The 144,179-nt window shown below is 36.1% G+C and overlaps 7 protein-coding genes across 19 annotated transcripts; 6 read left to right on the top strand and 1 right to left on the bottom strand.

Annotated features, from left to right (window-relative positions):
- The first annotated feature begins 70,800 nt into the window (after window positions 1-70,800).
- On the top strand, window positions 70,801-74,026 carry LOC131637784 (uncharacterized). 9 transcript variants are annotated; one of them, XR_009294481.1, is made up of 7 exons: window positions 70,801-71,134; window positions 71,263-71,292; window positions 71,629-71,777; window positions 71,891-71,996; window positions 72,448-72,554; window positions 72,649-72,738; window positions 73,045-74,017. XR_009294481.1 is itself a non-coding variant. In XM_058908354.1 (6 exons), the coding sequence occupies exons 3-6, from the start codon at window positions 71,731-71,733 to the stop codon at window positions 73,105-73,107; spliced, it is 306 nt and encodes a 101-aa protein (XP_058764337.1). In that variant the 5' UTR covers window positions 70,801-71,134; window positions 71,263-71,292; window positions 71,629-71,730; the 3' UTR covers window positions 73,108-74,025. The 9 variants fall into 9 exon arrangements, 5 of the variants coding, with proteins under 5 accessions (XP_058764337.1, XP_058764338.1, XP_058764335.1 ...); XR_009294479.1 differs by having other exon boundaries at window positions 72,421-72,554; window positions 73,045-74,016; XM_058908354.1 differs by lacking the exon at window positions 72,448-72,554 and having other exon boundaries at window positions 73,045-74,025.
- A 1,514-nt stretch (window positions 74,027-75,540) lies between these two features.
- On the top strand, window positions 75,541-82,301 carry LOC131637785 (mediator of RNA polymerase II transcription subunit 22a-like). Of its 5 annotated transcripts, none has more exons than XM_058908358.1 (6): window positions 75,541-75,854; window positions 75,943-76,005; window positions 77,292-78,072; window positions 78,956-79,124; window positions 81,573-81,638; window positions 81,822-82,301. In XM_058908358.1, exons 4-6 carry the CDS (start codon window positions 78,978-78,980, stop codon window positions 82,062-82,064), a joined length of 456 nt encoding a protein of 151 aa, XP_058764341.1. In that variant the 5' UTR covers window positions 75,541-75,854; window positions 75,943-76,005; window positions 77,292-78,072; window positions 78,956-78,977; the 3' UTR covers window positions 82,065-82,301. The 5 variants fall into 5 exon arrangements, with proteins under 5 accessions (XP_058764341.1, XP_058764340.1, XP_058764343.1 ...); XM_058908357.1 differs by having other exon boundaries at window positions 76,673-78,072; XM_058908356.1 differs by lacking the exon at window positions 77,292-78,072 and having other exon boundaries at window positions 75,542-75,854.
- Window positions 82,302-85,489: 3,188 nt separating this feature from the next.
- On the top strand, window positions 85,490-88,523 carry LOC131637783 (serine/threonine-protein kinase RHS3-like). The gene is made up of 4 exons (XM_058908350.1): window positions 85,490-85,875; window positions 86,125-86,199; window positions 86,382-87,310; window positions 87,496-88,523. Exons 2-4 carry the CDS (start codon window positions 86,182-86,184, stop codon window positions 88,370-88,372), a joined length of 1,824 nt encoding a protein of 607 aa, XP_058764333.1. The 5' UTR covers window positions 85,490-85,875; window positions 86,125-86,181; the 3' UTR covers window positions 88,373-88,523.
- A 2,257-nt stretch (window positions 88,524-90,780) lies between these two features.
- LOC131637774 (isocitrate dehydrogenase [NADP], chloroplastic-like) lies at window positions 90,781-96,615 on the bottom strand. The gene is made up of 15 exons (XM_058908342.1): window positions 96,423-96,615; window positions 96,206-96,249; window positions 95,852-95,961; window positions 94,188-94,225; window positions 93,986-94,063; window positions 93,843-93,896; window positions 93,661-93,762; window positions 93,406-93,497; window positions 93,201-93,304; window positions 92,948-93,016; window positions 92,753-92,868; window positions 92,602-92,636; window positions 92,330-92,472; window positions 91,385-91,507; window positions 90,781-91,294 (listed from the first exon to the last, which is right to left on the bottom strand). Exons 1-15 carry the CDS (start codon window positions 96,469-96,471, stop codon window positions 91,201-91,203), a joined length of 1,251 nt encoding a protein of 416 aa, XP_058764325.1. The 5' UTR covers window positions 96,472-96,615; the 3' UTR covers window positions 90,781-91,200.
- Window positions 96,616-112,083: 15,468 nt separating this feature from the next.
- LOC131637777 (uncharacterized) lies at window positions 112,084-114,072 on the top strand. The gene is made up of 4 exons (XM_058908346.1): window positions 112,084-112,604; window positions 112,755-113,034; window positions 113,401-113,756; window positions 113,874-114,072. The coding sequence occupies exons 1-4, from the start codon at window positions 112,084-112,086 to the stop codon at window positions 114,070-114,072; spliced, it is 1,356 nt and encodes a 451-aa protein (XP_058764329.1).
- An 8,822-nt stretch (window positions 114,073-122,894) lies between these two features.
- Window positions 122,895-127,117, top strand: LOC131637778 (uncharacterized). The gene is made up of 5 exons (XM_058908347.1): window positions 122,895-123,270; window positions 123,347-123,481; window positions 123,746-123,783; window positions 123,870-123,936; window positions 125,088-127,117. The coding sequence occupies exons 1-5, from the start codon at window positions 123,067-123,069 to the stop codon at window positions 125,481-125,483; spliced, it is 840 nt and encodes a 279-aa protein (XP_058764330.1). The 5' UTR covers window positions 122,895-123,066; the 3' UTR covers window positions 125,484-127,117.
- Window positions 127,118-127,612: 495 nt separating this feature from the next.
- On the top strand, window positions 127,613-128,066 carry LOC131637780 (uncharacterized). The gene has a single exon (XM_058908348.1). It carries the CDS (start codon window positions 127,682-127,684, stop codon window positions 127,916-127,918), a length of 237 nt encoding a protein of 78 aa, XP_058764331.1. The 5' UTR covers window positions 127,613-127,681; the 3' UTR covers window positions 127,919-128,066.
- Window positions 128,067-144,179: the final 16,113 nt, after the last annotated feature.

Below are 144,179 nucleotides of genomic sequence, written 5' to 3'. Positions count from 1 at the left end.
TTCACAAAATCGTCACAAATATACAATTCGCATATCATCAATATCATTACAATTATCATCATGTTTCGGCACATCGGCACAATTACTAAATTTCACATATTAACACTGTCATCACAATTATCATCATAATCTACTAAACTAAAGACAATTAGCTAGGATTCATACCATAAGGTTAATCACATAACAATGCACAATAATAATCATATTGGCAATCACAACATTACTCGCAACAAAGACATCCAAACCGAAATCACAATTTTTGGTCAACTCTCAAAATAAACTCAATATGCCAATATGTCAAGTAAATCAAATCGACTTTTAACCATCAACTAAATCAAGTAGAAATAATGTTAATCATCAAAACAACATCATTGGCATAACAATATATTATTCTCAACTTGAATATTCAACCAAAACACAATTACGGTCAATTTCTCAAAATACCGTAATTTACCGATAAACCGAATAATTGGTCCAAGTCCAAGTATATTCCAATCACATAGGCTTATTGGAATTAATTCAACTAATAATTTAATTATCCTATTAATAATCAAACTATATTAATTTCAATTCAACTATTATATTTCTATTCCATTATTTTCCAATTCTACAACCAAAACTCATTATTTCACTATCAATGGTTTACCCACAACAAACACAACATTCTAATACACATAGATTGTCAATTGCACACAACTTATCACATTTATATCATCACATTCCAACAAATCATCAAATACCCAAAATTGCAACATAGAAGAACATGGATATCAAAGTATAGAATCAAACCCACCATAACATACTATCATACAACCCTTTAGAATGAAAGAATCCCACCCTTACCTTGGCAAATATGGACTCTTTCACCATAGCTCTAAGCTTTTCTCCAAAATAAATCCTGCAAACATAATTTAGAGACACGCCTAAAAACCAGTTCGGAAATCAGCTTATCAGACGAACATAAAACCTTCAAAATCAAAATCGATTTGGTGAGAACTTACCTCTATGAGTCAGGAACGTTGTGTCAAAACCACGCGACGATCCAACGGTTGGATTGAGAGATTCATCCGTTTTGCTAAGGTGACTCAATGCTGAAACTTGCTGCGAAAATGAGGTTTCTTCTAGCTTTTCTTTTCCACCATTGTTCTCTTCCCTTTTGCCTCTTTTCTCTTCTTCCTATCTTTTTCCCCAAATGAAAATAGTAACCTCTAAAACCCTAAACTTCTCTTACTATCTCACTTATGTCAATTGGGCTTAACCCACCAATCCATTCATTATGTTTCTATCACTTAGGCTCATTTAGTTATATCTCTCTAATTACTCAATTAAGCCAAATAACACAAAAACACACTCATAATTAAATACTTAAATAATTATTATATCACATAATAACTAAATAAATAAAGAATTATTAAAAATTCCAAAAAATATAATTACTAAAATAATAGCGAATAAAATGGGGGTGTTACAACTCTCCCCTACTTAGAATATTTTCGTCCTCGAAAATACAATCGACGCAACCATCTCATCGCCAAAACTACACTTACTCTCTCCAGACTCACACGAACACAAAGGCATTCCACACCTTTGACCATACAAAGCTTCAAAATACAAGCTCTCAAAAGATCTTTAAGCTACTGAATCGTCTTCTCCGTTTGACCATCAGCTTGCGGATGATAAAGAGAACTCAAACATAACTTAATAATCAAAGTAATCCACAAAAATTTCCAAAATCTAGAAGTAAATTTCAGACCTCTTTCAGAAACAACACTCGACGGAATACCATGCCAACTCACAATATTTTCAAAATACAATTTTGCAAGTCACTCCATCGGATAATCCATGCTTATCGAAATAGAGTGGGCGAAATTTGTCAATCCATCTACAATGACCCAAGTTGCCTCACAATTAATCGATGTCCTCGACAAACCCAAAACAAAATCCATAGAAATGCTATCCCACTTCCACTCAGGAATGGACAACGTGTCGCGGGCGAAAAATCGTTGTCTTTTTTCGGGATGAGACACCTGATGCCTTCTTTGGGCTCGAGTGCTCAAAAAATGATTTTTCTTTTGTACCGACCAAACTTTTTATTATTTCCAAAGTAGGAAAAGGAAAAAAGCTGCAATAACCTAAAAGTGGGGGGAGAGATCTTGGGTAAGAGGGTTGGTTATACGAAGGGAAGGTATTAGCACCCAACGTATCTATAGTACTCTATAGGTTTCTTTGCTTTGTTTTTCATTCCATGTTATTGAGAGGTTCTTGTGAAATAGGTGGGACCTAAGGTGTATGTTTGATTATGCTCGCAAAGATCATCGCGATCCTCTGCATACATATCTCTTAGAGGGAATCAGAGCATCTGTAGCTCGGGGTCTACGGGTGCTAAGGTTTGAATGGTTTTTTCTGTTTTGTTTTGCTCGCCAAGGATCGACCTTGTGCCTACGTATTCTCAAAGGGATGTTGAGAAAGTCAGAGCAATCGTAGTTCCCACTTATGCTAGTGGAAGCAAAGGAAAAGAGACAAATGTCATCTAAATGTTCGATGTATCTAATCTATATCATCACATACATCTGTTTGTTTTTGTTTGAAAATCTTTTCATTATAAGCCCTGGGCCATGCCACTTATGGCGCTTAGAATGATAAAGATGTTTTTGTTTGTTTAACCAGCCTTGTGGCAAAAGTTTCAATGAAGTCAGCCTTGTGACAAAAACTTTGATTAATCAGCCAGCCTTGTGGCAAAAGTTTCAATGAAGTCAGCCTTGTGACAAAAACTTTGATTAATCAGCCAGTATGGTGGCAAAACGGTTTGATTGATTAGCCAGCCTTGTGGCAAAAAAGTTTGATTGATTAGCCAGCCTTGTGGCAAAAAAGTTTGATTGATTGATTGTTTGTGATGATATAGAAGAGATACTCCTATCATAGAGATGATAAATGTCTAATCTCCTAGGGTATTTGTTTTGGATATTGGGGATGCTTATAAGAAGCCCGTGGGTCCTTGTACGAAGCCCAAGAGGAGGCTATCCGAGGGTCCTTGCATTGTAAGCCCAAGAGGAGGCTATGGGAGGGACAATCCAGGGTCCTTGCATTGTAAGCCCAAGAGGAGGCTATGGGAGGGTCACTCGTTTGTACAAAGCCCAAGGGGAGGCATGGTATAGTTGGTTTGAGCTCTTAGAGCGATTTCACCGGGAAACCATACTCTATGTCCTAACCTAAACTAGGGAGATTCTTTGCACGAAGCCCAATAGGAGGCTATGGGGAACCTAGTGTTGTACTAAGTTGAACAAGCACACATATCACACATATGAACAAACATGAACAAGTATGAACAGGTACATGAACAAATATGAACAGTTATGTATAAGCACATATATATGACAAGGTGTGTGTATATAATGGAGTTTATGAAGGAAATATACCTGTAAGCATGATCCATTTGTATACACAGGGGCTCGGGACTCATACTCGGGGAGAGGCCCTTTTGAGTTTATTCAAAGCTATGTAAACAAGTATTTACAAAGGGCTTGGGACTTATACCTACATGGATGCCCATGGTATATTTTTGGGAAGATTTAAAGAAACCTTCATTTTTGGTTTGTTATTCAAAGTTTAAAAAACGCATTGATTGAGATATGTACAAAAGGCGTACAATGAAATACCTAATTTCATGTACTGGAATGGGTATGTACAAAAGGGCTTGGGACTTATACCTACGTGGAGGCCCATGTTTTATTTTATAAAACATGGTTGATTGTTTTATTTACAGACGCGAGGTTTGAAAAACTGTTTGAAAGTTATTGTTTTGAAAGAGGTTTTCTGTACAAAGGAAAACTGTATAAAAAAGGAAAAGGGACTTATACTCTCTAATATTCGAGAGGCCCCACATCGCTTTGAAAATCGATTGATCAATTAAAAAGATTTAATCAAATAGTTTCAAAAAGAAATGGTTTATCGTTTTTGAAAAGAATCGCGATCGCTTGTTATAAAATGGTTTGAATTTTGAAAGAAGTTAATTAATCAAAATAAACAAAAAGGTTATCCTTAATTAACACTTAGATGATTAGGGTTTGCTCCAAAAATATTTACAAGTGATTAGATTTAAAAAATCAAGTGAAAAACAATATTTAAAAGTATTTAAAAAACTTAAAAACATGTCATTTTAAACTTAATTAAAAAAGTATTATATGAATCTTTTTTTGTGATTTTTTTTAATATTGTCAAAATATGTATATTAAATAAAGAGTGTAAAAAAAATGAAGTGAAAATAATGAATTTTGATTGGTTAAATTAATTGGTGAAGTTTGTTAAAAAATGAAAGAAAATAGGTTGCAAAAAATTGGTTTTGTCTCCCCTAGGGCTTGAACTCACGCCCTCTCTCTCATCAGCCAAAACATGGACCAACTGAGCCACGCTTGTGGCTTGTTAAACATACGCGTTTGATAAAATATATTTTAAATCAAGAATTTGAATTTCTCAAACCAAATCTGGCGCCAAGAACACAACCCTAACTGATTTTCAAAATTCTTCAAAACTGTGTTGTTTTGATCGATCCAAGGGTCTATCTCACTCGGTTTTGGACGAGGAACATGATGACGACCTTTAATTTCATTTATTTTTGTTCTAAGATGATTAATCCTCTGATGAACACGAAGAACCCTAATATGACAAATCTTTGTGAAATCGTGTATGATCATGATATGATGCAATTGATTGAGGGCTATTATTCAGTGATGGTGCAGAAACAAGATAGTAACTCAGTTTTGCGTTTATGATGCATGTATGATAGAGTTTGAAGTTCAAGAACACTTACCTCAAAAACGGCCAAACTGGAAATTGAAATCGTGCCTGGAGGTGTTACAGATGCTTTGTGATGATCTGGATAGCTTCAATGATGATTATGGAAGGTGTCTGGATGCTTGGAACCAACTGAATTCATCTGAGCATGGCCATGGTACCCGATCTGCAGATGCTTTTAAGAGTGAATCGAATTTGAAGATGGAGGTGTTTCAGATTGCTGGTGAGTGTTTGGATCATTCATATGAAGTATATGGATGGTGTTAGAAGTGTTGGTTTGGACAGATATAGCTTGGTATGGATTTTGGCATGATAAGGTTCAATATATGCAATTATGGAAGTGAGGTAGTGATTCTGAGATTTGAGGTGTTTTTGGGTGCATGAGTGATTCAAACACATCCCATATGATGTTTATGGTTTGCTAGAATCATCACTTTGGCCATAGCTTCAAGGATTTGGAGGTTGGGATTTCTACCTCACTTTGAAACATGAAACTTGCAATTCAAGAAAGAAAGAGAAAACCTATGCTTTGTGAGGTTTTGGTGTGATTTTGAATGAGGTAATGACCTCTATTTATAGGCCAAAGAGTCTGAACTCAGAGCTTTGCAACTTGCTTCAAGAAGTGATGATTTGGCTTAAGGGATAGAAAGGAATCTTTCACATTTAATGCAATGGTTAAAAGTAACTAAACCATGGTTATTTTGGCCAAGCTTCTTATCTCTTTCCTATCTGATCTTAAACCAGAAAATATCATTCAATCATTGCTTTGGTGTGTCATTACTTGCATTATTTGGCAAATTGGTTCATAACTTTGCAAAAATGGCTTGAAATTTCAAGTGAAATGGTCACTAATGTCAAAATTCAAAACCATAGCTACACTCCATATTTTTTCATGCTCTTGGACATTTTGGAAAGCTCATATTACATACTTCAAAACCCTAGTTGAAAGTTTCTTCAAGATCTTTAAGGAAGTGGGTGAAAAAGATCCATGAACTTTGAGAAAAATGAAGTTTCAAGTGAAATTTTCCAAAGATGCCAACTTTGAAGCTCCATATCTCTTAAATGGTTGATCTTATGGAAAAAAATTATATGTGTCAAAGTTGTTTATTGGATCAAAATCTACAACTTTCATGTTGGAAGTTTTTTTCAGTTTGTAGGTGAAATTTTGAGTTATTCCCTTCCAAAGTTTGGAAAAAACCATGAAAAACACTTAGAAATTTTTCGAAGTATGGAAAGTCAAACTTTTGACTTTTTGATTCTTGATTGATTTTCTTGATTTTTCTTGATCAAATGACTTCTCATATCATATATTGATGATTTAAAACTTCAAAAGTCATGTTTGACCAAAATTCCCCAAAAGTCAATGGTGATCTTGTACAGTTGACTTTTTCAGACGAATTGCGTTTCTGGAGATTTTAAATGAAACAGGCTATCCTCACCAAATGGATGGTATGAATAAATCACATTGAAGCATTAGAGGATATTGAGCCATGGTTTGAGTTGTGGCACCATGTCCTGATTAAAAAGTCAGTTGTTCAGTGCATTAGGTCAAAAACCCTAATTGTCGACCTGATGAAATTGATGACTGTGGATCTTGAATTGAGATGCAATTTCCATTGGATATTGTCATAGGGATTATTTGAGGATGATTGAAACCTTTGATTGACTTCTTGGGGATTTTTAGGGTTTCCCAAATGTGATCCCTGATTTTGGTCCCTGATAGTTCAAAACCCTAATTCTGATGATTTGAAATTTCACTGTAGATCATTCCTTGTGTAGGAGATGTCTTGAGTCAATGTATTAGGTCAAAATGATGTACTTGGGGTCTTGAGGTCATGTCCCAAGTCATTGGGTCACATCCTGAGCAAAAGTCAGGAGTATGCTATCTTCAGTCAAAATCCTAATCTGGTTGGTTCAGAGCCTTTGAGCTTGTTGAAATGAATCTCTGAGGACCAAATGTTGATTGTTGATGAAGATGATTCATTTGAGATGAAGGGAGAACAAAACCCTAATTGATTGTTACTTGTATTGATGAGTGATTTCTTGATTTAACCCTGCTGAGTCACAAGTAGCAAACACAAGCTATGCAATTTGTTAGAGATGCAAATGATGCATATGCAATGATATGAGGTGGTATCTTAGGTCAAAAATTGGGGTATGACAGATGCCCCTATTTAAGTTTCTTCAACCTGAGACATGAAGATTGAAAATCTTCGTTTTGATAGGATGGAAGAGACTTAAATATCAGAAGACGCAAGTTTTGGACCTAAGATACCAAAATTGCGAATGATGCAAGAATGTCTTTACCGAGGGAATATCAAGAACTGACTCCGCTGGGGAAAAGAGATTGGGAAGGATGTCTCAATCCGTTTTAGGAAGAGAATCCGTTTTTTTCTTTTCGGGAAGGCAAGTGTATGCTTCACCGGGGAATGATAGCTTTGTAAGAAAAGCTTACCTGTCGACATTACCGACTATCAGCATGGGGATAGACTTGTTTAATAATGCGAAGGTGAAAGGTATGAAACTGTGTTACCGACTATCAGCATTGTGATAGACTTGACAAGGTAAAAGAGTTTCAAAGGTTTGGTTAATATTACCGACTATCAGCCTTGTGATAGACATGTTGAATAATATAACCAGAACAAAAGGTTACCGACTACCAGCCTCGTGATAGTGGTTCTGAAGACATGATCAATTATCAGCCGAGTGATAAAATGATCCTGGAGACTTTGCTAGGGAAATTACTGGTTATTCAGCCTTGTGAACAGTAATAAGGCCCTGATTGTCAAATGGTCTTCATGATTGATTTCCTTGAGAGGAAATTTTTTGAAAGAAACATAAACTGCTCAGATGACGAGGCGATTGTTTATTGCCTGTTTTTCACAACTCTGTTTGAGGAATCGGAGTTTGAATCTCTGGTAAAGACAAGGTTCTAACCAAGAATGAATTGGAAAGAAACAGTCAAACAAGACTTTGTACCCATGAGAAATGAACTCAACTGGGGATTTTCTCCTTTGTTTTGAGAGGAGAAACTAAAGCAACCTTCTTCCACGAGGAATGATCTCAGTGGGGAATTGGAGAAAGAAGATGTTCTTTCTGCTTATGGGTGATAACCTGTTAGAGAGATGACACGCCCATACCTGCTTCTTTTTTTCTTTTTTTTTATTTTTTGCTTTTTCTCTTTTTTTTGGGATAGATATATCCTGAACAAGTGATTTTAGGCAGACATTTGAAAAATGCAATGATGCATAAATGATGCAAATATGTATGAATGATGAATGTCATGAATGTCGCATGCATGCTGACGAAACTGACAGACAATGAAGTATATACTGGAGATGGACCAACGCCGCAATACAACCAGATACTTGGCAAATGTTTTTCAACATGTTGTAGATAGCACGGGTGATGAATGGTGTTGCATGCTTTCAACTTCTTTGGGGAAGATAAGCATCTTTTTCTCACTGAGATGGAAAAATCTTCTTTACTGGAGATGGAAAATCTTCGACACTGGGGATAGAAGACCTTCTTCACTGGGGATAGAAGAGCTTTTCCTATCATAATCCTTGATTCGTCCTATGGAGATAGCTGTTGATGTTCCTTCTGTTGTTCACAACTCAAAGGAGAGTTTCGCTTTTATTTTGAAAAAGTGAAGGTAAATTCATTTAAAACTTTTTTTCTTTTTTGTTTCAAAAGTGAATAACACAATTAAAGCGTCATTTTGCAAGCTGAAAGAAATTAAAGATTGCAAACAAAGGGGCACAAGGCTCAAATTTATTTAATAGGATGGTAATCAGCTAAAGGCGTGATTCCATGGAGTATTTACAAAAGTTGGAAATGGTAATTATGCGGAAAAGGCTACATTGAAAGCAATAACCACTATTCCCCCTAACAACTTTGAGTTCCAACTGTGCTTGTCGCTTCAGATTGACAATGATTTGTTTGAAGATCCTTTGATGAAAATGACTCCTCAGATGACGAAGTACGGACTGATGCAGTTACTTTGTCATAATTCCTTAATTTTTGCCTAGATTGCCCTTTCAGGTTTTCAATCTACCAGGATGAATTTTTCTGTTTATTGTCTCTAATTTTTGCCTGGACCGCCCTTTCAGGTTTTCAGTCCACCGAGACGCTCATTTTTGCCTAAGTCGCCCTTTGCGGGTTTTCGACTTACCGAGCTGTTCTTTTGTATTTTTTTAGACAAAGTATTTCTTGACTGCATCAGCATTCACAGGATGTGGGAGTTCATCACCATCCATGGTTGCAAGAATCATGGCGCCGCCAGAAAATGTTCTTTTGACAACATACGGGCCTTCATAATTAGGAGACCATTTGCCCCTAGAATCTGGTTGAAAAGACAAGATCTTTTTAAGCACGAGGTCGCCTTCTCGAAATTCACGAGGTCGAACCTTTTTGTTGAAGGCTTGTTTCATCCTTGCTTGGTATAACTGTCCATGGCATAGAGCAGTCATACGTTTTTCTTCGATTAAGTTCAACTGATCGTATCTGCTTTGACACCATTCAGCCTCTGATAACTTGGTCTCCATGAGGACTCTCATTGATGGAATTTCAACTTCTACGGGGAGCACAGCTTCCATGCCGTATACTAGAGAAAAGGGAGTTGCCCCTGTTGAAGTACGCATTGAAGTACGATACCCATGTAAAGCAAATGGCAGCATTTCGTGCCAGTCTTTGTAAGTGACGACCATTTTCTGGACAATCTTCTTAATGTTCTTGTTGGCAGCTTCAACGGCGCCGTTCATTTTTGGTCTATAAGGAGAAGAATTATGATGCTCAATCTTGAATTCCTCACACAATTCTTTCATCATTTTGTTGTTCAAGTTTGAACCATTGTCAGTAATGATCTTGCTGGGAATACCATATCGGCAAATGAGGTTATTCTTGATGAACCTCACAACCACTTGTCTTGTAACATTGGTATAAGATGCTGCTTCGACCCATTTGGTGAAGTAATCAATTGCTACTAAGATGAAACGATGACCGTTTGAAGCTTTCGGTTCGATCATTCCGATCATGTCGATACCCCACATGGAAAAAGGCCATGGAGATGAGAGAACGTTGAGTAGAGTCGGTGGCACATGGATCTTATCTGCGTAGATCTGGCACTTGTGACATCTCTTCACGTGTTTATAACAGTCAGATTCCATTGTCAACCAATAGTATCCTGCTCTTAACATTTTCTTGGACATTGCATGCCCATTTGAATGAGTTCCAAAGGACCCTTCATGCACTTCATGCATTAACATGTCTGCTTCGTGTCTATCCACGCATCTGAGCAAAACCATGTCGAAATTTCTTTTGTATAGCACATCTCCGTTCAGGAAGAAACTGCCAGAAAGTCTCCTTAGAGTTTTCTTATCTTTGTTTGATGCCCCAAGCGGGTACTCTTGAGTTTGAAGGAAGCGTTTGATGTCGTGAAACCACGGTTTATCATCGATGACTGCTTCAGTTGCAAACACATAAGCGGGCCTTTCAAGGCGCGTGATTCTGACTTTAGGCACATCATTCCAGTGACTAACTTTGAACATGGAAGATAGAGTAGCCAAAGCGTCTGCCATTCGATTCTGATCTCGAGGTATATGATGCAATTCAACCTTGTTGAAGAAGGTCAACAGACGTCTTGCATAATCTCTGTAAGGAATCAAGCCAGGGTGGTAAGTTTCCCATTTGTCTTTGATTTGGTTGATCACGAGGGCTGAATCTCCATATATGTCGAGGATCTTGATCCTTAAGTCAATGGCTTCTTCGAGACCCATGATACAAGCTTCATATTCTGCGATGTTGTTGGTGCAATCAAATAGCAGTCTGGCGGAGAATGGGATATGAGTACCCTTGGGAGTGATGATGATTGCCCCAATTCCATTGCCAAAAGCGTTTACTGCTCCATCAAAAATTAGGCCCCATCTTGATCCAGGCTCAGGACCTTCTTCAGGTAACGGTTCGTCACAATCTTTCATCTTCAAGTACAAGACATCTTCGTCAGGAAAGTCAAACTTGAGAGATTGATATTCATTAATTGGTTGATGCGCCAAATGATCGGCGAGAATGCTTCCTTTGACCGCTTTTTGAGCACGGTACTCAATGTCATATTCGGATAACAGCATTTGCCATCGGGCAATCCTTCCTGTTAAGGCAGGCTTTTCAAAGACATACTTGATCGGATCCATTTTGGAGATTAACCAAGTAGTATTGTTGATCATGTACTGGCGGAGACGTTTTGAAGCCCAAGCCAAAGCACAACATGTTTTTTCGAGCATGGAGTAACGAGACTCACAGTCTGTGAATTTCTTACTCAAATAATAGATGGCATGCTCCTTCTTACCAGTTTCATCTTGTTGTCCAAGCATACAACCCATGGATTCTTCCAACACGGTAAGGTACATGATTAGTGGTCTTCCTTCAACTGGAGGAATCAATATTGGTGGTTCTAACAGGTATTCCTTGATACTGTCGAACGCTTTCTGGCAATCTTCAGTCCATACAACCCCTTGATCTTTGCGGAGAAACTTGAAAATTGGCCCACATGTAGCAGTCATTTGAGAGATAAATCTGGAGATATAGTTCAATCGTCCGAGAAATCCTCTTACTTGTTTTTTAGTCTTTGGTGCAGGCATCTCTTGAATAGCTCTGACTTTGTCGGGATCTACTTCAATACCTCTTTGGCTGACAATGAAACCCAAGAGTTTTCCAGATCTAACCCCAAAAGTACATTTGTTAGGATTCAAGCGAAGCTGATATTTCCTTAATCGTTGAAACAACTTCAAAAGGTATTCAATATGTTCTTCTTCTGTGCTGGACTTGGCTATCATGTCGTCCACATAAACTTCAATTTCTTTATGCATCATGTCATGGAAGAGAGTAGTCATTGCCCTTTGGTAAGTTGCGCCTGCATTCTTTAATCCAAACGGCATCACTTTGTAGCAAAAGGTACCCCATGGGGTGATGAAAGATGTTTTCTCCATGTCTTCGGGAGCCATCTTGATCTGATTATAACCGGAGAACCCGTCCATGAAGGAAAAGACGTTGAACTTAGCGGTGTTATCGACCAGCATGTCGATATGTGGTAATGGAAAGTCATCTTTTGGACTGGCCTTATTCAAGTCACGGTAGTCAACACACATTCTGACTTTGCCATCTTTCTTCGGAACTGGCACTATGTTGGCCAACCATTGAGGATACTCAGAGGTGACTAGAAAACCTGCGTCGAGTTGCTTTTGAACTTCTGTTTTGATCTTGTTAGCCATATCAGGGTGAGTCCTTCGCAATTTCTGCTTAACCGGCGGACATTCTGGCTTCAACGGCAAGTAATGCTGAACAATATTGGTATTCAACCCAGGCATGTCTTGGTAGGACCAGGCAAACACGTCAACATATTCTTTGAGAAGGTCTGTCAACTTAATCTTGACATCAGCATCAAGCAGCGATCCAATGGTCACTTCTTTTTTGTCTTCTTCAGAACCCAAGTTGATCTTTTCTAAAGGCTCTTTGTGAGGCAGAATGGCTCTTTCCTCGTGCTTAAGTAATCGAGAGATCTCGTCCGGGATCTCCTCTTCTTCCTCTTCTTCGGCTTCGAACACAGGAAACTCAAAGTTGGGAGAGGGCATAGGGTTATTGCATTCAATGGGTTTATCAATAGTGAATCTACACATATGATTTATATTTATTTCAGAAAATTTATGAATGCAAGAGTGTATGCAGATTTTTTTGAAAAAGTTTTTTTTTATTTTGGTTTTTTAGGATTACCATTTCCAGAAAAAAAAAAGCAAAAATAAAACATATAATGTAGGGAATTCAAAATGACACTTTATTTATGATTCATCTTTGAAACAAAGCCCTAAACACAAACTCATTTGTCTTGGGCAGGACAAAGAGGGAAACTTTTAAAACAAAGCCCTATACACAAAGTTATTTGGGCGGAACACTTAAAAGCAAAGCCCTATAAAACATCTCTCTGCTTTGGGCAAGGCAGGAGGTCAAAATAACAGCGAGGTGATTACTTTGAGCGGCGAACAACATTCGGAACGTCGACAGCCTTCCAGTAGCAACGAACTCCTCTGTGTATTATGTATTCAGGAAAATTCTCCTCAGAATTATCTTCAGTATTGACCGCTGGTCGAGCAGGATTTGAAGGTCCTGGTTTGTCACCCTTGTTCTTTGTAGAGTTGAGACGGTCTTCTTCTACTTCTTGAAGAGCATAAGATGAGTCACAATCTTCAGAATTTTCAGGATGTTCTTCCCAGTCTTCAGGATGAAGAGACTCATTGTCAGCGACACTTTCTGAGTCAACTGCGGGACCATTTTCCCCTTCATCTTCAAAAATGGCATTTATGTGATAATAACCATCTTCAGGATTATAAACCTTGGCAGATGCATTGAAGCTGAAACCTTCAGTAATTTCAAGCTGCTGAGGAAATTGACAGGGCTGATAAGCCTCTTCTGGTTGACTATTATATTCGAAGGAATCTCCCCATCCAGTTGGTTGGATATCCTCAATCGCAATCTTGTAACTTTCAGGTGCAGTGTATTTCACCATATAATCAAATTTTCCACTTGGTTGTCCCAAGGTGTCCCAAACCTCTGCAGGAATAGGCGGAATTTCTTTAGCACTTGTTTTCTCTGAAGGAGGATATGGTTCTTCCTGAGATATGTATCCCGAGTCATTGAGATAACATTTCCATTCTTCTTCAGGATCAGGTAGACCTTCTTCAATGCATTCTTCAATAAGGACATTAACCTCTTGAGGAATTGGGTTAAGGAATCCTCCACTAATGAATGTTTCTTTGATCGGTCGAAGGGTTTCATCCTTCTTGGTGCAGTTTGAGAATGTTGGTGAACATCCGAGACCTGCTCTAGTTTCATTCTTGGTAGGGACCACAACTTGCCCCCAGCCAGTGGTAGTTCCATCTTTCACTACTTTCACTGCCTCTTTGTAAGAAGAGATCGATGCTTTCTTCTTGGAAGATTCGTCTTCTAAAGAGAGACCTTGGAACTGAGTTCCTTCCACATCATCAGCACCAATGAAAGAGAAATTGGATAAATGGCTCACCATCAAGGCTTGTTCTCCACTTATCGTTACCAATTTTCCATTTGTTACAAATTTTAACTTTTGATGGAGCGTAGAAGTTACTGCCCCTGCTTCATGGATCCATGGTCGTCCTAACAGACAGCTATATGCAGCTTGGATGTCCATGACCTGGAAAGTGATTTGAAATGTATGTGGACCAATTGTCATGGGAAGGTTGACTTCGCCGATAACAGACTTTCGCGATCCATCAAATGCTTTGACAACTACACCACTGAACTTCATAGGCATTCCTTGGTAAGACAAGCGAGCAAGAGTCGTCTTTGGCATCACATTCAAGGAAGATCCGGTGTCTACCAACACATTGGACAAAGAATCTGACTGACAGTTCATAGAAATGTGCAAAGCAAGATTGTGATTTTTACCCTCCTCGGGGAGTTCTTCATCACAGAAGCTTAAATTGTTACAAGCTGTTATGTTGGCTATTATCCCATCAAAGTGATCAACAGTCACATCATGATCTACAAAAGCTTGATCTAAGACCTTCATCAGGGCTTCCCTGTGGGCTTCTGAGTTTAAAAGCAATGAAAGTATTGAGATCTTTGAAGGAGTCTGCATAAGCTGATCCACAATCTTGTATTCACTTCTTTTGATAAGCTTCAAAATTTCATCAAAGTCATGATTGACATTGGTTCCACTGGACTGACCAACATCAGTGTTTGTATTACTGACAGGAGTTTCCACAGGATTCCCCACTGGTGTATTAACAGGATTTTGCCCAGTTACAGGAGCAACAGGCTGCTTTGGAGGTAGTGGAGTATACACACGTCCACTTCTTGTTACTCGACTCACATCAGCGATGTTTACGACAGATGAGAGAGTTGGTAAAGGAACTTCTTGTCCATCCTTTATCATTGTTGCATTGTAGTTGTATGGAATTGCCTTGTCAGAGCCATAAGGAACAGGTCCAGGTAGACAAATGATCAAAGGAGCAACAGGAACCCTTGGCTTGTTGTAAGTAACTTCTATGCGCTCAGGCATGTTGAAATGAGGAACGATGACGTTAACTATAGGCATTTCCGAGTTGATATCTGAGACTAAAAGCTCATGCGGATAACATCCTATCATGTTAACTTCATTTTCATCCCTATTTCTGTAGATCTCAATAGTACCATTATCTAGCAAAACTTGGAGATCTCTTCTCACAATCGAACACCCGTGAGGATCCACACAACATATTCTACAGGAACCGTATTGATGCTGGCGAAAATTCTGCCCCCGACAAAGAGTAGCGTGCATTTGTACCAAATCTGCTCTTGAGAAGTTGATATTATAGACTCGGTATTGGCCAGGACATCCATATACCATGTTTACAACATGCCCTCCATGATTGGGCAGCGGATTTGCTTGCACATTAGGGTTCAAATTTCTGAAAGAGAGAAGATTAGATCTAACTAACCTCTGAACTTCATATTTCAAAGCTATGCAATGCTCAAGATCATGGCCAAGTGCTCCTTGATGATAAGGGCATGAGACCTCAGCTTTGTACCACCATGGGAGTCTCTCAGGTACTGGTGGTGGTGCTCTAGTTTGAACGAGACCTTTTTCAATCAAAGCAGGGTACAATTCTGTATAGGTCATTGGAATCGGATCAAACTGTGGAGCTCTTTGCACACGATTCTGATTGTTGTTAAGTTGTTGAGCCTGTTGTCGAGGCTGTTGTTGTTGAAACTGCGGGGTAAATCCCGGATTTGGCGCTGTATTAACGACTGGCGCAATAGCAGAAACCTGTTGTTGACGACTGACATTTCCTCTTGGCCTCCCTTGGGATACCATGTCAACACTTTGTTCTTTCTTCTTTGGGAAACCACTTCCGAACTTTTTGGTTCCGCTTGAAGATCCACCTTCTTTAGTTAGACGTCCGGTTCGGACCCCTTCTTCTAGACGCATCCCCATGTTTACCATTTCGGTGAAATCACTTGGAGCACTAGCAATCATGCATTCATAATAAAAGGGACTGAGAGTATTCAAGAAGATTTTTGTCATCTCTTTCTCTTTTAACGGTGGATTAATCTGAGCAGCGGTTTCTCTCCAACGTTGGGCATATTCTTTGAAAGCTTCATGATCTTTCTGAGCCATGGATCGAAGCTGATCTCTGTCGGGAGCCATATCCGAGTTATACTTGTATTGTCGGACAAAGGCCTCACCTAGGTCATTGAATGTTCGAATACTAGTGATATCCAAGCCTGTGTACCACTTCAGTGCGGCACCAGTCAAACTGTCTTGAAAGTAATGGATAAGCAACTGATGATTATCTGCATAAGTAGACATCTTTCTGGCATACATCACGAGATGACTTTGTGGACAAGAACTACCTTTGTACTTCTCAAAGTCTGGGACCTTGAATTTAGCTGGTATTTGTACACTGGGAACCAAACATAGCTCCTGGGCATTCTTTCCAAACAAATCTTTGCCACGAATAGCTTTGACTTCCAGTTAAATCTTGTTGAACTGTTCTTGGAGATTTTCCACAAGGTTACGCTGATTTGTGCTATCACCTTGATCATGATAAATCTCATTGCCATCATAAGGAACAGTGTGAACCGTAGGGGTCGGAACTGTCATAGTGGGTTGAGAAAGTGCCATAGTGATTTGGGAAAAAGTTACCCCTGAATGTGGAATAAATGCTGAACCTTGTGCAGCAGGTGCTTCAGTTGTAGCTGTTTGAACCCCAGAGAAATTATGGCGGAAACCTGTACCAAAACTGAAAGGCGGGCCCCAACCTTCTGGCATGGAGAAAGATGGAATGTTGAATGCAACTGTAGAAACTGGAGTAGTGACTTCAGATGTTACTGTTGCTTGACTGTTGGGTGGCGGCGGCTGATTCTGTGCGGCCATTAAGGAGTCAACCAGAGTAGTGAGACTTTCCAACTTTTCCTGAAGAGTGGTCACTGTACCACGGAGCTCAATATTCTCTTGTTCAGAGTGTTCCATTACTCTTCTTCTGCTTGAACGAGTATTGTATCTGTGATCTGATTGCGAGCGTGGTCGAGAAACTTTGAGACGCGACAGCTTGACGATCTATTGGAGAAAGATCCAAAAGATGAGACTCTATATAACAGACTCGATATGCAGAATGATGTATGTAAAAAGAAATTTATGATTTTTCCAAATATTTTAAAGATTATTTCCTTGCAAAAATTTGAACACAAACAAATCTTTTATTCATTCATTCATTCATTTTTTTTTATTGCAATAATGGGAAATGTTACAACATTGGAGCGTAGCTCCTTACAGAATCAAATGATACATGAAAATCTAAACAAATCCTAAACATCTTCACCAGACGAAGAACCAAATGCGTTGTGCAGCTTGAGCTTCATGATTTCTTTCCCATAGTAAGCTTTCAACTCGGCCTTTTCAGCTCTCAGCTTGTCAACAACATTCTTCCAATTGTCAGGCATCGGAGCGTTGCTTGTCGAGGCTTCAGGATTTTTCTTGCTTTCTTTGATGTATCTTCTGATTGCGGCGTCTTTCCGACGGATCTTCTCATCTTTGCTCATGAGCCATCCATCCTGATAATAGAGAGTTTCTTCGTGATCTTTCACCCTTTTCTTCAACTTTCTATTTTCCTCATCAGTTTTACGAAACTTTTCTTCCCAAGAGTCCTTTTCTAACCTTATCTTGGCTAAGATTTCCTGGTACTTTTCTACAGTGTTAATGGGAACATTGGGTAGTTGAGACACCACAGGGAACATGGGTTTTTCATAATCATAAGGCATTCGAAACTCCTTTGCTCTTTTCTTCACCCAGCTGGTGTAGGCGTTCGTAGCAATGCAGTTCCTTATCTCACCTTTTCCTTTCCATCGGACGTCGTACCAAGCTCTCACCATTCTTGTTTTCAACCCTTGAGGATCCTCCCCTTCTTGGTAGAAGTAGCTTTCCACTGCGAGACCAACAGGTTTAACTGAATTTGCATACCCGAGTTGTCGTCGGGCTAGGACCGGATTGTAGTTAATTCCTCCTTGTGTACCAATGAGGGGTACATTGGCGAATTCTCCACAACTATCAATGATTTCTGTGCCGCAGCGAGCCAGAGCATACCAATGGATATCATTATTAGTAAGGGACATAAGTCTTCGAGGCCAATGCAAACCTTCTCGGTTTTCCGTGAAAATAGGAGACTTAGGTAAGTGTGAAACAATCCATTTGTACAAAAGAGGTGCACAACATACAATGATTCCACCACCTTGGCGATTTTTGTGATGAATAGAGAAATACATGTCACCAAGCAAAGTCGGAACAGGATTTCCATTCAGAAAGATCTTTATGGCGTTGATATCAACAAAGTCGTTGATGTTGGGAAACAGAACCAACCCATAGATGAGCAAGGCTAATACAGCTTCAAAAGCTATCATGCTACCAGTGTCAATGAAATCAAAAGCTTTCTTTATTAGAAACTGCGAAGTCAAACCCGGAAGGTTTCCTTTGGTAGTCCAATTACTTTCTATTTCAGATTTCCTTAAGTGGATACTTGCTGCAATGACTGGTGACTTAGGAATGGCTTCCAAACCATTGAAAGGTATTTTGTCAGACACAGGAATACCCAAAAGATTGGCATATTCTTCCAAGGTTGGTACCAACTGATAGTCTGGAAAGGTGAAACACCGGTAGACGGGATCATAGAACTGAACCAGAGTTTTGAGAAGTCCTTCATCAACATGAGTGTTCAAGATAGGCAAAAGCTTTCCATGGCTTTTCCTAAAATCGGAAGGATCTTGTACAAAAGATGCTAACTCTTTCAGTCTTTCTACATTAGGGGCTTTGAAACCGTACTTCTTGGTATGCCTTTTTACCCACTCCATAACTTAATCCTATAATGTTTGCAAGGAAAATTTCTAATTTTTTTTTGGAAAAATCATGTTTTTATGGAAAAAGATGGGTTTTTTAATGAATGTATGAATGCATGGATGCATGGATGCCACATATTCAAACATGGTAAAGCAAACATGGTAGTTCAAACATGGTAACGCAAACATGGTACTACAAACATGGTAACACAAACATGGTACACACAAGTTCAACGGTCCAGCGTCACGAGCATGAGGTCAGAGAACCAAACATGGGATAGTACTAGGGTTTATCACCTGCAAAACATGTTCTACTGATACGTCAGAGTCCACATTTTTCTTTCGGATATTACCGGCTTGCACAACTGAACTTGTGAGCCAGCAATATTCTCAAGAAAAACTCGTCTGAGTGTGGTTCTCCGCATGACAACTAATCCAAGTCTACACCTAAATAGTTTCTGCACCACAACCTAATAAGGCCAGGATGGGTTGGGGTTCTACAGCCAACTCAGCTTCTACAGTTCAATGAAAGCAATAATGTCTTCGCAACTGAACTTGCTAAACATATACTACCAACAAGGAACCTCCACTGAGCGGAAGGATTCTCATGCTGACTTTTTAAGGACTGAACTCCTTGTATGCCATACATGACTATACCCTCCACCTAATTCTTATGTGTACTTAATTCGGGTTAGGATTTGTCCATAATGTATCACTTGTAACAGAATCACACAAGTAACAAGACCAAGGAACCACACATGTAACAAGAATAAAATAAAAACAAAACAAATAGAAATAACCCTTTCTTTGGAAACAATAAAAAAGCTTTTCCCCAGTGAAGTCGCCATTTTTCTGTCGCGGGCGAAAAATCGTTGTCTTTTTTCGGGATGAGACACCTGATGCCTTCTTTGGGCTCGAGTGCTCAAAAAATGATTTTTCTTTTGTACCGACCAAACTTTTTATTATTTCCAAAGTAGGAAAAGGAAAAAAGCTGCAATAACCTAAAAGTGGGGGGAGAGATCTTGGGTAAGAGGGTTGGTTATACGAAGGGAAGGTATTAGCACCCAACGTATCTATAGTACTCTATAGGTTTCTTTGCTTTGTTTTTCATTCCATGTTATTGAGAGGTTCTTGTGAAATAGGTGGGACCTAAGGTGTATGTTTGATTATGCTCGCAAAGATCATCGCGATCCTCTGCATACATATCCCTTAGAGGGAATCAGAGCATATGTAGCTCGGGGTCTACGGGTGCTAAGGTTTGAATGGTTTTTTCTGTTTTGTTTTGCTCGCCAAGGATCGACCTTGTGCCTACGTATTCTCAAAGGGATGTTGAGAAAGTCAGAGCAATCGTAGTTCCCACTTATGCTAGTGGAAGCAAAGGAAAAGAGACAAATGTCATCTAAATGTTCGATGTATCTAATCTATATCATCACATACATCTGTTTGTTTTTGTTTGAAAATCTTTTCATTATAAGCCCTGGGCCATGCCACTTATGGCGCTTAGAATGATAAAGATGTTTTTGTTTGTTTAACCAGCCTTGTGGCAAAAGTTTCAATGAAGTCAGCCTTGTGACAAAAACTTTGATTAATCAGCCAGCCTTGTGGCAAAAGTTTCAATGAAGTCAGCCTTGTGACAAAAACTTTGATTAATCAGCCAGTATGGTGGCAAAACGGTTTGATTGATTAGCCAGCCTTGTGGCAAAAAAGTTTGATTGATTAGCCAGCCTTGTGGCAAAAAAGTTTGATTGATTGATTGTTTGTGATGATATAGAAGAGATACTCCTATCATAGAGATGATAAATGTCTAATCTCCTAGGGTATTTGTTTTGGATATTGGGGATGCTTATAAGAAGCCCGTGGGTCCTTGTACGAAGCCCAATAGGAGGCTATCCGAGGGTCCTTGCATTGTAAGCCCAAGAGGAGGCTATGGGAGGGACAATCCAGGGTCCTTGCATTGTAAGCCCAAGAGGAGGCTATGGGAGGGTCACTCGTTTGTACAAAGCCCAAGGGGAGGCATGGTATAGTTGGTTTGAGCTCTTAGAGCGATTTCACCGGGAAACCATACTCTATGTCCTAACCTAAACTAGGGAGATTCTTTGCACGAAGCCCAATAGGAGGCTATGGGGAACCTAGTGTTGTACTAAGTTGAACAAGCACACATATCACACATATGAACAAACATGAACAAGTATGAACAGGTACATGAACAAATATGAACAGTTATATATAAGCACATATATATGACAAGGTGTGTGTATATAATGGAGTTTATGAAGGAAATATACCTGTAAGCATGATCCATTTGTATACACAGGGGCTCGGGACTCATACTCGGGGAGAGGCCCTTTTGAGTTTATTCAAAGCTATGTAAACAAGTATTTACAAAGGGCTTGGGACTTATACCTACATGGAGGCCCATGGTATATTTTTGGGAAGATTTAAAGAAACCTTCATTTTTGGTTTGTTATTCAAAGTTTAAAAAACGCATTGATTGAGATATGTACAAAAGGCGTACAATGAAATACCTAATTTCATGTACTGGAATGGGTATGTACAAAAGGGCTTGGGACTTATACCTACATGGAGGCCCATGTTTTATTTTATAAAACATGGTTGATTGTTTTATTTACAGACGCGAGGTTTGAAAAACTGTTTGAAAGTTATTGTTTTGAAAGAGGTTTTCTGTACAAAGGAAAACTGTATAAAAAAGGAAAAGGGACTTATACTCTCTAATATTCGAGAGGCCCCACATCGCTTTGAAAATCAATTGATCAATTAAAAAGATTTAATCAAATAGTTTCAAAAAGAAATGGTTTATCGTTTTTGAAAAGAATCGCGATCGCTTGTTATAAAATGGTTTGAATTTTGAAAGAAGTTAATTAATCAAAATAAACAAAAAGGTTATCCTTAATTAACACTTAGATGATTAGGGTTTGCTCCAAAAATATTTACAAGTGATTAGATTTAAAAAATCAAGTGAAAAACAATATTTAAAAGTATTTAAAAAACTTAAAAAACTTAAAAACATGTCATTTTAAACTTAATTAAAAAAGTATTATATGAATCTTTTTTTGTGATTTTTTTTAATATTGTCAAAATATGTATATTAAATAAAGAGTGTAAAAAAAATGAAGTGAAAATAATGAATTTTGATTGGTTAAATTAATTGGTGAAGTTTGTTAAAAAATGAAAGAAAATAGGTTGCAAAAAATTGGTTTTGTCTCCCCTAGGGCTTGAACTCACGCCCTCTCTCTCATCAGCCAAAACATGGACCAACTGAGCCACGCTTGTGGCTTGTTAAACATACGCGTTTGATAAAATATATTTTAAATCAAGAATTTGAATTTCTCAAACCAAATCTGGCGCCAAGAACACAACCCTAACTGATTTTCAAAATTCTTCAAAACTGTGTTGTTTTGATCGATCCAAGGGTCTATCTCACTCGGTTTTGGACGAGGAACATGATGACGACCTTTAATTTCATTTATTTTTGTTCTAAGATGATTAATCCTCTGATGAACACGAAGAACCCTAATATGACAAATCTTTGTGAAATCGTGTATGATCATGATATGATGCAATTGATTGAGGGCTATTATTCAGTGATGGTGCAGAAACAAGATAGTAACTCAGTTTTGCGTTTATGATGCATGTATGATAGAGTTTGAAGTTCAAGAACACTTACCTCAAAAACGGCCAAACTGGAAATTGAAATCGTGCCTGGAGGTGTTACAGATGCTTTGTGATGATCTGGATAGCTTCAATGATGATTATGGAAGGTGTCTGGATGCTTGGAACCAACTTAATTCATCTGAGCATGGCCATGGTACCCGATCTGCAGATGCTTTTAAGAGTGAATCGAATTTGAAGATGGAGGTGTTTTAGATTGCTGGTGAGTGTTTGGATCATTCATATGAAGTATATGGATGGTGTTAGAAGTGTTGGTTTGGACAGATATAGCTTGGTATGGATTTTGGCATGATAAGGTTCAATATATGCAATTATGGAAGTGAGGTAGTGATTCTGAGATTTGAGGTGTTTTTGGGTGCATGAGTGATTCAAACACATCCCATATGATGTTTATGGTTTGCTAGAATCATCACTTTGGCCATAGCTTCAAGGATTTGGAGGTTGGGATTTCTACCTCACTTTGAAACATGAAACTTGCAATTCAAGAAAGAAAGAGAAAACCTATGCTTTGTGAGGTTTTGGTGTGATTTTGAATGAGGTAATGACCTCTATTTATAGGCCAAAGAGTCTGAACTCAGAGCTTTGCAACTTGCTTCAAGAAGTGATGATTTGGCTTAAGGGATAGAAAGGAATCTTTCACATTTAATGCAATGGTTAAAAGTAACTAAACCATGGTTATTTTGGCCAAGCTTCTTATCTCTTTCCTATCTGATCTTAAACCAGAAAATATCATTCAATCATTGCTTTGGTGTGTCATTACTTGCATTATTTGGCAAATTGGTTCATAACTTTGCAAAAATGGCTTGAAATTTCAAGTGAAATGGTCACTAATGTCAAAATTCAAAACCATAGCTACACTCCATATTTTTTCATGCTCTTGGACATTTTGGAAAGCTCATATTACATACTTCAAAACCCTAGTTGAAAGTTTCTTCAAGATCTTTAAGGAAGTGGGTGAAAAAGATCCATGAACTTTGAGAAAAATGAAGTTTCAAGTGAAATTTTCCAAAGATGCCAACTTTGAAGCTCCATATCTCTTAAATGGTTGATCTTATGGAAAAAAATTATATGTGTCAAAGTTGTTTATTGGATCAAAATCTACAACTTTCATGTTGGAAGTTTTTTTCAGTTTGTAGGTGAAATTTTGAGTTATTCCCTTCCAAAGTTTGGAAAAAACCATGAAAAACACTTAGAAATTTTTCTAAGTATGGAAAGTCAAACTTTTGACTTTTTGATTCTTGATTGATTTTCTTGATTTTTCTTGATCAAATGACTTCTCATATCATATATTGATGATTTAAAACTTCAAAAGTCATGTTTGACCAAAATTCCCCAAAAGTCAATGGTGATCTTGTACAGTTGACTTTTTCAGACGAATTGCGTTTCTGGAGATTTTAAATGAAACAGGCTATCCTCACCAAATGGATGGTATGAATAAATCACATTGAAGCATTAGAGGATATTGAGCCATGGTTTGAGTTGTGGCACCATGTCCTGATTAAAAAGTCAGTTGTTCAGTGCATTAGGTCAAAAACCCTAATTGTCGACCTGATGAAATTGATGACTGTGGATCTTGAATTGAGATGCAATTTCCATTGGATATTGTCATAGGGATTATTTGAGGATGATTGAAACCTTTGATTGACTTCCTGGGGATTTTTAGGGTTTCCCAAATGTGATCCCTGATTTTGGTCCCTGATAGTTCAAAACCCTAATTCTGATGATTTGAAATTTCACTGTAGATCATTCCTTGTGTAGGAGATGTCTTGAGTCAATGTATTAGGTCAAAATGATGTACTTGGGGTCTTGAGGTCATGTCCCAAGTCATTGGGTCACATCCTGAGCAAAAGTCAGGAGTATGCTATCTTCAGTCAAAACCCTAATCTGGTTGGTTCAGAGCCTTTGAGCTTGTTGAAATGAATCTCTGAGGACCAAATGTTGATTGTTGATGAAGATGATTCATTTGAGATGAAGGGAGAACAAAACCCTAATTGATTGTTACTTGTATTGATGAGTGATTTCTTGATTTAACCCTGCTGAGTCACAAGTAGCAAACACAAGCTATGCAATTTGTTAGAGATGCAAATGATGCATATGCAATGATATGAGGTGGTATCTTAGGTCAAAAATTGGGGTATGACACAACGGTTGCATCAAACCAGATGGTTTTTGATGTTCAATCTTTGACTTCTGACAAGTCAAACACGAATACACAAATTCCGCAATATCCTTCTTCATACCTCGCCACCAAAATAACTTTCTCAAGTCTTGATACATCTTAGTAGCACCAGAATAATTACTCAACCACTTTGATGCCCTTCATCCCAAAAATTCTCTTTTTCAAATTCGAAACATCAGGAATACAAATTCAATTACGACATCTCATGACACCGTTCTCATCAATCCTAAAATTATTACCTTATCCTCAATCAATCAATGTCATCTTGTCAACCAATTTCAAATCTAATTTCTGACCTTCTCTAATCTCATCAAGAATACCACAAGTAAGCTTCAACATACCAAACTTAAATCTCGAAATTATTCCAACAATTCCAATTCTTGAATCATCAACATAGACATATGCAATTATTTCCTACTCAATGCATTGGCTACAATGTTCGCTTTTCCCGGATGGTAATTCAAACCAAAATCATAGTCCTTCAAGAATTACAACCATATTATTTTCCTCATTATCAACTCGTTCTGATCAAACAACTACTTGAAACTCTTGTAGTCACTAGACACATCGAATCCCGACCTGCTCTGATACCACTAATGTAACACCCCAAATTCTACCCGAAAATATCATGCGAGAAATCAGAGTATTTTAAAAACTATCAACAAGCCTTTGGGATATCAAATTTACTTCATATAACAACTCATAAACAGATACATAGCACTTTAATCTCAGAGAAGCACAAAACAACTTATAACAGCTCTTAGATAAACCAACTTCATTTTAAAATGCAACGGAATCATAACATTCGACTTTATAAACAAATCATCTTATTTAATCGGAAACAACTTCAAATATCATAGTACTTCTCATTATCCAATTTGGAACTCAACAACTAAAACATGAACAACATAGAAACAACAATATGGACAACCCCCGAGTGCTACGTATCAGAGCGACACACCAACCGAATACGATGAAGCTACAAACTTCCACAGCTATACTTGAGTACCTGCCCATTTCCCATGGTAGGGGAAACATCAGCAGAAGGGGTGAGATATCAAACAGTATAAAGGAAAGTATGATAATAGATATAGCAAGATAATATCATACACAATTCACCACTTCTCAATATAAGCAATTTGCATCACGATAACAACATGGATCATATATTTCAACTTATACACATATATCATTAATACATATATATTCACAGTCTCATCATATATGTTTCATTCACGAACATCATATCTACAACACATCAATAATCAATATCAAATGAATTCAACTTCACAAACTATGCATCCACACATCATAACAATGAATCGAATGCAACTCAGTATACAAACTCAAATGCGACTCAAACTATGCATATGCATGTGGTACCAATCGAAGCTTCGACCCTCGTCACCAATTACCATTTGGCCTGTCATGTTTGCCATAGTTTTCAGGCCGTCATGTTTGCCATAATTTTCATGCCGTCACAGAGTATGCATATGAAATGTAACTCGACAAACAAGACAACACAACATACTCATCAAAATCACATATCGTCACGAGGCATAAGCCTATATCACAATCACATTACCATTTATTCGAGGTAATTCACGTCACTATAATATTTCATCTTCACTTAGTCACAAAATCATCCTCACAAATATATACAACATCACGTATTCACAAAATCGTCACAAATATACAATTCACATATCATCAATATCATTACAATTATCATCATGTTTCGGCACATCGGCACAATTACTGAATTTCACATATTAACACTGTCATCACAATTATCATCATAATCTACTAAACTAAAGACAATTAGCTAGGATTCATACCATAAGGTTAATCACATAACAATGCACAATAATAATCATATTGGCAATCACAACATTACTCGCAACAAAGACATCCAAACCGAAATCACAATTTTTGGTCAACTCTCAAAATAAACTCAATATGCCAATATGTCAAGTAAATCAAATCGACTTTTAACCATCAACTAAATCAAGTAGAAATAATGTTAATCATCAAAACAACATCATTGGCATAACAATATATTATTCTCAACTTGAATATTCAACCAAAACACAATTCGGTCAATTTCTCAAAATACCGTAATTTACCGATAAACCGAATAATTGGTCCAAGTCCAAGTATATTCCAATCACATAGGCTTATTGGAATTAATTCAACTAATAATTTAATTATCCTATTAATAATCAAACTATATTAATTTTAATTCAACTATTATATTTCTATTCCATTATTTTCCAATTCTACAACCAAAACTCATTATTTCACTATCAATGGTTTACCCACAACAAACACAACATTCTAATACACATAGATTATCAATTGCACACAACTTATCACATTTATATCATCACATTCCAACAAATCATCAAATACCCAAAATTGCAACATAGAAGAACATGGATATCAAAGTATAGAATCAAACCCACCATAACATACTATCATACAACCCTTTAGAATGAAAGAACCCCACCCTTACCTTGGCAAATATGGACTCTTTCACCATAGCTCTAAGCTTTTCTCCAAAATAAATCCTGCAAACATAATTTAGAGACACGCCTAAAAACCAGTTTGGAAATCAGCTTATTAGACGAACATAAAACCTTCAAAATCAAAATCGCTCCAGTCAGAACTTACCTCTATGAGTCAGGAACGTTGTGTCAAAACCATGCGACGATCCAACGGTTGGATTGAGAGATTCATTCGTTTTGCTAAGGTGACTCAATGCTGAAACTTGCTGCGAAAATGAGGTTTCTTCTAGCTTTTCTTTTCCACCATTGTTCTCTTCCCTTTTGCCTCTTTTCTCTTCTTACTATCTTTTCCCCCAAATGAAAATAGTAACCTCTAAAACCCTAAACTTCTCTTACTATCTCACTTATGTCAATTGGGCTTAACCCACCAATCCATTCATTATGTTTCTATCACTTAGGCTCATTTAGTTATATCTCTCTAATTACTCAATTAAGCCAAATAACACAAAAACACACTCATAATTAAATACTTAAATAATTATTATATCACATAATAACTAAATAAATAAAGATATATTAAAAATTCCAAAAAATATAATTACTAAAATAATAGCGAATAAAATGGGGGTGTTACAACTCTCCCCTACTTAGAATATTTTCGTCCTCGAAAATAAAATCGACGCAACCATCTCATCGCCAAAACTACACTTACTCTCTCCAGACTCACACGAACACAAAGGCATTCCACACCTTTGACCATACAAAGCTTCAAAATACAAGCTCTCAAAAGATCTTTAAGCTACTGAATCGTCTTCTCCGTTTGACCATCAGCTTGCGGATGATAAATAGAACTCAAACATAACTTAATAATCAAAGTAATCCACAAAAATTTCCAAAATCTAGAAGTAAATTTCAGACCTCTTTCAGAAACAACACTCGACGGAATACCATGCCAACTCACAATATTTTCAAAGTACAATTTTGCAAGTCACTCCATCGGATAATCCATGCTTATCGAAATAGAGTGGGCGAAATTTGTCAAAGCATCTACAATGACCCAAGTTGCCTCACAATTAATCGATGTCCTCGACAAACCCAAAACAAAATCCATAGAAATGCTATCCCACTTCCACTCAGGAATGGACAACGGTTGCATCAAACCAGACGGTTTTTGATGTTCAATCTTTGACTTCTGACAAGTCAAACACGAATACACAAATTCCGCAATATCCTTCTTCATACCTCGCCACCAAAATAACTTTCTCAAGTCTTGATACATCTTAGTAGCACCAGAATAATTACTCAACCACTTTGATGCCCTTCATCCCAAAAATTCTCTTTTTCAAATTCGAAACATCATGAATACAAATTCAATTACGACATCTCATGACACCGTTCTCATCAATCCTAAAATTATCACCTTATCCTCAATCAATCAATGTCATCTTGTCAACCAATTTCAAATCTGATTTCTGACCTTCTCTAATCTCATCAAGAATACCACAAGTAAGCTTCAACATACCAAACTCAAATCTCGAAATTATTCCAACAATTCCAATTCTTGAATCATCAACATATACATATGCAATTATTTCCTACTCAATGCATTGGCTACAACGTTCGCTTTTCCCGGATGGTAATTCAAACCAAAATCATAGTCCTTCAAGAATTACAACCATATTATTTTCCTCATTATCAACTCGTTCTGAGCAAACAACTACTTGAAACTCTTGTAGTCACTAGACACATCGAATCTCGACCTGCTCTGATACCACTAATGTAACACCCCAAATTCTACCCGAAAATATCATGCGAAAAATCAGAGTATTTTAAAAACTATCAACAAGCCTTTGGGATATCAAATTTACTTCATATAACAACTCATAAACAGATACATAGCACTTTAATCTCAGAGAAGCACAAAACAACTTATAACAGCTCTTAGACAAACCAACTTCATTTTAAAATGCAGCGGAATCATAACATTCGACTTTATAAACAAATCATCTTATATAATCGTAAACAACTTCAAATATCATAGTACTTCTCATTATCCAATTTGGAACTTAACAACTAAAACATGAACAACATAGAAACAACAATATAGACAACCCCCGAGTGCTACGTATCAGAGTGACACACCAACCGAACACGATGAAGCTACAAACTTCCACAGCTATACTTGAGTACCTGCCCATTTCCCATGGTAGGGGAAACATCAGCAGAAGGGGTGAGATATCAAACAGTATAAAGGAAAGTATGATAATAGATATAGCAAGATAATATCATACACAATTCACCACTTCTCAATATAAGCAATTTGCATCACGATAACAACATGGATCATATATTTCAACTTATACACATATATCATTAATACATATATATTCACAGTCTCATCATATATGTTTCATTCACGAACATCATATCTACAACACATCAATAATCAATATCAAATGAATTCAACTTCACAAACTATGCATCCACACATCATAAAAATGAATCGAATGCAACTCAGTATACAAACTCGAATGCGACTCAAACTATGCATATGCATGTGGAAACAATCGAAGCTTCGACCCTCGTCACCAATTGCCATTTGGCCTGTCATGTTTGCCATAGTTTTCAGGCCGTCATGCTTGCCATAATTTTCATGCCGTCACAGAGTATGCATATGAAATGTAACTCGACAAACAAGACAACACAACATACTCATCAAAATCACATATCGTCACGAGGCATAAGCCTATATCACAATCACATTACCATTTATTCGAGGTAATTCACGACACTATAATATTTCGTCTTCACTTAGTCACAAAATCATCCTCACAAATATATACAACATCACGTATTCACAAAATCGTCACAAATATACAATTCGCATATCATCAATATCATTACAATTATCATCATGTTTCGGCACATCGGCACAATTACTGAATTTCACATATTAACACAGTCATCACAATTATCATCATAATCTACTAAACTAAAGACAATTAGCTAGGATTCATACCATAAGGTTAATCACATAACAATGCACAATAATAATCATATTGGCAATCACAACATTACTCGCAACAAAGATATCCAAACCGAAATCACAATTTTTGGTCAACTCTCAAAATAAACTCAATATGCCAATATGTCAAGTAAATCAAATCGACTTTTAACCATCAACTAAATCAAGTAGAAATAATGTTAATCATCAAAACAACATCATTGGCATAACAATATATTATTCTCAACTTGAATATTCAACCAAAACACAATTACGGTCAATTTCTCAAAATACCGTAATTTACCGATAAACCGAATAATTGGTCCAAGTCCAAGTATATTCCAATCACATAGGCTTATTGGAATTAATTCAACTAATAATTTAATTATCCTATTAATAATCAAACTATATTAATTTCAATTAAACTATTATATTTCTATTCCATTATTTTCCAATTCTACAACCAAAACTCATTATTTAACTATCAATGGTTTACCCACAACAAACACAACATTCTAATACACATAGATTGTCAATTGCACATAACTTATCACATTTATATCATCACATTCCAACAAATCATCAAATACCCAAAATTGCAACATAGAAGAACATGGATATCAAAGTATAGAATCAAACCCACCATAACATACTATCATACAACCCTTTAGAATGAAAGAACCCCACCCTTACCTTGGCAAATATGGACTCTTTCACCATAGCTCTAAGCTTTTCTCCAAAATAAATCCTCCAAACATAATTTAGAGACACGCCTAAAAACCAGTTCGGAAATCAGCTTATCAGACGAACATAAATCCTTCAAAATCAAAATCGCTCCGGTCAGAACTTACCTCTATGAGTCAGGAACGTTGTGTCAAAACCACGCGACGATCCAACGGTTGGTTTGAGAGATTCATCCGTTTTGCTATGGCGACTCAATGCTGAAACTTGCTGCGAAAATGAAGTTTCTTCTAGCTTTTCTTTTCCACCATTGTTCTCTTCCCTTTTGCCTCTTTTCTCTTCTTCCTATCTTTTCCCCCAAATGAAAATAGTAACCTCTAAAACCCTAAACTTCTCTTACTATCTCACTTATGTCAATTGGGCTTAACCCACCAATCCATTCATTATGTTTCTATCACTTAGGCCCATTTAGTTATATCTCTCTAATTACTCAATTAAGCCAAATAACACAAAAACACACTCATAATTAAATACTTAAATAATTATTATATCACATAATAACTAAATAAATAAAGAATTATTAAAAATTCCAAACAATATAATTACTAAAATAATAGCGAATAAAATGGGGATGTTACAACTCTCCCCTACTTAGAATATTTTTGTCCTCGAAAATACAATCGACGCAACCATCTCATCGCCAAAACTAAACTTACTCTCTCCAGACTCACACGAACACAAAGGCATTCCACACCTTTGACCATACAAAGCTTCAAATTACAAGCTCTCAAAAGATCTTTAAGCTACTGAATCGTCTTCTCCGTTTGACCATCAGCTTGCGGATGATAAATAGAACTCAAACATAACTTAATAATTAAAGTAATCTACAAAAATTTCCAAAATCTAGAAGTAAATTTCAGACCTCTTTCAGAAACAACACTCGACGGAATACCATGCCAACTCACAATCTTTTCAAAATACAACCTTGCAAGTCTCTCCATCGGATAATACATGCTTATCGAAATAGAGTGGGCAAAATTTGTCAATCCATCTAAAATGACCAAAGTTGCCTCACAATTAATCGATGTCCTCGACAAACCCAAAACAAAATCCATAGAAATGCTATCCCACTTCCACTCAGGAATGGACAACGGTTGCATCAAACCAGACGGTTTTTGATGTTCAATCTTTGACTTCTGACAAGTCAAACACGAATACACAAATTCCGCAATATCCTTCTTCATACCTCGCCACCAAAATAACTTTCTCAAGTCTTGATACATCTTAGTAGCACCAGAATAATTACTCAACCACTTTGATGCCCTTCATCCCAAAAATTCTCTTTTTCAAATTCGAAACATCAGGAATACAAATTCAATTACGACATCTCATGACACCGTTCTCATCAATCCTAAAATTATCACCTTATCCTCAATCAATCAATGTCATCTTGTCAACCAATTTCAAATCTGATTTCTGACCTTCTCTAATCTCATCAAGAATACCACAAGTAAGCTTCAACATACCAAACTCAAATCTCGAAATTATTCCAACAATTCCAATTCTTGAATCATCAACATAGACATATGCAATTATTTCCTACTCAATGCATTGGCTACAACGTTCGCTTTTCCCGGATGGTAATTCAAACCAAAATCATAGTCCTTCAAGAAGTGCAACCATATTATTTTCCTCATTATCAACTCGTTCTGATCAAACAACTACTTGAAACTCTTGTAGTCACTAGACACATCGAATCTCGATCCAAATAAGTAATGCCTTCAAAGTTTTAAAACAAAAACAACGACAGCCAACTCAAAATCTTACGTCAGATAATTCCTCTCATGAATCTTAAGTTTCCTTGAAGCATAAGCTACAACTTGTCCTTTTTGCTTCAACACAAAGCCTTGCAAATCCTTCCTTCTTTTTAACCAACAAAAACAGATGCACCTCACAACGACACACTCTAACGAATCAACCTCTCCTCGAACAAATCTTCAAGTTGACTCTTCAACTCTTTCAACTCTGAAGCTGGCATCTGATATGGATCCATCGACACAGGACTGGTTCCAGGAACTAAATCAATCAAAAATTGAACTTCTCTTTCCGGCGGTAAATCACTTACATCTTTAGGAAACACTTATGCAAATGCGCAACCTATCGGCAATTCCTCAATCGTTCTTTCCTCATGAACATCCAAAGTTGCAAACAACCTAAACAACATCGCACCATCTTGCACAAACTCATTCACTTCCAATATTATCAAGCTGGTAAGACAAGTCTATCCCATTCCAATACGATCCCGTCTACTATCAACAAGAGATTAAGGGTGATCAGCTCCTCAATTTGTCAATAGATAGCCGACAACCATAATGGTAGCGTAAACCATCGTTACTCAACTGCAATAGAATCCTTTACGTCACCAAAAGTACCATACTTCAATAACTCCCAAAAACATCTGAACATGCTAAAACACACCGTGTGATAGCATTAGAACATAATTCCTTTACACCATTATCAACACTTTTTATTATTGGAATCATACTCGTCCCTTCGCATTTCTAACTATGACTTGAACGTTCCAACAACCTCGACAACTTTTCCAATCTCTTGCCAAGAATCCCTTGACAAGGTCTACTGCAATCTGTCGCTTAATCATTATTCTTACGTCAACATCCTACGCAACTGTTACTTCAACTGATAACTTCACAGTCCACCAATAACGCTGGATATGGAAACTTCCTAATTTCCACCCTATAACAATTATCCTTATTCCAAGACGTTCCGACTTGTTAAACAACCAAAATCTTAAATCCATGTGACCTTCGAATTCAGAAACCAACAAACTTCTACATTGCTTGCTCTGTCTCCTTAAGCAATATATTGCACCAATAACTTACAACTGAAACATATCCGAGAAGCACAGCTTCTCCCCTACTTCGCTCAAACTAACCCTGCAACAAAACGAACAAGTACCAACAGTGTTTCACACATATGTCGCGTACTAAAAAATAAAACACTAACAGCATTCAGCTGTCACACAACTCAACTGACTCGACAAATTGCCAGACGGACCGACCTGCTCTGATACCACTAATGTAACACCCCAAATTCTACCCGAAAATATCATGCGAGAAATCAGAGTATTTTAAAAACTATCAACAAGCCTTTGGGATATCAAATTTACTTCATATAACAACTCATAAACAGATACATAGCACTTTAATCTCAGAGAAGCACAAAACAACTTATAACAGCTCTTAGACAAACCAACTTCATTTTAAAATGCAGCGGAATCATAACATTCGACTTTATAAACAAATAGTCTTATTTAATCGGAAACAACTTCAAATATCATAGTACTTCTCATTATCCAATTTGGAACTCAACAACTAAAATATGAACAACATAGAAACAACAATATAGACAACCCCCGAGTGCTACGTATCAGAGCGACGCACCAACCGAACACGATGAAGCTACAAACTTCCACAGCTATACTTGAGTACCTGCCCATTTCCCATGGTAGGGGAAACATCAGCAGAAGGGGTGAGATATCAAACAGTATAAAGGAAAGTATGATAATAGATATAGCAAGATAATATCATACACAATTCACCACTTCTCAATATAAGCAATTTGCATCACGATAACAACATGGATCATATACTCCAACTTATACACATATATCATTAATACATATATATTCACAGTCTCATCATATATGTTTCATTCACGAACATCATATCTACTACACATCAATAATCAATATCAAATGAATTCAACTTCACAAACTATGCATCCACACATCATAACAATGAATCGAATGCAACTCGGTATACAAACTCGAATGCGACTCAAACTATGCATATGCATGTGGTACCAATCGAAGCTTCGACCCTCGTCACCAATTGCCATTTGGCCCGTCATGTTTGCCATAGTTTTCAGGCCGTCATGTTTGCCATAATTTTCATGCCGTCACAGAGTATGCATATGAAATGTAACTCGACAAACAAGACAACACAACATACTCATCAAAATCACATATCGTCACGAGGCATAAGCCTATATCACAATCACATTACCATTTATTCGAGGTAATTCACGTCACTATAATATTTCATCTTCACTTAGTCACAAAATCATCCTCACAAATATATACCACATCACGTATTCACAAAATCGTCACAAATATACAATTCGCATATCATCAGTATCATTACAATTATCATCATGTTTCGGCACATCGGCACAATTACTGAATTTCACATATTAACACAGTCATCACAATTATCATAATAATCTACTAAACTAAAGACAATTAGCTAGGATTCATACCATAAGGTTAATCACATAACAATGCACAATAATAATCATATTGACAATCACAACATTACTCGCAACAAAGACATCCAAACCGAAATCACAATTTTTGGTCAACTCTCAAAATAAACTCAATATGCCAATATGTCAAGTAAATCAAATCGACTTTTAATCATCAACTAAATCAAGTAGAAATAATGTTAATCATCAAAACAACATCATTGGCATAACAATATATTATTCTCAACTTGAATATTCAACCAAAACACAATTACGGTCAATTTCTCAAAATACCGTAATTTAACGATAAACCGAATAATTGGTCCAAGTCCACGTATATTCCAATCACATAGGCTTATTGGAATTAATTCAACTAATAATTTAATTATCCTATTAATAATCAAACTATATTAATTTCAATTCAACTATTATATTTCTATTCCATTATTTTCCAATTCTACAACCAAAACTCATTATTTCACTATCAATGGTTTACCCACAACAAACACAACATTCTAATACACATAGATTGTCAATTGCACATAACTTATCACATTTATATCATCACATTCCAATATATCATCAAATACCCAAAATTGCAACATAGAAGAACATGAATATCAAAGTATAGAATCAAACCCACCATAACATACTATCATACAACCCTTTAGAATGAAAGAACCCCACCCTTATCTTGGCAAATATGGACTCTTTCACCATAGCTCTAAGCTTTTCTCCAAAATAAATCCTGCAAACATAATTTAGAGACATGCCTAAAAACCAGTTCGGAAATCAGCTTATCAGACGAACATAAAGCCTTCAAAATCAAAATCGCTCCGGTGAGAACTTACCTCTATGAGTCAGGAACGTTGTGTCAAATCCACGCGACGATCCAACGGTTGGATTGAGAGATTCATCCGTTTTGCTAAGGTGACTCAATGCTGAAACTTGCTGCGAAAATGAGGTTTCTTCTAGCTTTTCTTTTCCACCATTGTTCTCTTCCCTTTTGCCTCTTTTCTCTTCTTCCTATCTTTTCCCCCAAATGAAAATAGTAACCTCTAAAACCCTAAACTTCTCTTACTATCTCACTTATGTCAATTGGGCTTAACCCACCAATCCATTCATTATGTTTCTATCACTTAGGCTCATTTAGTTATATCTCTCTAATTACTCAATTAAGCCAAATAGCACAAAAACACACTCATAATTAAATACTTAAATAATTATTATATCACATAATAACTAAATAAATAAAGAATTATTAAAAATTCCAAAAAATATAATTACTAAAATAATAGCGAATAAAATGGGGGTGTTACAACTCTCCCCTACTTAGAATATTTTCGTCCTCGAAAATACAATCGACGCAACCATCTCATCGCCAAAACGACACTTACTCTCTCCAGACTCACACGAACACAAAGGCATTCCACACCTTTGACCATACAAAGCTTCAAAATACAAGCTCTCAAAAGATCTTTAAGCTACTGAATCGTCTTCTCCGTTTGACCATCAGCTTGCGGATGATAAATAGAACTAAAACATAACTTAATAATCAAAGTAATCCACAAAAATTTCCAAAATCTAGAAGTAAATTTCAGACCTCTTTCAGAAACAACACTCGACGGAATACCATGCCAACTCACAATATTTTCAAAATACAATTTTGCAAGTCACTCCATCGGATAATCCATGCTTATCGAAATAGAGTGGGCGAAATTTATCAATCCATCTACAATGACCCAAGTTGCCTCACAATTAATCGATGTCCTCGACAAACCCAAAACAAAATCCATAGAAATGCTATCCCACTTCCACTCAGGAATGGACAACGGTTGCATCAAACCAGATGGTTTTTGATGTTCAATCTTTGACTTCTGACAAGTCAAACACGAATACACAAATTCCGCAATATCCTTCTTCATACCTCGCCACCAAAATAACTTTCTCAAGTCTTGATACATCTTAGTAGCACCAGAATAATTACTCAACCACTTTGATGCCCTTCATCCCAAAAATTCTCTTTTTCAAATTCGAAACGTCAGGAATACAAATTCAATTACGAAATCTCATGACACCGTTCTCACAATCCTAAAATTATCACCTTATCCTCAATCAATCAATGTCATCTTGTCAACCAATTTCAAATCTGATTTCTGACCTTCTCTAATCTCATCAAGAATACCACAAGTAAGCTTCAACATACCAAACTCAAATCTCGAAATTATTCCAACAATTCCAATTCTTGAATCATCAACATAGACATATGCAATTATTTCCTACTCAATGCATTGGCTACAACGTTCGCTTTTCCCGGATGGTAATTCAAACAAAAATCATAGTCCTTCAAGAATTACAACCATATTATTTTCCTCATTATCAACTCGTTCTGATCAAACAACTACTTGAAACTCTTGTAGTCACTAGACACATCGAATCTCGACCTGCTCTAATACTTAAATAATTATTTATCACATAATAACTAAATTAATAAAGAATTATTAAAAATTCCAAACAATATAGTTACTAAAATAATAGCGAATAAAATGGGGGTGTTACAACAACCATGTTTTATCTTGGTTCCCTTACAACCATGTTTCATCTTGGTTCTCTTACAACCATGCTCATTTTGGTTTCCTTACAACCTTGTTTCATCTTGGTTCCCTTTCAACCATGCTTCATCTTGGTTTCCTTACAACCTTGCTTCATCTTGGTTCCCTTACAACCATGTTTCATCTTGGTTCCCTTATAACCATGCTTCATCTTGGTTCCCTTTACGACCATGATTTATCTTGGTTCCCTTTAAAACCATGTTTCATCTTGGTTCCCTTATAACCATGTTTCATCTTGGTTTCCTTATAACCATGCTTCATCTTGGTTCCCTTACAACCATGTTTCATCTTGGTTCCCTTACAACCATGCTTCATCTTGGTTCCCTGACAACCATGTTTCATCTTGGTTCTCTTACAACCATGCTTCATCTTGGTTCTCACCTTATTCAAACCTATTCCTGAATATTGTGATTTCTCACCTTATTCATATCCATTCCAGAATGTTGTGATACTGTTCTCACCTTATTCAAACCTATTCATGGATATTGTGATTTCTCACCTCATTTAGATCCATTCCTGGATGTTGTGATACCTCTCTTCTAATGTCTCTTTCATCAAGTCTTTTACTCATCCCATCAACAGTTTGTCTCTCGTATCACTATATTCCCCACAGAGATTCGAGTCTGTCTCATAACATATCATACAAAAACAAAACAAAAAGAATTCATACATTCATATCATCCTTGGGGCATCTTAGGCTAAAAATCAGGGCTTTGTTTGTATTTAAGTATCTCCTATTTTCTGATAGAAGAAACTTAAATAGAGGCAACTGTTGTACCCTGATTTTTACCCTAAGATTCTGATTCATTTGCACTGTTATATTTTATTCATTTTTTTTGTTATGTTTACTAACCATTAATCAAAATTGCAAAAATATGGCTTTTTCTTTTGTTTTTGTTAGACAGGGATTGGATCGAGAAAAGTCTGACTTGCGAGATGATGTGAAACGGTCGACGTAAAAATTGATGTTTCGAGTCTATTCCAATTTAATGTTTAAAGTTCCATTGTCTTCATTTTAAATTTCATAAATATCACCTTGATTTTATGTTAAACTTTAGTCTTAATTTTTAAACTTTAATTCAAAATCAAAATTGGATTATTGTTAAGAATTAAAATTAATTTTTACTATAAAAACCATTTCTTTTATTTCGTTAACCTCTTTTTATTTTACATTTGTTTATTTTAGTTAATATTAATTATTTCTTTTAGTTTTTTATTTTTATTACTACTAGTATTATTGTTTTATTTCTTTTGTTAAATAAAATAGGTTTTAGGTGGAAAGTCAATTGGGAGACCCCACATCCATGAGCAATCACGTTTTTGCCAGCAAAAGGAGTCACGGTTTTTGCACCACAAAAGGATTTTCTATCGAAATTCTAAATTCATCACAAGTCTCACATTTGCATTACATTTCAGAATAAACTTTTACAGATTAAATCTCCGCCACATATTGCAAATTTATCAAGGGCCAGAAATTCACCTCAAAGGTTCACACAGATCACCCTCAAATTCCATCCAAATGCAGAAGTCGTGACTCCAATTTTCCCTCTCAATTCGTCACACAGTCCTCACCCTCACTTTCCCATACAAACGGCTTTTTGATTCACAGAAAAGGGAGGAAAATTGATATTGTTATGCTGCCAAAATACCTTCAGAAAATTGGTTCATAACTTCCTCCAAAAGCTATCTTCAGTAAACTGCAAAACTGTAAAATCATAACACCTTCAACAAACATCACCTTCAACGATTTTGCAAAATTATCTCACCAACTTACCATATTCGTACTACAATTTCATACCGAACCGATTTGTTCATCATTACTTCATCTACGGCCAACTGAGCTGAATTCAACATCCATCATCATTTGCAACAAATCGCAACCTTCACACTGAACAACATCTTCAACCAGCTAAGCGCACAACTCCACATCAGCAACAACTCTGAACAACACTACATCAGAGTTCCACATAACCATGATTTGCAGATCCGTCAACAAGCTAAGTTTCCAATCACACATGACACGCACCTTCGTTAACACAGCAGTAGCGATTTGAATATAAGCAACGCACAATAAGCCACGAGAAGTTCCGAATCGATCCGCATATGCAAGATTCACGTCCTTCAGATATCAAATCCAACATCGTCATCATCACTGATTCGTTCGAGGCGTCAAAACTTACGAGGATTGAAGCAGAGCAAAAGAAATCAAGCTCATCGTGGATTCGTCCCTCCGCGAACATTCAGAGTCCGTTAGTTTTTTGATTCTATATGCTTCTTATAACTTTCATCTTTGACTGATCACCATGTATGTTGTGTTGCCATGTTTGAATCGTATTAGCTTGTAATGTTTGGATTTTACCTCTGTTTGAATTTGGAATGTAATTGTGTGGATTTGTATGCCGCGATGTTGGGTGCGGATTTATGTGTATACATTTTGTTATCGAAACTGAGAGTGAGCAGTGCAAAGTGAATCAGAAACAAGCGAACAGAGGGACGTGAGTGAGAGGTCGAGTGAATCGAGTGAGGGAGCCAAAAGTGCAGAGAGTTCGAGTTTTGGAGATTAGCTGTGAGGTTTGTTGTTATCATTTTACATGAGTTTTAGAGAGTGAGAGATACCGCGAGAATTGAGAGAAGAGGACCGATGGAGATGGAAGCATGAAACAAGAACGTGAAACAGGGGAACAGGGGAGAGGGGAAGCGGTCGAAGGATTTAAGAGTGGGGATAGTTTCTTTTTTTTAGGGTTTTTTCATGTTAGTATCAATTTGGGCCTTAGTTGTTGTGTAAGCCCGATGCATTTTCCTTACCATCACATCCCTGGGCCTATTATCACCCACTATATATGAAGCTTGCTCACAATCAATATGTTGGGCTCAAGGACTATAAGCCCGCCGTTTTTTCTTTATACACACACTTGTGTTTTCGAGCCCCCCCTTTTCTTTGGTTTGAGTCTTTAAGTCTTGGGCCTACTATCCCTAGGACCCAGCGGATTGTTAATGCTGCGCGCCCCAACGCTACTCGCACCTCCCCTTTTATTTCTCTTTTGAGCCTTTGGTTTTTATTTATTTATTTTAATTTGTTTCTTTGTTATTTGTTTTTATTTTCTCATATATCTTATAAAATAACAAAAACATGTTTTTATTTTTGATTTTATTTTCATACTTTAATTAGCCTTTTAATTTTTCTATTTGATTTTATTTACACACTTTAATCTTTTAAGCAATTAGTTAAATATTGATTTAATTAATTGATCTTTGTTAAGTAAAATCGATTAGTTTACTAATTGATTTTTCTTAATTTTGGTTAATTAATTTAATCAGTTTTTAATTAATTGATTAAATGGTTAACTTGTTTATTTTCCTTTTTAGCTACTTATGTTTTTATATATTATATTTTTATTTCTTTTTTTTCTTTTCAAATTGCTTTGTTCGATTTTCTTTTCTTTTCTTTTAAGCACATGTTAATTCTGTTCCACGACAATTGTGTAAGTCTCCAAAGGTCGAGCAGCAGTGGAATGCGACGTTTAACATCATACACACACAAAATCTTTTGAGCCGAACTACGGCTGCTCTGATTCCTTAATTGGGATACGTAGGCATTAGGTCGCGGTGCCTGAATGAGCACAATCTTGTATATATTTTCTTTCTTTTCCCCTTGTTTCTTTTCTTTTCCTTTTTCGTGTGTTTCCCTTTAGCTTTAGGTTTTAGACTTTTAGATAACACCCTTAGATTTAGACTAACAAGAGCTGATCCCGTCAAGTACGATGGACGTGAGGAGTGCTAACCCCTTCTCCTTGCCTAACCAAAACCCTTACCTGTTTCTCTGGGTCGTAAGACCTTTGTTTGTTTTTCCCTTTAGGTTTTACTCGATGTTTTCCTTTCCCATTCCTTGGGATAAATAAACAATCGATGGCGACTTCATTGATTTCGATCCAGTTGTTTCAGCTGGCGACTTCACTGAGGACAAATTGACCTATTGCTAAGCCCATCCTGAGTGACAGTCCTAGATCTTGTTTGTTTTTATCTTTGGGTGTTTGCTTTCTTTATGTTTTCTTTATGTTTTATTTGTATACACTGCTTTATTTGCTGTTATATTCTGGTTATCTGCTGTTGTGTATATATACTATTCTGGATCTACTGTTTTTTCTGGTGGGTGGGATGATACTATGAGGTAAAAGGCCCAATACCCAGGCCAGTATACACCTAGGCTAGCATGGATACTCATGTCAAATCATGTGGCCCTTGACACGTATGAGGAGACATGAGATACCACACTCCGAATTCAGTTCTCTCGACGATGCCTTTGTCATGCACCCCTAGTGCAGATGGCAAGGTACCCGACTAAAGGATTATGGGTGACCATTAGGGATATCATGTTTGTGTCTAGACTGCATACCTGTGAAGTTTGGGATGGGATAGGAAACTTGACCTTTATCATACCCGGATTTTTGGTTTTCAAAGAAGGCGTTGAACCTTTTATCCTGTTACTTTTAACTTGGTGCCGAACCTTTGCCCTTGTGTGCATCTTGCATTGCATATTATTGTATGTCATTGCATAGTTCTCGCATTCATTCAGGTTACCCGAGAACTTATTTCCAGTTGTTCTTTCTCCCAGTTAGCTGTTGACCGTCAAGCTATTTCCTCAACACCGCTACGGAACTAGAGCTACCGTCAGACAAAGAATGGCTGACCAAGAGAAACATAACATGGAATTCATAATGGAAATTGATGAGTTGAAGTCAGGCATGATTAAGCTTACTAAGATTATGCAAGTGTTGATGGCAAGGATTGATCCGCCTCATAGGACTATTATTTCCGAAGTCTCCCTATTATTGTATATCCTTTACAGGTTCGGAAGCCGCCTTCTACTTGGCCTGAATTTGGGTTACCTGAGAATTTCTCTCCAACATATGTTAATGCTTCTATGGTGGGTCAAACTTCCAGACAAGTATTTCATGCTACAATTTTTTCGAACCTCCTTTCGTGGTTCATACTCCTGCTCAAGCTGTACACGCTCAATATGATAACCCTCTCTATGATTACCGTTTTGTTGGTTCTCGAAGGGTTAGTCAAGGAGATTGTGGTGAAATTGAAGAAGCCCGTGAGCAATATCAGAAGTTGGAAAATAGATTAAGATCTATGGAAGGAAGCAATTTCTTTAGTGTGAATTCTGATAATATGTGCCTTGTTTCAAATCTCGCCATGCCTGCCAAGTTCAAAGTTCCTGAGTTCGAGAATTATAAGGGGCATACTTGTCCAAGGATTCATTTGACCATGTATTACAGAAAGATGACTACTTATACCAACAACCAGAATTTGCCCATTCATTGCTTTCAGGATAGTTTAAGTGGTGCTTCGTTGAAGTGGTACATGAGTTTAGAAAAGGGCTGTGTTCAAAGTTTCCAAGATTTAGCTGATGCATTCATGAAAAAATACAAGTATAATTTGGATATGGCACCTGACTGTCGTCAACTTCAAAACATGGCTCAGAAGGAAAAGGAATCTTTCAAAGAATATGCTCAACGTTGGAGAGAATTGACTTCCCAAGTTGAACCACCCCTGTCTGAGAAGGAATTGACTAGCTTGTTCATGGATACCCTCTCTCCTTTCTTTCGGGAGAAGATGATTGGAAGTGTGTCTTCAAACTTCACTGATTTGGTAACAATTGGTCAAAGGCTAGAAGAAGGAATTAGGAAAGGAAAAGTGTATGTTGCTGCTGATTCTTCAAAGAAACCTTTTGGGAGCTTCCAAAAGAAGAAAGAAGGTGAGACCAGTGCTATTCAAAGACCTTGACAAAGAGCTCAACATTATGATCAACCTCAGGTAGTTGTTGTTCAAGTTCCTCGTCAGAGTACTGGTCAGAATCAGAATCACACTGAAAGGAATAGAACCCAGTTTGACCCTATTCCGATGACTTATACTGAAATGTATCCTCACTTGGTTAAATTGGGCTTGATTACCACAAGGTCTTTTACTCCCCGAGATCCCCCTCCTGCTGAATTCAGGGCTGATCTTCATTGTGAGTTTCATCAGGGAGCTGTTGGTCATGATTTAGAGCATTGTTATGCACTGAAGGCTAGAGTGCAAGATTTAGTCAGAGGAAAAGTAATAAATTTCACGGCTTGTATTCCAAATGTTGTCAACAATCCTTTTCTAGTTCCTGACAAGTGAAGCTTCAATCAAATTCAGATTATCTCCTAAAGCTAAGTGTTTCAGATAGGACATCTCATTCTTGTTGCTGATTAGTCATTAGGCCATGTTTCTTTGCTGTTTGCATTTCTTTCAATTATAATGTCTGTTTAATTTCAAACTTGTTTGTTTCTTACTTGTTAATTTTAATGAAATAAGCATTGCATGTTTTGATTCAATTCTTCTTATTTACTGCCTATGTTTCTCTTATTTGCTTTATTTACCATGTTGTTTATGCAAAGATTGGAGGTAGGATGATGAAAATAAAATACCCATAATTGTTGTTGGTGTGCTTTTGATAAAACGTTGCTGATGATGTACATGCCTTATTTCAATTGCCAAACACAAGAGAAATAAGGAAGTTAATCCCTTGTCAACCCCTCTGAGCCTTCGAAGTTGGAGTTTCTTTTTAAACGGAAAAACTCGTAATTTTAACCTAGGGATGGGTAGTTTTTAGTTTATTCATCCGTGCATTCAAATACAAGAGTTTCATTCAAGATACATTTCAATAAAGGTCGCAATCTCAAGCTTTCCTTCGCACACATCCAAGAAGTGTCGAAGATGTTCTCATGTCAGAAGCAGTGATGATGGTTCTCCGTAATTGTTAAGCAGGGAAGTCACTATCTTTCTAGAAAGAAAAAAAAGAAGAATAAAAAAAATGCAAGAAAATCCCGCTAAGTTAAAACCTTTGAAGGAGACTTAGGCAAAATAAAACTGGGGCATCCCGCTAACTGTAAATCTCTAATAAAACAGTTTAGGCAAAAGGTAGGGAAATTAGAAGAAAAAGTCGGAAAAAAAGAAGTCAATAATTCCTAAACAACAAAATGTTGTAGAAAAGAAGTGACTGCCATCTCAAATTATATTCCCTGGCTTCTGAATCATCATTGTTATACAAGTGTTGTAATTCCAAGTTCTCTTAAAACCTGAATGCATAGGTTGAATTAACTGAATGTAGGATGGAAGTCCATCACGAAGATGGGGTGGGTACAAATAAATTTTGAGCCTTATATCCTTTGTTTCTTGAACCATGAACCAGGCCATGTTACAACCTTTAAAAGTCCTAATTGAGGCCAAGTTTATTTCGAAAGCATATTACAACAAGGTTGCCTTAACCTGACTCCAAAAGTTGTGTCAATCATCTGTCTTGATCTATTTGATTTACCTTTTACTTCAAATGCCATGTTTCTTTGCCTTTCTCATTGCCTTACAATTCCATTTCTGTTGATTTCAAAAGTTTGCATGAACTTTACATTTAGATTACCAGTCTTAAACAAACATTTTTGCTTGTAAACAACATTCCTCATCAAGGAATTTTAAACAGTTGTGGAAACTTGGTTCGTGATTTTATCAAGGGCATTTCATTTCAAGATTCAGTTCAAGGTTTATCTCAATACGAGCTATTATCAGATTTGGTTTATCAAAAGACTTCTTTAGAGACTCATGCTGGGGAAAATGTTTCCAAGTTCCAAGTGCATAGTCATTTCCAGATTTATTTAAGCTGAAACCATGATCAGTCTGTTCTACATCAATCAGTTAAGCTGGGAAAATCTTCTTCAAGAGAATTCCCTAGGCATTTTATCAGTCCTTCTCAAAGGATCATCAGTTTAGTACAGTTTGCAAGTGTGCAAAAAGAGCTTTTTGGAAGTGTTCCAAGTGTTGAGGAATCAGATATCCTTTTCTGCCGCACAAAAGAGTCTATCTCCGTAGTTGTCACAAATAAATGCATTGCATTGATCATTCATATCATGCATAGAAAAATTATCATGCATAGAAAAATTTCACGCTCATTTACACTTTCCGAGGTCTGGTTGTTATCGACATCTTACCTTGAGATCAAAGTTCAACTCACTTGGCATCTATCTAGTACATATTTATCCCTTTGGTTCATTTGTCTCTGTTTATCCGATGTTTATTTCGGATTTGTCTCTTTACAACCATTTTTTTATCTTGGTTCCCTTACAACCATGTTTCATCTTGGTTCCCTTACAACCATGCTTCATCTTGGTTTCCTTACAACCATGTTTCATCTTGGTTCCCTTACCACCATGCTTCATCTTGGTTTCCTCTTACAACCTTGCTTCATCTTGGTTCCCTTACAACCATGTTTCATCTTGGTTCCCTTACAACCATGCTTCATCTTGTTTCCCTTATCCATGGGCTCTTAATTACTTAGCTCACTTTGTTTTCAAAATTGAAATTCTGGACTCAGACACGCGATGTCTTACAGGATGTCACGACATCATTATCTGAATGTTTTCAAACAAATGAACAAAGAGTAAACAATAAACAACACAGGAAAATTGTTAACCCAGTTCGGTGCAAACACACCTACATCTGGGGGCTACCAAGCCAGGGAGGAAGTCCACTATAAGTAATATTAATTCAAGGTAATACAACTCAATATTACGCCTCTCACTTAATATCTACCCAATGCAACTTCAATCTAAACAACTAGACCAGAGTTCCTACTCACTCCCCCTCAATCACAGCAGTGATGAAAAACTAACAGACGAAAAGCAACAGAAGACACTCTTCAAAAACACAACTTGATCTTGCTTAAAAGCTTTGATCAAGTACAATAGTACTCTTGCTTAAAAGCTTCGAGTACTTTTTACAACTCAAAACAGAAACACCTAGACCAAGACAATCATCATGATGATTGTTTGGCTTACAAGAAAACTACAACAAGAAAACTAAATCAACAAAAGCTCTAACAGTTTCTTCACACAAAAACCCTGACGGCAACAGCAGCTCCTACACGGATTAAAAACCCTTCAGACAATACAGCAAATGGGCCTTGGATCCACAAAATAGTTTTTGCCCTAATAAAACCAAATCTCCATTATACAAGGAATTGATAATAGTAATCATCCAAGACGTCCTTTAAACACACCAGAATCCATTATTACCAAATATAGCGCATAAGGTCTTGACAGATCATACAACCATAAGAAGTAATAGAAAATAACGAACAGCTGCGAATGTCATGACATCGGCCTTGACATCAGGTAAAGGCCTGTATTAGGAAGCACATCACAACAACAGAAAGTATGTCATGACCCTGTTTTTGACAAGATAGAGCCACAATCAGTTTTACCAAAAATTACAGCCAATCAACAACATCTACAAACTCCCCCTTTGGCGAATTTTTGGCTAAAACACTAATAGATGCAACGCAGATACCAGAGCATACAGCAGCCAACAACAGAAAAATAAATTCTGTAAGAAAACAGCAACAACTTGATTCAACTTGATTAATCACCAAAAAAAACAACTACTTAATCAATTGTTACAGAAACCACTTGTCATTGTTAGGGAACACCCAAATAAAGGGAACCAAAAAAAACATGTCCATGTAAAAAAAAAAACCAAAAGATCACCAGAACAATAAGATAACCATTACAACCAACACAACCAAAAGCACACACACTACTCCCCCTTTTTAGCCACAAAAGGAGCCAAGCACCAAATGAAGATTTAATCTTCAGAGCCAGCAGTACCATCATCATCCTCCTCACTCATCTCTTCATCACTGGAGCTACTAGACTTATATTCATCCTCACTATCAGCATCCATATCATCATTCATCTTCTCACCATCACCACCAACAGTATGATCATCATCACTATCAGCAGACTGCTCAAGACTGAGTATAAGCTGTTCAAGCTTCATCTTCCTATTTTCCAGCTCTTTGCAGGTCTCCTTCAGCTCAGCTATAAGAGAGGCTTTGGTCACAGACTTGCTAGTTTGAGATGTCCCAGCAGATGTTGAGGCATCAGTCCTTTGAAGCAGCTTGTAGTGAAAAGTCAAAGCACTTTCCCTTTTGCAAACAGAATCTTTAGCTTTCAAGATGCTAGGGTATTGCTTTAGGATGATTCCACATATTAGGGATGGAAAGGCAATAGGAAGCTTAGTAGCAGAGGTACCTGCATGTCTCATAGTCTGGTCAAAAATATAGGTTCCATAGTCAAACACAGTCTTGGTCCCTATAGCATAAATGAATCTTCCTAAACCAACAGCAATGGTAGAGGTGTGATTGGTGGGCACCCAGTTGGCAGAGCCAATTTTATGCAGCAGAGCATACTTAATAGTCAAGAGACTAGCAGACAGTTTGCTTTTGATGGGCCACTTTTTCACCTTACCCCCAGTGATGGTGTTGCAGACCTCATTATCAGTTACTTCAAGCTCAGGTTGAGCTTCAGCATTTCTACCTAGAAAGTGATTGATAACAACAGGGGAGAACTCTATGCATTTTCTTCTAACATAAACTTTATGAAAATCATCTGTTCTACCATCAGCACAGTCTTGAGATAAATTGACAATAAATTCTTTCACAAGCATTTCATAGCATTTAGAGAATTGAGAAACAGTCTTAATCAAACCTGCAGTTTTGATGAGCTGCATTACCTCTTGATTCTCCAGAGCATCATTTGCTAACTCTCTTTCAAGGGCCAGCCTTCTTTGATACACAAATTTCCACTGGATTGCATTGGAAGCATAGTGCAGATATATGTTATCCAAGGGAACATCACGGACCTTTGTAGCAGATTTAGTAACAGCAATTTTCTTCTTGGAGGGGATGTCGGGGACATCACTTGGGACATCAGCTTCAGAGTCAGAGATGCTTCTTTCCTTCCTCTTCTTCACACTAACTTTGCTTCCAGATTTTGAGGGTCCAGTAGGAACTTTCTTCATCTTATCTTTAGTAACAGTCTTCAAAGGAGTAACCTGTGGCTTGAGAGAATGTTGTTGACAGACTTGTTTTCCCTTACGAGCCTTGACCCTGTTGGAGATGCTGGAGATGAGGTCATCATCAGCAATATCAATAGGATCATCAAGATCATCTAGATCCACCACATCATGAACATTAGGGTTTTCATCTTTCTTAGCAGGAACAGCAGAAACCTCTTCATCTTTCTCAGGAGCAAGAGTCTCATCATCTTTGGACTCAGATGTTTCAACATTTTTGGCAACAGGGGTCTCATTAACAGATGTCTCAACATCCTTAGTAACAGAAGTCTCATCATTTTTCTCAGCCGATGTTTCATCATTATCAACAGTTGTCTTAACATCTTTATCAACAGGGGTCTCATCATCTTGCACACCTTGATCATCATCGGAAGCAGGCATTTGGGCTAGAGGAACAGAAATTCCTTCAACTTTGTGCCCTTCATTCAAGATTCTGGTAACCATATTTGCAATCGCATTATGAACATAGGAAGTGCCCTCTCTATGTTGGACAGAAAACGTTTCTGGGACAGATCCTCCGGTTGATTTTCTTGCATGCATCTTTCTTGGTTGACTGCGAGCAGAATCGGAAGGAGGGACAGAGTTCAATGGCACAACATCCAGCACAACATCTTGATTGCTCACAACATTTGGTGCCCTAGAACCTGATGCTGTTTCAGAGATGGGAGAAGATTTCTTTGAGGAAGGACTCTGAGACATGGTGAGAGAAGATGAGGGGCTGGGTAAGGAGTGATGAATACAGGAACACAGTGAGATAGCGTGAGTGTGGAGGAGAGGTTGTGGAGGAATGGAAACCGTTTGAGTAACTTGCAAGAAGGGGGGAAAATACACTTTAATGCGTAATGATATCCAAGATTTGGAGAGAGAAATAGTGCTGGCCCCACCCACAATTAATTGCCATAGTCTTTCACAAAGACAAATGCCTAATTTGTTTCTTAGATTTTCAGACTTATTTGCATCTAAGACTTTTGTAAAACTGTCAGCAAGTTGAAGATCTGTGGCAACATGTTCCAAGCCAATTATTTTGTCCTCAACAAGATCTCTGATGTAGTGATGTCTAATATCACTATGCTTGGTCTTGCTGTACTGGATGGAATTCTTTGAGATGTTGATGGCACCTAAGTTGTCACAATATAATGTCATGACATCTTGTGTGACATTGTATTATGATAACATCTGTTTCATCCAAACAAGTTGAGAACAGCTACTTCCCAAGAAGGAACATCCTCCTGAAGTTCTTTTTCTGTTATTAGCACTGCCTTCCCAGTCTCTTAGATAAGGATGACCAAGTTTTTGGTGCCATAGCTTTGCTTCTTCTTCTTTAGAGCATATAGTAGAATAGCTGGATTACTGAGACACCCACAAGAAGCAGTTATTTTTGGATCTGACACCCCTCATTACTACTTCCTTTTCTTCATTAGTAACCACACACTCATCTTTAGTGAAGTTGACTTGGTATCCTTGGTCACAAAGTTGACTGATGCTTATAAGATTGGCAGTCAGGTCTTTGACCAATAGAACATCTTCTAAATTTGGCACTCCTGAACATTCTAATTTTCCAACTCCTTTGATTTCACCTTTAGCTCCATCACCAAAGGTTACATAACTAGTAGAATGACTCTTGATATCAACAAGCAGATTCTTGAGTCCAGTCATGTGTCTGGAGCATCCACTATCAAAATACCAGTCTTCTTTGGCTGAAACTCTAAGAGATGTATGAGCTATTAAAGCCATACTTTTAGGTTTCCATTGTTGCTTCTGAATGGGCATGATCTGCTTAGGTTTGTAAAAAGGAGCTTGATTTGGATATCCATATAGTCTGAAGCAAAAAGGCTTAATGTGTCCAAATCTTCCACAGTAATGACATCTCCATCTTTGAAACTTCTTCTTCATTTCACCTTTCTCGTGATGTTGAGTCACATGTTTTGACATCGGCTTCGACATCTCAGCTTCAGGTTCAGTTCTGCTACTATCTTGGATATAATTCTTTGTACTGACAAATCCTATGCCAGACATATCTCTTGAACTTTTTCCAACCTGCAAGATCTCCTCCAGCATATCTGTGCCATTATTCAACATTTTTACTGATTTAGACATCTGATCAAGTTTGGATTGTAACAGGATAATTTCATCATTCAATTCAGATATAGTTTCATTAAGCTCTTTGTTGTCTGCCTCCAACTGGGCTATGTATTTCTTCTGCTTTTCACCTTGTTGACATACTTCAGCACTTCTGATACAGAGCTTTCTGTAGGAGGTTGCCAGTTCTTCAAAGGATAGCTCATCTTCACTAGAGTCTTCATCTGAGTTGTAGACTCCAGTCAGATCTGTGACATGTTTGGCTGATTCTTCTTCAAAATCACTCTCAGAATCTTCATCAGACCAGGAGACTGACAATCCTTTCTTTTGTTTCTTGAGATAGGTAGGGCATTCAGCTCTAATATGTCCATACCCTTCACATCCATGACATTGAATCCCTTTACTGTGATTGTATTTTTCTTCTGGTTTATCTCTTCTGCCAGAGTCATAAGATCTACTGATGTCAGATGAGATGTTCTTGACATTAGGTCTTGGCTTCTGATCCATTCTCCTTATAATTTTGTTGAATTGTTTGCCAAGCATAGCTATAGATTCAGATAGATTCTCTTCACTACTTTCCTCTACTTCCTCTCGAGAGTTGGACACAAAGGCTATGCTTTTGTTCTTCTTTTCAGAATTTTCACTGATTCCCATTTCAAAGGTTTGAAGAGATCCAATTAACTCCTCTACCTTCATACTGCTGATGTCCTGTGCCTCTTCTATAGTTGTAACTTTCATATCAAATCTCTTAGGTAGGGATCTAAGGATTTTCCTTACCAACTTTTCATCAGACATTTTTTCTCCCAAAGCTCCTGAGGTATTAGCAATATCGAGTAAATTCATATGAAAATCCTTAATACTTTCATCATCCCTCATCCTTAGATTTTCAAATTTTGTAGTTAGCAGTTGAAGTCTTGACATCTTCACTTTGGAGGTGCCCTCATGAGTAGTCTTTAGGATATCCCAGACATCTTTGGCTAGTTCACACTGGTGCACCAGTCTGAATATATTTTTGTCAATTCCATTGAATAAAGCATTTAGAGCTTTAGAGTTGCCAAGCGCCAATGCCTCTTCATCTTTGTCCCACTCTTCCTCTGGTTTAAGAGTTTTGTTGCCATCTTTATCAGTAATAACAGGATGTTCCCATCCTTTGTTCACAGCTCTCCATGCTTTGCTATTCACAGATTTCAGAAAAGCCACCGTGAGAGGTTTCCAATAATCATAATTAGAACCATCCAGAATGGGTGGTCTCATTATAAATCCACCACCTTCTTTGTCCATCGAACCAGAAAGTACCTTCCCTAGATCTCACCCAGTAAAAACAGGCAGGGTGCCTGCTCTGATGCCAATTGAAATTCTGGACTCAGACACGCGATGTCTTACAGGATGTCACGACATCATTATCTGAATGTTTTCAAACAAATGAACAAAGAGTAAACAATAAACAACACAGGAAAATTGTTAACCCAGTTCGGTGCAAACACACCTACATCTGGGGGCTACCAAGCCAGGGAGGAAGTCCACTATAAGTAATATTAATTCAAGGTAATACAACTCAATATTACGCCTCTCACTTAATATCTACCCAATGCAACTTCAATCTAAACAACTAGACCAGAGTTCCTACTCACTCCCCCTCAATCACAGCAGTGATGAAAAACTAACAGACGAAAAGCAACAGAAGACACTCTTCAAAAACACAACTTGATCTTGCTTAAAAGCTTTGATCAAGTACAATAGTACTCTTGCTTAAAAGCTTCGAGTACTTTTTACAACTCAAAACAGAAACACCTAGACCAAGACAATCATCATGATGATTGTTTGGCTTACAAGAAAACTACAACAAGAAAACTAAATCAACAAAAGCTCTAACAGTTTCTTCACACAAAAACCCTGACGGCAACAGCAGCTCCTACACGGATTAAAAACCCTTCAGACAATACAGCAAATGGGCCTTGGATCCACAAAATAGTTTTTGCCCTAATAAAACCAAATCTCCATTATACAAGGAATTGATAATAGTAATCATCCAAGACGTCCTTTAAACACACCAGAATCCATTATTACCAAATATAGCGCATAAGGTCTTGACAGATCATACAACCATAAGAAGTAATAGAAAATAACGAACAGCTGCGAATGTCATGACATCGGCCTTGACATCAGGTAAAGGCCTGTATTAGGAAGCACATCACAACAACAGAAAGTATGTCATGACCCTGTTTTTGACAAGATAGAGCCACAATCAGTTTTACCAAAAATTACAGCCAATCAACAACATCTACAAAAATGTTTGAAGTGTAGTGTGTGAATAGGAGAAGACTTTTGAATAAGGACTTTAGCTTGTAAATAAGCGTAGCCTTTTTTGAAAGTAGTTTTGAAAAGAAGTGGGAAAAGAGTTTCAATTTAAATCAGAGCAAGCAATTAGTAGCAACTACCCTAATTTTAAGATTTATGTTCTTTCAACTTTTCAGTTTGAAAGGGGCTATCCATACCATAGAAGGTAGGAAGTCCTTTCATTGGATATAAAAAGGGTCATCGAGGAAATATCGTTCGCTATAAAACTGTCCCTACCATATAGAGGGTAGGTAGTCTTTAGGGAAGGATATAATAATCATTAATCTTTTTTAGGCAGCAGGCGAGGATACCTTAGCAATGGGACAATCATCTTATTTCTGAGGCAACATCGAGGGACAAAAGTCTTATGGTGATTTCAATGTATTAAGGCAGCACTTGCTTTAGGTATCCTCGAAATCGAGGGACTTGACTATTCAGAATTACACTCAAAAGGCAACAGATAATAAGGCGACAGGCAACAAGAGGGGTTACCCCAAAGGTGTGTGTGTGGCACAATCACGTGGTTAAATTCAGTTATTTTATCTTGTAATTAGTTATTCTAATTCAGTTAACAGGCTTGCACTCCCTAGGATTACTAACCACACAGAAAAAAGAAAACAGTTTAATGGTCCTACGCTATTACAATAAACATTTGTTGATGCGGGAAATAAAAGGCAAAAAACAGAATAAAGGCAGAAAATAAGAAAGAAAAACAATTAATTTAAATATCTCGAGCCTTCATCGAATCCTTGATCAACCCTGAAAAAGAAGAGAAAAGTTAGTGCATTAAAGATCGACAACCCTAATTTATCAGGATAAATCAGGGCTAAAACAACTGGTTTAAATAAAATATGAAAAGTAAATAATTTAATATTTTTAAATAACCATATAAGAAAATTGAATGTTCGATTAAATATAATAATTAAATAATTATTGGATTAAATCCTAATTATTTAATTGATTAAAAGTATATGTGAAAATTTGAATTCTTAGTAAAAAACAATTATTGGCAGAATTAAAAAAAATCGAGTTTTCGATAAAAAATAAATAATTATTAAATTATTATATAACAAAATGTGATTTGTTTGAATAACTTAAGTTTTAATAAAAATAAAAAAAACTATGATGATAAAAAATAAAAGAAGAATGAAAATAAATAAGGGATTGTATAATTAAAAATAAAAAAAATAGAAAATACTTAGCTCTGATCCAGTGTGGCAGGTCCCTGGAGGTCTATGGTAGACTAGCGCTTTCTGGTGCGTAGGATTTGAAACTGGGGTGATCCAATGAATGAACGCTGAGGGTCCATAGTATCCTCGTGAGTCTTAATGCACCGGATCCCTGAACTTGCCACCATCCTTGCGCGCCTTTTCTTGGTTTGAATGGACCAATGGCGTGGTGACACGGCTTCCTCTTCTTCATGGAAACTTTCATTATGCGCTTTTTACAACGCTTTTTACATAAACGCTATGAAAAGCCATACTTATTACACCTACAAAATCATAAACCCCACAAAACGAAGCAAAAATTTGGCGCACCCCCATGGATACGATCGTCCAGGCGTCATGAGTTCAATGATACCTACCTTCAACCCTAATTTTACATGTAACGCAAAGCCTCGAATTGAATGTCACAAACCCTAACATGGTGATAGGTCGTAAACGTGCCCAGAGATACAATTAACTTTCCAAAAATAATCAACACATCATGACAAACATATATATGCAATTAATTTTCGTTAAGAATGCATCAATGATTGAATTCGAATCAAAGTTTAAACTAGCAAATCGTGACTTACAGGGACGCATTCTTGATGCTTTAGAGCCAGGGAATGATTGGGATAGCTTCAGAGCACCTTCAGGAACGTGTTTGGATTAATGAAGCTCCATGTAATGGTCTCCAACTTTGAATTTTCTTGAATTTTTTGGAGTCCTTTAGGGTTCTTTGAGGCAGAAACTTCAGCGTCCTTGTGATCTGCAATGCTTATGCTCTTATAGGAGAATGATTTTAGGTTAAAAATCTGGACCAAATCTTCTTGAATCAATCATTTGAAATTTGATTTCAATATGATTTTAAAGTTTCTATTTTTGCCAAATTTCATATCCAATCTTCAACAAATTTGCTTGCACGAAATTAAATGGAAAATATGTTATGAATGGTGATTGGATTTGATTAAGACAAGATCTCTACTTGAATATTTGATTTTTACTTGATTTACATGAATTAAATCACTTTTAAATGATTAAAAATTCATAAAAAATCAAATAAATATTACAAAATTTGTGACAATCAGATTTGGGGCCTCAGATTTCGTGACAATCATTTTGAACCACTTTTACTTCACATTTTTCTTTCAAAATTGTCCAAATTTGACAAGCCATATCTCCCTCAATTTTTAAGGTATGGAGGAGTTCTAGGACTTTTTGTAAACCTCAAGACGTCCTCTACAAGCCACTTTGGAAGATTTTTTCCATTTGAGGATTTTATCTTGATGATATGGGCTTTGACAAAAACCTGCTTTTGGTTGACTTTCAAAGAGGACCTATAATCTTTTGATCCATACCTCTCAAATGAAGCATTTTTAGACTTGGCATGTGAGAGACAAAGTTGTAGAGAATTCAATTTCATTCAAATTGAGCTTTGGATGGGAAATTTATGATGTTCCATGTGAAAGTTATGGCTGGTCAAAGTTCAGTTGACTTTAGGTTAAAAAACTCTAATTTAGAAACTTTAGGTTTTGTTAAGTTCTGAACTTTCCTTCATGAATAATGATCAATCCTTGATCAAATGATGAATGATACTTCAAAATAAGGATGTTGACAAAAAATCGGGAATTTTGACTGTACTTTGACCACAGTTGTCTTTTAGGTCAAACTAGTTGATTGTCTGAACAATTGACTGAGTAATTTCTGGATTTGAAGCTTGAAATTTGTCATAGAAATAGTTTGGAAAATAATAAGCCACATGAAATCCATTGGAGACCTTGATTTATTAATTTTCTTTAGAGAAATCAAAACCCTAGTTTAGGAGGTCATTGTTTAGGACAGTATGTCCTTGAGTCTTGAACCTTGGCTTGAGTTTGAAAGTGGAAATGAGATGGGCAAATTTTGGGGTATGACAGCTGCCCCTGTTCAATCTTCTTAAACCTGAAGATGTAGAGTGGTTTGTATGTCAGTCGGTATCTAAAGGTGGAAGATGATTGAATACTAAAATACCCAGAAATTTGCGCTTGCTGATGTTCGAACTTGTGTCAGAGATGAGCTTAGAGATGCCATCCGCAGAAAGTATGAAGTGGGCTTAAAGATGCCATCCAGGAAAAGTATTGTCGGATATGGGCTTAAAGATGCCATCAGTTGATGTGCTGACGTGTGTCAGGCTGAGTCGTACATTAGACCATATATGTGGCGTCAGAATTAAATTGTTGGCTCGATTGCCCTGAGCGTCTGGATCATATGAGTGAATTAATTGTCGTGAATCTATTGTCATGATTCCATTGTCGTAAATTCATTGTTGTAACTCAATTGTCGTGACTCCGTCGTCGTGACCCTATTGTCATGATCGTTTCCGAACTGAATATCGGGATTAGATATGTGACTTAACTATTGTGACTCTATTGTCGTGATTCCATTATCGTGACTCAGTTGTCGTGACTCTATTGTCATGACTCAGTTGTCGTGATTCCATTATTGTGACTCAGTTGTTGTGATTCCATTATCGTGACTTAGTTGTCGTGATTCCATTATCGTGACTCAGTTGTCGTGATTCCATTATCGTGACTCAATTGTCGTGATTCCATTATCGTGACTCCATTGTCGTGACTCCATTGTCGTGACTCCATTGTCGTGACTCCATTGTCGTGACTCCATTGTCATGACTCTATTGTCGTGACTCCATTGTCGTGTTATTTTCTGAATTGAGCGTCATGATTAAGTCTATCTCTTTCTTTGATCGTGTCCGCACCGTTCATGATGTTGATCGTGTCAGCACTGTTCGTAGTAACTGAATTAGATCTTGGAAAGATGATCGTGTCTACACCGTTCGTGATGATAGAATTAGATCTTTGAATGTTGATCGTCTCGGCACCTTGTGGGGTAACCAATTTAGATCTTGTAATGTCGATCGTCTCAGCATCTTGTGGGGTAACCAATATAGATCTTTGTAATGTCAATCGTCTCAACATCGTGTATAGTCACTGATTTAGATCTTGGAATGATCGTCTCCACCGTTTGTATTGATGGATTTAGATCTTTGATTGTTGATCGTCTCGGCGCCTTGTGGGGTAACCAATTTAGATCTTTGAGAATTGGATATATTGTTTATCTGCTTGTACATGTATCCTGAAAAGGTAAAGTTAATCTTTATGCAATGTCATGATGCATGTATTATATGATGAGTCTCTCAAAATAAATGAGAAACTTGAATGTTATGTATGAATTTATTATGATATATGATGTGTAAGCATGATTTATGCTATCTGGAGTATACTAGTAATTTTTCTTGATTGAGAAATTAAATCTCTATATCATTGTGATTTTGATGTATGGTCTTGTTTTGAAGATGCTCAACTAGGGATTTATGATTTTCTGCTTGGAGATGAGAGCCATTTGAATGATTGATCCTTGATGCACCCTGACTAGGGATAAGAGAGATGAATAGACCCTGTTGGAGGAGGGATGGAAGATAGATACTTAAAGATTACTTTGTGGGGATATGATCATGTGACACTGGCTCTGTGGGAAAACATGGATGCCTTGAACATTGTCCCTAATGATTGTAGTAACTGTCGTTCTAGGACTTGTATTGATTGGGACACACCAATGAGTGTTGATCGAAGTGTTTGAATATGCCTTGCATAGCTTTGCCCCAGTTAATAGGGACCTTGGAGAGTTTTGCCTCGTGGGGACCTTATGAGATGCGTACTATGGGTGACTTGCCCCTAGTAATCATAAACTTAGGGTGATTCCCCTTACTGGTCGGGAAGTAGCATCAGACCCACTCGGGTGTATGCCCCTGATTATTTGACATTCTTGAGAGATTATCGAAATCTTGACTTGATTGCCCCAGATCGACTGGATAAATTGTGTCATGCCCCTTGTATTTGTAGGAGACGTTGCTTTTGAAATGATTTCTTCTGTCGAGATGAATTTTGATCATTAGTTGTACCCTGTGTAAATTCTTTCTGATGCTAACATTTGAAATTATGTAGCAGAATAGTTTAATAATGAATTCATAAGATGCAATGCATATGTCTGCCTTGAGTTTCTTTTGAAAAACATTAAAATAGGAGATGTAAAAGCGTGATGTTTGTAAAAAACGTGATGTTTGTAAAAACGAAATATCAACTCAGCATTTGTGGTAAATCTTAAAGAGTCAAGATACCATTTTGGTGACAGTATGCTTTCGAACTAACCATGCTTCAGTTAGGACTTTCAAGGGTTGTAACGTGTCTTGGTTCACGGTTTAAGAAACAAAGGATAATGGCTCAAAGTTTATTTGTACCCATCCCAATCTTCGTGATGTTCTTCGATCCTATGCTCAGTTAATTTTGCGTTTAAGTCCTAGCAGAGCTTGAAGTCATAACTTTGATATTTGATGGTGGTTAAGCACCAAAAGTTTACTTGGACAGGCAATCGTCCTTTTTTGTAATTTTTTTTCTTTCGTCGAGGATTTGCAGTGACCTCTTTTTTTGACTTTGTTATCCCTAACTTTTGCCTGAACTGTTTATTTTAAGATTACAATCAGCGGGATGTTTCAATTTTGATAAGTCTCCTTCATAGGTTTTAACTTGACAACTTTTTCTTTTTTTGGTGGATATTGACTGCATGACTTACTGGTTGCGGGAACCTATCATTGTTTGTATAAACAACAGCTAGTATAATTGAGTTAACTGAGTAACTACCATGCCGTTCAAAAGCATGTTGTATGAGGTTGCGGTATCGTTTTCGTCTTCCTCCCTCAAAAGGCATACCGCTTAGCAAGAGTTGAATATTACAAAACAAAACAAAACAACGTAAAAACACAATTTAAATGAGTGATAGGGAAATGATTTATTCAAGACAAACATATGCAATGCACTAATGATGATTATTAAAACAGATAATGTCTATCATAAGTCGAATGTTTAAACAAACAAAATAGAAATTTGCAAATGAAAGTAAAACTAATGATCTGAAAGTCCCTCCTTCTAGCCATCCATAGCATTAGCAGTCACGTTAGGAGTCTCAGGAGGATCAAATTCAATTTCCCCAGCATCGATCATATCTTGGATCTTGTTCCTCAATGTCCAGCAGCTATTCGTATCGTGACCAAGACTTTCGGAGTGATATGTGTAACACCCTTCTAAACCCCACTGCAATTTAAACAAATATATCAGAGTAAAACATAAACACAAGAGTGCCACAATTATTTAAAATAAATAAACCAATCATGGTCAAGTCATGCTTCATTAGGAAACGATTTACCAAAAACACAATTATGTTTATCACAGCGGAATAAGAAACATCATCAACATAACCAAATGGAAACATAATCCAACTCCTAATAAAATAGAGAATTCTCATAAATCTCTATAACTATCGTCCCCCAGTGTTACAAGATCAGAGCATGACCGACACAACCCAACAATAAACGGATAAACTCTACGAGTCATCCTCACCGAGCGCTAATGCCTCTACTCCTCAATCTGAAAATGACAACACGTAAGGGTGAGTCTCATTCTCAATTAGTAAAGATTATGCAATTCATAAGCAACAAACATTATAGTATACCGTTCGCCCAATCATACATATTCAGATTCACATCCATTACTCATCATTTCACACAATAATAGATTACAACACAAAACACAGAAATCGATACAATCATGTTAAGACAAAATGCATATGACACTACTAACACTATGCATGTGGTACCAAAATTCGTGAATCACATTCACAGGACTTCTCTCCATGATACTGCCCTTCAATGTCGCTCACACCCTTTGAGTTCGGGGGGTAGGTTATACAAAGGGAAGGTGTAAGCACCCTTTGTATCCATGGTTATCCATGGGCTCTTAATTGCTTAGCTCACTTTGTTTTCAAAATGTTTGAAGTGTATTGTGTGAATAGGAAAAGACTTTTGAATAAGGACTTTAGCTTGTAAATAAGCGTAGCCTTTTTTTTAAATAGTTTTGAAAAGAAGTGGGAAAAGAGTTTGAATTTAAATTAGAGCAAGCAATTAGTAGCAACTACCCTAATTTTAAAATTTCTATTCTTTCAGCTTTTCAGTTTGAAAGGGGCTATCCATACCATAGAGGGTAGGAAGTTCTTTCATTGGATATAAAAAGGGTCATCGAGGAAGTATCGCTCGCCATAAAATTATCCCTACCATATTGTCGCTCGCTCGTGAAAAAATGAACAGAGTCGCCACCGATATATTTATCCCATAAAGGAAAGGAGTCTCAGAAAACCTAGCAAAGGAAGGAACAGGGTCTTGTGACCAGAGAATCTAGGTACAGGAGTCGGTTACGCAAGGGGAAGGTGTTAGCACCCCTCACGCCTATCGTACTCGATGGTATCCACCTATGTTTGTTTCTATCTAAAGGGTGTGTACTATGTCTATGTCTATATGCGAATGAATGCAAAATGTAGGGAAAATAAAGAATTATACTCGCACGTGTAACACCCTTCTAAACCCCGCAGAATTTTATAAAATAATTTTCAGAGTAAAACATGAAAACAAGGGTGCCACAATTAAATTTAAAACAATTCATCATAAAATCATTGTCATGCTTTCACTAAGGGACATTTCATCACAATACACAAACATCTCATGTTAACACAGCGGAAAATTCATTATACGGATAAGCATAACATCATCTATGCATTATCCCATCGAATTAATACAATAACATCACGATAGAGTATCATCACAAACTCTATACTAGCGTTCCCCCAGTGTTACAATATCAGAGCATGACACCTGACGCTACACTAATACACTGACTTATGAGCTAATCCTCACCAAGTCGAAAGGAGCTATCCTCAATCTGAAAATGTCAACAGTAAGGGTGAGTCTCATCACAGTTAACAAATATTATAGCATCTCAAATAACAACACATCATAGTTATATTATTCACCCAATTTCATCATATTCAGATTATCAGGAACATCCATCGTTTATACAAACGTTAACAGAACACATCTTTCAAACAGACAATCATACTCAACATCGATTCAACAAACACACAACCAACACATCATCAATATTTATAACACTGGAATACTTCCAATCATGTTATAAAAGTATGCATATGTATGAACTGACACTATGCATGTGGTACCAAAATTCGTGAATCATATTCACAGGACTTCTCTCTATGATACTGCCCTTCAATCGCTCACACCCCACATGGGCACACGATTAACCTCATCCAATGGGAATAACCCATGACCGATCCATCATCATCAAGATACGGCCCTGCCAGCACAGATTCTACACAATGGGAATCATGCCCTTCACTGATCCAACACACCCTTATGGATACAGTATCATCAATGCACATGAATGAATGCAACATATACAACATACTTATACCATCGTCAAGTCTAATGAGTAACATCATCAAATACTCATTTCATCATCATCATTAACATCATCATCATCATCAAAGTATGTTTATATACATTAGCATCATTCAATACAATCAATCATCATCATCATCATCATCATTTAAAGGACATACATGTGTCCACATCAATCATCATCATCAATAAGAAGAACACACATGTACCCACATCATTCCAAAACAAATCAATCAACAACATACAATTCTCTACAAATCATCACATCGTAATGTTTTCAAAACAACATCTTTTATTGTCACATCTCATCATATATGTCAACAATACATCATCCAATCAAACAAATCGTCACCTGATTAATATTTCAACATAGCATGTATTTGACACATCTCATCACATATATGTACAATACATCATTCATCAAGAAATAAAATCATATTTAAAAATGATTGGATTCACACCTCATTTCATCATTTAAACACGTAGGCTATCTCATAAGATTCATCGTGCTCGAAACGGCACTAAAAACGGACCTACGGTTCGAAAGTTACACATCATTTAACTTTTCAAGAAAACAACTATCGCTACAGCACGCGACGCAACCAAGGCTCGCGGCGCGACCTGAACCACACAAACGCGTTCGCGGCGCCAACTCATGGACGCGGCGCGATGCGAGAAAACAAGTACGCCTTCGCGGCGCCAACACAGGTACGCTGCGCGACCTGTGCGTATCACAAATTCCTGGCATTCTGCCCACCTGTTCGCGGCGCCACCCCTGTGCACGCGGCGCGAACCGGCGATTTCAGAAACCCCAACCTGCAGAAAACAGCATTCAACACATCCCACACTCGCCCAAATCATATCAATACGAACCTAGGGAAAATAGAATGCACAAACAACACGAAAAATACCTCATAACACATCAATTGCACATCAATTGAGATCATAACAACATAGATAACACGGATTCAATTATAGGATCAACATCACACAATTGGGATAAATCTCTAAATCTATCATATAATCCAATTGACTCAATAACATTCCTAATCAATATTATTATCTAAGAACACGATAATAGATGATAACCGGAGAGTCCCCCCTTACCTTAGCCAAGAGTGCTTAATCTTTGGTCTCTCCCTCTTCAGCTCTCCTTCGGTTCTTCGTGTTCCCCAAAGCCTCTATTCTGCTTTTCACGTTCCTCTTCTTTTTCCCAAATTCTAAAATGTTTTATGAAAATGACATTTTAATTAGTAAAGGGCTTTACTAACCCAGCACCCCCTCTTTACTAACACCACACTTGGCCCAATAGCCTATCTCGTAATTCTTCCCAAATAATTCCACAATATATCGAATAATTCCAAATAATAATTTAATTTCCAATTAAATTAAAATTAGAAAATATGGGGTGTTACAACCCTCCCCCACTAAAAGAGTTTTCGTCCTCGAAAACATACCTCAAGTAACCAGCTCGTATAAGAGTCCTCCACCTGACTCTCCAGCTCCCAATTAACAGTACCATCATTCAATCCTCAAAATCCATCCAACATAACCAACAGGAAACATGTTTCATACATTCCAATCCCAGTTCTTAAGTCACATTTGACCATCCAAGGTGTACCACTCATAATATCTCCAAAAGGTTAACAACAATAGAACTTGAGGTACAACCTATACCATACGCTCAACAACTGAGTAATACAATTACACAATCCATAGTATGATCACACTTGATCGACAATGCAATAATGCATTCCATCTACCAGCATACCAACCTTAGACACTCTTCCATCTGAGCGATAAAATAATACTTACACTTTTCACCAGCTGCTTCCTTCAAGAAACTCAACAATAATATTCCTATATCATCAGATTTCAACTTTCTGACTCCTCTTAAGTCACACCAGCAATTATCCAACACGTTACATTCCGCTTTTTCCGCACTACCTCGATTACTCGTCGCAATTATCTATACCAAATAGATTTACGAGTTTTACCCGATTCCGACTCTCTTTACTTATTCGTTCAAGAATCATTCTTCATCATTCATGATACCAATTTACCACTCAGTAATACTTACTCGCACTCAACAACAAATTCCTGAGTTAATACATCTATTAAAACATCTTAACCATTAGAACAAGTACACACCCAAGTAATTATAGTCACACTCGTCGGCCTCATTATACCATTGTTTACAAAATAGCTCAAACTGAGTTTAGCTCTTTTCTAAGAATTAAATCAATTTCTCCCTTCATAGAGTATAATTCCTCATTATATCTGGAATCTACAATAACATCTTACAACAGTACGAAATCATTATAGCATCAACTCTTCTTTTTTTTTCGCTGAATACATACTCGTTAACTACGTACAACCGTAATAACATATTCATCATCTCGACAATTACTCCAAAGAGTTACAATTCTTCGACACGACATCCTTACCTCTACTGGATTCTAAATCCAACATATAGATCAACACATATTCTCTATGTAGGCTTCCGACATATTAATTCCTCACTTGCCACAAGTAGTACTCATAACACTACTCTACATCACACTTTCGCTGCGCAACTCTGATTACCCGTCTTAAGTTATTTGTCCATCATGTTGCACTCTTTCACATTCACCTCTTCATAAGTTCATACAACACAGTGAGTATTTATTCCCACGGCTTAGTATTCATCACATCTTAAACCATTAAGGTAACAAAACAAGCTTATCTCTTCTATATGATTCCATCTACTACCAACAAGAGATTTAGGGTGATCAAGTCCTAAATTTGTCAATAGATAGTTGACAATCATATTTAAGCATAAACCGTCGTTACTAAATAATAGTGTCCCATTCCGAGTTTGCTCCTAAACTCATTAACATCGTCATAGTTCAATAATTCACTACGGTGTCCTTCTTCTAGAATATTCTTCCGAAGCTCAAAACATCAGGAACACAAATCCAATCACTCAACCTCATTACATCGTTCTCGTCGATTCTGAATTCACCGCCTTTACCTTGGTAATTCAAAGTCAACCTATCGATCAACTCAACATCATCTTTCTGACCTTCTCTAATCTCTTCAAGAATACCACTAGTCATCTTCTAGCATACCCAATCTAACACTATTAGGAGTTCCTTCACATACCAACTCAAGTCTCAAAATTGTCCAATTAAATCCAACTCATGCACCATTAGCACCGACATATTTAAAGACTTCCTACTCAACGCAGTAACACAACCTTCATAACTCGTGGTTTAACTCCGAATTCTATGACATCTTTCGTGCCCAAATATCATCCCACTCGACATCTCAACAAAGTCTTCCTCACATTCAACAGGTGTCAAAAATCCTCTAAAATTATTCTTTTATACTTATCGTTACTTTTCCATCACAAATACGATTCCAAAAGTTCTAAAGTTTAATCCATCTTTACTACTAATTCACTTCTCACTAAAATCCATCGGTACTCAAGTCATCTTTATCACCGAACGTCTCGTCAACTTATTCATTGACAACATATTCTACTCAATTCTGTTTCAAACAATCGCGGTAACAGGCATTCCTATTCAACAAGTTTCACGCTTCCATAATCGACTTCCGAATATCTCTCCTCATAGGACCACATCTACTGTATTTATAACTCTCCCATGAGGTAGAACATAATTTCTCCTCTTTGTAGGTTCAAACGACACATTAATCCGACACTCGGAACTCAAGATATGAATTTTCCAGTCATTGCCTGAAAAATGCAACACTGATATCATGCAACGACACTCTATACAATATATCCAAAACTCCTCAACTGGTAAATTCAATTCTTAAAATTACTCCTCAACAACCTTCTGATTATTCCTTCGATCCATTCAACACTGACACTGACATCCCGTGCAGTACCAATAAACAAGTCTAGTTATAAGAACAAGAGCACCCGCAACTTCACCTCTTTCCAACGTCATCCTGTGACGATTAATTATGTTACAGCTGCTGCAATTATTTTTATAACAAAGTTCATCTCGTTAGCTTTCTGAAGCTTCAAACGGGACTCAAATCGGATATCCAGAACTCTAGTTATGAATTTTCGAAGTTCTGCAGCTATTCAGCAATTTTCCTGCGTTTTGCTTACGAAAATCTCATTCCAAAACTCATTCTCTTCAACTCGATCACATTCCAAACAGCCCCTTATCATACCTCTTCACTTCCAAATATTCTTATAACTTGAGCAACACATACCATCGCCGAAGTACGATTTCTGAAACATTACGACCGCAATCCTCTTCGCAACTTGCAGCTTAACCTCTTCCGAGACGCAAGGCTACTCAACTGACATCTTCACAGCACACCAGCAGAGCTAGCACATCGCAACTTTCCAATTTCCTTCTTCTACAATAATTGTCAATTACCTCTAATCATCTTCCTTCAAGATGTTCCAACTCAATTACCAGTCAAATCTTAATTCTAAGTCACCTTCGATTCGGGAAACAACAAACTCCGACAACGCTTGCTCTGTTGCCAACAACAGCCTACTGAATCAATCTTCTTACAACTGAAACATATCCGAGAAGCGAAGCTTCTCCCCCACTTGTTTCAATCCAACACCTGCAACAAACAACCAAGTACCGACAGTGATTCACTCACATGTCGCGAACTAAGGAATAAAATGCCGACAATATACAACTGTCGCACAACTCAACTGACTCAACAATTGGCTGGACGGACCGACCTGCTCTGATACCACTATTGTAACACCCTTCTAAACCCCGCAGAATTTTATAAAATAATTTTCAGAGTAAAACATGAAAACAAGGGTGCCACAATTAAATTTAAAACAATTCATCATAAAATCATTGTCATGCTTTCACTAAGGGACATTTCATCACAATACACAAACATCTCATGTTAACACAGCGGAAAATTCATTATACGGATAAGCATAACATCATCTATGCATTATCCCATCGAATTAATACAATAACATCACGATAGAGTATCATCACAAACTCTATACTAGCGTTCCCCCAGTGTTACAATATCAGAGCATGACACCTGACGCTACACTAATACACTGAATTATGAGCTAATCCTCACCAAGTCGAAAGCAGCTATCCTCAATCTGAAAATGCCAACAGTAAGGGTGAGTCTCATCACAGTTAACAAATATTATAGCATCTCAAATAACAACACATCATAGTTATATTATTCACCCAATTTCATCATATTCAGATTATCAGGAACATCCATCGTTTATACAAACGTTAACAAAACACATCTTTCAAACAGACAATCATACTCAACATCGATTCAACAAACACACAACCAACACATCATCAATATTTATAACACTGGAATACTTCCAATCATGTTATAAAAGTATGCATATGTATGAACTGACACTATGCATGTGGTACCAAAATTCGTGAATCATATTCACAGGACTTCTCTCTACGATACTGCCCTTCAATCGCTCACACCCCACATGGGCACACGATTAACCTCATCCAATGGGAATAACCCATGACCGATCCATCATCATCAAGATACGGCCCTGCCAGCACAGATTCTACACAATGGGAATCATGCCCTTCACTGATCCAACACACCCTTATGGATACAGTATCATCAATGCACATGAATGAATGCAACATATACAACATACTTATACCATCGTCAAGTCTAATGAGTAACATCATCAAATACTCATTTCATCATCATCATTAACATCATCATCATCATCAAAGTATGTTTATATACATTAGCATCATTCAATACAATCAATCATCATCATTTAAAGAACATACATGTGTCCACATCAATCATCATCATCAATAAGAAGAACACACATGTACCCACATCATTCCAAAACAAATCAATCAACATACAATTCTCTACAAATCATCACATCGTAATGTTTTCAAAACAACATCTTTTATTGTCACATCTCATCATATATGTCAACAATACATCATCCAATCAAACAAATCGTCACCTGATTAATATTTCAACATAGCATGTATTTGACACATCTCATCACATATATGTACAATACATCATTCATCAAGAAATAAAATCATATTTAAAAATGATTGGATTCACACCTCATTTCATCATTTAAACACGTAGGCTATCTCATAAGATTCATCGTGCTCGAAACGACACTAAAAACGGACCTACGGTTCGAAAGTTACACATCATTTAACTTTTCAAGAAAACAACTATCGCTACAGCACGCGGCGCAACCAAGGCTCGCGGCGCGACTTGAACCACACAAACGCGTTCGCGGCGCCAACTCATGGACGCGGCGCGATGCGAGAAAACAAGTACGCCTTCGCGGCGCCAACACAGGTACGCGGCGCGACCTGTGCGTATCACAAATTCCTGGCATTCTGCCCACCTGTTCGCGGCGCCACCCCTGTGCACGTGGCGCGAACCGGCGATTTCAGAAACCCCAACCTGCAGAAAACAGCATTCAACACATCCCACACTCGCCCAAATCATATCAATACGAACCTAGGGAAAATAGAATGCACAAACAACACGAAAAATACCTTATAACACATCAATTGCACATCAATTGAGATCATAACAACATAGATAACACGGATTCAATTATAGAATCAACATCACACAATTGGGATAAATCCCTAAATCTATCATATAATCCAATTGACTCAACAACATCCCTAATCAATATTATTATCTAAGAACACGATAATAGATGATAACCGGAGAGTCCCCCCTTACCTTAGCCAAAAGTGCTTAATCTTTGGTCTCTCCCTCTTCAGCTCTCCTTCGGTTCTTCGTGTTCCCCAAAGCCTCTATTCTGCTTTTCACGTTCCTCTTCTTTTTCCCAAATTCTAAAATGTTTTATGAAAATGACATTTTAATTAGTAAAGGGCTTTACTAACCCAGCACCCCCTCTTTACTAACACCACACTTGGCCCAATAGCCTATCTCGTAATTCTTCCCAAATAATTCCACAATATACCGAATAATTCCAAATAATAATTTAATTTCCAATTAAATTAAAATTAGAAAATATGGGGTGTTACAGCACGGGCCCTACCCCGCTGCTGCCTACGTATCCTTTTCAAGAATCAGAGTTACCGTAGCTCGGCTCAAGATTTTCTGTTTGTTTTTGTGTTTTTTAGTTGGGCGGAGGTAACGTTCGCGCTCTTGCATAAGGGGACAGCTTACGATGCGATCGAGCGGAAATAACAATGCCCTTAAGAAAGAGAGAAGAGAAAGAATTTGAGTGTTTCGAGGAGATCCCTTAAGCAAGAGAAGCTCGGGTTACTCTTTGGTTGGTATTTTTTAGATTGGGAACTTCTTCTCGAGTGATTCCCTTAAGCAAGGGAGACTCAAGATTCCGTTCCCTATTTATTGCTTTTCAACCTTTATTAATGTTTTTTTTAAGTGTTTTCTTGGTATTTTTTAAAGGGATTTTATTTTGAATATTTATTACGTGTTTTAGAATTCGAAATAAAAAGAAATGAAATGGGGAGAGACTAGCCTAATTTCTAAACCTAGTGTTATTGTTATGTACAAGGGAAATTCTAAGTCTAATGTTAACATGGTGACTAAATTCTAAAAGAAGCATGCAAACGATATCAACAAAATGGGCCAAAAATATGGCCAAAATCAATGTAAACACAAACATATAAAATTTAGCACAAAAGCATATAAGACACAAATCAAAATTAAGTGCAAAAAATAACCTAAAAAATACTACTATTTTTATGAGCCTTTTTTATGAGAAAATTCTAAGACTAAAATTAATCCTAAAATCACCTAAAGAAAATCATGATTTTTATTGTTTTATCAAAAGAAATTTAATAACCAAAAGACTATGTCAATACCTAAATTCTATGTGATCAGGGGGGTGTAAATTGAAGCAAGGAGTATGCTAAGTAATTCAGGCGCAGGGGGCTAATGTTGGCCCATCAGAGTTTTTTGTTATTCAGCACATCAAAAAAGTAACATGGGCCAAGGGGCGCAGTAAATCGGTGTAGGCCCAAGGAGTTTCAGTCCAGTTTCCATTCACATTTTTTTATCAGATTTTCGTTCTTCCATTTTAATAATTGACTTAAAAATAAAATAAAAAATAAAACAAAAAGAGTTGAAACGGTGGCGTTTAGGTCTTGAGTTATGACCATTGAGCTTCAGTTCAACCTCGCTTCCTCACTCTCGTTCTATCCCTTCCCTCTCCCTATGCGATTTCCGGCGAACCTCTACGCCGTAGACCACCGCCTCTACCCTTCTAATCACCGAAACCTACACTACACCATTTTTGACTTTAGGCAACGGAATAATAGACCGCGGCTTAAAAACCGTAGCCAGAAAGGCAATAGACCGCGGTTTTTTACATGTTGACAAGTTTTTAGATTTTTGAAAAAAACCGTAGCCTATTCACTTTCAGCTACAGTTTAGAAAACGTGGGCGTAAGTTAAACGTCGCCTATTCTACATAGACTGTAGTTTTTTAGTTGTTGATATTTCTAACCACATGCTATAACCGTGGCCTATTCTTTTTCAACTACTAAACGTCGTCTATGCCTAACGACTTGTCAACTAAAACTATATTTTACACTTTTTTTTATTATTTTATTAATTAGCATATATTTGTTGTCCTTCTCCTTTTTATTTTATTAATTTAATAACTAATAAATGTTTGAATTTGTTTTTATTGATTTAAAAAAGAAATATATTATTAAATAAATTTTTAATTTATAATATTTTATAAAATTATTAGAAAAATAAAATAAAATATTTTTCTACAAATAAATATAAATATTAGAATAAAAAATTAGAAAAAATATATTATGTAATATATACAAACTATATTTTGTGTTATAGATAAAAGAACATAAATAAATAAACTTATATTTTTTTAGTGTCCCAAATATTTTTATTTAACATTTATTATATTTAATATTTATATGCTATTTAATTATAACGTAAAATAGTAAACTATACTTTTTAAATAAAAACTGGAAAGCAAATTACATATCTATCATATAAGAAAATTAGGTGTTGTTAAAAATCCTTAATTACCCTTCTTATTTCTTAATCACCCACGTGGCAGGTTTACCATTTAGCATTTCATCTAATTGTTTTAAAACTAATAATTTCAATTATTTCCAAATAATAATAAATTGTAATTATTTAAAAACTTAATTAATATAAAATTGGTCTGCTCCTCTTTCAACGCATTCCTCATTCAACCTAAGATTTAAAACAGTTTGTCTTCCATCCAAAAAAAAAAACTGTCTCTCACCCATGACCACCATGATCTTAACTGCTTATCAGTTCCCAGATTCATCCCATCCATGTTCTAACATACATATTAAAAGATATTACAACTTCCAATACTTAGACGCTATAAATACACCCAAGAAATCTTTCGTCTCAAGTATTGTTGGTTCCGGCTACGCGATGGAGTTGGCTTTGACGGCGAGAAGGTTCTCTGATTTGTAGGCAAAACAGTTGGGCCTGTTTTCGAGTTTTTCATTTTGCAACATATGAAGGTGTTAAGGAACTTGCTTGGGGTTTGTTTCTTTTTCTTACTCTCGGTTTTTAATTCACGTGTGTTAGATAATTCAATATTTCCTTTGCATGTTTCAATTTTCAAGTGGTTTGATGAATTTTCTGTACAAATTATTTGAATCAATTCCAGGCACATGATGAAGGGAATCTTACATGGCTGGTAACTGCTCATTCTTAACTTTACTTTATATCAATGGATGAAAACATATTTCTGGTTGTAACTTCTGTGTTGATATGTTGATGATTTGATTTGATCATTTTCCCTTTCTGAATCACATCTTGTCGATTAATTATAGCTAAGATCAGTAAGGTGATTCAATAGATATGTAATGTTTATGTGTGTATTTGTATATGTATTCCAAGTGTTTGACAATATGTTCGACCCATGAGAATTTCTAGGAGTTGGGTGTGTTTGATAACCGATGGCTTCATTGAGTTTGGATAGCCATATCGTTTTAATAATAGTTGTTGACTTTTTTGGTTGAAATGATGAAAGAGTTGTTGGAACGATGGGAAAAGACACAAAGGCGAGAGGGAAGGGTAAGGGAAAGCAGGCTGCAAGTGGAAGTGATGAGAATGCTTCTAAGGGAAAAGGAGAATGTGGGAAAGCTGCAGATGGGCTTGGTACTTGTACCTATGTCAAAGGTAGAAAAGTTTCCCTATTTTCAAGCACCATTGTGACCATATATGATCAGTTTCTTTCTTTGTAATTGACTTGAAATGATATTTATTTTTGGATTTTTCCTTAACACATCAAGGCATGTCTTATGTGAGAAACAAGGTAAGATTAATGAAGCCTACAAGAAGTTGCAGGATGGTTGGCTTAGCAACGGAGATAAGGTTCCTCCGAAAGAATTTGCAAAGGTATATACACAACCCTTACGGTAGGAAAAAATGTATGTCAGTCTGTTGGATGGAATGATAAATAAGAATCAAATTTAATCTTGTGATAGAAATATTTTTGTCTATTCAATTGTTTATGATTGATAATAATTTACCGACCTCACGGGTAGCCCAAGAATATTCTTGAATCAATACAATTATTAGGATCTAGATGTTACAATTGTAGATTATAGCACATGAGTTAATTTTAGAGTTGTTCCCAGAAACACCTTATGGATTAGTAGTTTGCACATCATCCATTTCAGTATTTTAGTAATTGAAACCGATTGAGCTCTTCGCCCGTGTGTCTTGGTGTCAGAAAAATTTGGTAGGTCTACAAACATGGAAAGGTGTGTTTGAGTTTATCGTACATGTTGCATTATAATGGTTTTGAATATGTAAGTAGTACTGTGGTGAAAACCTGCTGCTCTAGGCTAATGAAGTCACAAACTATGGGTGATGCCACTAGCTTTGAATTCATGAGAAGTAGAAGCGAGTTTGAGATCAACCATGAACATCCTATTATCAAGAACTCTAAATGTATGAATCTATTTTTCTCATATGTCCTAAGTCTAATGTTATAATTAACTGCAAACTAAAATAATAGTGATGTAATTAAATCGATAAATTTCAGGCTGCTTGTAAATCTTTTCCTGATGATCAAGAGGCCCCCAAAGCTATTAATCTTTTGTATGATTCAACTTTGGTTTGGAGTGGATTAAGGGTAATCTCTTTGTTAATATCAGATTTAAGTTCCATTGTAAAATGGATCATATTAAGCACTGACTCAGACAGATATGACATTCACACCGAAATGTAATTATTCTTATAAACTACATTGTCAGCGTACATTGAATCATGGTTATGTTAAGATAAGTTGCACCTCACATGTGATGCTAAATATTCTATCAGAGAAAAAAGTGGTGCAAAATTGGAAAATATGCTATTAGTTTTTAGCAGTTTTTCAAATCAATAGGCGCCTAATAAATATTGTATATAATGACACTCAATATGGTTTGTTGGTGTGCAGCCTGATAATCCAGCACAACTTGGAGGGAAGATATACGAGATGATGGATAAATGGTCATCTTGAACTTAGTTTGAGTCAAGTAAATGGTCATGTTGAACTTAGTTTGGTCTATAAACAGTAGAAGCTGAAGTGGTCGAGCCAACTGAAGCTGGCATTCAAGATTTCACTTCTTTCTCTTTCTTCAAAGTTATATATTTGAACAACAATATTGTTTGTGTTTTATAGATATGTTTAGTAACTTTCAATGTAATGCCAATCTCGTGTAATTCACAAGGTATTGGCTTGCTTGACATTAGTTAAGCTTATTCATTGTCGCTATTATTTTAAATCTATGCAGTTCTTTTATTTTAATGAAAGGTATAATTTATAATTTGATGACTGAGTTTGGTAGCATTATGTGGGAAGATAATTATTGCCATGAAATGGAGCAATTCTCTTGATCCATCCATGCCACAAGACTGTCAAGACAGAAAAAACTCTTGAATTGTTATTTCAGCAGGGGCCTTTTTATAGCCAGCAATGATATAATAATATTTAACCAAATATAGTCATACATATTTTTTTTTTACAATTGTAATGTATATTCAAATATTATTTATTATGTCAGTCAATTGTTTTGCTATAAAATCTGTATTTCAATTGCATGTTTGGTTAATTTTCCTATTAAAGTATTTTTTTTTAGTCATATCTTGAAAATCTTGGTTGTAAGAGACAATTTGTTAATTAGACACTAGCCAATATAGTTGACAACGCATGTGAATTGAATCTTTAGTATATGTTTGGATTATCATTACGCTTGACAAAATCACGTCAAAAGCTCTCATTAATTATTATTTTCAAGTATTTGGCTAGAACTACTAATTTGCAAAGTATGGCTAGAACAGTTGCAAAGTTCTACTAATAAGTACACATCCAATTAAACTTTAGGATATTGTAGTGTCCTGTATTAAATAATAGAAATACAGTCCACAAATAATTTACTTATAAATAAATTGATTTTGTTCAAATTGCTATTGTAATTAAATTAATTTATTTAAAAAAGTGTGCCCGTACGAACGCATGGATAACACACCAGTACCGTGTGAGCGCAACTAATAACTATATAAAAATTTGTGCAAACGCACGAGTTATTATATTTTTTATACAACTAAAAAAAATAAAAATAAAACTAATGTATTAATCGAAACACGAAAAACTATATAAAAATTTGTGCAAACGCACGAGTTATTATATTTTTTATACAACTAAAAAAAATAAAAATAAAACTAATGTATTAATCGAAACACGAAAAACTATATAAAAATTTGTGCAAACGCACGAGTTATTATATTTTTTATACAACTAAAGAAAATAAAAATAAAACTAATGTATTAATCGAAACACAAAAAAAATGTGTTGTTTTTTAATTATTTATGTATCTAATATTTTTATTTGAAATTATTTTTAAGTTAAGATACAAATTTTTTTTAAGATAATATATGAAAAGTTAAAATACATATTATTGATATAAAAACAAGCTTTTTTTTCTTTTAAAAAAATGTCTTTGTTTTTAAAATTCTAAAATTTTTTTATATACGGAAGAAAATATTGAAACTAATTTATTATTTCTTTTAAAAATAATAAACTATTTTCGGTAGACAATCTTGTCTTTCTTTCATTTTATTTTTTTATTATTTTATTACATTTTGAAAACAAAAGTGTGTAATAATTAATTTTTTTGGTAAAACAATTTTTATTTTTATTTACATTTTTATTACATTTTAAAATTCTTATATTGTTGATTAATTTTTTTTATATAACGAAGAAAGTATTGAAGCCAAATTGTTATCTCTCTTAAAAATAATAAACTATTTTGGTTAGACAATTTTTTGTTTTTTCCATTTTATTTTTCTTATTATTTAATTACATTTTGAAAACAAAAGTGTGTGTACCACACCAGTATCCGTGCGAACGCACGTGTAACACACCAGTACCATGTGAATGCACAGGTAGTCAGGCCAAATTTCACGTGAACGGTAATCAAGCCAAAATCCGTGTGAACGCACGGGTAACACACCTGTACCGTGTAAACGCACGGGTAACCAAACCAAAATCCGTGTAAACGCATGAATTATTACATTTTTTTGTACAAATAAAGAAAATAAAAATAAATATACTTAAAATAATGTATGAATCTAAACACGAGAAAAATGTTTTATTTTTTAATTATTTATATATTTAATATTTTTATTTTAAAATTCTTTTTAATTTAAAATACAATAATTTTTAAGTCAATATATGCAAAATTATTGATGTAAAATAATTTTATTTTTCTTATTTATATTTTGAGAATAAAAGCGGGAGAATCACATCGGTACCCGTGCGAACGCATGGGTATCCCGCTAGTTTCCTATTTAAAAAGAAGTGTTGTTAGAATTTTGTCTATTCGATTTATGAATAAATGATAAATGAATAATTATTTAATAAATTTAGAAAAAAAGTAAAAAATATAAATGTAAATGGTTTCTTTGTCTCTCTCGCTTTCTCATTGAACCCTAGCCGTATTCGTCTTCCTCTTCCTCTTCCTCTTCCTCGAGCGCCTCCATCATTCCAGCCATTTTCTACTAAGTACCCACTTCATCTACTCCGCCCCTTTCGTGTACGACAACAATCTCATCACCATCCCTTTCATTTTCTGGATTCGATCCCCTTCCTGTTCTTGCCTCCATCATTGAGTGGGTGCCTCACAATCACAATAAACTCATATCTTCTCTCTGTCTTCAGCGGAACAAAAATCGATATCACTCAAGCTTGATTCACCATTGTTCAAGGTATTCTCCTTTCATTTTTCTTTTTAACTAACCCTTAAAATATCTTAATTTCGTTTTTATGACTCAACCTGTATCAATGAACTTGCAGTTCAACTTAGAGAGGAAGTAATTGCTCTGTCTTGCATTTTCTTGAGGTTTCTTGAATTTTCATGTAAGTAGTACTTATTTTATTTCCTAGATAAGAAATTGAAATCTTGTAGATGTGGTTATGTGTTTTGATTCTGAGGTTTGTGATTTTAAATTTCATTTGTCAATTATTTGGTTCACAAAATTTTCTTCAATTGAATTCAGATCCTCTTAACCCTTGTTAAGGTTTATTTTGTGCAAGGAGAATTTATTTTCTCTTAACTTTAAATAAGGTAGAAATGGTTGTTAAAATTAAGTGTTAATTCTTCATATTTTGAACACCTTAAACACCTAAGAATTGTTTAATTTTAAAATTTTCTTATTTCCTTTTAAGTAGTAAGTGTCTATTGTTGGATCTTAGTACTGCTCCTTGAAACCGTCTACTAATGACGGGCAGCAGAGCCATGTAAGAAAATTAAAAAGCATCTTTATATAGGTGAGGAATAGGTTCATTTCAAATGGCCATGTCTTGAATTTCCTTGCTCCCTGCACATAACTCAGTGGCTAAAATTGTATCATCTCAAATAGTAATTTTTGGTTGCAACCAAACTGTAGAGAGATTTGATCATATTTAATTAATGATTTTGGTTGAATTATCTCACATGGTAAATTTTGTAGAGAGATTTGATCATATTTAATTAATGATTTTGGTTGAATTATCTCACATGGTAAATTTTGAACTTTAATTCCAGCATTGAGGTGGTACATGGAGAAATTACTCATTCTATTATGTTGTCAATGTGACATTTGAATCAACTGTGAATGGTGCATCTACCAGTAACCATACAAACACTAGTGGCTTATCAATGATTTCCAAATATTACAACACACATAACTAATAATTAAATGGAAGCAAAAGATAATTTATAATTGTGTTATATATTTATTGAAATAAATTTGATAGTTTCCAATTTCAATATAATTGTTTTTGTAATTACATGTTATAAATAAAGACTTCAAATTACTGAAGGCATCTGTACTTAATTAGTTTAAAAAACCGGAGATGAACAAGACTCTCACTATCAGAACCAAGAACTTCATGACAAACAAGCTCCTCAAGAATTTTTTTTGGGTTATATTGTAGTAGTCTTGTAGCTTTCTAGTTGTCTTTTGTAAAACTTTTATATGTAGAAATTGAGTACTAACAGTGACTAATTGGTTTATCATTTTATAGGGTAAAAAGAATTAATGTTTTATTTACATACTAGAGATTCTATTACATTTATATTATTTTATGAGGTTGTTATAGGTTTGGGTAATTATTAATATTATCCCAATAACAATCAGTTTTCCTCATGTCTTTTATTCCAGTCCCAACGTATCGATAAGACAAATGACAGAACATTCAATGATATGTTCTTTGATAGAGGAGTTTACCAGAAGCAGTTTCCAAATTCCAATTGAACAGTCTTTGAGTCCATATTAGCTTTAAGGTTTAAACTCTAAAACTCCATAGAATCTCTAGTATGTAAATTGAATGTTGGCCCATCAGAGATTTTTGTTATTCAGCACATCAAAAAAGTAACATGGGCCAAGGGGGTGTATGCGCAGTAAATCGTTGTAGGCCCAAGGAGTTTCAGTCCAGTTTCCATTCACATTTTTTTATCAGATTTTCGTTCTTCCATTTTAATAATTGACTTAAAAATAAAATAAAAAATAAAACAAAAAGAGTTGAAACGGTGGCGTTTAGGTCTTGAGTTATGACCATTGAGCTTCAGTTCAACCTCGCTTCCTCACTCTCGTTCTATCCCTTCCCTCTCCCTATGCGATTTCCGGCGAACCTCTACGCCGTAGACCACCGCCTCTACCCTTCTAATCACCGAAACCTAGACACGAACCTACTTCAATTCTAAGCCTAAACGCGAATACGAACTCAAATTTCCGGTCAGGCACGGGATCAGAAGGTAAAAATTGGAAACCCTAGGTATCGGTACTCCCGGATTCAAGCGTGATTATACGAAATTGAAGCAAGCAAGATCCTATATCAATCATAGAAGCAAGGATACGAGTTTGAAGCGTATAAAAAGAACCTGTTCAGGCGGCCTGAGCTCCCGGTGCGGTGGCGGAGATTCCCGACCACCGCGAAATCCAGGTAAGGACTCTGTTCTTCTCTTTTTCGTTCACTTTCTACTCTTCTTCTATTTTGGTTTTTTCTGTGAATCTTGTGTTGTCGTTGAAAGCGGTCTTGAAGTGAAATTGAGAGGGTGTGAGGGGTCGGAGTTAGTTATTGACAGGCTCGGATTCGGTTAGGTTTGACTCAGTTTGTTGACTCAGCCCAACTCAGTGAGTGAAGTTAATTAAATTCAGTTATGAGGTTGTTATAGGTTTGGGTGATTCTGGTAGTTATGTGTTAGAAGGTAGTTACAGGTTTTTTGGTTAGGATTCTGTTTGGAAATTGTGAGGGTTAGGAGCTAAATGAAAGTCAAGTAAATCAGTTGTTTTCTTTTTGTTTTGACAGTTAGAAACAATTAGGAAAATGTTGGTTGTAGAATTCTGTTTTTGTGGTTGAGTATTAGTAACTGATTCTGTTATGTTAGTTATTTTTGTTTGATAACTGTTAGTTACATTGGGAAATGAAAGTTAGTTAGGTTTGTAACTGAAAGTATTTTCCTGAATTTCTTGTTAACTGCAAAACTGAATTATTAGTTAAGAACATGTATGATAAGCTGCCCTGGTTTGATGGTTGGACACTGATGTTGTTTGGTTTGCTTTTAACTATCTTCTATAGAAAAAATTAATTAAAAATTGAAACTGTACCCATACCATATGTAAATACGATGTTGGACACCTAAAATAGTGTCCACATAACATTTCTCTAATAGTATGATATGATTTCCTTGTTGTATTTAGTTCTGCTGTTTTTCTGTAAAAAAAAATTCGAGTACCGAAATTTTCAAATATATATAATATAATAACCTAACTGTGCTGAAATCTGAAAGCTGAGTCGGTATGTGTCTATATTTCTTGTTCTTCAGAGTTTGTCACAGAGAGAAGAGAATGAACAAAGGTGGACCAGGCGGCAGTGGGCCCACTACGGCAGCGGCTGCAGCTGCGGCTCAGAAGCAGAAGACATTGTTGCAGAGAGTGGAAGGTGATATTGCCAACATTGTTGACAATTTCAGCCAACTTGTCAATGTTGCCAGGGTATGTATATATCTTCACCCTGCTTTCAATTGTCTCCTACTAATAACTGTCTTTCAGTACTTTTTCTATTTTCATTTTTTGTAATTGCCATTTTTTACCGCATCTTCAAGTGGAAGAAAGTATGAACAGTGAGTTGCCACATGCATGTGGTTAGCTTATTGGTATATAATTCTTCCAAAATTTAATTAGTATGGAAAATGTTTTTGTTTGTGCACTTGAGTCCCATTTTGATACTGCATAGTTTTTGTTTATTTGATAAGTGATGATCCATGTACTGTGTGATTGCATCTTGCAATGGTATTGATGATATCCAAATATTCTGGAATTCCATTGATGTGTTGGCTTGGCTATTGGAATTGGGATTTTTTCTTAGGAAAAAGCTAACATGTGCCCTAAGGGCATAATAAGCTATTTGTAGAAATATTTTCTTGGAACACGTGCATTCAATGTGTTGAAACTTTAAATATGACTTTATTAAATTTAATTACATTTAACTTTTTCTAATTATAGTATCTTTAACATGTAGCATGATCCTTTTTCTTATATCTGAAACCCAATGATGGTCTTTGGAACAGGGCATATTTTGAGTCCCATTTAGAAGTAATGTTTTGCTATCTGCATGTATTTCTTGTAATTATACTAAATGTATGCAACTATGTATTAACAATACATTGTCCTTGAATATATATGGGATTAGTCTGAGCTTTCAATTGTATGTGTTGTGGACATGCTGAATAAAATCAGGGGAACGATTCAAGAATGAAAAAAGTGAGTGAGAGAGGACCAGTGTTGTTAAATATCGGTTATATCGCCGATATACCGGTTTTTCATATCGGAATTTGCCTATCCGATACGATATCCGATATTCCGTTTCAATTTCGCGACGCTCCGCATTTCGGCCGTTTTCTAGTATACCGGTATACCGGTTTTGAAGTTCATATCAGAATTTATATTTTTCTGATCATTTTTTAAATAAGTTATATTAAAAACTAATTGAAATATTGAATGTGAAGAGGTGGAAGGAAAAAGTAGGCTACGAAGAGGTGGAGAGGTGGCCAGTAATAATTAGTAAGTAGGCTGTGAAGTGTGAAGAGGTGCAGACTAATCAAGTGAAAATGTGAAGAGGTAAAGTAATAGTCCCTCCGTCTCAAAATTGCAAAGAGGACACCTATTGTGAGACGGAGGGAGTAATAAAGTGGAGAGTTGTATGGATATTAACATAATCTTGATAGTCTCGAAAATAGAAGTGAATGTGAAGAAGTATATTAATTGGTGTGATTATATATAGGACAAATAGGAGTCATAGTCCATCACCATAAATTTCTCTTCATTATTTTCTTTCTTCACATTCATTCTTCCTGGTCATTCATCTCGTCCAGGTAATTCTTATTTCTTTTCTGTATTCTTCTCAATTTTGTTTTTTGGTTTCATTTCTTCTAGTTTTCTCAAACTAGTTTCTTTTCATTCCATTCCATTGGGTTCTCTGTTTTCAAGTCCTTAAACCCTCTGTTTTTATACATTTGTTATAGTATGGAAAGTGGCGGTGAAGCATCAAAACTTTTTTAATAATTGTTTATGTTAGTAGCTTTTATGTGTGTTTCATATTTTTTTTTATATATAAATATTTATTTTAACCGCCTTTATTGTTTCCGCTATTTCCCCGTTACGATATCCGATATTTCTCATATCGGGTTTTTGGTGATCCGGTATTTTCCGCGATCCGATATTAACAACACTGGAGAGGACAATAAGGATGAGAGACTGATTTGTCTTGTAGAATCGATTATGCGGAAAAAAGCACATAAAATTCATTTGTTAACTGTTTTCTTATTCATTGAGAGCCTGATACAATAAGATACAGCCTGAGATAGCAAAAGACATCATGATGTAGTCACCTATGCAATAATCGATCTTAAAATAATTTGGGAGATGCCATCTGCGTTGAGGGTATGTTATGATTTAACATTTTCAGGCATTTGTTTACCACTGACCTTACACATGTATAATTGAAGGTTGGAATGGAGTTTAAGGATAAAGATAAACATGGTCTATTGAGAATGCCAATGTCAGGATTTATTATATGAGTTGTCTTTATGTTGGAAAAGTAAAATAATGTTGGTTTCATCAATATTGTCAAGTTTGTGATCAGTAAATGTCCCTGAGTGTATCAAGTTAAAAGAGTCAGACTTGTTTGTCATCACGTCTCTTATATTGTTTTCAGGAATTAAACAGATATTAACATGTTTGCCTCTAATTTATTGCTAATAGCATCTTGTTCTTAATTTTTGTTACTCCGAGGAAATGGTGTCTGTAGTCTTTTCAAATTGACAAGTTCTTTCTTTTTGTCAAACACGAGTAATTATTTGGATTTCTTGACATGCTAAAGTAGATGTGCATAAAGTTGAGCTGTTACTTGTTAACTTCTTAAACAAGTTTGTACTCTTGTAGGTAAATGATCCACCTGTTAGGAATTCACAAGAGGCTTTTATGATGGAAATGCGAGCTGCTAGGATGGTAAGACCACATCTCTATTAATTCTTAAGCTTCTCTGCAAGTATCACTCTTCTCTTTCCAATTATTGGTCGAGAGAGAAGGTGTATTCGAATCACTCTTCTCTTCTCTGTCGAACCAAACAGACCTCAAAAGTTATTGAAACATTTTCTCTTTGCTGAGTTTTTTTATCGGTGAATGACACAGGTCCAAGCTGCTGACTCTCTACTTAAATTGGTGTCAGAGCTGAAGCAGACTGCAATATTTTCAGGATTTGCTTCTCTTAATGACCATGTAGAACAAAGAAAGGTTGAGTTTAACCAACTGGCAGAAAAAACAGACCACACACTGTCTAGGATTGGAGAGGAAGCTGCAGCTAGCCTTAAAGAACTCGAATCCCATTATTCTTCTTCTGCGCAAAAGACTATTCAAGATATACAACAACCATAATTGAGACTCTATCAATGCTGCATGCACATGTCATTAAATCTAAGATATCATTAGCATAGAAAGTAGATTGTATTTTTTGCTCTTTCTTTTGGAAAGTGAGTCTTGACACAATGGTTAGAGCTGTCTGTGTGACGAGGAGGTTGTAGGATCAAGTTGTGGAATCAGATTTTTGCAAATATAAGACAAGGCTGCCTTACAACATATTTTCAATGGGATTTGCAATAGAGTTAAAATTTATATATTTTCCTTGTTTGTAGTTGATTATTAGGAAATGTTATTTCGTCATATCGAAAACGGAAAGCAACGTAGCCTCACACATTCTAAATACACGAATATTGATCGTAGTTATGCACTCACATTTGTGAATTTGTGAATATGTTTGCTTTAAGATTAAAATAAACTAATAAAATATACATTTGTCAATATGTTTGTGAATTTGATACGACTATAGTGACACACTCTTCTTACATAGCTGAGTTTGGATTGACGGTGGACATTATTTCTTCTTACATAGCTGAGTTTGGATTTCTTCTTACATAGCTGAGTTTGGATTGACGGTGGACATTATTGATTTTAGCAAAATTTAAACCATTTTGTAGATGCGTTTGTGTTAAATTATTCTACTATAATTGTGGAACATGAACCACAACCTTATCTCATCATGTTAGTCTTAATCAAGACCAACAAATTGGCACTACCTTCCATCACATTGAATTGATTTTCAGGTAGTGTGGTCCATAATAGGTATACCAATATGTCTCATCTTTAGTTTTTGATTCACCAAACTAAACTCTTTATGATTTAGGACTTGTGATTGAGACTGACTACTGTTTCATACCTTAATAACTACATTAACAAGCAATACTGCTGGATTAAGAGTTTTTATTACATAAATTATTTATGGAAAATCATAAATTATTATTTGATAATATGTGATTGAAATATGTTAAGATTAATATCTTGCTAATTATATCTATCAAATGATGATAATCCTGACATAACTAAATAATGTATTTAATAATTTTAGACTTGAATATATAATTTATATATATAGTATAAATTTTTAATTTGAAGCTGAGATTTGTAATATAAATATCTAATAAAAAGTTGTGCAATGATGTAACAATAATCAAATATTCGGGGAACATAGTTGTATCAACATTCTTAGAAAAATTTCAATACATCTCATGAAAATTTTCATAAAATTGAAATTTATAATTCATCCCATGGACAAAAAAACAATAATTTTTTGTTTTGTTTTATTAGAGAACATATAATTTCAATTTATGCAACATAAGAAACATAAATAAAATTCATAAATATAAATGACATTAAAAAATTACAAACAATTTTGATAGATCAAACATGAACATATGAAAGGTCACTCTAATACCATTTGTTAGAAATAATCTAATACTAATTAAGATACAGATAAAAAGTATAAATCATACATTAGTGCAGAAGTTAAATAAATAAATGAGTATTCATATAAAATTTGTTAAAAATAATCGAATAATTAATTACATAAAACATATTCAATACATAGTTAAAAATTATAATCATACATTAATGCAGAAGTATAAATAAATAAATGAGTATTATTCTAAGGTAGAATCTATGTCAAATTGGTCTATAAAATATTATAGGAATACATGAATCACATGGAAAAAAAAAAAAACTGAATATTATAGGAATACATGAATTACATGAAAAAAAAGACGGATGACGGGGGTTTTTGAATCTTCTTCAACCTAAACTTTTTAAACCTTATATAGTCACGATTTTTATTATTGGAGATCATACAATAACAACAACCAAGCCTTATTAGTAAGTGAGATCAATTATATAAATCCCCTTTCATCATAATATTATATCTAAGATCATATTTTTATCCAAATTATTAATCTCTAGATCTTTTTTGATAACTTCTTTTATAGTTTTTATAGGTCTTTCTTTACCTCTAGTTGTTTGACTCTTCTCTATCTTACTACAAAATCTACAACACTTCTCTACATGTCTAAACCACCTAAGTCTATTTTCCACCATTTTTTCTACTACAGATGATACCCAAATACTCTTTATTATTCTTATTTATAATATTATCATGTCAAGTCTTACCACACATCCAACACAACATCCCCATCTCTATTACACTTACTTTATTTTTTGTTGATTCTTAGCTGCCTAACATTCTATCTCGTTCAACATAGCAGGTTTTACCACAATCGATAAAAAACTCCCTTCGACTTGAACGATACCTTTGTGTCATAGAAAATCTCTGAAACCCTCCTCCATTTTAGTCATCTCGTTTGAACTCGATGGTTTACATCCACTTTTAATTTTTGATCGTTTTTGTACTACAGACCTAAGATATTTAAACCGCATGACTTGTGGGATGATGTGTTCTCTAAATTTTATTTCTAGATTGGAAACACTTCTCCTTTTGCTGAATTTAAATTTCATATACTTCGTCTCCAAGTCTCTAACCTCTCATTCAAATTCTCCTCCGACTCTTCAAGTAGGACTATATCATCTGCAAAATGCATGCATTTCAGGGCTATCTCTTGATGTGTTTCGTGGGTACATCTAAAATTAAAGTAAAAGGTACGGGTTTAGGGTTGAACCTTGATGCAAATCTAATGTAATGGAAAAATCATTCATCTTTCCACATTGTATTAGCACACTAGTCGATAACCTTTCATACATATCTTATGTACCTCGAATATATGCAATCCCAACCCCTTTCTTCTCTAGGATTTTCCATAAAACATCCTTAGACTCTCTATCATACGTCTTCTCCAAGTCAATAAAATTAAGTACAAGTCTCGTTGGTCCATCCAATACTACTCCATCACACGTCATAATAGATAAATTACTTCCATGGTCGGCCTCCCAAACTTAAAATCAAATGGATTCTCTGCAACTTCAGTCTTTTTTTTAGTCTCCGTTCAATCACTTTTTCCATAACTTCATTGTATGACTCATAAGTTTAACCCCCTATAATCTGTACAATTTCGTATTTCCTCTTTATTCTTATAGATTGAAACTAAAGTGGTTCTTCTCCATTCATCTGACATTTGCTTTGACCTTATAATTTCGTTAACAAATTTAGTGAGACACTCAATATCTCTATCTCTAAAAACTTTTTACAATTCAATAGACTTCAATAGATATGTTATCTAGTGCATAACTATTGTTTAAACGTTTTTTTACTTGATATCAAAACTTATTTATATTGTGGTTGGTAATAAGTTCTCATTAATCAATTAATGAAGAGAAAAAAATTTAAAAAAAAAAAAACTCTTTCATGGTAGCTAAGCTAAGGTGGTGAGAATATAATATGATATTGTCAATTTTAGTACACACAACAAGAGAATATGACGCCTATCCATTCTTTTTTCAAACCTCTAACCATTTCCTCTATTTTCTCTCTCAAAATCCATCATGCACTTAATAAAAACACATTAATTTTCACACTAGTTTTTTATTTACCATTTTCTATATATAAACATTACTTTTCCTAATTCTAGTTATGTTACTATCTTCTACCTCTTTTTCCACAATTTCCTCTCCCACAAGATATGAATGAATCTCAAATGTTTTTTTGGTTGTGTTCCAATTAACAACAGCTCATTTTCAATATCCACATGTCATTTCATTCCTTAACCAAACATCTTTTCTTCCTCTTTTTCTTCTTCAAAACAAATCAATTAGTTATTACATTCATTTGACCATGAACCTCAAACATTATTCTTATTAGCTCTTACATAGCGTAAGAATTTCAAGGATTGATGCCATTTCTAACTTTAAGGTTTGTTTATTATCATTATCACATACATGTTACCATGTTTTATTTTTGTCTCTATATGTTTATTATAGTTTGTTAAGATATCAACATAATTAGTATTTCTTTCTCTATAGTGATGTCAAAATTTAGATTTTTAATAATTATTCCATAACATGGATACCATGAATTTGTTTGAATCATATTAAAATCATCATTCTCATGTTTTGCCACAACCATAGATGTTTCATCTCTCCATAACCATTTTTCATCCAGAAATTCTCTTAAAGGGTGTCATTGTGGTGCAAACTCATAGTGTCAAAGCCTCTCAAGATGCCTGATTTTCCTAAGGTAAGAGTCTTATCATCTTTTAATCCATGGTTTCCTACTTAAAATATATGATTATGGTTTTAAATTGTGGTTGCGCTTGGGTTTGCAGTATTGCTCCAAACTTTTATAGTACAGAAAAATGTGACCGGTCGATATTGCATAACAAAATTTAATCAAAAATTCGGTTTTATGCATAAATGCAGATGGATCACAATATATCCGAAGAACGTTTTGACAAACGTATGAATACTCGTAGTTGTCCGAATTCAGGAAACACTTCACCAACTCGTAACAAAAAGTTGAATCAAGAGAAAAAAGATGCATACACAAATGAATATTCTGCAAACGAAGCTACTAGGCCTATGGACCAAGGTTCTAAAACTGATGCGAAATTTGCAAACAAAACAAAACCGCAGAAAGAAAAAAAAGATGCATACACAAATGAATATTCTGCAAATGAAGCTACTAGACCTATGGACCAAGGTTCTAAGACTGATGTGAAATTCGCAAACAAAACGAAACCGCAGAAACTAAGTCCTCCGAACCAAAACATTTCTGATGCTTTTTCAAGACAAAGTCCAAAGGGGTCGAGGATGCCTTCGAACTCTGAGCCTGCAACTTCATTAGTAACAGGAGTTTCAAAGGGTATGTCTAATCATACAAAGAATAATAGTCAAGGTGGCATGCCCGGAAGTGGAACTAGCTCACGAAGCGACAGTTTGGAGAGCACGAGTTCAAACATTAGGCCACATACTGGTGGTGATGTGAGATGGGATGCAGTTAACATGGTTTTGAAAAGTGGTCCTTTGAATCTTAGCCATTTTCGGCTTCTTAAGCGTATCGGTTACGGTGACATTGGAAGTGTTTATCTTGTGGAACTTAAAGGGACTGATGCTCATTTTGCTATGAAAGTAATGGACAAGGCTGCTCTTATAAGTAGAAACAAGCTTCTTAGATCACAAACTGAAAGGGAGATTCTTGGACTTCTTGATCACCCTTTTTTGCCTACTTTGTATTCTTACTTTGAAACTGATAAGTTTTATTGTCTCGTTATGGAGTACTGTAGTGGTGGCGATCTTCATTCGCTTCGACAGAAACAGCCTAATAAGTGTTTCTCCGAAGAAGCTGCAAGGTTAGTTGAATCTGTTTGATGCGTTTTTATAGTTTATGTAGCACTGACACTTCAGATTAATGGCGTGTCCGGTGTCTAATACTGATACGTGACTAACACGAAACCAATATGGTTGGTTATATTGAATTCGTTTTGCGAATTCAGTTTGTTGATCAAGAATCTTATGTTGAAATCTCTTGTGATAGGTTCTATGCTTCAGAAGTTTTGTTAGCTCTCGAGTATCTGCACATGCTCGGCATTGTATACCGAGACTTAAAGCCGGAGAATCTATTAGTCAGAGACGAAGGTCACATCATGCTCTCTGATTTCGACTTATCGCTCCGCTGCTCCGTCAGTCCGACGCTAGTCAAGTCATCCTCCACTCACGCAGCAAACGGAAGCGGAAGCGATTCCGGAGGCATATTCAACGACGACCAAGCAGTGCAAGGCGCTGCTCAGACATCATCGAGCTTCTTCCCGCGAATCTTGCCCAAGAAAAATCGTAAGGCAAAATCCGACTTCGGCCTATTAGCCAACGGGAACCGCCTTCCCGAGCTAATGGCCGAACCAACCAACGTTAGATCAATGTCATTCGTAGGAACACACGAGTATCTCGCGCCGGAAATCATCAAAGGCGAAGGACACGGCAGTGCAGTAGACTGGTGGACATTCGGAATCTTCTTGTACGAGTTACTGCACGGCGCAACGCCTTTCAAAGGCTCGGGATACAAAGCGACGCTTTTCAACGTTGTTGGCCAGCCGTTACGGTTTCCGGATAATCCTCAAACAAGTCAAGTGGCTAAGGATCTTATCAGAGGATTGCTGATCAAGGAACCTCAGAAGAGAATTGCATATAAAAGAGGAGCAACAGAGATAAAACAGCATCCATTTTTTGAAGGAGTGAATTGGGCACTAGTTAGAAGTGCAATGCCACCACATATACCAGATGTTATAGACTTTTCAAAGTATGCTAGAAAGGAAACAGGACCACCACCAGTTGATAAGAAGTTGCCAGATGTTACTGGTGATAAAAAAAGTAAAAATTCAACTGATAATTCTTATGTAGATTTTGAGTATTTTTAGCAGAAGAAAAATTAAACATGTTTAGATAAAAATATAAACATATATTAATACTTGTTTTAAGAAAATTCACTGTACAAAGTGTTACCTCCTCTTTTGCAGAACTAATCATTGTAAACAGATACATGTATATTCATTCAAAATTTTATTTTTTTCATACTTCTAAGTATCTTTTGTGTTTCTTTAATATTATTGTTCTAAGGAGTCTCAGAGGGGCACTGTCTTTTTTTGAATTTGTTATATTTTTCTTTTGACATGCAAAATGAAAATTACTTGAGGAAATTGGACTATTAGACCAAGATGAAAAAGTTAGTGAAGATTCTGCTGTAAAAAATCATAATCACAATCTGATATAATCAAATTCAAGATGCAAAATGCTCATGCTACTGAAATAACTTGAGATTGCAGAACCCTCACTAAACAGGACTCTTCAAAACTCATCTCTCAAACACAGCCTAAGAATATTAATACCAAACCTATCTCTTTATATTATTTTGGCATTTTATTTTTATATTTGTGGTATGGACGAACTGCACCCTGAAAGGAATAGTTCAAAAAGACACAAACCAAGTCAATTACATCAATATTGTGTGAATGTCCAACAAAGGGCTACAAGTTGTCCAAAACGAGACAGACCCTTGCAGCATCCAAGTTGGTCCAAACCACCCAAAAAGCGTAGCAAAAGGGCGAAGAAAAGGATGAAGGTGCATACCTATATGCTAGCAGAATTGTGAGCTTTGAGTTTGGAGAAAATGCATCGCTTGCTCTAAGAAGAAAGTGTGTGATAACTTGTTTTGAAAATAGTACAAAATTCTCTTTAATATAATCAGAAGTTAGGTGTCTCGTTAAGCCAACTTAGTTGATAGTTGTGCAAGAATATCATATGTAGGGTGCGGGTTCAAATCCGCAACATCTCACTTATTCACTTTTAAAATGGTGAATTTCACCCACTAGGCTACTTGACCAAAAAAATCATAAGCTAGGTCAGGTAGGCAATAATGACCTCTCACTAGGCACGTCAACGGTTGCTACGTGTAAGGTCCTAAGTCGGTTTGTCTTTCTCAAAACAACCCCATCAGTATAAGCATTTAATGCTACATGTTCCATTTGTCAGTGACACTTAAGGAACTCACCCCAAGCTTACTTGAGAGACTCACCCCCAAACTTTGTTTGAGGGACTCACCGCAATCTCATTTGGATGAATAAACTCAACTATCTAGCCGAAGAGTTTTCCTAAGGCCCATGATAGAAGTTGGAGCTACAAGCGCTCGGATTAATCACTTTGCCCTTTACAAGACCTCGTGCTTAAGGGGTTATGGACTCGAATAATTTTGCTAGAACCTATTAGAAATAGCTCAAAAGTATCCAAGCCAAGTCATAATCAATATTGCTCAAACGCTCAACAAAGGGCCACAAATTGCTCTAAACCAGACAGACCCTTAGGGCGCCCAAAATTGGTCCAGGGCGCCCAAAATGCGTAGCAGGTTGGCGTAATGGGTTGGGCTAGCCCCCCAAACCGAACCATGTTTTCCTTTTGATTCAACTCATGGGGTATTGTGGCATACTTGGAATCAATCAAGCAAAGAGGAAAAACGTCCTCCTCCACGATTGAAGGAATAATCCATTCTTTCTGCTCGCATGTCTTTGAGCGTGCTCGCATGTCTTTGAGCGAAAGAATGAGACATCGCTTATTTTGGCCTCTGATTCAAGTCTAAGGGGGGTCTCACATATATATATATATATATACCCTATTTACCGAAGGAGAAAGGGATCACAAAATTTCCTCTAAACACATACCGGAGCTCTCCATTATTATTCTTACATGGACTAGCTCTCTGGACACCATAAACCTTAAATCTTAGTTAGCTTTATACAATCAGGGTTTGTCTCTCATTATGCTTTTTAGCAAGTATATGGTATTTTGGACCGTCTCACAAAATTGTTTTTAGCGTATGGAAGTTGAGCCTAAGTCATCCCTACAAAACCGACTTATAAGATAAAGATTGTCATCGCTTATAAACACATGTTCAGATCATATATTATTGAATCTGAGACTCTTAACATACTCCATCACATTCAAGACTAGACATTTGAAGCAGTCTTCCTATAGATAGCCCACCAAATCTTAGACCTTACCATATTAAAATTAAAGTTTGATCTAATTCATCCTTACAACTGATTTGTAAGATGAAAATTGCTCTCATTTATAAACACATATCTTTACACAATGTGGGCCTAAATAAACCCCTTCAAACTGAATACAAAGGTGTTGGAGACAACAATGAAAGTAAGTTAAATGCCACAATTTAATCAACTAGAGGCTGACCGCTATGCAAAATTCCAACAAATATCTACTACTGCAACATAGCAATATATCACTAACTTCCATATTCTAAAGAAAATAACAAAAATTCATATAAAGCATCTTTAACATTTTCACAAAAAATATTTAAATATCTATAACAAAAGAACATAAGATAGAGAATATATAGCTCCTCAATTTGGGGATGTTATTACATTGAATCCCTGTTTAGGGCGTGGAAAATCCAAAATCAGTTCAAGTTCTACCATGCTAATAAACTCTCTGTGAATATACCAAGCTTTTCTATCTGTAGTATGGAAAATCCAGTTCTAGGAAGTCCTTATTTTAAGTTAAATGGGGAGAGTGTAGTCCCTTCTGGCTTGATTCTGCCTGTTATTTCTGTCCCCTATATGCATTATCCTTAGTATTCTCTCCACCCAACTTCTACCATTTTTTTTTATTCAAACAAACATTCCAAATTCAAAATTCAGCATAAGAAGTGCTTAAACCCAAGAGAAACTAGTTAACTCTACAGCTTTGATTTTGTAGTTAATCTTGTCCTCAGATCCTCCGCTACAGCATCGATGAACTCTTCAGTATTCAAATAATGCGACCTAGAAACCCTACAACAAAATCAAGAGCAAGTAGTTTTGATTTGTTATTAAAAAGAATAGTTAGCGTTCTGGAAGAACTATCGGAAGGCCAGAAATTACTTGGGTCCGTGAATAAGAAGCGCAAGATCCTTTGTCATTTTTCCTAATTCAACTGTTCCAATGCAAGCTGCTTCCAGTTTCTCTGTATAGTCTAGCAATCTATCATTTCCATCCAACTTTGCCCTGCAAAAATTAGGTTGTTTTAAAAAGGTCTTAAAAAAATATAAAACTCCCACTAGCTATGGTCGGCTACATGAATCAAACGACACCATAATACTTTATCATAATATATAACATTTTTTTCTATACCATAAAGTTCTAGGTATTTCTTAATAGTTTCTCCTATAACTTTCCTTGGTCTTCCTCTACTTCTAGCAATATCAAACAGTCCTCCGTCTAATATATTGTCCTTGGTCTTCCTCTACTTCTAGCAATATCAGACAGTCCTCCATCTGATATATTGTCCTTACTATATAATCTAGAGGTCTTCTTCATACATGTTCAATCCACCTAAGTCGAGATTCAACCATCCTTTCTATAGCTGGTGCTGTCCTGACTTCTAAAGCTATCATTCTTTATTCTATCTCGTCTAATATTAACACACATCCATCGTACCATTCTCATTTCTGTTACACCGAGCTTACTCTCATGTTGCCATTTCACTGCTCAACACTTTGTGTCATATAACATTGCTGGTCTTACAGCTATACAATAAAATTTTCCCTTTATCATGAAGCAACTTCCTTCATATTATGAAAAGTGAACAACAATACATCATCTTTATTGTAAGGTTTTTTGCTTTCCATAAAATATTTATCTAATATGGTAATTATCAAACATATTTTTGACATTTTTGGGAAAAAAGAAACACTTAGAATAAACACAAATAAACAGCTCTTTATCCTGCTCAGCCTGCCATCTGTAATATTAACTAAAACTACAACGGAAAAGATCAAATTCTATGAAGAAGAAACAATTGTATGAGTTTCAATTTTCAATTCTTACCTATGTGCAAGACCTTGTGACCAGGCAAAAATTGAAGCAATACTGTTTGTACTGGTTTCACCACCCTTCTGATGAACCCGAAAATGGCGGGTAACAGTACCATGGGCTGCCTCTGCTTCAATGGTTTTCCCATCCGGGCAAACCTGTCAGGAATTTCAGCTTCATTAACATCCATGCCAGAGATATAACCGAATAAAGAACAGACAGAAACTAAATAAAGGATATATATGAGGGGAAAAGTGAAATGACGTAAAGGGGTAGGAAAGCAATACCAATATTGAAGTCATCAAGCCAAGAGAACCAAATCCTGTTCAGTAAAAACTACTTTTCAGATCATATCAAAGAATGAAACATGCTAAAAGGAACAAAACTTTCAAGAAACTAAAAGTGAAGTGAATGAGGCAAGAGCATATTGATTTCCACCTTGAGCTATGAAATCACTCTGCACATCCCCATCATAATTCTTGCAGGCCCATACATAGCCTCCGTCACTTTTAACAGCATACGCAACCATGTCATCTATAAGACGGTGTTCATACCTAACAATCAAGAATGTGAATTACCAATTTACTAACAAAAGAAAAGATTTTGACAAGAATGATAAGCAACTCATCTAACCATATTCCTGCAGCTTTAAACTTATTACTCCATCGGGTGTCATAAACTTCTTGGAAAATATCCTTGAATCTTCATAAAAGCAAAGAGTTAGAAATGTACTTGGCAGTCTAACAACTACAACTATATTATTATTTTGAACTTTATGTCTTTTATTTTGATTTTATACCGAAAAATTACACATGAATGAAAGGCAAGTGGATTGGTTTTTGCAGTCCCGAAATATAGAGAATGGACAGAAAATTCACGAGCATACCTTCCATCATAGTTCTTTAGAATGGTATTTTTAGTGCTAAGGTAGAGAGGCCATTTTTTCTCGTGAGCTATGTTCATCGAAGCCTCGGCAAAAGCCCGAATGGACTGTTTCATGATGAAATACCACATAAATTATCATTGCCCGGGTAGTTAAAATAATTTTCCGAGAAAAAAATAGTGATATAAACCATTCCTCAGATGCAAACCTCGTCGGTATTATACATGGACAAAGCTACACCTCCAGCACCAGTGAATTTATACACCTCTAGCTCTTTAGTCTCTTCATGTCCATCAGGTACTGTAAAGCCCAACTAAATTTCGTAAGATACTTCAAATTAATAGACTTCAAACTTTTTGGTCTTTTAAGAATTGACATTGGTTAAGCAAAGTTGCAATTTTGTGAAGATTGTATATGCCAACTATTTGAGCCATGAGAAACTGTTGAGTGGATATTGACTTACTAAACATCAATTTTAGCTTTCCTGGGCCTTTTATAACTGCATCAGTTGCCCGATATTGGTCTCCGAAAGCATGTCTTCCAATGCATATTGGCTTTGTCCAGCCTAAACAATAGTCAATAATTAACACTTGCTATCATAAAAGAAAAATTCAGACATCAAATAAGTTATAATTTTTAAGGAACCTGAAACAAGTCGAGGAATATTTTTACAGATGATTGGCTCTCTAAAAACTGTGCCTGTAAGGATATAGAGTAATAGTTTCCTTGTATGTTAGTTAAAAACTCAGAAAACAACAGGGTTGCAGAAACTCAGAAAGTTTAATTACCATTTAAAATGTTCCGGATTGTCCCATTTGGGCTCCTCCACATTTGTTTTAAGCCAAATTCCTTGACACGGCCTTCATCTATGAAAAAGAAAACCCTTGGATGTGAATTTCAATTAACACATAGGGGTACGCCGTTCACAACCTTAAGTTAAGATGACATGGAAAGTCATGCATCATTCAAAATAAGAACAATGATGAATACCTGGAGTAATAGTAGCACATTTGATAGCCACATTATACCTGCAATGAAAGGAAAATAAACCCGATGGTGATATTAGGAGGCCCCGTCCCGTGTAACATAATATTGCTTAACAATTAATACAGAAATGAAAACATTGAAAGGTTCTTCACTCCACATAACTTTTTTTTAAAAGCAAAGAATGGTAGGCAGAGACATCACTGTGATAACTGAGATCTAAACTAGGCCGGCACGTTATCTAGGACCAATCATTTGGGGCATACCAAAGATTTTATTAAAAAACTAAAAGGAGAAAACGAAACATAAGAGGGGACATGGACCAAAACCCTTTCAGCTCTAAATAACATGAAAAATAATAACATTTAGAACAAAACTTACTCCACCTTATTTAAGTACTTAATATTTCAACCAAAAACAAATATATCACACTCTTGTTTCACATTTTTTATTTCTTTCTAATATTGATCTTCTAACAGTATTTGATAGGACACTGGCTTTGGGCCTAAGCCCAACAACCAAGCTGAATAGAAAAGTTAGAGAAAAAGCTGTTGATGTGGCAGTTGGTTAGGATGTGCGCGGGTATATAGGGAGAAGGAGGCGAGAGTGAGACGGTCATTCAGAAATATTGTTAGAGTTGGTTAGAAGAGATTTCTCTCTTGTAAGAAGCATCGTGCTCTGGCAGGAGTGTCACATTCTGGTTTATCTTTTTTTTCATCACTGTAAGTTAGCTTTGCTTCATTTTCATACTCAATACAAATAGATTTTCCATTATGAATTCACAAGTCCCATCAGTATTTTACACCATTGTATGTACAGTATTGAGCATATCTAGTATTTAGTCTTCATCCGCATTTAAATCATATTTTCTTATGATTATCAGATGCAATTTGGCCGCACCGCCACTCTATTGGGAAGGAACATTGCACCTACTTATACTAACACACATCTGGCAGAAAACCCCGTGGCTACAATTACCAGAATTTGATAATGGGTGCCTTTGTAACGATTTAAGATGGGGAGACGGAAACACGTTCCAAAAGGAGAATCGATTTCATGCTTTGAGTAAGATGAATGGTTCATTTACTATTGAAGTAAGGCTTTGGGGGCATTACAATTCTAGTTAGTTCTCCTCTTCTAAGATAAAGATGCACAGTATAATGAAAAACAGCATTCCAAATATTAAGGTGGCATCTGTTTCATGTTAATATAAATATGTTTTTGGAAATGTCATGGGAATGTTATTCCGCCATGGAAATATACATTTTGCAATACGCATGTTCCCAGTTCCCAGGAGTACATTTATATAACATGAAACAAATACCCCAAAAACAATACATGTATATTTGTATCAGAATTTCATGGCAATTTCGAATAAGAAAATGCATCTCTAAGGTATCGAGATAAATATGAAATCTTAACTGAAATCCAAACATGTCAAGGCTAAGCCTGACTATGCAGTGAACTGAATCCTCCAAGCCATTTTTGGATTAAGAAATTAACAAGATAGAAGTCGATTTCCTCTTAACATTTAACAGCATTACAACTCTTGATCAAAAGAATCATCATAAAGCAAGAATAGCGTAATAGTGATAGAAACAACAAAATCATATGCAATCTAAGGGCAAAGACAAGCAAATAAGCCTCGTAGGAAATATTAGATCACATACTTTAGTGTAGCTTCGGCACTTTCAATGGTAACTCTATCATTAGTGGCATCTCGATGAGGAAGCCCAAGATCAAAATACTTAATATCCAGCTCCAAAAAAGGCAAAATAAGCTACAAAATGAAGAATAAGGAATTTAGATATATTTAGATGGGGATTAAAAGTTCGTATGTCGATAGGTAGTTTAGTTACTAGTTTGTTAACACCAATAAATGACTTAATGGAATCATTTTTACTCATTCAATCACATAGCAATTTCACTCTTGTCTCCCAATCCTCTCTTCTATACCATGTCTACTAACAATAATCATCCATGATTCTATTCAAATAATCACAAAAATAACATAAAATAACTACCTTATCTTTTATCATTTTCCAAATTACTCTTGTCATTTCATCTCCTGTAAGTGGAAAACAATGAAAAATTGGTTATTCACAGAAAGATAATTGAAATTTTGACCCATTTGAATCCAGTTCCTGATAATTCATAAAGCATAAAACTTTCTCATCTCTTTATGATGAATGATCAGAAAAATAAACAATTTTATAGTGTTAGTAATAATCAGAAACATACCGTCCATTTCAACGATGGGATTTTCAACCCTTATTTTCTGAAATCCCATTTCTGGTGTATGAAACTGAAAATTGAGAGAAGAACAAACAATTTCAATCAACACAAACACAGAGAGAAGTTGGATCGTCGTTTCCTATGAAGCTAGAATGCTCCAAAATTTTACATGAAATGAAATATAAGAGAAAAAATTGATGTATCTGATTTTTATTTATTTATGAATAATATAAAAATAAGTTTAAAATATGTATGCTAAAAAAATAAGTTAGCAACACTTTATTTATAAGATCCGTAAATACAAAAACAGTTATTGTAATAAATATGTTAAGATGGTATATTAATAATATAATAAGAAAGAAAATAATTTTTTTTATTTTTAAATTTACTAAAAAGAACGACGTATAAAAAATATATATTATTTAAAACCGACGAGTATCATTTTAATATATAAAAAATAAAGTATCTATTATTAATTAATTAATATAATAAAGTAATATACTCAAAAATACTTTTATATCTTTTGAAAAATTCGTTCGAGCAAGATTATCAAGGATAGTATAGTCATTTAGTAAATATAATCATTATTTAAAACACCACAATTATTACATCCAATCTTAATTGACTCTTTGCATTATTTCCATAAATTTACACTTGTAGAGCAAACAATAATGCACTGAAAAAATCTTTATGTATTCCCAAACTGGGGTGGCAAAATGGGTCACGGCACGCCGAGCCGGCCCGCGCACCCGCCAAAAAATAGCGGATTGGATTAGGATTTTAGGTCCGCCACTCGTCAAAGCTCGCCCCGCCAAAACCCGCCGTCCGTTATATCCGCCCTGCCAAAGCCTGCTGTCCGCTAAAGTTCGTCTCTCCTCCAAAACTCATTCTTTTTTAGTTAATTCTAGTAATTGTATTCTGGATGGTTTATTTTATACATTTATTTATAAATATTTATAATATTTTTTTAGGTAAATTTGTTAAAAAGTTGCTTTTATAAAAAATTGTTTTAAAAATTAAGTGAGAAATTTAATAAAAAGGTAAAAATAAAAAGCCTATTAATCTATTAAAAAAATATAAATAAAAATATGCGCGTAAGTCCGCCGCCCGCCAACCCGCCATCTTGGCGGACGGACATGACTTTTATGTCCATTTTACTTGGCGGACATGTCCGCCCCGCTCGTTTTTTGGCGGGCATAAGGCCGGGATGGCGGCGGACAGGTCGCGGGCGGGCAACACATTTTGCCACCCCTATTCCCAAGCATCTGCAATAATATAACTATAGTGGGAGATGAATAGATTAGAACCACTATATTAAGCAATGCAATGGCAATTTAAAAATTCAAATCGATAAAATTAATTCAACTGGTCTTTTTCTTTAACCTCTGCAACTCTGCAACTCTGATAATTCTACTCCTTTGTTTTCTTCCTTTTCACGTCACTTGGATTTTTCTTTCTATTTTATTGTTTTTTAATGATTATTATCGTTTATTACTACAAATAAGTGATTCTTGGTATTTTATTTTTCAGACCGAATTCTTTATTTTTGGATTTTTCAGATTTTAATTTTTGAGATGTGTAGCATTTATTCTACATTGAAAAGAGTATAATGATAATATGCTTGAGAAACAGGTGAGAAGTTTTTTTCTTTCTCTGATTTGATTTTTGTTTAAATGCTCATTGATTTAAGTACTGATTGTGTTTTAATTTATGGGTTATAGGTGGAACGATGGAATCGAATATAGTTATATAGGTTGATTTTGATTCATTTGGATTGGATAATACCGAAAAATGATGATTTTTTATGATTATCTCGCATAGGAAATTAAAACTTTGTTGTTTCACAAAAGTGTTACAGTATGTTTGAGATGGTAAAATAAAGAGCTTTCATTTCTCACCTATTATTCATCTACTTAGTAGTCATCTTTACGATGGAAAAGTTTTTTTTAGAGAAAACCGATTGCAAAACATCGGGGAAGGAATGATCTCTATGGAATTTGAAATCACAATATTATTTGATTTTGAACCATAGTATTATTTATTCTTACTATTTTTGAAATATTTTTTAATTAAAAATAAAAAATTAAATTAAATACATTCTCACATTCGTTATGACAATTAAATATTATAAGAGAATAAAATACTTAATTTACCACGTGTAAAATCATATTGTATTGATTAATAAAGGTGCATTTTTTGGTACCATTTAGTTTTAGTTGGGTACTCAATATATTCATTTGATTGGGGTACCGGTACCCAACCAAATTCAAGAATACAAGAGTATTCATCATTATTAAAATCAAAATACTATCTTTACTAATTTATTATTGTCTTTTTATATTCCAAAACTTGAGTTTCTATTTAAAATATAATGCATAAATATTTCTAATATTTATGATTTTTTAAATATATTTCCTTCATTTCAAGTATAATACATTAATATTTCTAATATAATATACTCCCTCCGTTCCTTTTTAAGTGTCGTTTTAACAAAAAGCTCCTCAACCAAGATAGTGAATTATTAGAGTTACTTTTTCTATTATACTCTTATTTATTTTTCTCTTTCTATATAAATTCAATTATACACTCTCTTTTTCCAATAACAAATTTAAAAATTTGAGGTGGAGTTATTGAGAAAATAAGAGTATAAATGACAAATTATAACATTAAATTATAAAACGACACTTAAATATAAACAAAAAAATTCTTCTAAAACGACACTTAAAAAGGAACGGAGGGAGTATTATTTATTTACTATGAAGATCTCAACGGATATAATTGATATAGGTACTTACCCAAAAAAAAATAGACATACTAGAAATGGTATTTATTTGCTTACTATAATTTTTATACCAGTTCAATATCTACATTTTTTTAATACATTAATACAAAATCACAGGTAAATTTTATATTAAAAACAAATATTCTCATTATTTTTATATATTAATTGTGATAGTAAATAATTTTAAAGGATAATGTACTCTCACATTAATATATAAATTTTTGTTTTGTTTTAGTGAATGAGATAATATAATTTTATCCATAAAAGAACAATTCTTACATATTATTATTATTATTATTATTATTATTATTATTAATAAAATTATTTAAAAAATCAAACTTAAAGGGAAGAGATTTAAAAAATAAAGAGGAGATAAAATTTGTTTTTTCACCATATATTTGGTTTAATAGTCATTGTTAAATCTATGTATATCCTGACAACTACTATAAATTAAATTAATATTTGTATGACAATCGATATTAAATATTTTTCCTGTTTATTCATATAAATTAATATACATTTTTTAACCATAATTATATAATATTTATTTAATATTTATATCGACTTTATATCTAAAAAACATATTGAAATTATTCTTGTTGGTTTAATTTTTAGACATGTGTTTTGTTGGTTTGTTACAATACTTCCCACGTTGTGGTTCTAGAATATTTTTATTAAAAATAAAATTATATTTATTTGTTTAAGTTAGTAGAGTATTTTAATGAAAAATAATAACAATTCAACTTTATACAATGTGTGATAATGGACTCATTTGTTTTGTTTTTTTTTTAAAATGATTTTCGTAGTGTTGTATAATTTTGTGAAAAAAACTTTTACAATTTTTTTTTTTTATAAAAATTTCAAATGAAAATTTCATTTGAATAGTTATTGTTAAAATGTGATTTTAGGCATTTCATCTATTTATAGAAAACAATTGTATATCAAAATTTCAAAATATCGCTTAATTTTGAATCTATTTCAAATAGAATTTCATAAAAATCATTTTTGAAATACAACTTTTTAAAAAATTTGCGATTTTGACTAAGTTTTGGTCTTCAATATGTATGTTTATGTTATGAGATGTCAAAATTAGTGTTTCATTTTAGAAAAAAACAAATATAAAAAAACTTGTAATATTTTAAAAAACAATTTTGGAAAATCTATTTTCAAAAATACAAAGAAAAATCTATTTTTTTTAAAGTTGAAACAAACAGGCATTATGCCTCTTTGCCCTAATGTTTTACTAAGGCCACGATAAACTGACATTTTTATTAGAAATTTTTGTTGGATTTGAGATATTATACATAAGAGAGATGGGAGGGAGATGAATTGTGTAGTTTGGAAAAAACATAGTTTTGAAAAAATTTCGTAGTTAAATTTAGAGTTTGAAAAATATTTTTTTAAAACTAAGTTGTTTGAAAAATATTTTTATCTAAGCAGCAGAAAATAAATATTAAAACAAAGTGCGGAAATAAAAGAGTTTAAGGGAAGAAGAACAACACCGAGAATTATAGAGGTTCGGTCAGGTCTAAAGGACTTGTTCCTTTCCCCAATAATTAATCTTGAGAGTTTCCATTAAGTACTTGAGAGTTTTTAGTAAGTTAAGCTCACGAACCTCTTTATACAAGGAAATAATGGTTGTCGTACAATCATGATAATACAAGACGGATGATATGATCATTTGCGTATTCTCCATTGAAATGTTGATACTGAAGTGGCAAAGCTTCCTTTCCAATGGTAGATTGAAGCAGCGCGACTTCTCTCCACAAAATATTTGAGCTCAATTTAGTTTAACAAGATAACCAATAATCTCTTGTGATTTTAATGCACTGATCATCAAACCTATAGTTTCATACGGGCTAACCATGAACGTAATGGTAAGATCATTAATATTGAAGAACTCCATCCTTCGAATGAACAAGACTTTATAATAGCTTCTTCAATTGAAGAGCAGTTGTCGCTATCATTAACTGCATCACAATTTGATTTTTTTTCTACGTTTGGTTCCCACATTTTTTTTGTCCTTTGATGTCAGTGGATTACATTTTTAAGCTGGGATCCTTCTATTTTTATGTTCATAATGTTTTTTTTTTTTTGTAAAAGTATGAAGAATGACACCTTTATTTGCTCCCGTGACTCTTTTTGGTAAAAAAATGGCAATATGGTCTTCTTTACTATAGTAGTTACAAATGGCAATATGGGCATTGCATATATTGCTAAAGTTTTTACTATTGTTCTTAGGTTCATATCCTAATCCTGCTTTATTGTAGGAGGCTCTTTGATTTCCTAAAAGTACTTCTAGATTATCTCTTCCATTTGTGAATTTAACAAGAGTTTTTTTTTAATGTTGCAAACTTCATCTTTCAATATATTGCAATCATTACACGTGTCTGTTTTTGAAGTGGAAGAATCTTGTCTAACCTTTTCTCTCTTTTCTCTAAGATTTATTAGTTTTTTCTAGAGCTTTACTTTAGTTTCAAGAACTGAAATTCTACCATTTGATGTTGAAATGATTTTCTCAAGTTTGGTTGTTTCTTTAGATAACCACTTACATATTTTAAATAAATCATTATAAAAAAATTTAGAGGTTACCTCCTCTTCCCGATGTTTTGCCATTAAACAAATGTTGGAATTTTCCTCTTCAATATCTGAGGACTCCATATCATTGTCTTCCCATGTGACATATGTTTTCTTCTTCTTCTAATTTGTTTTGGGTTTCTGATGTGCCCTTTTGAGTAGATAGTAGTTTAGCTTGATATGTCGTTTCTTTCAGTAGTTATGACATGATGGGATGAATGAAATTTCTCCACTTTGCTTCTGGAGTCTTGAAGTTTGTTTTTCGTGTCATAGGAACTCCTTGAATTTTTGAATATAAACTTCACGAATTTGTTAATCTCACTTTGACAATCTTCATCTTCTGATTCCATATCTTTGATGTTGGTTGTTGCACCCTAAAATTTGCCCTCTTTCGCCGTGCTATAAGTTATCAAAGACGTTTATTTCGTCATCCAAAAATTGAATAAAAATAATAAAGAGTTTTCATGGGTCTATGAAGATAAGGTGTGGAAAATGGTTTAAACAGTATAAATACGAGAAAATTCATAGGTCCAATTTGGAAAGTGATATGAGCTGAGTTCCCGTGATACTCCGACTGTTTCGACGATATCTACAACTTTTGTGTTCGGCTCAGAAGCCAATTCTTTGAGGAAGGTCGTCAAATTTGCAAGTTACTTAAGATTTCGCAGTGAAAAACAGTGCTGAATGTAGGGTTTCGGACCTCGGAAAATTCATATCTCCCAATCCGCTTGTCGGATTCGCTTGAAAATTTAACTGGAGCTCCATAACATCATTACCAAGATTTCATATGTTCGTACCGAAGGCCAGTTATGCATGGAAAACTCCCAGCATTTTAAAGATCATCGCGTTGTTTCGGTAAAAAGTGTGTTTTCGAGTATGTCGCGCCGAGTTCGAAAATTCATAAATCCTTCGATTTTTATCGTATGAAGTCCATTCCGGCGGCATTTTCTTGGAAATTTCGTTAGCTTCGATTCTTCGTCACACATGCTTGTTCAGATTTTTAGCCAAAGTTGGAGTTTTATCGAGTTCTTTGAGCGGTACTCACAAAATTCTGCACAGTCGCGCCAGATGAATCGACGTTTCTCGTCATTCAAACGCGCGTATTTTCTTCATCGCTTATCGGATTGAGACGATTCTCGCGGCGACAAGTCACAAATTTGGTCATCTTCGCAGTGACATTGGTTTCGTTCCGAAATTCAGAACCGAACCGAGTTTCCTTAAAAACAAGCCAAAATAAGACGCACCGAGGGCAATTTGGACATTTCGCGTTGACATTATATAAACGTTTTGCTCTTCACAAATCAAAAGGGATTCATAATTTCAATTCCCCAAAAAATATCAAAAACACTTTCTCTCATTCTCTCAATTCTCTCAAAATCAAAACACACAAATTACTCAAAACCTTCATCAATCTTCATCAATTCAAGATCAAATCTCAAGAACAAATGAAGATCAAAGCAAGAGTGAAAAATCTTTTTTCTCATTGATAATCAAATTCGTATCTCCCTCTCTCCCTAGGATCTTGCGCGCCGCTCCTCCTTTCCACATCTCTTGGATTTCGCGTTCGTGTTCATGTCGTGTTCGCGTCGTGTTCGTGTTCATCCAATCTTGATCTCTTCGTTTGATCCGGTAAATTCACTTCAATCCTTGTTTGATGTTAGTATTTGTTGCTTGTTAATGTGAATTAATATGCTACTTGAATTTGACAATTGATAATTGATGATGTTTATGTTGAATTGTTGAATTGGTGATAATCTTGAATGTGATAATTGTTGATCTTCATGAGTTGTGTTGTTGATTGTGTTGATAACTTGTTCCAACTATTCATGAATCTAAAAGATGCACACTACATGTTTGATGGAATAGTTGTGAGACTTATTTTGAATATAATTGTTGAAATAATGGTTAGTGTTGGATTTGTGCTTAATTGTTGATACCTATCCATGAATTGTTGTTGATTTTGTAACCTTTTAGTGATGATTCAAGTGTATAAATGATGTTGGAAGTTTAATCATAGTGTGTTGTTGTTGTTGACATGTTATTTTGAATAAGAGTAATGTGATTAAAATATGCAAATGCTGGAAATTCAACTCATGTCATGTTTATGTGAATATTTGACTAATTGATTTGGTTTTATTGTGAGTAACATTTAGTGTTTGATTGTTAGTAATTCAAGTTGTGGACTATGTTGAACAAGTGTGGTATTGGTTGATTCTCTTGGCCATAATTTGGTTTTGATGTTTGTTAAAAATGTGATAAAATTAGTGTGGTTGGGACTTGTTTCATGATTGTCTAATGTTTGTTTTGTGCTAATACTTGAGTTTATCATATGAAAATTTTTAATAAAAAGTGAGTTGATTTTGGTTGTATTTGGGTTGTTTCTACCACTTGAAACCATGTTTTCATGTCATATTTCTACTTGTGAACATGTGTTATCTTTGTGCTATTATGGTGAGACTTTCTCTTGAGTTTATATGTGTTTTAGGAGCATTTATGGGACTGTTTTAGCATCACAATTATGCAGAATTTTTACTTGTTCCCTTTTACACTACACTTCCATCTTCACAACTCATGAAATTTGCCATTTAATTGTTTTCTTTTGACATAGAACTTGTTGATTTTGGTTGTGGCTTGTACTACTAGTAGTTATTGGTGTTTCCTTGTACTACTAGTAGTTATTGAAGTGCTGCATTTTTCTGTTTTGTGTTTTCGTCGCGTTTTGCTCGGTTTTGCTATTTACGCGCGGTGTGTCGGCTTTACTTCAAAATGTCATAACTCTTGAACCGTGTTGAATTTTCGCGAATGTGAATAATATTTCTTGAGTAGAATAATGCTTCCGGAGCTGATGGTGAGGTTTATTTTTGGTTTCGGCCGACTTTTTTTACCGTTTTTGCTACTGTCCCGTTTCGGAAATCGTGCTTCCGAGCCGATTTTGTGAATTCCGACCGCATATTTGAGTTCTTGGGCACGTTTCTAGCTTACCATAAAATTTTAGCTTAATTCTGACGAGTTTAGTTTTCACTATTTTTATCCGGTTTCGCCGTTTCGGTATACCGTTGTACATATAAATACTTGATTTTGCTTCCGTAGTTTTTGTTGTACATATTTGATTTGCTTTTGAATACTATCCCATGTTTCTTCTTGTTCGCTTTTGTTATGTTTTCACTTTCTATTCTGTTATCCATTTGCGGTTTAGCTTATAATTCAATAACGCAATTCCGATTGCGGTGTTTCGTTATCTCTAACGTGTGTGCTAGTATGCAAGGCAACATGGAGGCTCTGGTCGATGCCCGCTCTCGTGTTCCGCTTTATTTGCGGGACACGACATTTATCCTCTTCCTGATTCGCGTTTCTACACGCATCCTTTATCATTATACTTGCTTGTCCGGATTTATGTTTCCCTTGCAGGTGTATGGTATTCGTTGTGCCCGATGCACACGTTGGCGCATGATTTACTTTCATCGCGCCGACTCTTGATTGCTTATGCGGATTTTAATCGGAGTGCTGACATGTTTGATGTTGCTTTTGTTAGCTCGCTCGCGGGATCCTAGTTTACTCGCTCTCTTCGCTTTAGCTTACGGATCATCATCCGTTTGGTATTGATTCCGTTTCATTTTATTTCTCTTGCACTTTATCGCTTTCTCGCATCATCCTTTAACATGAGAAGTATGACCTAGACATGCATCTGGTCAAGTCCTCGAAAGAGGCTCTGTTTTTGTTGGTGTGTTTATATTTGTGCTTTGCGGCAGGGAGTCACGGTGTAATAAGTCCTATATGGCACTCCGTTAAGTCCTCTTGGAAGGCATGCGGAAAGGGTTAGCAATCAACCCCCGCCTAGTCTCATCGAGTCCGTTCGGTATGCGCACGCTACGCGTTACTCGCTTCCAAACCAGCACAAGATCTTGTTATCGAGTATGTCAGGAAAAGGGTTCATGCAGCCGGACCCCCGCCTTTCCTATAGCTCGCGTCGCTCGACGTTGATGCTCGGTGTACGCACGCACCATTTTTCCTTTATGATCTGTGATGGCTTGGTTGCTGAGAGGGGTCCGCCCTCTTGTCTATGGCCCGATCATTTTCACGAGGTCTAATGCTTGGTTGACTTGGGTTGAGCTGCTCCCCTTGGCTATGGCGGGACCGCTTTTCTACCATTCGGTCAGTACCGTTGGTTTGTTTGCTTTACGAGCGGATGCTCGTTTGTGTGCTCATTGTGTGCTTTTGCCTTTTCCCCTATAGGTTGCTAGTTTAGTTTAGACTTGTACCCTTTGTATGATAACATTAGGTAGCAAGCTTTCCCCCTTAGCTTAGGTTTTCCTCATGCATCTTTTAAAACACAAACCACACTCTTTGATTTTCTTTTCTTAAGAGCTTGTTATTTCCGCTCCATTCCCAGCATAAGTCTCCAAAGGTCGAGCAGCGGAGTGTGAATGTTACTCGTTCACCTAAAAAACACAAAACAAACAGAAATTAGTTAGCCGAGCTACGGTACCTCTGATTCTGCAAGACGGATACGTAGGCAGCGGGGTAGGGCCCGTGCGAGCACAATCCTTTATTTTCCCTACATTCTGCATGCATTTTAGTCCAGATTAGCATAGATTTGTTATACACCCATAGTTTTAGACACATGCGTGGATACCATCGAGTACGATGGGCGCGAGGGGTGCTAGTACCTTCCCCTCGCGTAACCGACTCCCTTACCCTTTTTCTCTGGTCGTGAGACCGTTGTTTTGTTTTGTGGTTTTCTGGCATTCCCTTCCTTTTCAGGATAAATATGTTAGTGGCGACTCTGTTAATTTTCGCGGTAGCGGCATTGGTAGCTTTAAGCACAATAATTTTTCTATTATTTTTGTTATCTTCTTCATCATTAGCAAGTCTCTTCAGCTCCATCTCATGTTCCTGTAATGTGTCAAATAGAGTATGTGTGTCCATAGTCGCCAAATCCTTTGATTCAGAAATTGCAACGACTTTGGATTTCCAATTGTGATTTAAGCATCTAAATTTGTTTATGAATAATTCTTCATATGAGCATGTTTTCCTTAGAGTCCTCATATAACTTACGATATGAGTAAATCGTGTTTGCATTTGATTTATGTTCTCTTCAGGTTTCATTTTGAAAAGTTCATACTCATGGGTTAATGCATACAACATTTTCCTATTCACCTAAGTAGTACCTTCATGAATTATTTGGAGGATGTCCCGCATTCCTTTAGCAGTTTTACAGTGAGAAATTCGTAACTCGTAAGTATTCATCAAGACCAAGTGTGGTGGTGATGATGTTCTTGGCTTTTAAACCATTTTGCACATTCTCTTTTTCCTCTTTGGACCAATCCTTTTCAAATTTGTTTACCACAACACCATAAACTTCGTGTGTAGGAACAAATGGTCCATCTTCCATAATTGTCCAAATACTACGATCCATTCCTTTAATGAATAATTTATTTTCTCTTTCCAAAACCCATACCCTTCTCCATTAAAGGATGAAGGTTTGGTTAGTGAATAACTTAAAGTCATCCTTCCTCCTAAGACGATTGGTCCTTAAACATGAGTTAGGTTCTGATATCACTTGTTGAACACGTACCCTCAAGCACAAGAGGGGGTGAATTGTGGTTTTTTTAAAAGTGTGGATATTTTTCTCCTTCTCGATTAAGATCGTGTTAGTAATGTTGTTGAGTAGTATAGCGTATCGGAAGTAAAGTAAATAAAATATATTGCATACAATTAAAGATAATAAGGATAGAAATATTGCACCAGAGAGTTATTCAGGTTTGCCGAAATGTTGGCCTAGTCTTGTCCCCGATAGGTCTTCTTGAGATTTTTCACTATAGACTTGTGAGCTTTTATTAGTTATGCCCACAAACCTTAATATAATATAATATTTGAATAACCAAGATTTTTCTCAACTTATTCTAGTGAGACTGTTTAGCGATTTATGGTTGATCTCTTTAACCAAGAACAAAGTTTTTTTCTGACTAAGCATAATAAACCAATAACTGAGATTTATGGTTGATCTCATGAACCAAAACTCAAACTCTTAAAGGTATCGCATCCTTAACATTATAAACGACCAATATGACCACTTACAAAATAATCTACTCCTCACAAATTAAATTTCACGCCATAGCTCTAAGGCAATCAAGAGTGAAGAAAGAAAATCTCTAGAGAGAGAAAGAGAGAACTTATAGAGATAAACTTCAAACAAATATGAAAGCCTTAGAGAGTTGCGTGATTTCAAGAAAGGGAGACCTCCTTTTATATAGTAGTTGGAATCACCAAAAAAGGGAATGATCCATGGGCCAAATTTATTATTTAATCGATTATATTTATTGAATATGCACATCATGATTCTCAAAATGGAAGGTTATGGTATAGATCTGTTGCAAACCGTTTAGATGTTGTAGAAATGTATTGGGGCATAAGTTTGATCTTTTCTAACCGATTAGACTAATCGATTATATTAGATAAAATTTCGCCTCTAGTCATTTCTATAGCTCTTAAGTTATTTAGCACAACTTCCAAGACATTTTTAAATATTTTTCTTTTACGAAAAGTGTTTTTAGTGTGTGTGTGTGTGAGTGTATATGTGTGTGTGTGTGTGTGTGTGTGAGTGTGTGTTTTTCCATAGTACTTTTAAGCTACTACCCTATTTTTACAATACTCAGTTCATTCAAGCAAACCAATAGACAAGACCTGAAGAGCTTTCACACCTTTCCCCTTAAAGGCTTCAAGACTTCTTGCTAGAGAGTATCTATTTGTATATGTACTTTGATATGCAGTCATCTTCTGCAAGCACATATGGATCCTCATATGTTTTCGTCATAAAAACTTCAGATGTTGATCTTTATTAAAGGTCTATTCCTTGCAAAACAAGGTTCCACACTGTCATCATTAAAAGGGGGAGAATATGGAGCTATGTGTTTTAAGGTTTAATCAAAAAGTGATCAAAGTCAAGCAAGTCATGCCTACACCCATCATGGTTTTAATGATAACAACCAATGATAACGCATGAAGATACATTGATGGCAACTTAACAACAAATCATAAAGCAGGAAAATTCTAAAACTACTTCAAGAAATAAAAAAGGAACAAGATATCGTAGTTCAAGCTCTTTCTCCAAATAAAGCTGAAGAGCTAAGGTTTTATAATCTCGGTGATATCCTTTGATGATGACGTCCAACATGAATATATCCCAATCCCCATCTCCAATAATATTCAAGAAAAATGCTTATATGGTTGGTGTATTCAGCAAAGTATTTAAGTTTCATAGTGTGAAAAAGAGAAAGTGTGAAAGCTCGCCTTAGCATGTCTAAGTGATCAGTGTTTTGTAAAAATATAAGGGTATTTTTGTATAGTTATATGTATAAATCATACACTCACAAATAAATATTTTTGAAGCCTCTATTTCTTGAAGAAGATCATCTAATAATGGTTGGAGCCTAGTGTTATGAGTGAATTAGTAGTATTTTCATTTGTAAAATTAACTACCTTTTGAGCTAAAAGTGAACATATTTTGTGCTTTTTGAGGATTTTATAGTTAGAATTGAACTTTCGAGGTTCGATGCTAATTGTAGAACATCTTGCGTCACTTTGGGTGTTATTTGTGCAGATATTGAAGTAAAGAAGCAAAGACGAAGGAACACGCAGGCGTAGAAGCTATGAAGAAGAAGTAATTAGAAAGAAGTGAGATAAAGCAAGTGGCGAGCCGCGCCAATCATAGGAGAGACGCGCGAGAACCTCTGACTTGGGCTCGCGCCGCGCCAGCCTGTGTCGCGCCGCGGTGAGTGCGTTATAAAGAAAAAGGGCTATAAATAGAAGCCCTAATCCTCAGAAGAAAGAGATCCTTGGGTGAGCTAAATTCAGAGAGCAATTCTATTCCAGAGCAGAAGACAACTTCCGACGGAGTATTCAACATCAATTGAAGACATTCCCTTGATGAAGATGAATTCTTCCATGAAATCTTGTGTGTTCTTCATGGCTATGGAGAGCTAAACCCCATTGTGTTGAGTTTAAGGTAGTAGTTAATGTATGAAGATACAATTAATTTGATTAATTCCTGTGAACAATTGTTTAAGCTTTATTATCAATGAAAAACCTTGCCTTATTTTATATCATTGTTGAACTATCAATCGAGAGATAGGGTTTATACTTTCGCCCTAGGTTTTTACATTGACTTGTTGATTAATACTCAGAGATGAGGTTTTGAAGAAGTTTTCATAAATCATCGTTATTCATTCCCTTTATCTTTATAGTTATTCTGAGAGATCGAATATCTTACCGGTAGAGGTGGTTCTAGATTGATCATTAGACATAATATCAATTTTGAGGATGAATGAAGATAATAACATAGATAATATTCACATGTGAATTAATTGATTATTGTATATGAATAGGTTGATGAACCCTAAAACTCAACATATTCATTCACCATTGTTATTCAATCTTTAAGCTTTCATTCATTTAAATCTTATTCTGTTATATGCAATTTGAGAACAAACAATCAAAATCACTACTTTCCATAACTCATTATAAATTAACTATAGAACGACAGTAATATTACTCGGTGTTTGTGGATACGATATATTAGAAAATATTTACCCAAAATACTTTCAACAAATTGGCGTCGTTGCCAGGGACTGTGTCAATATTGCACGCATTGCAATAGTTTTTATTGTGAGTTATTTCCATTAATCTAGTTGTTTCACGCGTTTGTTAGTTTTGCAGATTTAGTGTATGCGCAGCAAAGTTTCCAGCGATCAACTTCTTTTTTATCCTGAGATCAAAAGGACCGCTAGGAGATTAAATAGCAAAACATGAAAAAGATCAAGCATAACAAAGGCAAGAGACCACGGAACTGCGACATCGTCACAATCCTTAGAAACAATTGATGAGTCGTCTGAAGGCCCTTATTTCCACGAACTGTTTGAAGAAGAGAAAGTAGCCAACATACAACCCACTGTTGTAAACATGGCCGCCACAGCTCCATGTGCAAATAGCCCGCGTCTCAATCCTCAATTCGCAAGAACTGCCGCCAACGGGCGGACATCTGAATTGAAGACCGGTATTCTACAGCTCATCTGTGCAAGTTCTTTCGCCGGATTGGACCATGAAGATCCATATACTCATTTGACTCGATTCTACAAGTTAGCAGGTACTACAGGTGTAGCCCAAGCAGGGGAAGAGACTTTATTCAAAAGGTTGTTCCCACATTCCTTACTATCAAAGGTTAAGGATTGGTATCTCGATCAACCTGAAACTGTTATGACTGATTGGAATACTCTGGAAGAAAAGTTTTTGGAGCGGTTTTACTCTAAAAACCGATTCTTTGATGCTAAAACAGCAATTGCGGTATTCTCTCAAGGTAGTAATGAATCATTGAATGAAGCTTGGGAAAGATTTAAAACCATGTTGAGAAAGTGTAAGGGGCATGGATTTACGGAAGTCGATCAAATTCACATGTTCCGCAACGGTCTCACACCTACTAATAAGACTCTACTGGATGCTACACCTGGTGGCTAATTAATGTCCAAGACAACTGCTGAAGCAATTGAGATAATTAAGAGAATGGCTTTCAATGACCGACAAAGTAATAATGATCGTACTGTCAGAGACAAGAAGTCAGGATTGTTGGAGCTAACAAATAGTGATGCTCTACTTGCTCAGAACAAATTGCTAACTTCACAAATGGAGCTTTTGACACAACAAATGTCCAAACTTCCACAACAAATCAAAGAGCTGAATGGAATTTCAAATTCTTATCAGGTTTCTAAGTGTGAATTATGCAAGGGAGATCATCAAACTAGATTTTGTCCACTAGTTTTGGCAGAAGAAGTGAACTATATGAATAACAACCAAGGAACAAGGCAAAATCACTATCCAAATCCCCCGCCGTATCAACAGAACTATCCTCCGAGGAATAACAACCAAGGGTATCAACAAAGACCCAACAATCAAGGGTACCAACAACAAACTTTTTAGCCTTACACTCAGCCGCCACAACAACAAGGAGGACAATCTAAGTTGGAAGAGACCATGAATCAGTTCATGCAAATGTCAATGACAAATCAGAAGAACCAAGAAGCTGCAATTAAAAATCTGGAAACTCAAGTAGGGCAACTGGCTAAACAAATTGCAGCTACTCAATCAAATACAACATTCTCCGCCAACACTCAAGAGAATCCTAAAGAGAATTGTAAAGCAGTGGTGACTGGAACTGGTTAGAAAGGCGGTGAGAAAGAAGTTGAAATTAATGATACTGAGAAAGAGGATAATAATCAGGCAGCGGAAGATGAGGAAAATGAAGTCATAGTGAGCGACATGAATAAAGAAGCTGAAAAAAATAAAGAGTCGCGGCGCGCCAATAACAAAACAGACAGCGATGCAATTCCCAGTCAACATCTCCCATATCCACATGCACCATCAAAGAAGGATCATGCTAGGAAGTATGCAAGGTTTATGGAAATCTTTAAGCAATTACAGATCAACATTCCATTCTCCGAAGCCATTAATCAAATGCCAAAGTATGCGAAGTTTATGAAGGATATCTTGACAAAGAAGAAGAGACCAAAAGAGGAAGAAGTAGTTGTACTTGATGCTCAGTGTAGTGCTATAGTCTCTCGTCTCCCCCAAAAAGCAAGAGATCCAGGGCGAGTCACGCTACCAGTCACAGTTGGTAACCAACACATTGGTAATAGATTAATAGATTTAGGGTCAAGCATCAATTTAATTCCTCTATCAATAGTGAAGAGATTGGGAAATATTGAGATGAAGTCCACCCGAATGACCTTGCAGCTGGCAGATAAATCCACCACCCTTCCTTATGGAGTCGCACAAGACATGTTAGTAAAGGTAGACAAATTCTTATTCCCGGTAGACTTTGTGGTGATTGACATGGAAGAAGACAAAGAATCACCTATCATTCTTGGAAGACCATTCATGAAAACAGCCCGAATGATTATAGATATTGATGATGGTATCATGAAACTAAGAGTCCAAGACGAAGAGGTATGCTTTAATCTTTTCGAGGCCATGAAACAACCTAAGGATAAACGCGACTGCTTCCGGCTAGATGTCACCGAAGAGACAACAATAGAGGTGGCTAGTGAGATACATCTGTCTAATCCGTTAGAAAGATCCCTTGTTGATTCGTTTAATGTGCTGACTCAAGAGGAAGAACGGGAAATCGAAGGATTCGTGAAGGAAATGGAAAAGGGAGGAAGCATGAATGACAAGGATGAGAAAGTAGAAATATTGGACCCACCAAAAGAGGTAAAGGAAACCAAGATGGAACTAAAGCTACTCCCAACTCATCTGAAATATGTTTTTTTAGATAAGGAGGGAAAGAAACCAGTAGTTATTAGTTCAAAGTTGAATCCACAGGAATAAGAAAAATTACTTCAAGTTCTACAAAAGAACAAAGCTGCAATTGGATGGGTCTTGGCCGATTTGAAAGGTATAAGTCCAGCATATTGTATGCACAAAATCATGTTGGAAGAAGAATTTAAACCGGTAGCTCAACCACAAAAAAGATTAAATCCAACTATGAAAGAAGTGGTCAAAAAAGAGGTAGTCAAACTCTTGGAAGTATGAATAATTTACCCAATTTCAGACAGCGCATGGGTGAGTCCAGTACAGGTTGCAAAGGTGTTGGAAAAGTGCGGAATCAAGCATAAAATTGCTTCACCTTACCACCCTCAGACTAACGGGCAGGCAGAAATCTCAAACAGAGCAATAAAAAATATACTAGAGAAGATTGTGTCGGTATATAGGAAATATTGGTCCGCTCAGATTGATGATTCTCTTTGGGCATACAGAACAACATACAAAGCACCCATTGGTGCATCACCTTTCCAAATGGTTTATGGTAAGGCATGTCATCTTCCTGTAGAAATAGAGCACAAAGCTTTGTGGGCTCTATGTTTCTTTAATAGAGATGACAGCCTAGCATTCAAGAAAAGGAAGGAACAAATCCACGAGCTAGAAGAGTTCAGGTACTTAGCATATGAGTCCAACAAAATGTACAAGGAAAATATGAAAATATACCATGACAAGAAACTCAAAAAGAAATAATTTAAGGTCGGAGATCTCGTGCTTCTGTTTAATTCCAGGCTAGGAATTTTCTCAGATAAACTAAAATCTAAATGGTCAGGACCATTCATGGTCAAGGAAGTAAAACCATATGGAGCCATTGTCATTGAAGATAGTAAAACCAAAGAGAGTTGGACGGTCAATGGAGAAAGATTGAAAGTTTATCTTGGAGGAGAATTTGATCAGGAAGTGTGCATTCTCGAACTTCTGAATATGTAAGGAAGCTGATCGTCAAGCTTAAACGACGTTAAACAAAGCGCTTGTTGGGAGGCAACCCAACGCAGTAAGTTTTTTTATGTATTCCTTTCTCATTTTAGTTTCATCTAACCAGTGTGCATGACTAAGTACAACTGTGGACCTCCTTTTTCGGGCCATACCTCTGAGCAGGAGAGATACGTGAACTGACTCTTTTTTTATCGCTCAATGCTTTCGCATTTTTTTGAAAATTCAGAGAGTCGCCACCGACCTTTTATTTTATCCAATTAAGGAAAGGTTTATAAAAGAAACAGAAAAAAAGACCTTTAAGAAATTCTGGGTAAGGGGGTAGGTTATACAAAGGGAAGGTGTTAGCACCCTTTGTATCCATGGTTATCCATGGGCTCTTAAGTTTGCTTAGCTCACTTGTTTTCGATCACTTTTCAATTGCTTTAAAATGCTCATCTGTGGTTTGAAATACCTTTGTAAATTGAATTTGTAATGATCCTTGTGCGGATGTATACAAAATGTTTGTTTATCTTTCAAAAGATGTTTTTTGAAAAGAACGTTAACTTCGTAATGATCTGTGTTTGGATGTATACAAAGTATTGTCTTTTTGGAAAGTTTGATTTTGAAAAACAACAGTGTATGAGAATTTTGTTTGTTTTGATTTGAGCAAGCAAACTAGGAGGTCTACCCTGATCTGTAAGGTCTTGATCCTATTTCCTTTAAAAATCTATCCTTTCACCGGATACAAACAAAAGGTTCGATTTTGTACTCAAAATAGTAGAATTTTGACTTTGATTTTGAAAAGAATGAGAAGGGATTACCTTAGGAGGTGCAAGTGTGATTGTGTTTGGATTCAGATATTTTATCTTTGAAGTTAGTGATCTAACGGTTCAATTTTATCTTTGACATACACGCAGTTTATATATGCTGGAATTTAAAATGCGGAAATGTAAAGTGCGGAAAGTAAATCTACGCTATTACATCGATTGTGCAGGAAATGTAAACTAGCCTATTTACATGAATTTGACATCCTATACATTTATCTAGGAATTTAAATTGCAAGAAAATAAAAGGCATGCTTTTGGATTTTTTATGATTGATTTTAATTATAATTAATGCTTGATTAATTAAATTAAAATGAAGAAAAAAGATGAAAATAGATTTAAACCTAGAAATTAAGTTTAAAATATGTACAAAATGTTTGTCAATTAATTTTAACACCAAACTAGTTTTTTTTGAATTTTGGAAATTTGATTTGAAATTGATTAAGCTAATTAAAACATAATTATATAAATAATTAAAACTTAAAGAGAAAATTATTCAAAATATGTACAAAAATAGTTTATAATATATAAACAATATTTAATATAAAGAACAATTTTTTTATGATTTTTTGATTGGTTAAGATAATTAAAAAGCAAATATATAAATATATACTAATTAATTATGCAAAATATTGAAATTATGAAGAAAAATAAAATATTTTTATATAAGAAAATAAAATATTATTTTAGAAGTCTAAAAATTTTTTTTTTGTATTTTTTGGAGTTTTAAAACTATTTTTAATTAATTTTGTAAAGAAATTAAAATAGAAAATATAAAGATAATGATTGAGTGTGGTTGGATTGAGAGTCCATGATAAGGACTGGCGTGTCAGGTGCGTTGGATGAAAAGTTGAGATGATCCAAGGGCTTAGATTGTGAGTCACATGGTATGATGGTGAGGGACATGCATTGAATTCAAGGAGAATTCAAACTTTCTGACTGGGACCCACAAGTGCACGCGTGGATGGAAGAATGGTTGACCAACGAATGAGGAGAGAAGGATGTGCCACGCGTGCAGTCAAGGATTCAACCTCACTATTCATCATCTTCTTCCTTTTACCTGCGGAATTTCTTGCAGATTTACCTGCGGATTTTCCTGCAGATTTTGCTTTCAATTTTTTTACCTTTTGAATGACCTACAAAACGAAAATAAAAAAGAAAAAGGGCCACCCAGATCACCTAAATGGACCCTTCTGAACATGATAGTGTCGTTAGTTTTTTCATTTGGAGCCTCTATCATGGAAAACGAAAGGTTTACATCTTTGAAGCTCAAAAATGGTAGAGCTTCAAAACCACGTTAGAACTTGCATGTAATCACTCAAATCTACTCTATGTCATGCCATGAGTCCATTCAAATGATTAGTTTGTATTATAGTTAAGCACGCATATGAAAACGAAAGCTACATGGTTATGAACATGAAGATGATCGTGAGCATGTTTATGGTTGTTTCAATCACATGTTATGTTTCAATCCTTACCTATGATGTTATACAAGAGTAATAGGATGATTATTTTGTATTGATAGTGGCTGGAAATATGAAAACGAAAATTACATATATTTGATATTTTTTTGAGAATTTTTTGAAGTTGATGGCTATGCTCTTGCTATATTTTCGTGTGTGTCTTGTTGTTGATGTATTCAGCTTCATTTATAGGCTAAGAGCTGCTTGGAAGTGAAGCTAAGAAGCATTCATTGCTTGGTTGAAAGTTTGATTTTTAAATATTAAAAATCTTTGAATATTTGACCAAGTCTTGCTCTCCTTTACTTCTCTTGCCTTGGGCTTATTCTCTGCAGAAAATCAGAGATTCCTTGGTGAGTCATGCTTAGATTGTAAGCCATCCATTATCCTTCCATTTTTCCTTTTTATTTATTCTTAAAATAAGATAAAATCAAGCAAAAAAATGGATAAAAATGGTGTGGGCCTTGTCTTGGTCGTGGGAGACCCATAACAACATGGCAAACATGTTTGAACCATGAAAACTTGGCCCCATTTGGAAAAAATGCATTTTTGAGCAATGTTGGTTTTATGCATTTTCCAAAATTTAGCCAACTTCAACAAGGTGTAAATCCCTCAATTTTTGTCATATGTAGGAGTTCTTGCACTTTTTGGAAACCTCAAAGAGTCCTCTAACCAATGTCTTTGGTCTCATGTCAAAATGATTTTTGATGCTCCTTGTGTGTCCTTTTGAAAAAAGTGTCTTTTTGTTGACTTTGAAAATGACCTGTAATGTCTTTGCTCATATTTTTCAAATGGTGAATCCAATGACCATGGGACCAATTGCATTTGAAATATAATTGAATTTCCTTCAAAATGAGCTTTGGTTTGAATTTTTTGGATGAAGTATGAGAGAGTTATGACCAGTCAAAGTTGAGTTGACTTTTCAGGCAAAAACCCTAATTTTGAATCTTAGGGTTTTGTTGATTTTTGATCTTTCCTTGATGAATTATGATCATCCAATGATCAAATGATGAATCCTTTGACAAAATATGGACTTTGACAAAAAAATTCATTTTTGACTGTCTGTTGACTTTTTGGTCAAACGGGTCGTCTGTTGACTGTTTGAGCTGCTGACGGTGCGTCTGAGTGAATTGAAGTTTGAAAATTTGTATGATGGTACTTTGAGATATATGGATGTCCATGAAATCCATTTGAGGTCTCAAAAACTTGTTTCTCCTGTAAAAACAAGAAAACCCTAGTCAGGGACTGTTTGTGTAGGAGACAGTTAAGCGTACCTGATTTTTGTGCAGTGTTGAGTCTCTGCTAATCGCGTGATATTCAGAAGACTTCTAGAACAAAAATCTTGGAATTTTGAATTGTAAAAGATTGATTTGATTGATGGTACAAAACACTGAGAATTGCACTGCCCGCAGTTTGGCTGTCAACTGACTGTTCAGGTATTAATGTAGCACTTAGAGTGAAAAATCAACAGTCAAAGTTAATTTTCTTTTTGTTGTTTTTGTTTTATGTGAAAAATGAAAGTTTATTTACATGACTTGTTAAAAAAAACACAGACATAATAAATAACTAGTATTTACTGTACACGAGCAAAATTACCGATAATATCCCTGAAAATCTTTTAATGCACAGAAAAATGAATATTTGACTGGCAGAAAACACACTAAATATTATCTGAATAATTAAGCAACATTATGACAAATAGTAAAACATTTAATACCGACAGTACAAGTATTACATACTATATTGAACAGTACGACGAATAAACGATACATTTAAGAAATAAGAAATACGGCAAACTTTTAGAATGACGATTGATAACCCATGCTACAAATAGTAACATGTAGATGATTGGGAGCATAAGCATCCCAGGTCCACAGTGTTCTGGGCTATGTAGACAGAAGAAAGACATGATCACCGTAGCAATGGTGATAATCATAAGAAAACACGTTTCCCACCGCTTCGCCATTTTGTCGGGGAAGAAGAAAGGATGGATATGAAGTAGAAATTTGAGAGATGAATTAGAATTTGATGTGATATTTTTATGAAAAAATGAGAGGTATTTATAGAAATGGAAAGAAGGATAGAGACGTTGGGGAATGATGTGATTCCGTACAAAAGGACAATTTTGAGTGGAAATAAGATTTGAAAGAAAGTGTATGATAGTGTTGGGAAAAAGAGAGATGTATAGAATAAAGTTAGGATTTGATTTTTGAAAAAGAGATTTGAAAAGATTTTTTTGAAAATAATGGAATATAGTACAAAATTAATGGGAAACAAAAGATAATAATAATCTACTTGTTACCAGTACAGTCTGAGTTTCCTGATTCTGCGCCTGCAAAAAGATTTAACTCTGTACCAATTGTGTCAGTACTATTTATCTGTAAATAAATAAATAGCATGTGTGAAGTAATAAACAGTATTTGGCGTTGGCGTAAGAATAAATTCAACTGCAAGCCAGATTACTGTATAAGAAAAATTCTAAAAACTAAGTATTTCATATGTCAGGATATTTGTTGAAATAAAAATCCATGATTATATGAGACTCTTAATTTTTAGATTGGAGTTTTCTTGAAAAAAGATGCGGGCAAATTTTGGGGTATAACAACAACATCCGCATAAAACGCATCACCGCGCCTCACAGACAAGGCCCGCGCCGCAACCCTTGGACAGAAGCTTCCGCGCGCCACGGTTGATCCTGTCGCGCCGCGGTGGTACGAAAACAAATCTACCTCCAATCTCTTGTGTACTGCAGGTTAACCGGAGCCTAACCCTCTTTCTTTCTGGGGGGTGGCAGGCGCGCGCGACCAGATAAGGTCCAGGGGCATTGAAGGAGGATAGTGAGCTGTTATGTTTATGATCACTGATATGAAGATATTTGCTTTAAGTTTAATTTTATTTATGTTGTCCCCAATTTAGAATGAGTACTACCACAACAAAATGAAAATCTCAAGCAAAGTGCCAACAATGGAGCAACATGCATGCAAGTGGTAGTGAGTGAATTTTTTCAAAAAATTTAAGTTTTCACTTTCTTTTTCAATAAGTGACAAGTCAGGTATAAATTTTCAAACTCAAACTCCTAATGTGTGCATGAAACTTAGGTTGTTAGTAAGTACTTGACATAAGTTCTTTATGGTACACTATTTTTTTTGATCGACTTAGCCTTAATCATTGTGAGGAAAGCTTTCCATTGTTTACTATATGCAGGAGACCATCAATTATTTTGACTTGTTTGTATCATGCTAAACCGTTTGTCGCATCGCTTGTGGAAATCTGTGAAAGTGATTTAGGCACTTGTTTGAATCAGAGAGTTTCTTTGAACCAATTCCATCTTAAAACTTATTTTCTTCTGTGAGAGTGTGATCCTTTGCTAACCATTCTTTGAGCCCGAGGTCAAGATAAATTTCATCATATGCACCAAGGAAAAACCTGGTGAGTTTTGATCTCAATAAAAAAGGTTTTGTTTTGGACCATCAACCATAAAATTTGGTGATGTGTTTTCTCTTTTACCTTCATAGACAGTAGGGGAGCATTCATAGAATCTGAATACAGTTTGATCTCCAAGTTGGGGTGAATCATAACAAAAAAGAAGAGTAAGTCTGTAGGTGGTGATTTGCAAAGAACGAAAGAAATTTGTAGCTTGAAAAAAAAAAGAGAAAAGAAACAAAAGAAAAACAATGTTTGAAAGTAAACAGTTGTTGAAAAAAAGAATAAGAAAAACATCGAGGTACGAATAAAAAAAAAGGAAGAATGGGTGAGAAAGTTTGAGGTATAAAGGAAAAAGAAAGGAGTTATGATTCAGATGCTTCCCTAGAATAGGAACAACCCTCGTTTATCTTCTTTTCTTTGAATCTAAAACCACATTACAACCCTGGAAAGACCTTCCGATTCTCAGATTCCACAGGACTTGATGCTAACAATATGGTGAACGTATAATATGGATTCTTGTTGATTTAATTGTTTGAATGAGTGTTTAACCCCTCTATTATTCATCATACTTTTTGATGAGAGTGATTAGTGCTGATTCAATTACAATTGTGTAGTGTTTTGAACTTCTGGAGGTAATTTTCTTTCAAAATCTGTTTCATGTATGTGTTCTGAGTTTGCAGGGAGATGAGGAGTATCTGATTTGGTTGTTGAATTGAACCATTTGAAAAACCTTTTTGAAAAACTTGTGGCATGATTGTTGGTATGATTTGTTGTTTTTGGTGAGGTAAGTAATTTTGTTTAGGGACAAAAAAAACTCTAAGTTGGGGAGAGTTTGTTAGGAGTGAATTAGTAGTATTTTCATTTGTAAAATTAACTATCTTTTGAGCTAAAAGTGAACATATTTTGTGCTTTTTAAGAATTTTATAGTTAGAATTGAACTTTCGAGGTTCGATGCTAATTGTAGAACATCTTGCGTCACTTTGGGTGTTATTTGTGCAGATATTGAAGTAAAGAAGCAAAGACGAAGGAACACGCAGGCGTAGAAGCTCTCAAGAAGAAGTAATTGGAAAGAAGTGGGATAAAGCAAGTGGCGAGCCGCGCCAATCATAGGCGAGACGCGCGAGAACCTCTGACTTGGGTTCGCGCCGCGCCAGCCCGTGTTGCACCGCGGTGAGTGCGTTATATAGAAAAAGGGCTATATATAGAATCCCTAATCCTCAGAAGAAAGAGATCCTTGGGTAAGCGAAATTCAGAGAGCAATCCTATTCCAGAGCAGAAGACAACTTCCGACAGAGAATTCAACATCAATTGAAGACATTCCCTTGATGAAGATGAATCCTTCCATGAAATCTTGTGTGTTCTTCATGGCTATGGAGAGCTAAACCTCATTGTGTTGAGTTTAAGGTAGTAGTTAACCTATGAAGATACAATTAATTTGATTAATTCCTGTGAACAATTGTTTAAGCTTTATTATCAATGAAAATCCTTGCCTTTATTTTATATCATTGTTGAACTATCAATCGAGAGATAGGGTTTATACTTTCGCCCTAGGTTTTTACATTGACTTGTTGATTAATACTCAGAGATGAGGTTTTGAATAAGTTTTCATAAATCATCGTTATTCATTCCCTTTATCTTTATAGTTATTCTGAGAGATCGAATATCGTACCGGTAGAGGTGGTTCTAGATTGATCATTAGACATAATATCAGTTTTGAGGAATGAAGATAATAACTTAGATAATGTTCACATGTGAATTAATTGATTATTGTATATGAATAGGTTGATGAACCCTAAAACTCAACATATTCATTCACCATTGTTATTCAATCTTTAAGCTTTCATTCATTTAAATCTTATTCTGTTATATACAATTTGAGAACAGACAATCAAAATCACTACTTTTCATAACTTACTATAAATTAACTATTGAACGACATTAATATTACCCAGTCTCTGTGGATACGATATATAAGAAAATATTTACCCAAAATACTTTCAACAGCTAGCCAAATGAATTAGAAACTATCAAAATGATTAAGACATATTTTTTGAATTCACGATCGATTGGAGCATATACCCAATCCATTGGGTAAGTGAAAAATGAGTACATAATCAATTGTGGTAGTGTTTTTATGAAGGATAACGACTCTCTTTCAAATATTTCTAAAATGGGATATTGTTGAAAGCACTCTTACATGGTACAAGGAAATAAAAGGTTACCTAACTTTCGTCTTCTCCTCCTCCAAGCGATTGTGGAAGATTTGTCATTCCATAAGGGTGAGTTACGAAATCATTGAAGGCTAAGAGGCCTCTGTCACCTTATGGACTGAGATCTACTTGGCAAAGTCCTACTTGCTCGAGTGTATCAGTGTATAAGATATTACACAAACTCTCATCGTCCACGGGTAAACCTGCCACTGTCTGGTTCACCACGATAAATGTTATGACCAACGGTCACTCCGTGTTTGGGATTCCATCTACCTTCTCATAATCTCGAAATCCTAGCATCGGTTTGTATTTACTTTGTGATCTTCAATAAGTCGTTGCTTGAATAAGGTTCCCTAGTGGTGGATCTTCGTCATACATTGTTTTCGTGAAGATCTCATCAATCATGAAGGGTTGAGGTGGTGCATAATCGGAGAATTCGACAAACTTCTTTGGTGTGCTGCTAGAGGTTATTCTCTCCATCTTATGTGGCTCTGATAGAGATTTGACTTCTAGATCAAAAATGATCTAATCATGGAATTTTATGGGAATTAGAATCCAATTACCACATACAGTGTCACTGTTTTGTGCAAGAACCAAAATTAGGGTTGATCCTGAAACGATGATACTGATCTCCGATACGGCAACACGTGATGTACCTACAAAAGTTAGCACTCAAACATCCAAATCGATTATGGAGTTCAAAATAAGCAAAGTGGAAAGTGAAGATCAGAAATTATACCTTAAATTTCAGTTATCTAGACAATATACATTAGATAATTTCAATTGAGTTATGCTTGAGACTTTGTTTTACCCAAAACACTACTTAAACCAAACAAATAAAACATATTATATATTTTAAAATTAAAATTATACTTAACAAAATTTCTCTCTTACAAAAAGAGACAAAGCATTGTGAACTGCGCAAGCAATAGGTTCTTTTCTTCCCCTATATTATTATCCACGTCTAGAGAAAAACAAGCCTTTTTTCATTCATCATTCTCTCTCTTACATGGAACCAAACAAATTCTGAGCAGAACATAACTCAGTACCTTAACGTAACATGTTTTCTGGTTGACTTTGATTGGGACGATGATGTTGTTGCAACAATCAACCTTATGTGTTAATCCTTCCTCCCAATTTCCCTCCCTTGTCAGCCAAAGGAACCCACTTCGTCTTCACCAACAACTGGGTTCCTTTCATTTTCCTAGAAAGGTTAAAGCTTCTACCTTTATAGTTTCTGCTTCTCTTGGTGCTGGTTTTTTCAATGACATCGCTCAAATTGCGCAGAATAAGGTACCCCATTTTCATTTTTGTTGTTTATTTGGTGAATTGACATTTGTATTCTCATTTGTTGTATTCTGCTGGTAAGGTTCTGGTTGCAGCTGGAGTTTCAATGGCAATTGGGCAATTTTCTAAGCCATTTACTTCTGTGTTTCTGTATGGTAAAGAGTTCGATGTCAAGGCTCTTATTCAAGCTGGAGGTTTCCCTTCATCACACTCTTCTGTATGACCTCCAAACCCTTCATTTCTAAATCTTAGTTTCACGAGCACGGACACCACGACACTGATACACATGTCGCCACTTGTTTAATTTTAAAAAAATAATAAATTGAACATAATGTTGGTTTCGGACACCGACCCAGACACACATTTTTCAAGAGATGTCGGTGCTATAGAGTTCATGAGTTTATGGATTTTTGCGCAGTGGAGTTTCAGTTTCATTCTATTTCTCATGTAGTTGTTTGCGTTTATTTTCCTTTGGATATAGGCAACAGTGGCTTGTGCAACACTCCTTGGCCTTGAGAGGTAAAATAATAATTCAGTTGTGTCTGGTTCATGCCGTTTTTCTCTCTTAAAAATATAAGTGGTCATTGTTTGTTATTCAAATGCAGAGGCCTCTCAGATCCTATTTTTGGTCTTGCACTTGTCTATGCTGGCCTAGTTATGTATGATGCTCAGGTGTGATGTTCTTCTGTTAATATATGATGCTTTCAATCTAGTTTATCGATTCGTTTCACATCACTGTCTTTTGGTATCCCTTCTATCTATGTTAGGATTTAAATGCACTTAGAATCAACCCACTATTTTTGAGAAACACCGCAGGACTTGATAGATTGTGACAAACTTAATGAAGGAATCTGTTAGTAATAGGCATATTAGGCAGTTTATTTTATTATTATTAAATGTTTGTGTGTGCAGTAACTGCTATGTAACTGCTTTGTAACTGTTCTAGGAAGTTAGAATTATAAATATTGGGTGAAAGGGAAGAGGAAGGGATTAGGTATTTGGTATATTGGTTGGTTTGGGAGAGACTAGGCTCTCTAAATCCTAGAGGTTGGTTTATTTATCAGTTGTTGATTATAAACAGTTTGTACTTTGGTACCGGTTCCTATCAGAATCTTAGGCTGGATTAAAATTAAAATCTTCCAAGATATTGAGTATTGCTGCTCTATAGAAAATTTCGTGAATGAATGTTCTACAAGGAAAGAATGTGATAGAAACTAGTACTAATAGTAAATATACTGCATAACAACTTCCTTTTTTTGATAAATCTCTGGATAATTGCTCACAATCATATATTGAACATATATATACGAATGTGCATAGTATATGGATAATTGAATCATAACAATAAACTGCAAAAATCAGTGTTAGTATGTTATGGTCCCTTGTCTGGGATCGTGTTGACGCAGTTTTAGACGTGGTAGAAACTTTGTTTCGACCTATGGTGAAGGCAGAAGCGGATCAAAAATACTTGTGAATTCAAGAAGAGACTCTGTCAAGGACAAGTCTCACTATGACAAAACTGTTTCCAAACTCAATGGCTTAAGTTTAGCGGACACAACTTTTCTTTAAGCAAATTGCTACCACAGATGAAAACTTACTAGTACTTGTAATTCTAATCAGTTTTGACTTTTGATTCATTTATTTGGACTTATTTGCAGACATAAGTTCTTGTAAGTCCCAAGAGAACTTATTTATGGTATATTCATAAGCTATCTTGTGCTGATTTCGATAAGATCCTCAGAATGGCTTACGAAAACAGCTTAACTTATATGGATGTGACCTGTTTAGCTTACCATCAAAACTGTGACTTCTGTAATTTGCAGGGTGTAAGAAGAGAAGTAGGGATTCATGCTAGGACAATGAACAGACTACTTCTCCACATGCATTCCAAACATAAAGATGCTTTGATCAACTCTCAATCTGGTTCATCCAATCCACCAAAACTTGAAGAAACTCATGAAAAGTCCCTTTTGTCCCAAGAAACCACTTCTTTGGAAGCACAGCATGTCAATGCATGTGTATTAGTTAAATCAGAAGGCAAAATAAGGCCAAGTGATGAGGAGTTACTATCCTCCTCTGGCTTCTCAGAAGAAATATCAAATTTGGTTGATGATGGCTTACTACCATTTAAAGAATCTATTGGTCATACTGATGTTGAAGTCATAGCTGGTGGTTTACTTGGATTTTTGGTGGGTTTGGCTGTGTTTAATTTAAAGTAAAGTCTTTAGTTTTTGATGAGCTATTTTATAACGATATAGCTTATATTGAATAGGTTATAGATATGAAAGTCAAAAAGAGAGTTCAGGTCGGTTATAGCTGGATTTATGATTGGATTCGTTGAACAAATATTATGTGTATCATAAAATATTTATTTTTTATCAAATGGTAACAAAATGATAGGTTCATGAAATTAGTTAAGTTAGAATGAAAATTTATTTTAATTGGGCTTTTATTTTATGTATTGTTTAGTTGAGCTTTTTAACTTTTAAACCTTTTTATTTGAGGATCCACAACTATAACCATATATGCATTCTCATTAAGAGATTTGAGATTATTAATGAATAAAAAAGTTATCTTAATTTTTCCTCAGATAGTTATTGTAGTGTTCTCCCCTTTTCAATTTAGGAACCCTAATTCTTAATAGGAAAAATCTTCCTATCATAAAATAACAAAATAAGATGTCTCTTCATATTTTTGTACTATAATAGCATAGAATTTTGTGAAAAAAAAGTGCATATAATTTCTCAATTGCGATGTTTGACACGCGCCAGTCTGATAATTGTATGGCATGTGTTGAAAAAAACACACAAGTATGTAGCTGGCTTGAAGTGTCAATGGTTCTCCATAAAGACACAGTTTAATTCATTTTGATCAGTTCATGAGATTGATTAACAGCGGTAGAATCTACTCTCAACGATTATCCGTGGTCTGGTTCGCATGTATATGGTCCATTTAGAAGGCAAGAAATGGAAAGATATTTCATAATATCGAACTCCGCTTGGCCAATATGTTTGAAGAGGTGCAGATATCATCCTGGAAGTGGCTCAGTATCAAAAGTAAAGGCCTCTGCTATATATTACCTCAGTGGTGTTCGAACCCCGGGGCCGGCCTTTGTTTGCATGGTGGTTAATGCGATAAATCAAGAATATAATCAGCAGTGATAATGAGCACAAGTTTTGAAGCTTAATTTAATAGCGGTGTTCATGCTGTTTGTCTAAGTCATTCGTTCTGAGTGTTGTTTCGTGCTGGATTTATCGTTCTGCTACGGGGAGATAATTTTGTAGCTCATGATCAGATTTCAGCAGTTCTTAGTGGGTGCTGTAAATTGGTGTTGTAATTTATTGATGTAGTTAATGCATAGGTGGTATTGCGAATAAAGCGGTGTCGGTTTCGTCAAGAGTTCAGGTATTTGGTTTATGGTGTGAGAATTTGATCCTGTGTGAATTAGGCTCGTGCGGGGTCCTAGTTTTATCGTAAGAGAAGTTTTTCGGCTCAATCTGTCGTGTGTATAGTCTGAGGCGTTTGCTTGGTGATCTTTGTAGTATGGTACCTTTCGGTTCGGTGCTGCGTTGGAGCTTAGCTCCGCCGCTGTTCCAGTCTTTTCCTTGGTGGCAGCTCCATAAGTCCATCTTTGTAAGCATCACTTGTTTTGTGTTTTAGGGTGATTTAGTCATGTTATATTGTAGCTGGCTGGTGCATTCAGTTGAGTTTAGTCTGGTTCTGGTGTCTTAGCAGTATTTCTGATATCAACAGGGTTGCTTGCTGTTTGGCCTGTGAGGCCTGATATGCTTAGCATTGTATCACAGTACTTCTTGTGCTTTCCACTTTTTAATGCAACTTTAGCTTTTTTACATCTTTTGAATCAATGTTCAACACTATCATAGATTAATAATCATACAAGTCAATTAGATAATTGTGACAAATTTTTCAAAAGAAATGTTTTTTTACTTCAAAACACTTTATACATCTTTGAGACATTTATTTAAGCAATATTAGAGGGAGTATCATATATCTAATTTGACAGTGTTAGTGTTTCATATTTTTTATATTCAATATTTAGCAAATGATGAATACAAATCAAAATCAGTACTCAAATTACAAAACTTAATGTCTAAATTCATAAGCTTTCTTTTATACCTGGTGAAACTTAATATCTTGAATGACTAAAATCACATAAAGTTAACAAGAAAAAATGAAAAAAAAAATCTATAAAACAAATGTGGCAGAAAACTAGAGGCAAATTGACATTTGTCACAAGTGATGTACACGTGTAAATTCATGGCATGTTAACATAACAGGTGGGTTGAGATTGGCATCTAACTCCTACTATATAAATGAATGATTAAGTTTCCATATACAATATAGATTTGAAGGAATAAAAGGAATATAGGTGTGAAGAAGAAGAATATTAGTGAGAATGTCAGGGGCACAAGGAGCACAACCGAAAGAGTCAAAGACAGCAACAACATATGAATCAAAAGAGGGAGGACAGAATCGTACAAGAACGGATTTACTTTCAAAGGAAGATCAAGGTGGCATTCAAGTGGATAAGCATCAAGAGAAGGTCCATGATCCTGCTGGAAAAGGTGGTCCTGTCTTTGGTGCTGGCAAGGATGACAATAAACAAGACCTTGGAGTCACAGGCACTGGCTAGCTAGCAAGCTAGTTTTAATTAACTATCATGGTTCTGTTTTTCTTCTTTGTTGTAAATGGGACTGTAGTTTGTGGAATAAGAAGGAATAAATTGTGGTTGATCATGTAAATTGCTATAAATTTGTCTTATAATGAATTATCTTGGTGAATGTTTCTATTTTTTTATTTTTTTTTACATTCACATTGTTTTTCTATCCTAGAAATTTAGGAAGTACATATTATATATCATTAAGATTTGGAAAATCTCAGAAAGGTAGACATATTAATATGTTCTAGATAGAGGGAGGAGCTCTAGGTAATGTTTTAAAAATCATATTCATTATTAAATCGGTGAGTCACAATAGTAAATTGGATTAAATTAGATAATTTAGTTGAAATACTAATTTTTATAATAAGATTATGAATTTAAATTGAATTAAATTAGATAATTTGGTTGGATAAACTAGTTTCTATGATAAACTAGTGAGGACGGTTGGATGAAGGCTAGGCGGAGTGCATTGGAATTGGGTTTCCTAGTGGAACTTTTTTTGGCGGGGTACTGGCGTCTATTTACTTCTCTTGAGTTTCTAGATAAGAGCAAATTTAAGGATTTCTATGACTTTTTCGGTTGTATTGGAGAAATTGTGGAGGTTGCAATCTTCTTATAGAAGAAATAGGATAGGGAAGCGTTTCGGTTTTGCAAGATTTTCGGAGGTGGAGGATCGTTTACTTGCTGTGAAGCGTCAAAGGTAAGTTTGAAGGAGGAGGATAGAGTTCGTTTTCCAAAGCTTTTGTGGGTCTGTTGAGGTGTCATAGTTTTGCTTTTCAGATTCAATTGAGCATTGAGAAGACGGAAGTTTTCAGGATTAAGGTGTCTCCCATGGGGGCGAGTAAGTGTTTGTTCGAAGAAACAAAAGAGGGTGTTTTGGCCGAGTTTTTGGGGGAAAGGGGATTGTTGGTGGAAATACTAGTTTTTGGAGAATACAAAGTGGAAAGATGATGAATTAGATATGAGTAGGGCAGTTTGGTTGAGCATTTTTGACGTCCCCAGACTTGCGTGGAACTCTGAGTTTTTTTGTATCTTTGGCAAATCATCTGGGTTCTTTCATCTACTTAGACAAGAATACTACTAACAGACGTTCCCTTAATGTCGCTAGGATCTAAGTTAGTGTGGATTTCACCTGTGTGTTACAAGATTCGTTGGAGGTGGTAATTGATGTGAAAGTTCTTCAGTTGGTGATTAAGGAAGAGCCTCCGGACTCTTTTCGTCTGCATTCAGGTATGCCGACATCTCAAAATACTGTGTCAGAGTCTTCGGATTTCCAAGTTGATTATGAAAGGAGTGGTGAATCTATTGATAGTATTGAAGAATTTTCCACTCTTAAGGAAACTGGTGTTGCGGAAGCATGTTGAAGTAATATTGCCAATTTTGTGATTGTTGTGGGGGGAGATATTCTGGGTGACGAAATTCCTAAAGGTGTTTCTTCTGTTGCAGTAATCAGTAATGTTGTTGGCCCTTTTGATATGGCTTTACGTTCCGTCAATGGTATGGATTCTGGTTTGGGAGATAAGGACAGTCTGGGGTCTCATTCTTGATTTTCGATGGGAAGGGTAATTCAGTGGTGCCTTGTACATTAACTCCTAAGAAGAGCTTAAATTCGAAAAAAGTGAAATTCAAAAACATGCTGGAACTTGGAGGGTGTTTTAACAAACACGCGTATAGGTCGGTGAAGAGAGGTATAGTAGGAAGGGGATGGCAAAAAAATTTATGAAGGCAAAGAGATGTGTAGTTTATGTTATAGGGGACAATGCTAACAAAGTTTTGGATGTGAAACTGGAAAGTGTTGAATCGGTTTTCTATGAGAATCTCTCAGAGAACGCGCTTATAGGCTCGAATAAATCTAAACAATGGGATCACATTAGCAATGACGTCGGAGGGAAATTGTGGTTGGCTATTTAAGCGTTGGGGTGGGGAATAAGAAAGGACGTACAAATTTCATTAATAAAATTTGGGAATTGGAAAGACCGGAGTTTGAGAGAAAATTTCCAAGGAAGAAGAACATATCTTATTTGAAATAATTGTAGGATCCTTTAATGTTTATATGGGTGGCAATGCTCTCAAAAGGAGAAGAATAAGTGCTATAATTAAGAAGGGTGATGCTGACATTTTTTTTATTCTACAAACAAAGTTAACTAAAACGAATGACTTTTTCGCTAATAGTATGTGGAGTAATACGAATATTGGATTCTCTTTTACCAATTCGGTAGGTATGTCGGGAGGGATCATAACTCTTTGGATGGTTGGTAGGGTGAAAGTTTTGCATAGTTTTAAAGGAGAGAGTTTCTTGAGAATCTGTTTACGGTGATTTCCGGTAAACAACCGCTAGTCTTCCAAACTATAATAAATATGATTTGGTTACTTGCAGGATCGACTAGATTGATCCTAGGACACATAGTCAAGAAGATTGTTATCAATGTTCATTTGAATCATATTCGTAATTTGTCCTCTTCGATGAGTATTGTTCGATTCAAGAATCTTGGTGATTGCTTCGTTATATGTAGTTATAACTTCAACAAGAAAAATAAATAACATAACATATGAAACTTTAAAAATTGTTAAAACATAAAGGATCTTAAACTGCAGAAACGTTAAGGACTTTAAAAGTAAATGATCGTGAAAGTAAGTTCGAAAGTAAAATAAAGATACAGGAATGTAAATGACAAGAAATAAATGGAATGCAGTAACTCAGAAATGTATTCGAAAATGAAATACAATACACATGTATTAAAATGGTGGTGTCATACGTACATTTTCTCAGCGAACTCTTTCTCGTAACACTTGATACTTGAGTAAATATGTGAGTGATTTGTACAAAATGAACACCCGAAATCCTAACATAAAGACCCCTATTTATACTAGTTTCGACCTTAACGGTCCTACACTAATCTGCTGCCACGTTTCTCATCAGAACTTCCAGCGAAGCCATCTGTATTTGAACGGTTACGAAACCGTCTTCGAATTTCAAATCTTCCCGCCTGAGTCCATCTTCGACGCGTGGCAGTGTAAAAACACTATGAAAACACGCTAAGTAGTAACACTTAAATATATACTTTATAAATTTTGTCTAAGTCCCGAAGACATATGCTTTCATTAGTCTTTCAGTGTTCACTATCTTCAACGAACTTAGAAGTCTTTATTTTCGAAGCATGACCATCAGTAGCCATTTTTTTCACTTTCTTAAGGGATGGCCATCAGTAACCATCTTTCCTTCGATTCTCAACTCCTTCGAAGGACAAACAATATAAAACGAAATCTTCAGCTAACAAATTGCCCCCAATAAATGCCTGTTTCGAGAATCAACAGAAATAGGCGTTTCTTGTCATTATAAGATTTCGTTTTTATGATCTTTGAAAGTTCCAAGACTGCTGACTAACGCCATAATCACTGATAACACTGTTTCCGAAACGTCTTGTCATTTTCAAAGATGTCTTCTCATGACTTACATTCCCACGTTTTAACCTTACTTACTGATCATTATTCCTATATACTAGGAGTAAGGCTAACTTATTCAACCGCCGTTGGATTAAATCACCAGCCGCCACGTGTCTCTCGGGTTTTACCCAAAAGATTAAAAGGGTTTCCGTTAAACCTTTAAATATTTGACCTTGTGCCTTTATACCGCCTTCCATTCATCTTCTACACCGAGAAAACTAAGAACATCTTCACTCTTTCTAAAATCTTGCTCTCTTTAGCAAAAATTCTTCCATGGCTTCATCCTCAAATGTTCTTCAACCCGCTTTGAAGCTCCAATCAACAACACGTTCTGGGGAACGAGAGTTCGTTCCAAACCCTAACACTGAAGAAATACGCGCAATCTACGCTTCCCAGGTAATCATACCTTTTGATCTTTCTGGAAAAACTCTTGCTTTTATGGGTCCGTTACCGAGCGAAAGTATCCAATCTGTGAATAAATTCTTCCCTGCTTATTACAAGACTAGACCATTAGTTAGCAAAGTTAAGATAGATGAAGACGGTCGTTCTCCTTTAGGCAAATCTGCTAATGTTGAGGAAACCTCAACTGCAACCCCTTTAGCTTTAGCCAAAATTAGGTTAAACTATATGACCAATTCTGTAAAAGTTTTTAGGTCAATCCCTTTAGCCAAAGATCCTGACTTGTATTATGCTTGGCTAGAAAAGGTAGAGAAACAAAAAGGGTCCTTTTGGAAATCGTTAGGGATATACGATTTGATCCAACTGTCAAAAACAGGTTTAGAATACAACCAACCCATGTTAGTAGCAGCGGTTCATTTCTGGGATGCTTCTCACAATACCTTCCATCTTCCCTGTGGAATGGTTACCCCCACGCTTTTTGATGTGGCTGCTATTACGGGACTTCGACCAACTGGCGAAACCTTTGATCCCAATGACATGGATAATGACACTATAGGTTTCAACGATTCGCAAGTTACTTACACGGCATTCATCCAGAAACACCATATTACCACCGAGGCGACAGTATCTGACGAAGAGCATATTGCTTTTCTAGCATTATGGCTCTCACGGTGCGCCTTCTGCTCAAGATCTATCCAAGTTGCAAAGAGGTACCTTTGCATGGCTAATCAGTTGCATGCTGGTAGAAAACTCAACCTCAGCCAACTACTTCTAGGGTCTCTTTACGAAAACCTTAGTGAAGCTGCGAATCTTACCAAGAATTTCAAATCTGGCAGCTTACTTTATGCTGGTCCTTTTTGGTTATTGCAACTGTGGCTCAATGCCACATTCGAAACTTATCTTCCCTTTCGAGGAGATGTCAATGAGGAAGATAGCACAATCAAAAATCGAACTATAGAAGGGACCAGGTTAGCTTACCTAACTCCAAAAGAGGAAATGGGAAAGCTTCATGAACATTTCTTGGCGTATTCAATGATGTTTGCTCGGCGTGATCAGTTCGATCCTTCCATGGCCCCATTTGCACACAGAATAATAGGTCCTGAATGGTTTACTCGAAAATTTCCACCAACATCTCAAGATCAGCAAACTGAATCCATGGAAATTTGGGAAGCCTTCCTGACTCCAAGGTTGCTTTCCCAACGTCTTCGACCGTCAAAAGGTCAATGTACCCTCATGTGCTACCAACCAAATTTGGTCTCGAGGCAGTTTGGGCTAACTCAAATAACACCCAAGTGCTTATATGAGAAAAGGAACCATATGTGTTTCCACACTTTGTATCTAACTGAAGAAGAATGTGAACAAAAAATCGACAAATACGTTGACGTCACCAATCTTTCTCCTATTCCTTTTGAACCTTCTTTTTACTCTACACCAGATTTCCATCAATGGTGGACAGAGTATTATAGCTCTCAAATTTTTGATGCTGATAGCCTTGCTCAAGAACTAACCGCAGCTTTCACTGATGTGCAGGAGAACTTCAAAAAAGGTACTTCAACTCATATTAAAGAAATCCAAGCTTTTCAAAAATTCTTTGAAACTATCTATAGGCCTGATGATCTTAGTCGGACCGTTCGTGAGGCTGCAGTCACTTTGCGCGAAAAGTTTTCCACCAAACTAAATAAATTGAAATTGCCCTCGTATGTTCGACCAGAACTACGTTATGAAGTGGCTTTCAAACTTCATCCTCCAAAATTCCCTCCACTACCAAGTGCTGATTTTGGTGTGGCTCTAAGTCCTCCTTTCCCAGACTGGTTCGTGTGTGGGAATGCTCTCAAAATTCTTCAAGAGAGTGCCAAAAAACGCGCTGAACGAGTGGTTCCGACTAAGCATACCTTGGATACTTTCAAAGGACATCTTCATATAGATCTTAAACACGTTCGTGTCCTGACTCCAATACCTGAAGGTTTGGATTAAGGAAATCTTTTTCGACTGACTTTCTTTTCTTTTACTGATATACTGATTTCAGTCTCAACTACAGCTGTTGCACGAAGGAGGAAGATTAAAGAAGCTTCTGCCCCAAAAGAGTCTGAGACATCTAAAAGCGACAAACCAAACGAAAGTGATTCGATCGTCACGGATAAGAAGCCCACGGTAAATACTTATCTTATACTCTCAATCTTGTACAATTCTGTGATTGGTGCTCATCTTCCTCATCTTTCACTTGCCAGAGCTCGAAACCCCCAACGGGTTCGAAGCGTAAAGCTTCTTCGACCAATGCCTCAGATGGTGAAGACGAATCTCCTCCTCAAACTAGACAAGGACAGAAAAAGAAACACAAAGCTGTTACCCCTTCAAGAAAAGGGAAAAAGGCAAGTCCTTCAAAAGCTGCTTCTCCTGGCAATAAGGCGTCTTCTGAAGAGTCTCCTTTGAAGACTGCCAGCAATGCTCTTGTTTTGGAAAGTCATAACTCAAGCCCAGACAATAATCCACCCAAGGTATCTTGCGTTTTTCTTACATATTATCTTGTAATTTTAACTAACTAATTGCACTGGCATTTTACCTTGTTATTGCAGGATGATGCTGGCACTGCTACTTCTGGTTTCAAAGACCCTGGCCTCACCATTGATGTTGATAAACTTTATGGTAATTGTTAAATTTCAACTTTCGACAATTAAAACTTTCGAAGGCTTAACCTCACAATTAACTTAGATTCGTTCGAAACAGATACTTCTCAAGCTAGAACCCATGTTCTCTCACCAGTCTTCGAAGACGTTAGGCCAATCGCCACTATATTGCCTAATGAGCCAATCGAAGAAAGCCAATCTACTGACGAATCCCCACCTACTCATCCAGGCAAAGATTTGGAAGAGGATCATCCATTCTCCGTCAGCGACAATGTGAACCAGCAATCTCATGGCAACGAAGACTCTGCATCGGAAAAAGATGCCATGGAGGAGATTTCTCAACCAAAAAAACCAATTTCTCAGGGAACTTCGACTCCCGATGTAAAAACTATTCCTGAGACAACTTCGACGCCTGCTCCTACGAAGCCTACTCCCTCGGAGCTTAAACAACTTAAACAAACTGATCCTCTTGGGTTCCTAAGGGCTATCATGAATGTGAATACTTCTTCACTTTCGGAGCCTGATGTTTCTCCAGCTGTAACTGCAGATTCTAGTGACAAGGAAGATACTCCTAATCTTCTTCGACAGATAAAAGAGAGATTCTTTGAGGTCAATCTTGTAGATGTTCTCAACCGGGACCCTGTTAAAAGCTACAACTTAAATCAACTTTTAAAGAAAGTAGATTTGCTTCAAGTTTCCCCAGAAGTCTCAGAGATGATTGTTCTGCTAGGCTCTCTCCTTGAACAACTCCAAGCTGACATTCTTCGAAAGCAAAACGTCGATAAAGCATTATCTGAGATAGTGGCCTCACATGACTCATCATGGAATTCTGCTGTGGAAGCCACAAAACAAGGTGAAGCCCTCAAGCTTAAACATTCGGCGAATCAAAAAGCCATTGATGAATATGAGAAGAAAATCAACTCCTGGAAACAAGAAATAAAAATGCTCGAGGGCAAGATAAAGGAAGCTGAAAGTAGCCAAGCAGCCCTCCAAGAATCTAACCAACAAGATTTGCTCGAAGTGGTGCAGTCAGGAATCAAACATTTCGAGACTGCACAGAAGTTAGTGCCAGAGATCGAAAAGTTGAAGAAACAAAGGGCACTAATTGAACTTCGAATGTCCTCATGGGAAACTCAATATCTGAAGATCAAAAGGGATCTCCCTGAGGACTTTAGCTAGATGTCTTCAATCTTGTTTCATTTGTTGGATTTTTGTTTTGTAATCGAGACATATAATATTTGTACGTCTGACTCCCATTTCTATCTATAATATTTGCTTGCATTAATTTTAACAAATCTTTCAATTTTCTGCCAAATATACCTTTAGATTTCCTACAGTGCTTTTATTAAATACAACATGTAGAACCTGAACATCCTTCGCAGCACTCTTGCCTCTAGACTTGACGTTTCCACTTCTTCTAGCCATAATCATTATTAAAAGTGACGTCACTTTCTCCAAACCGTCGGTTTTCAGACGTGCGTGCATCAGTTTAATGATTACTTTTCAACTTCCAAGGGCGGGAAACGGCGGAGGCCATAACTTCTTACTTTGAAAAACGAACCGCAGTCTAATCACTCATTAAAAATGTAAAACCAACCCTCAGTATTCTCCTTCTATATAAATGGTTCCATATCACTTTTATTTCTTCATTCAAGTATTTCTTCCCCAAACCAAAACACAGAAAAAAGAGAAAACACAACTCTTTCCTCTCAAACACCATTTTCCCTGAAATGGCTGGAATTCTTTCCTTTAACGATCTCAAAGCTCTCATCAAGGGTGAGTTCAGACTTGATGAGGATGAACTCCTTCGTCATTTCATTAACATTGATAATCTCTTTGCTAATCAGGAACTGAACTTCTACTTTGAGGAAGTCCTGGAGGGTGCCATCTACCCTAATATGGTGGCAGAGTTTTGGATGAATGCGTCTTTACGCATGGACCCTGAAGGTAGAGCCACCATTGATTCATCCGTTCGACATGCTCACCTTAGCATTACCCCCACCACTATTGCCAATCTCATAAGATGCAATAACACCGGAGCAACTTTTGATGATAATGTTCTCAGCATGACTACTCATATCATGTTGAGAACACTCATGGATAGTGATCGCTACAGCGCACAAACCATCACGATTTGGCACCAAATGCTCGTAGGCAACTTTCAAACTCGAGTGATTGATGAGAATAACATCATGGTTGAAGATCTGGAGTTTATTCTCTGTGGTATTCGGGGAAGAAAGATTAACATACCTTTGATGATCTTCAAAGGTCTTGTCAAAGCTGTTGCTATCGGCGTGGACCGTCGAGAAAGTGTAACTTGTCTTCCATACGGGAGACTCCTTAGTTACATTTTTCTCAAGAAAGGCGTAGTGAGAAGAATGCGTGATTCTGGGGCTAGGGACATGTTCGAAGCTGAACCTGTTCCTGTGCTATCTCTGAACAGTCTAGACGCCAGAATTGACTAGCGAGTCTAGTTTTAATCTTTTTATATGTCTATGCCTTCCTCTCTTTTTGTAATCTCAGATCCTATTTCTGGATCTTTTTGTAATGAAAAGCATTTCCATGCTTGCAATGAAAAGAATATTTTGGTGTTTTGATTTTTCTTTCCATAATTCTTTCTGATTCTAAAGCCATTTTGATCAATGTGAAGTATATTTTGACACATGCCTGACCATTTTGGCTTTTCGTAGTACTTTGAGTGTCTACGTCTTTGCAATCTTTACTTCATGCATGCTAGGTTTATATCTCTTCAAGTATTTCCCGTTTACTCTTAAGATCCTGCGATCTTCTGCTAACTCTTCTATTTCGTAGGCATTGTTCGAGAATACTTTTAAGATTCGAAAGGGTCCTTCCCAATGTGGGGACCATTTACCAAGTGCCTGATTCTTTCGATCTATAGGTAGAATAACTTTCCAAACTAGATCATTATTAACAAAAGTTTTACCTTTCACCTTTTTGTTATATGCTCTGGACACTCTTTCCTTTTGCCTCTTTATCATTTCCAATGCTCGAAGCCTGTCTTCGTCCAAATCTACTAACTCGTTCATCATTAATTCCCAGTATACGTTGGGAGGAATGTCTGCTTGCCTTTGTATTCTTACTGATTGCAAACATATCTCAATTGGAAGTACTGCGTCATGTCCAAACGTTAACTGAAAAGGAGTTGTATTTGTGGCTTCTTTTGGAGATGTTCGACAAGCCCAAAGTGCCTGATCTAAAGTCTTATGCCAATTCTTGGGTTTCCTTCCTACATGTTTCTTAATAAGGCCGATTATTACTTTATTTGCTGCTTCAACCTGGCCATTTGCTTGAGCATAATAAGGTGTAGAAGTAAATAACTTGAAACCTATTTCTCTGGCAAAGTCTTGCATTTTTCGTCCAGTAAAGACTGATCCCTGATCCGTTGTTATGCTTTCTGGGATTCCAAACCTATATATAATATGTTTTTGAATAAACTCAATCACAGCCTCTTGATCCACATTTGCCAGCGGTATTGCTTCGACCCATTTTGTGAAATAGTCTATTCCCACCAAAATGTATTTTTGACCTTTAGAGGACTTGGGGTGAATTTCTCCAATCAAATCTAGTGCCCATCCCCTAAAAGGCCATGGTTTTACTATCGTACTTAGTTCGTTTGCTGGGGCGTGTTGGATACCTGCGTGTTCTTGGCATTCTTGGCACCCTTTTGCAAATTCTATGCAATCTTTTAACATCGAAGGCCAATACATCCCATATCGAAACAAAAGCCATTTCATTTTGTGCCCTGCTTGATGTGCACCACATGCCCCACTATGTACGTTCGACAGAGCCAAGTATGCTTCTGCTTCTCCCAAGCATTTTAACAATACCCCTTCAGGAGTTTTCTTGAACAATTCATTTCCCATCAGATAATATGACAAGGCTCTATACTTGATTTTTCTGTCTGTATCCGTCGAAGGATTTTTCAGATAGTTAATAATTGGACTCCTCCAATCTGTGTCTGTTAATGAATCTATATTCAGTACCTCGAATTGTTCTTTGTTGGCATAACCCAATCGTGAGTTCTCCAGATCACTTGGCGAAAGTTTAGTAAACATTGCTCTTCCTCTTACTTCAATCAATTCTTCCAACTTTTCTTTTGATACTTTATATCCTGAGGCTAGTTGTGCCAAGTCATTTGCTTCCTGGTTATTCACTCTTGATACGTGTTTTAATTCCACATATTCAAATTTCTTGAGTAGCCTATTTGCGATAACAAAATACATGATCAAATTCTCTTTGATACACTTGTACTCTTTTGTCAATTGCTTGATGACCAATTCGGAGTCTCCTTTAATTTCGACTCTGGTTGCCCCCAATTCTAACAAAGCCTCAAGTCCAGCAATCAATGCTTCATATTCAGCTTCATTATTGGAGCATAATGGACCTTCAATTTTATACTTGAGCTTTGTTGGAATTCCATCAGGAGAAATTATCAATATTCCAACACCAGTACCCTCTCTATGTGTTGAACCATCGAAATATAACTTTCAAGGTTTCAAATCCACATAATGCTGATGATTCTCAACCACCGCATGGTCAACAATGAAATCTGACACAATTTGACCTTTCATTGCCTTGAGAGGCTGAAATATTAATGAATATTCTGTAAGGGCTAAAGCCCACTTGCCAATCCGACTGTGTAGTATTGGCTTAGATAACATGTGTTTAATAACATCACAATGAGATGAAACGTAGACGTCAACTGGCTTTATATAATACTTAAGTTTGATACAAGAGAAATACAAACAAAGGCAGAGTTTTTCTATATCAGTATATCTAGTCTCTGCATCATTGAGTACTCTACTTAAGTAATAAATGGCTCTTTCGATGCCGTTCTCATCTTCTTGGGCTAACATGCTGCCTATTGTTTTATCTGATGCTGAGATATACAGGCGCATGTGCTTCTTCCCATTCGGGGGAATGAGAATTGGTGGACACGTCAAGTATTGCTTTATTTGATCGAAAGCTTCTTGATGTTCTGCACTCCATTCGAACTTTCCTTGCTTAAGCCGTAATAGGGGCGAGAAAGCTTGGGTGCGTCCACTTAAGTTAGAGATAAATCTTCTCAAGAAATTTATCTTACCCAATAAAGACTGCAATTCTTTCTTCGTGGATGGAGACTTGGTTTCCGTAATGGCTTTTGTCTTGTTTTGGTTGATTTCTATCCCTTTTTGTGGACTACGAAACCCAAGAAATCACCTGCCTACACAAAGAAAGCACATTTAAGGGGATTCATCTTCAAGCCATATTTCCTCATTCTTTCGAATGATTGGCTTAGATGATCGAGATGACTCATACCCGAGGTAGATTTTATCACGATGTCATCTATATACACTTGCATGAATGTTTCTATAAAGTCATGAAATATAGAATTCATTGCTCTTTGATAAGTTGCCCCAGCGTTTTTCAAACCAAAAGGCATCACAATCCATTCGTAAGTGCCTATTGCTCCTGGGCAACGAAATGCTGTCTTGGATACATCATCTTCTGCTATAAAAATTTGATTGTATCCTGAATATCCATCTAACATGCTTAAGTACTCAAAACCTGCGGCTGAGTCTACTAGCATTTCTGCTACAGGCATAGGATACTCATCTTTAGGAGTAGCTGCATTAAGGTCACGAAAGTCTATGCATACTCTTAATGAGCCATTCTTTTTAATTACAGGTACTATATTAGCAATCCACTCGACATACCTTGTAGTTCGGATAAATTTGCAACGCAAGAGTCTTTCGACTTCTGTCTTAATCTTCGAGTGAATCTCTGGCGCGAATCTTCTGGGAGTTTGCTTTATTGGCTTCTTCCCTTCTTTTATTGGTAATTTCAATTCGACTAAGTCTCTTCCGAGACCAGGCATCTCATCATAATTCCAAGCAAAACAATCTCTGTTGTCTTTCAACATTTTGATGATCGTTGCTTTCAACTCAGGCTCTAGTTTCGCGCTGATATATGTTATTCTCTTTTGATCATTGTCTCCAAGATTTACTTCTTCAAGAGGATCTTGGGCCAACATCTTTATGTTCGACGCCATTGGGTCTTTCTCGAATCCCAAAGGTTCTTCGTCGTATATTGCATCTAACCTCTGACTTGGTTCTTCTCTTATGATCTCTTCAACTGGAGTCGTGTCTTCAGGGAATTCGAAACTCGTACGTATCTCCAATTCTGTTGTTCCTTCCTTGATTGGAACTGTGTCTATCTTTGTACTTGATAGTTCGGCTTCGAGAGCCGCCTTTCTTTTGTTCTCGGCCACATAGGCCGAAATCTTTTCAAAGAACACAGACTCAGACATTATTACCGTCATTATCCCAGCCTGTTGGCCGTACTGTCTGATAATTCTCCAGTGGTGCTGGATCTGGTGGACCATCCATGATCTCCCTATCCCATTGGAATCCATTTGGATGCAAAGTCAAATAGTACAATGCATTTCTATTTGGAGCATACATCTCTTCAGCAGCATGACAAGGACCTATGTTTGCCAGATTCCTATCGAAGTTGGTTCTATTTACTTGGTTGACTTCAGCCATGTAGTAACTCTGATCACCTTCGATATTCTCCACTATACCATCTTCTCTCCAAATCGTCACCCTCTGATGCATTGTTGAGGGTACAGCTGCTACACCATGAATCCATTCTCTACCAAGCAAAAGGTTGTAGTTTGCTTTTGCTGGTATAACCATAAACATGGTTGGCCTCGTAACTGAGCCCACTGTTAAGTTGACTTGAACAACTCCCAGCGTTTGTCCTATTTTGCCTTCATAATTAGATAAGACCATGTTATGTGGCCTTATATCTGTATCGAACATACCAATTCTTTTCAGCATATATTGAGGCATTAGATTCACTGCTGCTCCTCCATCAACTAAGACTTTATTAATACCAACATTCTCAATCTTCGCCCTGATGTAAAGTGGCTTCAAGTGGTTTCGCATACCCTCATCTGGTCTTTCGAAGAAAGCATTCTGTTCTTCTACTGCACCATTATTCAGCACATAGTAACACACAGGTCTGTGTTTTGTCATCTCTTCGATATCAGCCTCTTCACAGTCTTCTACTTCAACTTCCTGGTTAAACTCGTGAGGGAGTACAGATACTACATTACAATTAAGATTTATGGATGACACTCCATCGGAATCAAAATCATTTGTCATTCTATCCTCTTCTTTCCAGGAATTTGAACGCATCTTCTCTTCTTCATCTAAGAGTTTCTCAGCTTCGAACAACCTGCGTTCCACCGGAGGTTTGTTTAACTTTGCCCCCTGGTATGAGACTTGGTTGCTACTAGATTCTCCAACTTCTCCTGGCCTGTATTCCTTCTGAGATTTTTTTATCCTCTGATGCCTTCTCCACTGGGATCGAGACATAGGATTTTTTCCCTTATAATTCTCCAATCGATTCGCCTCTCGATTTGGTCTTTGAAATTGTTTCCTATATGCCATTGCAGTTCTTCCTCCTTGGTCCCAGCTTCGCCATTTGTTGGTTCTTGCATCAGCTTGTATCCACCTATCCCTGGGTGCATTCGCAGGGACTTTGAAAGTCACTCTTCGAGCTCTAGGGTGTGGACTATCAGGCCTCTTTGTCGGAGTCCATATGTCGAAACCATAAAGGTTAGGGCGCAACCCCTGAGTTTCCCTACTCATATGGCAGTATATGCGTTCGAATGATCGTGCGAGTCTTTCATCATAGACTGCCCCACATCTGGGACACAGAGCAACTTCAGTGTTTCCTTTGTGGCATCTGACCAAAAATCCTACCAAGCTCTCATCCATCTTTGGATAAAGTTGTAGTAGGGGATTTGGCTCTCTTCCTGGATGTTTCCATCTTTCGCGCCGAGCCCTCTCGAAGTTGGCTTCGACTCTTCGATTCAACATGATCGAGCACCTTGGACACATCCATTGCTTACCACCGCTTCTCTCGTGACATTTCCAAAGATATTCTTTGAGGCTTTCAGTTTTTTGTTGAGCTTCGATGCCCCCATTTTGCCTTGTTAACCAAGTCTCTAATTCGCCAAACTCAGACACTGGGCGTCTGGCACTGACCATGTTAACTGCTACTGGAGGAACTTCAGAGATTTGTATTTTCTGGAGTTTTATCCTGAGGTCTTCAGTGGCCTCGCTGCTTTCTTCCTTCGAGGCTTCAGTTATCTCTGCCTTGGAAGATTCTTCAACATCAGTATTGAAGATTATGTCATCATTTGGGCTTTCAGTAGCCTGCTTTCCATTGAACTTTGATTTAGTTTCTATAACTTCGACTTCAGGCGCCTCCACCATGTTGATATCTTCTACCTCACAGAGGCTAGCGTCTGCAATGTTCAGAGGATTTGAATCTACCCTCATTTGATTCTTGGTTTTGTCAGCAAACTTCAACCTTCCATCATTGAGAGCATTTTGAATTAGATCCCTGAAAAGAAAACATTGAGAAGTTTTATGGCCTAAAAAACCATGATATTTACAGAAACCTCTTTTCTTCCGTTGTTCCAACGGAGGAATTTTGGAATTTGGGGGTAGTATCATTTGGCCATCTTTTACCAGTAAATCAAATATTTCATCACATTTGGTAATGTCAAATGTATAAGTTTTCTTAGGGAACCTATCATTCTTATCATTTTCTACTGGGTTTTTTCCATTTGCTGGATTTAACAATTTGCAAGCATAAGGTGGCGCTTCTTTTAATTCAGCCAAGTCTATTTCGACTTCTTCAGGGCTATATGAGTCATTGAAAGACTCCTCATCAACATTCTCGGCTTCGACGTACGCCACTCTTTCTTTCTTATAGCTTTTATTTGCCCTAGCTTTCTCTGCCTTCAGGCGTTCGACCTGTCGAACCCTATCTGCTAATTGGGCCATGTCCCTGAGGTATTGGGTATCTAGTTTCTTTCTTATTGAATAATCCAAACCACCCGCAGCCATTTCGACGAGTTCATGTTCCGGAACCGTTGTAAAACATCTCGATTTCAACAGGCGGAACCTATTTAAGTAGTCATCAATTGTTTCTGCGAATTTTCTTTTAACACTGGCCAATTCTTTCAGACTTATCTTAGTTTGACCCATGTAGAATTGCTCGTGGAACAACCTTTCTAAGTATGCCCATGCGTCTATCGAATTTGGTGGCAGAGTAGTGAACCAAATAAACGCATTTTTTGTCAGCGAACTAGGGAAATATTTAATCCTTAGATCTTCGTTTCCCGCTAAGACTCCTGCTTCTGTTAAATATCTAGCAATATGTTCCACAGTTGATTCATTAGTTTCGCCAGAAAATTTTGTGAATTTAGGAACCTTAGTTCCCCTAGGCAATTCTGTTTGCATGATATAATCTGATATAGGGGATGTATAATTTGGACGTCTGAGTCCAGTACTAAGGCCATTATTGGCCATAACCCTTTCTATCATGGCAGTTAAATTATTTTCTGTGGCCAGATTTTCTCTTCTAACTCTTTGGACTATCTCATCTGGATGATCGCCCCTACCCAAAATCCTCAATCTGGGTCGTTCTTCATCCATTTCTTGTCGAAAGGGGACGGTCCTTTGACTTGAATCCTCCAAGTTAATTACCGGAGTCCTTTCGAACGGCTCCGTCCTTCGTGAGGGGCCTATATCCCTAGGAACCGTCCTAGGTGGGGGAACCATATCTTGCACACGTTCCAAAATAGGCCTCTCTTCTTGATTCACAGGCTGTTTGTCTTTCCTTTTAGGTGGTGGTACTCCCATGAATTCTGCCATTCGATTCATTTGCGATGATATCTTTTGGAA

This window comes from Vicia villosa, unplaced genomic scaffold (genome assembly GCF_029867415.1).
Source record: "Vicia villosa cultivar HV-30 ecotype Madison, WI unplaced genomic scaffold, Vvil1.0 ctg.002084F_1_1, whole genome shotgun sequence".
In the NCBI taxonomy this organism is placed as follows: domain Eukaryota; kingdom Viridiplantae; phylum Streptophyta; class Magnoliopsida; order Fabales; family Fabaceae; genus Vicia; species Vicia villosa.
The sequence above is the reverse complement of the archived record's forward strand: the minus strand, read 5'-3'. Positions and strand labels throughout refer to the sequence as shown.

Excerpts from the sequence above, each read along its gene's own strand:
- LOC131637784 (XM_058908352.1), top strand. The coding sequence starts at position 71,642 with ATGGGAAAAGACACAAAGGCGAGAGGGAAGGGTAAGGGAAAGCAGGCT. Across the intron at positions 71,778-71,890 it reads TACTTGTACCTATGTCAAAG|GCATGTCTTATGTGAGAAAC; the intron begins GTAGAAAAGTTT and ends TAACACATCAAG. Across the intron at positions 71,997-72,420 it reads CTCCGAAAGAATTTGCAAAG|TACTGTGGTGAAAACCTGCT; the intron begins GTATATACACAA and ends ATATGTAAGTAG.
- LOC131637785 (XM_058908360.1), top strand. The coding sequence starts at position 78,978 with ATGAACAAAGGTGGACCAGGCGGCAGTGGGCCCACTACGGCAGCGGCT. Across the intron at positions 79,125-81,572 it reads AACTTGTCAATGTTGCCAGG|GTAAATGATCCACCTGTTAG; the intron begins GTATGTATATAT and ends GTACTCTTGTAG. Across the intron at positions 81,639-81,821 it reads AAATGCGAGCTGCTAGGATG|GTCCAAGCTGCTGACTCTCT; the intron begins GTAAGACCACAT and ends TGAATGACACAG.
- LOC131637783 (XM_058908350.1), top strand. Across the intron at positions 87,311-87,495 it reads TTCTCCGAAGAAGCTGCAAG|GTTCTATGCTTCAGAAGTTT; the intron begins GTTAGTTGAATC and ends CTCTTGTGATAG.
- LOC131637774 (XM_058908342.1), bottom strand. The coding sequence starts at position 96,471 with ATGGGATTTCAGAAAATAAGGGTTGAAAATCCCATCGTTGAAATGGAC. Across the intron at positions 91,508-92,329 it reads TCACAAGGTCTTGCACATAG|GGCAAAGTTGGATGGAAATG; the intron begins GTAAGAATTGAA and ends TAATTTTTGCAG. Across the intron at positions 91,295-91,384 it reads CTTCTTATTCACGGACCCAA|GGTTTCTAGGTCGCATTATT; the intron begins GTAATTTCTGGC and ends ATTTTGTTGTAG.
- LOC131637777 (XM_058908346.1), top strand. The coding sequence starts at position 112,084 with ATGAATAAAGAAGCTGAAAAAAATAAAGAGTCGCGGCGCGCCAATAAC. Across the intron at positions 113,035-113,400 it reads TATTGGACCCACCAAAAGAG|GTTGCAAAGGTGTTGGAAAA; the intron begins GTAAAGGAAACC and ends AGTCCAGTACAG. Across the intron at positions 113,757-113,873 it reads CACGAGCTAGAAGAGTTCAG|GCTAGGAATTTTCTCAGATA; the intron begins GTACTTAGCATA and ends GTTTAATTCCAG.
- LOC131637778 (XM_058908347.1), top strand. The coding sequence starts at position 123,067 with ATGATGTTGTTGCAACAATCAACCTTATGTGTTAATCCTTCCTCCCAA. Across the intron at positions 123,482-123,745 it reads TCCCTTCATCACACTCTTCT|GCAACAGTGGCTTGTGCAAC; the intron begins GTATGACCTCCA and ends CTTTGGATATAG. Across the intron at positions 123,784-123,869 it reads ACACTCCTTGGCCTTGAGAG|AGGCCTCTCAGATCCTATTT; the intron begins GTAAAATAATAA and ends ATTCAAATGCAG.
- LOC131637780 (XM_058908348.1), top strand. The coding sequence starts at position 127,682 with ATGTCAGGGGCACAAGGAGCACAACCGAAAGAGTCAAAGACAGCAACA.